The 144179-nt window shown below is 40.9% G+C and overlaps 1 protein-coding gene across 1 annotated transcript; it reads right to left on the bottom strand.

Annotated features, from left to right (window-relative positions):
• Positions 1 to 17749: 17749 nt before the first annotated feature.
• LOC147420317 (uncharacterized) lies at positions 17750 to 79020 on the bottom strand. Its single transcript, XM_086504507.1, has 2 exons — positions 78672 to 79020; positions 17750 to 18264 (listed from the first exon to the last, which is right to left on the bottom strand). Exons 1-2 carry the CDS (start codon positions 79018 to 79020, stop codon positions 17750 to 17752), a joined length of 864 nt encoding a protein of 287 aa, XP_086360633.1.
• Between the last annotated feature and the right edge of the window lie 65159 nt (positions 79021 to 144179).

The raw sequence follows: 144179 nt of genomic DNA on the forward strand, positions 1-144179 counted from the left end.
TTTAAGGGTTTTGTCCTCATACTCCTCTTATAACGCTATTATGAAGGCAGATAGTCTAAATTTTGACAAAAAATTATCGTAACCCCCTCCTTGATGACAAGATATTACCAAGGGTATGTGCTGTGCTTGGGCATTAAAAATTGTTTCTATGGAGGACTTGTAATGTAGCCCTATTATGCATAGATAGTCAATGAATGGAAATAATAATGTTGTGCAAGATGTGGGTATAAGCAATTTCCTTATTGGCATTTTTGGCGAGGCTTCCTAATCTAAGCAATGTGATGATCTTTGAAGATCCTATGTCGTTTCCTTGATTGAAGGTTGTAAAGGTTTTTTGAAGGCTTACTTATCTAATTGATGATTCTTTGGAATCCAGTTTAGCCTTGTGGTTGGTTTTGGTATTTGGCATTGTCCCTCGATGGTGAGTTCAGTTCTATCTGTACTGTAATTGTAGGAAGAATTGAAAGAATCCAAGCGATGGTGTAGTAACAATAGTTGTATTGGTTTCCTTTGGGAACCACTTCTTTGTGATTACTGGCTATTTTATTGATGCTTCTTGTTTAGAAATCCATACTTGTCCCTGCTTTGTTTGTGTTTGAAGAGACTTATTTGGGATCCACCTTATCTTTGTGTGAGTCTTTAGTGGTCTTTGCTTCAACCCTTCTACGCTTTGGTTGGGCATGAGATCTAGACTTTGGAAATTGATATTTTGACTGTTTCGGAATCCAAATAAATTTTTAACCTCTCTGTGCTTGAATCAGCTTCTTTGAAACCCAAATATGGGTTGTGAAAGCTTTTGACTTTACGATTTTCTTAGTCATTCTTACACACTTCAAATTTTTTTCTTTTGGTATTGGATCTTGTGAGTTTTCATCAAAGGTCTTTATCTTCTTGATCCATACTAGTTTTTGGCCGAGCTAGCTCTTTTGTATCCACATTTGTGAAACTTTTTGGTTTTGACTTGTTGCTCTTTTCTTTTGGACTTCTTTGTTTGTTATGGAAGATGCTAGTGACAATGATGATGAGTTTCTGGTATGGGATTTCATAAGAATCATCACTATCGCTCCTATCCTAAGCAAGGTTGCATTCTAGCACTTCACCTGGCTATGGAAAGTTACTGTTTTTTTTCTCGTAGATGTGGACAATCAAAAACCCATTCATTGGTTAAAGTGTCTTTTTTGCCACCTACTAGGTTGTTTGAATTTCCGTTGTTGGCATCTTCTTGAAGCTCCAAGTGTTCTACGGAGTCATAAAACTAGTTTTCTTCTTTGTCTTCATTTTCGTGGATCACACTCACTGCAAAGTAAGAAACAATATCATAGACATCTTCATTACAAAACTTTGTTGCCGGATTGTCTTGAATAGCGTATACATTGAGAGAAACCACAATGTATTTCCGTTCAAGTGGCTCTAATGATTCCTCAAGAAAGGGTTCTAGGATATAGTCCTTATCTTCAATTGCCCTTTCTAAAAATACACTTCTTTTGCTTTAAGATTCCACATTGCAAAGCTCCACGCATACACACCTTGTTAGGCTCACCCAACCATGCTGGAAACTCTGATTCTGTTACAGTAGAAGAATCAGACTCCTCCATATGTGTTCTTGTAACATCCTTGTAATTATGGTCCTTAATATTTATTCTTGTTGTGGTTTCTATATGTCACAGGTAGATATGGTCATAACCCTAGTCTTGAACCATTTTTAATTGTCACATGAATGGTTTTCCTAGGATGATATCATAAATTGTTTCTCCTTTAGAAGTCAACAATAGAATTTTTTTTTCATATTCAATGCCACAAGAAGTAACAACTAATTTTTCTAACAGTTCTATGGGATATTCCATGTGTCCGTCTGCAAGTTGTTGTCTCAACCTGGTAGCTCTCACTGTTGTTTTCCCCCATTTTTCCTAGATCTCTTTTGTTGTGATGGAAACACCAACTCCACTATCAAGGATTGCCATGGTTTTAATACCTTGTAATTCCAGAAGAAGAGTGGTGTTCCCATCTTCTCCCTCATAATACTCTCCAACATTGTTCAATGGCACTGGCCTAGTGTTGAGTTGAGGCATTTCCAGCTCTTTGATCCCTTTCTCGATTTGAGTCACTCATTTTTTCACACGAACTTTGTATAGGCATTTTCCCGTAGTAGCCCACATATTTGGTTGTATTTTGGGTAGCTCGGCTAACGTTATTGTGTAATTGATAGGTGTTGACAAAATGTGTATCAGGGTGAAAGCATGTTAACCTGTCATGCTTTTTCATGTCTCGGACAATGCTAACTAGCACAATTTTGACATATGCTAACTAGTACAATACCTTGAGCTACATCTCCAAGATCTATGACATATGATATATCAATAGAAAACACTTGAAACAAGGAATCCAAATGTACAACCTCCGAAAAATTTTGATATTATTTGTAAAAGATTTCTGGAGGCCCAACTTTTCGAAGATGTGCTAACTTGAAACTGCTAACTAGCACAAAAAGCGCGACAAGTTAACATGCTTTCACCCATCAACACTTTTGAATCAATGACCTTGTTGGAAGAAAATCTTTGTGATGAGACTCCAATGACATTTGACTTGGCCTCATACTCTCTCTTATAGGATGGTAGTGTTCTGAGCGAATGGGGTTGAATATCTGTAGACTATATAGATCCTTTATCTCCCCAATATGGTTCCACTTCTAGATTCATTTGAAATCTAGTCTCAATTTTCTCTATTTGTGGAAGAGACACTCCTCTTCCATCACCCATTTGGTGTACTCATCTACTTAACTCACTTGCTTCACTGGCCTCTCTGACTTGTTTCCACAATTTGTAAAGACAATCTATTTCTTTAGAGCTATCAGATATAGCTATGTGAAATCCCTTGAAAGAGTTATTCATGGTATTGAACACTATCCTTGGATCTAATGCGGGGTCCTTGAGATTTGTTCTGTGCTTGTGACTAGAATCAGCCTCATTTTATTCCTATCTTGGTGGGATTATTGGTGTAGATGGGACAAGGATCACACCCTCAGGTTTTCCAATTGGTGGTTCTAGTAAATCTTAGGCTGTTTGAATTATTTTCTGGCACATTTCCAGACTGCCCTTTTCTAGGTGGATATGTCATCCACCTCTGTTCTTGGGTTTGGTTGTTTTTGAGCCATGTTTCATAAGCTTTTAAGAGGTCGTCTAATGCTTGATGCATGCAACAAGAAAATGTGATCACAACAAATTCTGGATGTTAAAATTGCTCAAAATCACCACTTTTTGATCTTTACCTTCTTCTATCTTCAAAATTCTCCTTAAATGCAAAAGTATGTGTCCAAATGAGTTGAAATCTTGCAAGCAATCTTAAACCATCATTTTCCAACCCCTCTATGGTCGAAATTGCAATTGGATCCTCAAATTTGGCCTTGAGACAACATACGCGTATGATGTCTCTATGCTCAAAATTGGCCAAAACTTGGTCTGTAAGCTTATTTTGTTGTGCTTATTTTGCCTTTAGATATCACACACTGTAAGGCATTTTTTGGATTATCATAAAGTCATTAGATCATGCCAAAAAGCTTGCTAACTAGCGTCATGTATATATGTGTACATAGTGCTTCGAGTCTTAGACATGACCATGTAAAAATTCATGTACAAAGGTTTGGTTTTGTGCGTACGGATGTTTTGGGTTTTTCCAATCCCCAAAACATGGTTTTCAATAAGTATTTTTAGCCATGATTTATAGCTTGTGAATCGGACTTCTACATCATGAGTTATGTGCGCCTACAGTGGGTGGTCTTGACTTATAAAGTGGTTGCAGTTGCATGCGGCAAAGGCAACTGGGCCAGCTTGATGAGCTAAAATTAGAAATGCTGCAATTTTAAATTTTTGAAGATAGTGGAGGTAATGGTCTTGGAGACGTGCTTTACAATGTTGCATTTAGTGGCCGGAGCAGTGCACTATGCTCCCGGGGATTTGGTCATGAGAAGGTGTGACGTGACAGGGAGAGTGAAATAGATTGATGAACAAGAAAATACAGATTATGCACAGTGGATAGATAAACTAAAGAGTCTATATGGATGTAAGGTAATCATTACAAGAAGAGCATAGCTCATTTCATAACCTCTTGACCACCCTTGAGCTATCTCAATCTCAATCTCAATCACACTCTCACTCTCAATCACAATCGCAATTTCAATCTCAATCACACTCTCACTCTCAATCTCAATCACAATCACACTCTCAATCTCAATCTCTTGATGGAAAAAACCATCATAATCAAAATCGCAACACGGTCACAATCCCAATATCATGACACCTTGCACAGATCCTGTTTCACACTAAATAGCCAAAAGAAACAGGATAGACAAAAGAAAATACTCGTGCAACCAAATCAACATGACAATCAAATTCAAAGCATAATCGTGTACCATCACTTCTTTATTGTATGAAACAAAAGAGATATTACCTGTGTATATTTGTTTTTAAGCTAACCTCTTGTGCTGCTTGTAAGCTACCCTGCTGTTGCTACTAATTTTCTTTTGCATAACTTTGTTATATGAACTCAGATTATAGGCTTCTAGGTACTCAAAAGGACGAAAATAGGTCTAGTCTACAAAGCATCATGGACAAAATTGTGAAAAATGCCTTTCTTTGACTGAAAACGCAACTTTTAGGTTGCGGCTCATAAAATCTCTAATTTTGGGTCTCCACAACTTTTTCAAGTTATTTTAATCTTGTCCATGTATTGTAAGCTAAAACACATGAAAATAAAACATTGATATCAATGAAAACAACAATTTTAACTACGTGTTTACTTTACAATCTGCAGCCAAATGATCTTTTATTCAATAATTATTACTAAATACATCTTTAATGTATTGTGAAGAGAAAATATTTTATCCCTCTATACCTTGAACTCCTTTGTGTATGACTAATACTCTCTATCTAATAAACTAAACAATCTTTTAAACCATATTTAACAAATGATCTAAACTATTGCATTCTTTCTAACTATAAGAACTTGAGAAAATAGTCCTATTATAGAAGGGGTCAAGCTGAAAATTTTTTGTGGGGAGATAAGGGACTTGGGGAAGAACGGAAGGAATGTTTCATTGGCACTGGGATAATCCCACATGAGAAGATGGAAGGATAAAGTGGGGGGTATAAGGGGAGAATGGGGTGCGCATTAAGGGTGTATCAAAGGTGAGAGGAGCTCTCGCAAGGCTTCCCTATGGGGGACTCATGGGCTTCATGGAGGGAAAGATGCATGGCCATTTTTGTGTTCCCACTATGTTTCGAGGCACCTTGCTCTCTTTTTGGTCCCTTGGAAACTTGCCACACCCACCTCCCTTGGGTCAAAGGTCACCAACACCTCATTTCTTGTAATAGAACTTATTTAAGAAAATTTATAAAGTTGAGAAGAATGTAATAGGCCATACCTTTTGTTCAGCATGATTTAAAAGATTGTTGAATAGTCTGTTGGATGGAGAGTATTATTCTTATGTAAATGAGTTTAAGGTATTGAGAGAGAAAATATATTCTTTTCTTTTTAAATAATACAATAAAGACATATTCAATGAAGGTTAATGAATAACATACAGTTTGCATATATACAATACCACAAAAACGTAGTAAAAAATGATGTATTTATGAATATCAATGTTTTATATTTGTGAACATATTTTTGGTGAACCTGATGTGAATCTATGAGGGTGAGAGTTTTTGGGTAACCATGGGTGATCATGGTGAGCAACACGGTTTGTATTTTGACATAGAAACAACGCAAATGTTTCAAGCATTTGCAATGTTCATGCAACAACAGCATGTCACTAAAAGAAGGAATATTTCAGTAACCAAGGCCATGCAAAGAGTTCGTCTTCAACAGAATGGATCTGTTCAATGGTAAAGATGTAACCAAGTACTTACACGAGTATGTGAAGAAGATGGAGCTGCATCGCGTGTCAGAAGGTGAGATGATTCAAAGCTTTGAACTGGTTGTTGCTCCAAAAATTAGGGAGCATGTTAGTGGATTAGTAGATGGGCATGGGAGAAACTGGGAAGAACTCAAAGTAGATTTAAAGGAGGAATATTTCATGGAGGACTTTGAGAAGAGTGACCGAAAGAACATTCTTAGAATGGGCAATCAAGTCAAAGCAAGGACTATCAATAACATAGCTACTTAGGGAATTTGAGTGGCACTATGCACAACTCCCCAGGACAGAAAGGGCCACACTAGATGCAGAGAAGATAGGTCTTTTCTTACAAGCTGCAGGTAAAGAGTTTCAAGAAAGTTTGGAGCTTATTCTTGAAGATAAAGATGATGCGAAAGGACTAAATACCGAGTGGAATGAGTTTGAAGGTGTACCACAAAGAAGAAGGGACAAGATGGTAGTAAACACTACAAGTCCTTCCACCTCATCTTCTGGCAAAATTGTAAACCATACTTTTATCGCTCCTAAGTCTGATGGATCCATGCTAGATGATCTTGTGAGGGAAATGCATAACTTGAAGGTGAATCTTGCAAAGCTTGAAGAAAAAGGCCAACCATCAAGGCCAGTTCCTAGGAAAAGACAATAGCCCAAAGAAGGTTTTGTTAATAGATATATTTGGTGTGATAGTACAGACCATGTAAGATAGGATTGTGTTGGTTTTAGTGATGCTTCGACAAAAGATGTTGTCTTTTTTAAGGATGGTAAAATCCACTTAAGAGAGATAGGTCTACCCTTGAGAACTAACTTTGGGAAGGGGGGAATGCAAACCTTAGTTGAAGATATGGTAACTAGCCATGCCACCTCTGCAATTGAGACACCTATTTATGGAGTAAAAATTGAGCATCTTAGTGATGAAGAGGTGAATGACCATCATGGTAAACTTTGGCCAAATGTCATGCAATTAGCTAAAAAGGGAAATCTTACGAACGTCTACATGAAGCAGGTGATTGCATACGTCTAGAAACATGATGGAATGATCTAGTGGACTCATAGTCAATGCATGCCTACATTACAAAATGCCAACAAATGAGGCTATTGTAGAAGAGAAGCGCATATGTGAGAATGCTGATGAAGGACCATCAAAAAGAGCTTCTAGAAGTGGAGGAAGAAGCGACTCAATGCATTCCTACCACCCCCGACATAAGGAGCATCTCCACCTGAAGTACTCATGGAGGAGTCTAGAACAAGAAAGAAGAAATAGCCAACCAAAGGTAAGACAAAAGTCCCAACTTAGAAACCACAATCTGATATTGAGGTTTCTATAGATTTAAAGAAAGTGTTGGAGGATATGGTTTTGAATATCAAGATTGAGTTTACTCTGGGAGAAGTTCTTGGAATTGCACAACATGAATTACATAAGGAGATCATTCACATCATCAAGAGAAAGAGGCAAACTCTTACTGAAGTTTCTCATCCACAGGTTGAAGGAGAAACTTTGAAGACACAAGGAATGCAGTTGCAAAATAAGGAGGATGATGGAGGTGTGCTACCAATCTAGCGGGAGAGTGAAACAAGTGCATTTCTCAAATGATGCTGAAGCACTTGACGCTATTCCTAGAAGCTACTATGCACAAAGTCACTGGGCAAGGGCTACTGCAGAAACTTTGGTCAAGGTAGGTGATCTTGAAGAGCCATTTGTTGCCTTGATTGACCCTGGTTCAGAAATAAACATAATTTCAAAGAGCCTCTATAGCAAGTGTAAATGGCTGATGGACACAGATCATGGTTGGATGGTAAAAGTGGAAAACACTTCATCTGGTGAATTGTATGCAGCTTTTCCATGTGTGAAGGTGACAATAGGTGATGTAAAAATTGATCAAAACCTCTTTGTACAGGATACACATGAGGACACCTTTGGGTTTGGTAAGGATGTGTACCTTTCCACAAGGAGCAACTAACTCGATTGCACATATGATGAATGGGATGAATAAGGTCTTATGTGACTTTATTCCTCAAATCACAATGCCTTTCATTTATGATTTGCCTATCAAAGGATGTAAAGAAAGTGAGAAAGATGAAGCTTTGGATCTCAGGGGATGTTAGAGGTTTGTGGTAAGTCACATAAACGATTGTGATAAAATTCTATCTAGGTTGGAGGAACTAAATCTTACCTTGTTAGGGAAAAAGTCTATGTTTGGTGTCAATAAGGTGCTCAATGTGGGGCACATGTGCGGGCCATATGGCAGGAAACCATGTCCAACAATGGTAGATGCCATCCAAAGAATGAAAGAACCATGCATGAGCATTACTAAGGCTAGAAGGTTTTTGGGAGCATGTGTCTTTTGTGTTATTTTCATTCCATATTATGCACGTGTAGCTGATCCTCTTTATCAATTGCTTAGAGATAATCAAAAGTTTAAATGGATAGAAGTACATGTAAAAACCATGAAAAAACTAAAGTAGTTGCTCTAATCAGCACCAACTTTGAGAAAGGTAGACTATGAGTGTCAAAGGTCATTAATTGTGACAGTAGACACTAGTCCTACATGAATTAGATGGGCAATAGGGCAAGATTACAAAGAAGGACACAGGTATGTGGTAAGATTTGGAGCAAAGGTACTAAGTGCTCGCAAAAGAAATTATCCATATATAAAGAGAGAGTTATGGGGTATGGTTACAACCTTGAAAATTGGGAAAGAGTACCTAATTGGTGCATGTGTGGTTGTAGAATCAGATTGTCTACCACTTCTTGAGATGATTACAAGCTGCTCAACGCCAGACATTGCTTTTTTGCGATGGATTTCCTACATTAAGTCCTTAAATCCCGAGTTTAAGCACGTTGCAGGTAAAGACAATATAGTGGCAAATATGCTATCAAGGGCAAGGTATGAAGATGAGTCAGAGATGATTGACAAGAGAGATAATGTAGATACAAAGTTCTATTCTATCTCTCATGTCAAAGGTAACAATGTCTGCATGACTAATCCACTTGAATTGTTCTTGAAAGAGCTTACTGAAGTGTTTGGATTCTTATTGGAAGCTACTTGAGTACTCTAGCAAAACAGGATGACAAGTCTGAAAAAGAATTCAAGAGGACATGCAAGAAAGCATATGGGTACTTTTTGAGGGATACTTACTTATGGAAGCATCCTCAACAAAAGTGTGCCTGTCACGGGAACCGAATAATAGAGATAGACAGCAAAACAGAGGAAGAAATCTTTGTATTGATAGTGTTTGATACAACGGAGGAGCAATTGAATATATATGGGCGCACTCCGTTGTACGGAGCTCGAACCTCCCTACCACCCCCGAGCTTCAATTCGCTTGCACTGATACCAATTGTCACGGGAACCGAATAATAGAGATAGACAGCAAAACAGAGGAAGAAATCTTTGTATTGATAGTGTTTGATACAACGGAGGAGCAATTGAATATATATGGGTGCACTCCGTTGTACGGAGCTCGAACCTCCCGACCACCCCCGAGCTTCAATTCGCTTGCATGCAGCGTCTCACTCGCACTCGCACTCGCACTCGCACTCGCAGAAGAGAGAATGGTGAATCCCCCCAAAACGCACCACCCGTCCTTCTATTCTCCTCCAAAAGCGTGCGACCTCTTAAAATATCCGCTTTTCTATGTTTGGCGTTCGGTCGACTCGACTTGCGCGCCAATATACCTGCGAGAACAAGGTAAAAAAACGTGATCGCGAAGCGATCCGTAGAGGTTCAACTGAACATAACTCCCAAACGGAGCCAAAACAGCCCAAGTCCGTCTCATACAATCTTGTTGCCCTCGCTGCACTCTTCGACGGTTATGTGATGGAAAATTTCCATAGCCTGCTCCGATTTGCTGAAAATCAACCTGCAAAACAGCATTTTCTACAAAAACGATGCAAAAACAGCAAATCCAACTTTTTTCTTAATCTTTGGCCTTCAACGAGCATCAAAACATCAAAATCTCTAAAGACTCAAAGAACCAAAGTTGTTCCTTATAACGCAGGCTTCAATCGCTTCATACATCACTTTTTCAAAATCCCACAATAACGCCTTCAAAAATGTCCCAGAAAGTGCCTTCCGGATCAAAAAATTTTATCGGACGAAAACAATCCACACATCCTTCTACACAGTGGACTAACTTTAAAATGACAAAAACTTCCTAGAAAACAAAATTTATTACTAAAACACCTCGAAATCAAGTCTTGTTACAGTGCCACACCACAAAGGGTTATATATGAAAAAGAGACTCAAGTAAAGCTCATGCAAGAGTTTCATGAGAGCTTATGGGTTGGACACATGGGTGTGTGGGCAACCTTCTCCAAGTTAAAAGATAAATACTCGTGGAAGGTTATGTATAAAGATGTATCTCAATTTGTAGAGTCATGTGTAACTTGTCAAAGGTATTCAAATGTTTGACATCGTGATGGATTTCACCCTACATATACACTAGCCATGCACTATCAATGGGTTGTGGATCTAGTCACAATGCCTTTATGACTTTGGTAGATGAGATACTTAGTTTTGCATGAGAGGACCTAACTAACCAGGTTGAAGAGCGAGCATTAAGAGATAAAACCATAGAATCTATATGCAAACTCCTTCTTGATGAGGTGATTTTTCGTTCTCGTTGTGTGGGAAAGATCACTGCAAAGAGAGGTGAACTTGATGCCAAGGAAGCAAGGGAGTTATTTTCCAGATTAGAAATCAATCTTTCTCTTACTACTACTGCTTACAACCCTGAAGGCAGTGGAAAGGGTGAAAGAGGGCATCCTCCTATCATCAAAGCTTTGGCCAAGGCTTGTGAAGGAAGAGTTGGTGAGTGGCCAAAACTGTTACCATATTCTTTATGGGTTGATCGTACAACACATAGCTCAGTAATTGGTTATATTCCTGTGGAGATAATGTATGGTCAAAAGCCAGTGATGCCGATTGAAGATACAATTCCCACATGGAGTGTAATACCTTGGCAAGAGGGGCTTAGCAGGGAAGGTCTCCTTGCATTGCGCATAAGGCAACTAGAGAGAAGACTTGGAGACATTGAAGCTACTAAAGAACGACTCAAAAATGCAAGGTTGAAAGACAAGGACTACTTTGATAAGCGACATTAGCTCAAGAGCAAAGAATGTGTCCATCTTTGTAATCTTTCCCTATTGCCTATCTAATTCCTGTAGGACTGGTGTCTACTGTCACAATTACTGACCTTTGACACTCATAGTCTACCTCTCTCAAAGTTGGTGCTGACTGGAGAAAATTCTTTAGTTTTTTCATGGCTTTTACTTGTGCTTATGTCCATTTAAACTTTTGATTATTTCTAAGCAATTGATAAAGAGGATCAACTACATGTGCATAATGTGGAATCCAAATAACACAAAAGACACATGCTCCCAGAAACCTTCTAGCCTCAGTGATGCTCGTGTATGTTTCTTTCATTCTTTGGATAGCATCTACCTTTGTTGTACAAGGTTTCCTACCATATGGCCGACACATGTGCCCCACAATGAGCACCTTATTGACACCAAACATAGACTTTTTCTCTAACAGAGTAAGATTCACCTCCTCCAACCTAGATAGAATTTTATCACGATCATTTATGTGACTTACCACAAACGTGCCACATCCCCTAAGATCCAAGGCTTCATCTTTCTCACTTTGTTTACATCTTTTGATAGGCAAATCATCAGGGAAAGGCATTGTAATTTGAGGAATAAAGTCACGTAAGACCTTATTCATTCCATTCATCATATGTGCAATTGAGTTGGTTGCTCCCTGTGGCAAGGTACACATCTTTACCAAACTTAAAGGTGTCCTCATGGTTGTCAAGTCTCTGATTTCAATCACAATTTGAAATTGATCATACCCTGAGTAGAGATCCCCCATTGAGTAGATTGCCCTCCTTGAAAACACCTTTGCAAACTCATCCACGATCTTGTTCACTCGTTGCATATCTTGGATGAAGCATAGAGCACCATTCTTCTTCAAAACTGTGAACCACCTGTTTGAGTATAGAGCAGAAGAAGGCTCCAAAATCCCCGTTTTGATCTTTTCATTCAATAGCTCTACTAACGTGGGCAATTTCAAGGCACATGAGGTATTCAAAACTTACCATAGGAGCTACAATAGAAGTATCAACACATCCTATCTCATGTGGCTCAAATGCAAAAGCCTTACCATGCTTTGAAAGCATTTTTGTGAAGCACTTTGTCTCCTCCTATGTTAGAAACTCCTCCCAACAAATTTGCAACTCTTGAAAAGACTCCTTTGTGAAGGTATTTCCAATCTTTTTAGGATTCCTCAAACTTGGTTGCAAAGAATCTTGCTCAATCTTTTCCCTCTTATTGGGTGGTAAGGGTGGAGCTACTAGTTTCACCTTCTTTGCTACACTTTTGTATTTAGTCTCAACATGGACTTCTGGGCCAATCTGTTTGGTTTTCTTTAAAGGCTTCATTTATTCGATACATTTCCATAGAGAATACTTTCACAACTTCATTTTCAAGATTCAAACTAGACTCATTATAGCATCAAGCTCACCCATAGTATCTACAAAAGAAACTTGTTCACACAAACCCAAAACATTTTTAGTAGGCTCTAGCAACACAATCTCTTTTATGCCTATTTGTACATTATGTATATATTGCCTCTCACATCTCTTGAAATCTTCAAGTTTTGTAAAACATACTAATCCATTCCTTGTTATCAAGGAGCCCGCTGAGAAAGTTTCACCTATTTTTGGATTAGGCGAGACTCTTTTTCTTTCTATACCATTAGGACAAATATGAACCCTCTAGGGGCCCTTTGGGATTAAGGTTAATTAGAGGCCAGCCAATGAGAAGAGGGTGGTGGACACACTCTATGCCCTCAAAAATGTAGGGGGACAAAGTAGTCTTACACTTTTTAAATGGGCTCTTACCTAGTGAGAAGGTCGAGTGGGGGGGGGGGGGGGGGGGGAGGGGTGGGTGGGCCATATGGAACCTCCAACTTCCCTCCTTTTTGATCCGGTTTTGAAAAAATCCCAAAGATTTGAAATTTTTCAAAAATTTCAAAACTCAAATTTCATCTTCTGAAAACCCCCCTAAAACTATTTTATGGTCAAAAAAGCATTTTTTGATCTCAAAAAGTCAAAACGTGCATCCAAAAACCCTAAAATTCAAAAAAATTTAAAAACTTTTAAATTATTTTTTTTTGCTATCCAGAGCTCCCCCAAAAGTAGTTAATAGGCAAAAAGGGATTTTCTCTCTCTAGAACCCCTTTTCCAACCCCTCCTTGGTTGCAACCATCACACTCATCCTCTACTCCAACACTCTCTCTCTTTACACCATCTCCATTGCTGCAGCAAGGAAGCTCCTCTCTCCTCCCCTACCACCTTCCATTGCCACACCAAGCAAGGCTTATCCACCTTCTCCTCCCAGTGCCACACCAAGCACGGGTTGTCCACCTTCTCCTCCCATTGCCACAAGGGTTGACCATTTTTTCATATCACTTTATCCCACCTACATTGTAGCAACAAGCAAGGTTCTTCTCCTCCTCCTAGTTTGGTTTGCTCAACCATGGCCAACTCTACTTCGCAAAGGCGGCCAAAGGATGAGGTCACAACACTTGCATGCCACAACACTAGAGGTGTAGATGATGAGTGGGTGCCACAAGAGTTCACCAAAGGTGCTTGGGTATACATACAACCATCTGCTGTTGGCCCTCATGGTGTGCGGAATCGTGCAAACTTGGATCTTCATTGGAAAGGAAAGCTCCTTGGCTTCAAGAACCGCAAAGACAAGGGGACTGTAGCCATTGTGCAACATGTTTTCTCAATGTCAACCATGCACTTGCAACAACCACCTCGATTTCCAACACATTGTAAATACATGTTTTGAGAATACAAAGCTAGGTGTGAAATCACAATGTAATGTTATTATGGATTCATACTTAACATTTGTCATGCATTTATAGTCATATTTCCATCCACGTTAGTGGAGGAGCAGCCACTACATAGTCTCTCCGGCACATTCAATGCTATACATGCGGATATTGGAGCAATAATCTTCCCGCATCTTTGCCCAACCAAACTGGTTCAAAGAAGGATTTTCTTCTATTCTCACTCCTATATTGTCCCTACTTCTACACAAGCATTTGGAACGCTTGAACCCATCAAAGTAACTTCCTTATTAATTATGGAGTGGCCGGTCCCAGATTTGTGGTCGGTAGTATCTTTCAAGCAAAAGATGATAATGGATGTCCAAAACTCTTTGAAATACTCTAAAGCTTCTAGGTCTGTGGGCTTGAGCTGGTGTTTGCCTATTCATTGTTTGTGCACATTTTTAAAGAGTTTGGATTTGTGGAGACTAACACAATGCTTGTATGTAAAGATGCGCATTACGAGGAATTAGGAAGGCTTTTAGAAGAGGACTGGGGTTTTGTGGATGGCAAGCACAACGGGGACCGGTACCGTTGTAAGGGTGGAGCTTCAGGTATTGGAATGCGCTATTTGAAATCCCGCACCTCCTTGTACATACGATTTCACTATGATCATTGGATGTGCAAGCTTGGAGTGTGGACTCCCTTACAGAGTGTAGACGGCGCTATTGCAAGCTTTGACATTGCAGTGAAGATGCCCAACGATGCTTTGGAGGTAGTCCAAGTGAACAAGCATTGGACTCTCAGTAATGTTCGAGAACATTTGGTTATTATGGGTTTTGAGGCCCTTCAACAAGCACAATTTCGTTTACAAGGTCACAAGGTGAGAATCCTTCCACCACATTTTCAATACATCATGGTTTGTCGATCATTGGATGCTTATTGTAATGAATGTCCGCAGATTGGGAAGAGAATGGAAAACAAATTGAAGGTCGAGGAGGACTGGGGGATAGATGGAATTATGCTATCGATCTTATAACTTTGTAACTCTTGCAATTTTCATATTGATCCCCAGTGTAATCAACATGATTTGCTTCGACAAATCATGCCTTTGAATATAATTTTTTGCATTGGGATGAAAAATCATTTTTTGGTGAAAGTACCTTTTTTTTTAATGTCTTAAAAAAAGGGTACATTATAAAAGGGGGGCCACCTAACTCATTCACTATTTTCACTTTTGCAACTCTTGAGCTCCTCCACTCTCTATCCACACCCCAGGCTAAACATGGATGCAGCCACAGCCTCTGCATCTGTACCCACATCCACCCCTTTGTCACGCTTCATCCTCTTCCTCGAGGACACCAAATACAAAGGGAAGTTGGACCTCCACACCTTTTTTACTTGTCTCCCTGACCTTGACGCCACAGTTGCCCTTCACATGGATGCATTTGAGGATATTTCTGCATTCATGGAGGAGCACATCATAAAATATTCTATATCTATCCCCCCACATGCAGGGATCTGGGTGCCTTGCGATCTTTTGCGCTATATACACAAAGGTGATCGCCCATTCTCAAAGCGGTTGCAACGATTCCAAGAAATTGCAACCAATGCAGGCCATTACTTGGACGAGCAAGCCCTTGGGGTGTCAGCGCTCAAGAAGCGCAAGTTGGGGGTGGAGTACCTTTCTCGGCTCGCAACATTTATCTTCTTGGTGAGCGAGGAACCTGATTTGGAGGAGCTCCGCTTACCACACCTTCAAGTTGGGTCCTTTATCAAGGACACCAAGGAGCAGGAGGTTATCCCCATGAACCCTGGAGCGGAAGGAAAAGCACACCAGCTCGAGTACCCTAGGGGTATTGAGGAAGTGGTTGAGAAATCCATAGTTGCGGCTGGCCCTAGTGACACTCCAGTGCCACTACCACTGACAGATGTGGCTATCCCAGAGGTAGAAATTAGCCGCTTATCCTCAATGTTAGTGGATGGGGAGGAGTTTGTGTTCCTGCATGATTTGGAAAAAGCATTTGGCCTGCGCATGGATGAATGCTTGAGCGTGCTATGCAACAGCAGCAAATGTCCCTTAGACAATACGCGAGATGCCCTAGAAAGCAAGCTCTTGCCAGATGGGGACTCTGTTGCTAACACTATTGCAGTTGTATGTGCGGAGGTCCTGGCAGCAAAGAAGTTGCACGTGGCTGATGAAGATTTCCAAGCCACGCAAGCCAAGGTTGAGGCCGCTAGGATGCCTATGCCATCTGATGATCCAAAGCTTGTATCTGTGGTGCATGGGAGCATTGACTTCGATGCAAAGGGCAAAAAGGAGGAGGACGACAAGGAGCAGGAGGTAAACTATATCCTAATTTTCCTGTTACTATTTTATCCTTCGTTGTCTTTTTTCTCAACCTTCATCGGTTTATGACAGGATGTTGTGGAGGTTGATGATTTTGCTGCAAGGACGGGTAGCAAGCGGACGCACTTTGGACCTCAAGCTTCCCTTGCGCATTACCTCGGACAACTCCCCCCTGGTGATGTGGCCATTATCCATAATGAATTTACTCCCCAAGCCCATTTTATGACTTGGTCGTTAAAAGCTTTGAGCAAGTTTTTGTGTTTGAGTACCATTGCTCAAACTGCGCATCAAGTGTTCCTAGTGTGTAGATCCCTTGTATGCACAGCGTTTGGCACTGGCTTTCGTGGTAAAGTGCTTGCCCAGGTAGGGATACATGCTTCCATTGTCTCAACTGACCCAAATGCCATAGTGCAGTCCCTCTTGACTGGGGAGTTGACTTACGCGCAAAATAGGCGTCAGGAAATGGTCAAAAAAATTCTGAACTCCTCAGATACATGATGTAAAATCACCGTGCTAGAAGGAATAAAAAATATTTGAAATTGTCTCTCTATATTGAAAATTCTTTTCAATCTGATTTGTCAATCTTGAAAATTGTTTCAATTGGTGATATGAATTTTTTTTTGACTTTGTTATTTCAAGGTATGTAATTGCAGTCAATTTGAGTATAATTGTGATTTTTTAGTACCCTAGGGGGTTAGATTAGCCTATAAGGGGCAAAAAATGCCTGGCCACAAGGGCGCGCAAATGGCCCATCCATCAGTTTTGGATGGGCCATTTGCGCGCCCTTGTGGCCAGGCATTTTTTTGCCCCTTATAGGCCAATATACCCCCTAGGGTACTTAAAAAGCACAAATTTATTGCAATGGATTGGTTTTGCATCATTCATTCAAATGCAACCTTTTTATGGCAATTCCAGTATATGTTCACACTCAAGGACACTAGAAAAGCTCAAATCAATTATGAAATGAAGTTTCCAGCAAACTATCACTTGCTTTAGCTCTACCTACTACACCCTTGCACCAAAAAGTCAAATTACATTGGACACCTGGTTTCACAATATGTTATTTGTTTTGATATCCTATAAGGAATTCAAAGCTTGAAATGACCAAAAAAAGGTGTCCATAAGGATCCATATAAAATATTGATGCAAAACCAATAGGTTTTAGTAAATTTGGTTATTTTAAGTACCCTTGGGGGTAGATAAGCCTACAAGGGGCAGAAAACGGCCTGGCCACAAGGGCGCGCAAATGGCCCATCCATCAGCTTTGGATGGGCCATTTGCGCGCCCTTGTGGCCAGGCCTTTTTCTGCCCCTTGTAGGCTTATCTACCCTTAAGGGTACTTAAAATGCACAAATTTACTGAAATTGACTGCAATTACATACAGAACTTGAAATTACAAAGATAATAGACAGAGTAGACACAACTGTTGATCATATTGTCATTGGAAAGTCAAATCATTACAAAGATAAGGGTGTGCAATACAAAAAGAGGGGTAACTTCGGCTAATGCTCGAAGTCTCGTTAAACAGGGGTAACTTCGGCTAAAGAGGGGTAACTTACAAAAAGAGGGGTAAATTACAAAAAGAGGGGTAACTTCGGCTAAAGAGGGGTAACTTCGGCTAGTGCAATACAAAAAGAGGGGTAACTTCGGCTAATCCTTTGGCTGTATTGTCACTCGCTTTGCATGAATGGCACATAGGTTGGTATCTTCCAACACTGAAATGATGTGGGCCTCTACAGCTTCTTGAATAGCCTCTAGCGCTATTGCTTGCATTCTATACTGATTTCCATAGCTTTGAAGCACTTCCTTCAAAGTGCGAGCAAAGGGGGCACGTCGAATCAAGAGCTCCGTCGTCTTCTGGTAGTGGCGGATTTCTGCAAATGCCCTTGCTATTTTTCGACGCCATTGCGGTTGTCTTGGGGGCACTTGCACATTTGCTGGCGGGCGGCGTGTAGGCTTCTTGAAAAACTTAGACTTGCGTCTGTTTACATGCTTAGGGGCTGGTTCTGCAGCCTCTTCTGATTCTTCCTCTTCCCTTGGTTGCCGATCTTGTCGTGTGGGGAGAGCTCCGTTGCCTTGAGGCAATGTCTTCCACCCAACGGCCACCCGGTGTATGCGCGGTATTTTTTCTCGCAGCCATGGTGGCTCACTCTCTGATTCGGTGTCTATATTGACCACCCGAGTCCTGGATGGTCCTGCTTTTGATTGGGGGCGCGACGGCTGCTCCCTATCGGACTCTGATGTTTGCTGGCCCTCTACTTCTCTCCAGCGCTGGGCAGGTTGCTTCATTCTCTTTCTAGGTGTTATATCTTGAGGAGGTGGAGATTCAACAGTCCTTGATGACTCTCGTGCCCTACCACCATGCCCACTACCAGAAGAGTTCCTGGAACGCCCAGGTGTTCGTGGCCGTTTTCTTGTGCCTTTAAGCCATGACGGCTTCTCACATCCTTGGAGGGTGTTTTTGTTGGCAAGAGGATGCTTTTTCGCGGTTTGTTTGATGCGCGCCATTTTGTTGGTAAGAGCTCACCTGTTCTTAAGAAAGGAGTGATTTATGAGAGCATGCAATATTTATAAGGGCCCATTTAAAAAGGGCCCTGGTCACACTAATTTTTTAAAAAGAAGTATTATTTTTTAAATAAACATGTCGCTAAGAGTTGGACCCTGCGTTCACATTTAGTGACTCGCGCAGTATCCACTTTGATCCTTGTCGCACTCTGCATCGCCGCCATGCAGCATGCTTGGTGGGACCTTGCGACATTTGCCACTTGTTGCTATGGTCTTGACGACTCCATTTGCGCACTTCAATAGCAATCTTGGATTGTCGCGCATGCTCCATTGTGAGCTTACGAGCAAATGTTGTGTGAAAAACCTAGTTGAACATCTCCTCCAAATAATTGGATTGCACCATTCCACCACCATGTCGAGTATTTTTGAAGTACACTCCCCTTGCTCGATAATGGGACTTCTCCATGCCTTGAGTGCTAAAAATTTCAAGCGATCCATACTTGTGCATAAAAAATGCACCATGCACAAACAAGATATGCTGTTCACATGAGCAAACGATCCACATTAGTAAATAAAAACAATCCCTTGTAATGAATACACCATGAATGACTTACCATGTAATGTGTGATGTTATTTTCACCCCAAGAAAGGGTGAAGACCTTGGTAAAAGCCGCCAAAGCTTCTTGAAATGATTGTCGTTGTTCTTCTGTTGTGCTGTTAAGGCTCATAAGCTTGACCATTTTATCAAAATGGGCCCAAACTTGCTTGCGCTTGTTTGCAAGCTCGCCATTTGAATCATTGTCAGTAGTAGCTTTGCATAACTCCTTCCAAAGCTCCCAAAGGTTACCTGCCTGCTGGTTGGAGCTGCTTTGAGCATCATATCGACTTGGCTTTCCTTGGGAAACTTTCTTCAAAAAGTGTCTAGCTTTTTGTCCACTCATTGACACTTGTTGAGCAATTTCATGGGCCTCCCCTGTGTTCTTTGCAGCAACTATAGACACATTTCCACCATGACAGCCAATGGAATTCAAGAGTACCTCCACTCTTTCGATCGCTTCCTGGGACTTTTCCAACGGTTTCATTGTGAACGCATAGTCAATGTGGAGCTTCAATAGCCTATCAAAAATACGCATGAATGCGTGTAATGTACAAAAATGTACATTCGATAGAGGAAATCGAAAGATTGGATTCCAAGTGTGGTCCTTTTGATCACGGTCTGGGGCATTGAGCATGGGACATCTCAGAATAGACGCTTCCCATTCTCTACCTTCATCTCCGACATCATGACAATCTAACGCTTGTTCTCCATGCCCTTGCCATGGAAGCATGTAACTGGCCTTTGCAGTGCCCTTATGTGATTTTTGTCCATTAGGTTTGTACCCTCGAGTGCAAAATGGAGAAGGCATGAGAGAAGAAGCCCCTTGTCTGCAGCCAAGCAAACACTTTATGGTCTTCAAATCCCCACCTAAGTGCCACTCCACATCATAACTACCAAAGCCCTCAATCTCCAACTTCTGACCTGCAATTTGGGAGTGTATTACTTCTCTGATCTATGGAGTTCTCTCAAAAATCCGCGAAAGTACTCCATTGGTCTCTTTGGGCACCTCAATAGCACCCAACCACCAAATGTCTTTCTCTGATTGCACACTAAAAGATAGGGTGGGATATGGCTCGACTGAATCCCTTCGCTTGGTTTGCAGAAGGGCCTCGTTCATTAGAGTGACACTTAGCCTCTCTAACCTTCGGCCTTTCACTATTTGACACTCATCGAGTTTCAGCACAAAAGCGACTTTTGTGCCAAGCACTACAAAATAAATAGTGCTAAGACCTTAAACTTCAGCTTCTATGAAAAGAATAATACCAAAGAAAAAAGTAAAGTGTGTCACCTTCTTCAGGTAACTCGTAAAATCTAAGAATGGCTTCTTGAAGCCTTCTAAGATCCACGAAAATATTGTTCCACATTGTGTAAGGAAAGACCTTATTCGAAGGTCTTATGGATTGTTTCTTACCTTTTCCCCTTGTCTTTGTTGCGCACGTAGCATAAAGGGAAGTTGGCATTGTGTCCTCAATGTGTAGGTATGTCCCAATGCGGGAGAACACATCTTCGTTTGTGGCCTTCTTTGCGAGCTTGACCTTGTGAGGAACGGGAAATAGGTTTTCCACAATGCCATGTTCTTTGAGGGCATCCTTTAGGAGTTGAAAAATAGCCTGATAGGCTTTGGTGCTAATTCCAGCCTCATCACAAGCTTGTTGAACGTCATCATCATTAACCACATTTCTTAATTTACGCATAAGGTCCTTGGTGACTGCATCCTTAATGTACTTACCCCCAGGTGATTGTAAGATAGAAATAACGTCGTCGGTATTGAGACAACTAGTGAGAAGGTTGACTCGATTATCTTGGCTTGTTCCCCCGCATGCCTCCTTGATGAAGTTTCTAGCAACAAATAAACATAAATGTTAGAAAATAGTGTGAAGTAAGAATGCAACATGCAAGTAAAGACCAAATCACCTTGTGGCTGTAACTCGTCGTTTGCGTGCTCCTCCAGAATGTGCAAGAGTTTCAATGGGTGAATACGGGCGTTTGCATTCCCTTGCACCAAGGGGTGTTTCTTTCAAGTATGTGATGGTGTTGGTAAGCTTCTGGATGTGGGACTCCTTTTCTTGCATTTGTTGTTCAAGACTTTTAACTACCCTCTCCAAAGAGGCAACACTCTCTTGTAATGCCATCGTCTTGAGGTGAAGAGCTTGACATTCGTGCATCCACACATGCAAAGAAGCACCTGCACCCATACACAGCCGCTTGCAATAGCCTAACAAGCGTGCTTCTCCCCTCCCAAGAAATTGAAGAAATGTGGAAAGGTTATTAAACGGTGGATGGAAGCGGCTTATAGGATAGTAAGGGTACAAATGGCCATCCACCCAAATGTCAACATTGGTCTTACAAGCGGTGCGACGTTCTTGTGATGACCTTTGATCACCTTCACTAGTGGTCTTCGGTGCAAATGCCGTGGGTAAGCGAATATGTATGCTTTTGGTGTGCGGAGTACGTGGTGGTGGAAGCAAACCATTTGTGATGTTCGTGAGCACCATGGAAGCTGTTGCGTGAGGAAGCAAATGATGAAAAGATAGAGGGGGAAGGGTAGAGAGGCCGAGCAGGATGGGAGGAGAGAAGGAGGGAGGGAGGGGAGGGAGAGATTGGGGAGGAGAAGGAAGGTAGGGGCAGAGAGGGAGAGGAGAGGGAGAGGGAGAGAGGAGGGAGGAGGGAGGAGGAGGAGAGAACAAAATGTTTATTACTTTTTGGGGGAAAATATTTTTGAAAAAATGGACTTTCTAAGCTTGTCGGTTAAAAAATGGGTCAAAAAATGATTTTTGGATATGTATATATGTTGGGATGGAGTTTTAAGTATACAACAAATAAAAATGAATTTTTTTTAAAAAAGTCAAATTTTGACTCTTTTTGACCCACGGAATTGCTGATGTGGACACACCCCTATGCTTCCTTCACTTTAAAAAAAGCTAGAGAGAGAAAGCAGCCCTTTAGTGTTGAGCTTATATGTGAAGCTACTCAATATATAGAGAAGCCATATATTGAGTAGCTTCACATATAAGCTCAAAATCGATTTTGATCAGGAGAAAAATCGAAAACAAAAACGTACTGCTTTGATACCATGTTGAGAGAGAAGGAGAGAACACAGAAGTAGAACCCCAAAGTGTGTAGAATACACACATGAGATGATGTATATATAGAGGGGACCTGGGTGCCATATATAGAGAATCCATATATTGAGTAGCTTCACATATAAGCTCAACAGGTTAGTGTTAGTAGAGTTAGTATTAATTTACAAATGGAATTGGATATTTACAATGGGAGTATCCATGTAGGATACAAATAAGGAAGAAAAACTCTTAAGAGGGAAGAAAAGGTGGATTTCTTACAAGGTTGATGCTCCAAGTGTCTTGAGTAGGGCCAATTTTGACGCTTGTTGACGGTCCACTAGCTTTGACGGTACATTTTTTCTCCACTCTTGACCTTCCTTGAGAGACAAGGTAATTGAAGCTGAGTAATCAACCACCATGATGCTGTCTTTTAAGAGAAGAGGCTGAATTTTGTGGTTTTTTTGATAGATATGGGTAAATTGGAGGAGGAAAAATGAGACTAGGTGGTCAATTTTGGAATGGAATTGTATATGGGAGGTATGAGTTCACCATGGTTTCTCTTATTCTTCAAGGTTGAGGAGAAGGTGAGTAGGGTGCAGAGAGGAGTGGTGAGAGAGGTGGGGATGATGAGTGGAGAAGTGTGTGTGAAAGAGGAAAATGATAAAGTGGAAGAGAGAGTGTGGCTGCATAACATGGGAAAACTGGGGTCCACTAATAAAATCATAGCTCATAGCTCGTAGCTCAAACAAATATGAAAAAATTTGAGGAAAAAGTTCAGCCCACGAGCTACAACTTTTGTTTGTATTACCTTTTCAAATTCGGAGAGCAAGTGAACTTTAAAAATTCAGCAAAACCGACCGTTTTTTTCCACTGCACAAGGTCCTTGTGGGGTCCTTCTTTGGATGATTCTTTTGAATACCTCCAAGAGTGAGCCCTCCATAGTGCATGTATGCATGCCACCTACCCTTGACCTTATTTGGTAGGTCTATAATTGAAGTACAATTAAGAAAATCAAATATTGAGGGGTCTAAAAAATATGTACATGTCAAATATAAATAATATAAGTGGAAAAAATATAAAGGGGTCAAAAGAAATCTCTCTCATTATGAGGCTACCATAAAAAGATAAATATTTTTGGTGGTCTAATTTATGAGAGTAATAGAGAATATATGTAGGAAGGAAAAAATCACAATAGTGAGAAAAATATACACATAAATAGAACTAGTTTTTTTGGATTTTTGTTGGGATGGAGTTACACCAAAAATAAGAGAAGCTTGCATGAAATTCTTTTTATATGGAATAAAGAGTATGCAAAATGATAAGAAAAAATATGGTAATGGTGAGTCAATGTACATAGCATAAATAACACACCATAGGTAGAAATATTTAAATAAATACCAAAATAATTAAGAAAAATCTTTTTATTTAGGCCCTATATACAATGTAATATTTACACACAAATGGGCCATAATATACTTATATTTTTTATTTTTTTATTTTTTTGGCTCAACTAGCCCAATGACTAGCTAATTGAGGGTTTTCTAAGAAGATATGGGAAAAGTCCCGTGACTCACGCACGCCTATGTACAGTGAAATGGTAGGGATAGCCACAGTGTTTGGGTGATTTTGGTAGGGTGAGGTAACTCACTGTGGCAATTACAAAGAGCCGAAAAACGGCTATCAATAGCTAGCCCTAAGGTTTTTAATCTCCATTATCTAGCATTTCTCTTTGACAGACCATATCTCATTTGGGCCCATTAACTTTGGTCCTGAGTTGTCAGGACACCAACAAGGCCGGACTAGACAAGGCAGGGCCGGGCTAGGCGGTCTGGAATGGGGAGTCCAACTAGGGCAAAGGGCTACGAGCATGCCTATATAGAGGTTGGTTAAGTGGTGGACTCTCAGGCTCTAGTCACCCTTTTCTTACATTGGTATTAGAGAATGGTCTATTTTGGGCAAGAGGATGTGGAGCCACTGAGGGCTTTTTGCATGTGAAGAGCCGCCTCCTAAGGGAGGAGCCAAAAAGAGACAACATGTGTAGATTCACTTGTGCCAACGAGAGACGAGACCTCGACCTATGCCATATCGTGCGTGGCTCGGCTTCTCGGATGAGTGCTGCAACGAGGAGCATATCCCATCACTATAGTGACGCCCGGGACGCAGCGGCAAAGCATCTCTCTCTCTCCCTCGCCCTCGTGGCGCTACAGGTCACCATAGTCGACTGTGGGAAGCGTTTTTTCATACTAAAGGCACCCTAAGGCTTTTGGACTTGGGAAATTCTTCAATTAATTCAAGCAAGGGTGCATGCCTACCCGGGCACACACCCCATGCACACGATTTTTGATGGTTGTCGGCCAAGATTCGTCATAAGCATCAGCACGGAGCCACGAACTTCTTTAGTAAGCCATCACTGCTTGGAAAATTGTCAAAAGTTCAGAAATTGCAGAAATTGGTAGTGGTTAAATTTCGACGGAGTTGAAATTTCTGAACAAATTATCTATTGCACCTTCTTCCTTCAGGAAGATTACGTCGTCTATGATATTTCAAAGCAAACAATTATGTCTCAAGCAGTACAACTTTTTGTCGACATCTTCAAGCCTAATTGATTCAACTATCAAGAGCTTGTGGAGTTCCATATACGGCGAACTACTCTCGATTTTGACGGAGTTAGCACGACTACTTTACTTTGCGAGTGCTCTCAATATCATGCATTTTTTTTACTGAGTACTTCTTTCACCGCACTGTGTAGCCATGGATTCGGATATCAATATGACATTCGATTTTGACCAAGTACTCTTGATCCTACCAATGATGGCCTGCGGCCGGATCCTCTCAAGGAGGGTACCCGCGACGCAAATGGCAGGAGAAAATACTTATGAATTTCTCATACTCAAGAATTTCGTGCACTTCAAACACGCATGAAAGTCATGGATGAAAATTTTAAAGCTTTAAATGAAAATGTTATTAAGAAACCCCACATTAGTAATTCAATTAATGCATCAGCAGTCTAAGAGTCATGCTAACATCCACATGCATGAGCATGTTGGCACACAAGGGCAAGGCCCAACTACAGATACATTTCATACTCTCACTGCCAAAGAGATGGATGACTTGTTAAACAACTTTAAACCACTAGTATTTAAGGGAGAAGACCGAGACCACAATAAGGATGCAGTGAATATCTTGCTCAGCAAGTGGGATGGAATTCACGCTTTACGACGTACTCTGAACACACTCAGAGATCTGCAGACAAGCTTAACTCTGAAAGGCAAGTCCTACAAATGGTGAATGTCTCTCAAGGAGAAGAACATCATACCACAAAGTTGGGCAGCTTTTGAAGCAATGTTTAGCAAGGAATTTTTGCGTACAAACGAGGCCGATCGGAATTGGATGGCTTGGGACACATGTTCCATGCGCCAATACCCATCACTCCTTGAATATATCTCTCACTATCGGGATGTTATCCTCAAGTTGGAAGGCTTGGATACCTTTACATAAGTACGGCCGGTAATCGTGTTGCCTGACCCTTGTTTGGGCAGTAGTTTAACACTTGTGAGAAGGGGTTCCATAATTAGTGCTCATCCTCTTTCTCATTCAGTCAATATAATTAGCACTCGTCGATGCTCACCCTATCTCTAGCAGTATTTAATAGATTTAGAACTTGGCTATGTGTATTTGTGCACTTTTCGTAGTCTTTCTCTGCAAACTATCTGGACGTTGCTATTATACACAACTTAAGGATTACCATTGGTGCTTGTCCTACTACAAGCGAGCAACACGATGAAGGAAGCAGGTTTCCCTTGGCTACAATATGATGTAGCGATTGATAATGGTCTGCAGCAAGTCAAACGATGTCGGCATGGAAGCTTATAAGCCAAGTAGCAAGCTCATACATGTGCAGCAACATGGTGTAGGAAGCAAGTTTTCCTTGGCTAGAATAAGGATGCAATAAGCCAGTACCACTACTTGTCTGCTTAAATTTAAACTATCTTTTGCTCTTCCGCTTGCCACTTTGGGCAACAAATCCTATTCACTTCAGATGGCGCTTCCATATTTATAGCTATTCATGACTTTCCTAAGCACAATTTGGCACTGACTGGGCTCAAAACAGAGACATCAGAGTGATTTTTATAAGCCCGAGTTGCACGCGTATAGGGAGGCGATTTGTAGAAGGCTGTGAGATTTTCCTGGGCACAAAACAGAGTTATCAGAGTGATGTGATCTACGATGCTTCACAACATCGTCTACAACCGCCGGCCCCAATCGGAAACACATCGCAAAATATTGATATTTCTACCTTGCTACTTTATGCTATTTTAAGAAAAAATATTGCTATTTAAGAATTTGGTTGTAAATAGCGTTGCCATATTTCATGGTGTAGCACAAGTTGCTTTTCTTTGCTTTGATTACATCACCAGCATGTTCTATTTATGTATAGATTTTCTCATAAGTATTAAATGGATATTGATAGCGGGAAAAACAGCAGTGCAATCGAGTGGCCTCTGTACTCGTGCACACTCCACAAACCACGCCTCATGCAAACAAGCAAAGAACAAAACAAAGGGGGCACCACCCTAAATTAAGAGGTTTAGGGACCTCACACATAGTGCACATAGGCAAGTGAGACTTGTGGCATTATGATGGCATCAAAACATATGGCAAAACACATAGAAACGAAGCTTAGGGACCTGATGTAGCATATATATACACAAGACATCAGCTTAACAATACAACGGCATCTGATCATACATAACAAGGATATAGAGAAGCAAGCCAAGGATGGCATAATCCCTTGTCAAAAACAATCAACCCAGCAAGTACGTATGATCCTACTAGCAACACATCAATACCTTAGAGAATGATGGCGAGGATGGTGGCCATGGAGCATGAGAGAAGACTCCTTATTTAGGTTTTAGGGCTAGTAATGTAGCATACTAGAGGGAGAGAGAGTAGAGCTCCATCCATAGCTCCTCGTTGTGAGCAATGTCGTCATAGCTTCATTGCTTGGTGAAGGGGGTGAAGTGTTGGTTTTGAGTGAGAGAAGGCCTCCTTATATAGGTTTCTGAGAGGGTTTAGGATTAGGGATAAACGTGCTTAAATCCGCTGATTGGGGTTACTTTTTGCTTAGGGTGGTCAACAGATTGAGGTCACCTAATATGTCACCATCAAGATATTCTTTAGAGTGATGTGAGAGGGGACGGTAAATGCTGATTTTTCTGATTGTGACACATGGGGATAAGGCCTTGACCAGCATTTAAGAGCAGGTAAGGTGGCTGTTGAAACTAGAGGTTCTGCACATGTCAGGGGGGGACCTGCTGGGTCCTCCTGAATATCAAATTCTCTAAAAATCCTCAACCATGGCTTCTTTTGACATGTGTTCTTTGAAAAAATCAGCATGTCTCTTTTCAACTCAAAAGTCTTTATCCCTGTTGACTCACCTTTACCATAAGATTTTCCCCTTTTCTCCTCCTGTAACTGCATTGTTGATGCCCAATCACTGCTTCTAGTAACAGTGAACTGTTACCTACCAAATACTTATGGTGCAGTAAAAAATATTTATCATGGGTAAAAAAGTTACTGTAGGTAAAAAGTGATTTGTATTTACCATGTAGGTGAAAAATATTTACTGTGGTAAAAAATATTTAGTGTCGGTAAAAAAGTGAAAACGGAGTATGCTGTGCTGTGAGTCCACACGAACATCCTCGTGTAAATTTCACTAGAAATTCACACCTAGAATGGGCTATTCTGTAAGATATAGGTTGTAGGCATGCATAAGAGCTCGTTCCCACGTATCTTCTGTCCATGGCACTTTTTACTCTTTGGTGCTTGTGAAGTAGATTTTTCTTCTCTTTCGAGATCCCTTGGACTAGAGTATCCTCATCTCCCCAACAACTGACTGTGCGTTTATTGCATCTTCAGAAGGGGTCCTAAAAACCATGCATCCTATAGCCCTCCCCCTTGAGCTAGAGGTATTTGATGCCTCTAGCTGTAGGTTGTGCTTCAATAGGGTTCTCTTGAATACTTACCCACCTGGTACCAATTGAATTTGCCATGTTACTGCTTTCTTGGCTGATGCACCCTGTTTAGTCCTTTCTGATGAATAATTGTATCCATCCATGACTAACAACTTGTCTCCTAGACCCTTGAAATCCATACCCCATCCATTGTCAATATCCGCTTTCACTGGTAGCATTCTCTTTTTTTCTTTTTTTCTTCTCTTTTTTTCCTTCTTTTTTTTTTTTTTTCTTTTGGAACGACTATGTACATGATTGTTACCTTAGTTGGAGCTCGAATATGATGAGCTCTCCTCTGAACCATCCTTAGCATTGATTTCACCAGCATATGGCTGTGAAAGACGACATTGGTAGGCCTTCAATCGCCAACCATTTACCGGGGTCTGATGTACCTTACCATCTAGGTCACCTAGTTGGTAACTACCATTTGAGTGTTGAGATGTAGAGAGAAAGAGAGAGAGACGAGACAAGAGACACACCATATATGGTGAAGGCCGCAATTGAGAATGAGAGAGATATGAGTACTGCGTTCTGTCAACGATAAACGTAAGAAGGATGCTCAAGGAACGTCCAAAGATGTGAGAGACGTCACCCAAAAAAGACAGGGTAAAGGAGACGTTAATAATAAACGAGTCCTCAAAATAGAGTGGCGTGAGACGCAAGATTGACGGCCATAATACGAATAGCAAAAAGCTAAATCTTCTCGAAAAAGTTAATGCCAAAATAAGAAAAACGATCGCGGACGCTTCACGAAGAAGTAGGACGAAGAAAGCTGCGTCAAGCTCTATTGCAGTAAAAACAACATAACTTTCTGCTGCGAACTCCGATTGACGCAAACCTAGAACTCAAATCTAAGAGCTCGAGGAGACGAACAAGTTTTGGATGAAAAGTGCCATTGCGCTATGCTCCATTGCTCTTTTCCCGTTTCTCCAAATTTTGAACAGAACAGCAAGAAAAATTGAGATGAAGTTCAGGGTGTCATTAACAAGAAAACGTAATCAACGATTAGATTGATTATAAATAAACGCCACATAAAACACTAATCATATTCTTCTTTACACAAAACAACCATAGTTAACAAGAATCAACGCTCAAAAATAAAATTTGTAACAATTTTGAATCTTACATGCGAATCGCATACACATACTGTTGTCACCATGAATTGAATCGGCGCGTAATCGTTACCGCTCTGATACCATGTTGAGATGTAGAGAGAAAGAGAGAGAGACAAGACAAGAGACACACCATATACGCTCCCAAAGACTGATTCATATTGAGGACAAGATACAAATATATAGGTGAGACCAAGTTCAGTGCAGCAGAAAGTTATGCTGTTTTTACTGCAATAGAGCTTGACGCAGCTTTCTTCGTCCTACTTCTTCGTGAAGCGTCCGCGATCATTTTTCTTATTTTGGCGTTAACTTTTTCTCTCTACATCTCAACATGTTGGAGCTATATATGGCTCACTCTAATGAACTTGGTCTCACCTATATATTTGTATCTTGTCCTCAATATGAATCAGTCTTTGGGAGCGTATATGGTGTGTCTCTTGTCTTGTCTCTCTCTCTTTCTCTCTACATCTCAACATTGAGAACCTCTGTATCACTACAAAAGGGCCTTCCCACTTAAGCAAGAACTTACCATCCTTCCTGCGATCAAAGCGATTGTCGTATCTGAGCACTAAAGAACCTTCCTTGATACCTTTCTTGACAAGGTTGCGATTGAACTTCTTTCGTTTCTTCTCTGCCTGGGCTGCATAGTACTTCACTGCTGACTCTCGATCTAGCCCTAACCTCTCCAAATCGATGATTCTTCCTTCCACCTGCTTCTCTTGACTATCCTCTTGATGTGCTTTTAGAACTCGGAGGCTCGCTAGCTCCACTTCTATAGGCAATAGTGCCTCTTGCCCATAAACCAAGTGAAAAGGTGTATACCCCAAGGATGTTTTAAAGGATGTTCTGTAGGCCCAAAGTGCTACATCTAGGTGTTTGTCCCATGCCTTAGGATGCAAATGCACTTGCTTAGTGATGATTTTACATATAAGACCATTTACCTTTTCCACAAGACCATTGCACTGAGGGTAGTATGGTGTAGAGTGCCTGCGGTTGATTTTTAACTTGCTCATCAAACGCCCGACTAAATCAGCTCGAAATCCCGGTCCCCTATCCGAGAGAATCTCCAAAGGTGTGCCAAAACGGCAAAAAATGCATTCAAAAATGAAATCACTCACGTCCTTGGCTGTGATGCGCTTTGTGGGACGAGCTTCTGCCCATCTGGTCATGTACTCCACCCCCATAATGATGTATTCCTTCCATGATTGAGTGCAAGGTAGTGGCCCTATTGCATCTATCCCCCATTTTTCAAATGGCCCATAGGTTTTGATTGGATGCTGATTTTCATGGGTAAGACGCCTTGGTCCAGCTTTTTGGCAAACCTCACATGTGCGGCACCAATGTTGTACATCTCGATGGAGGCTTGGCCACGTGAACCCTGCTTGTAAAATCTTTCTGCTAGTAATCTCTTGTGCAAAGTGTCCACCACACACACCTTCATGACAACTAAACAAAATATCCTTTATCTCTTGGGATGCAGGAACTCTCCTTAAGACAGCATCTTTCCCTCTACAATACAAGTCCTCATTCACTAAGCTATAGGTGGTAGCCTTTTTTGCCAACCACCTACGTTCACTTTTACTCATACCAGAGGGTGCTTCACAATGCTCAAGAAAGTAAAGTAAATCATGCAGCTCCTCCTTTCCCTGGTATAAAGGACTTTTCACAAGGATAGCACCTACTATGAGAGTTTGTAGTTCTTCACCTGCTAAGGCATCTGCTTCTCAATTTTGATCTCTAGGTACAAAGTGAACTCGAACTTCTTTAAAACCCTTCAACAAGGCCTTTGCTTCCCTCATCTTAACAGACAATTTGTCATTTTTACAGGCCCATACACCAACCATTTGCTTAACAATCAACATGGAGTCACCAAAAGCATTTAGCTTTGTGATGCCCTAAGAAAGACAACATTGAAACCCTAAAACAAGGGCATGGTACTCTGCCTCATTGTTAGAATGAACCTCTTTTAGATGAAACCCTTTTGCAAAGATCTTCTCCTTCTCTGGACCTAATATTATTATGCCTGCTGATGCCTTGTCTTTGGTCCTCTTGTAAGCCCCATCAAAATAGAGACTGTGTGCTCCCAGTAGAACTTCAGGCTCCGGGATAGGCGGTACCTTACTAGGTGCCTCTTTCTTGGCCTTCTCATAACACCTTTGTGTGAGGACATCTGCCAAACAAGCACGGATGGAATCCTCTACTTATAGTGTGTAGTCAAACTCTTGAAGCTGCACCACCCACTTTGCTATTCTTTGAGACAATTCCATGTGTTGTAGGGCATATGGAAAAACCTCCTCAGTTGTGATCACCACAAATTGTCTCGGAAGTAAGTAAGCCCGAAACTTCTCCACTGCAAACTTAAGAGCTAGCACCAATAGCTCAGTTGCGCTGAAACCCTTTTCAGCAGCTGTCATCACTCTACTAGAGAAGTAGACTGGTCTCATGAGAGATGTCTTTGGGTCTTTTTGCATCAAGACAGCTCCTAGAGCTTCTGGACCTACAGTAGGATTTACGTAGAATAATTCACCCCATGTGGGTTGTAGGACGACAGGCAATGAGCTCAAAATGGTTTTAACTTCTTGAAAGCACCTTTCACCCTCCTCACTCCATGTCAATGTAGTGTGTTTAGTGAGCTGCTGCAAAGGATAGATTGCCTGAGAATGGAGATGTATGAATCGTCCCATGTAGCGAACCTTTTGAATGAAGGAGACTAGTTGCTTCACGTTTGAAGGAGTAGGTAAAGTTAACAATGTCTTTACCTTTTCAGGGTCAGCCTCAATACCATCTTGAGACACAACATGGCCTAGTAGAGTGACCTTGCTCTCACCTATGTGGCACTTGTCTTTATTCAATTGCCCACCCAATTGGGCCAGACGGGTGAAACCTTCATCAACCTTGGACAGATGTCCTTCCCTAGAGCTGTAAATGCAAAAATCATCAATGAAGACTCGTATGGACTTACCAAAGTAAGGTTGAAACACCAAGTTCATAAACCTCTGGAAAGTAGCTGGGGCATTAGTTAAACCAAAAGGCATAACTCTATAAGCAAAACACCCCCAAGGTGTTATGAAGGTAGTCTTTCTTTGGTCTTCATCTGCAATTCTAATTTGGAAGTAGCCTGAGTACCCATCACACACTGTGTACCTTTCATGACTAGCCACTTCATTTAGTATTTCATCTTGAAAAGGCAAAGGAAAATGGTCCCTTTTTGTGGCTGCGTTTAGAGGCTTGTAATCCACACATACCCTCCACTTCCCATTTTTCTTTGGTGCTACCACAACTGGAGACACCCACTCAGAATCTTCCACTGGGTAGATAAATCCTGCCTTGAGTGATCTTTTTACTTCTTTTAAGAGTGCATCTTGTTGCACTAGCCCTAATCTCCTTAGCCTTTGCACTACTAGTTTGGCACCTTCCTTTAATTGGATATGGTGTTCGGTTACGGTCACTCCTTTAATGTGCTCGTAATCAGTTATAAAGAGGCCAGCATGCTTCTTTAGTACTTGCAAATAGGGTTCTCTCTCTTCTTCTAGTAGGTCCTTAGCTAGCATCTCCTCTAAGCCTGTGGCTTCTTCCTTGTTTAGAGAGTCTTGACCACCTTCTCCTTCTGGGTTTCGCAGTATTATACCCATGACTTCCAAAGAGCTAGCATCCTCCTCAGATGACTCATCCTCAGATGAAGAGCAGCTGCTTGTGCTCCATTCATCCATAGAAGTCTCCATCTCTAGGTCTTGTTGTCTACCCTGCTTCATGTCATACACAATTTTTTGTTGCTTGCCACCTACCTTATGATTTGGTCGCAACTCAAGGGAACCTGTCTCCCAATCTTGCCTAGCTTTCATAGCCATAAGCCAAGGTCTTCCAAGGATTAGCGGATAGCCCTCCCCCTTAGTTGGGATCACATAAGCATCAATTGAGATTGCCACACCAAAAGCTGAAACCTTCACTCCATTAACCTTTCCCACACAAGCCACCCTTACATTATTTGCCATCTTAGCTTGTAAAGAAGTTTGCTCGTTTACTTCCAAACCCAACATGTGCATTAATTTCTCTGTCATAACACAAATCTCGGCTCCACCATCTACGTACACATTGGAGAATCGCCGACTCTTAATCTCTGCATCAATGACTGGCACGATATACTTCATGCCTCTTGCACTAATAGACCCAACTGACTTTGCCTTAGCCCTCCTGGTGCTGACCATCTTAGACCAGGTTCTACGCATCTTTGGGGAAAGGTGGAGGAGTTGCTGCCATGAAATCTTTGGTCCTTGCTTACTCACATCTACTACCAGGTCATAAGGTATGGATCCTACCCCAAGTGGAAAGTCTTCTACTCCTATGTGCCTCCTTGACCTACTCTTCCTTTTCTTGTCTCCTATCACTTAGGAGGAACCCTCATTCCCTTTATCCTGCTCTGAAGCTTCCATTTCATCAGTTCTTTGTCTCCTAACTCTCTTTATTGGCATGGCAACAACTTCCTCCATTTTTTCTTTCCCTTTATCCTTACCATTGTCAAGACTTATGACAGAGACAGCCCTGTCCTCCCCTCCCGATGGTAGTGGAGGGATCTCTGCTGGTGCTTGTGGTGGTGGAGGAGGGGGTCTCAATATTTGGATTGGTGGAGCCACGTGTGCATTTTGTCCATTTAGTGGCCTAGCTCGAGGAGGGGTGACTTGCTGGCGAGGAGGCCGTATTTGATTACCATTTCCTTGATAGCATCGTGGATGGGGGCAATAATACATGCCGTGACCTACCTCTCCACAGTTGTAGAAAATGTACTCACGTGCTTGCCTTTGTCCTTCTTGTCTATTTCGTTCATTTCCTGGCTGGGGAGCCCTTACACCTTGAACCAGATTGATGGACAGGCTCTCTAGCTGATTGGTGATTTGTTGAAGTAATTCTTGTTGAGAGGACTCTTGGTCTGTTGCTCCTGTCCCTGCTACTACCCTTTACGTAGGTTGAGCTAGCGGTGGAGGCTCCATTCCCCCTTGTAGTTGAGCTTGGAATTTTAACTTCCTATCCTTCTCCCTTGCATAAGTCATAGCTTTATCAAAGGTATCTGGGAATTTACCTTTGACCTTTTCTCGAAGGATGGGGTAAAGCCCTGCCAGGAAACAGTCCTTCTTTAGGCATTTTGGTGCCCTTTCTCCTTCACCTAGTGATGCACACCATTTCTCCCACAGGTTGGAAAACTTTCCTTCATAGCTTCTATAGTCATTGGGTGATGTTTGGCGTAGCTCTAAGAGCTGTCTCCATATCTCCTCTGGAGGCTCATGGCGGCAAAATTCTTCGATGAAGGCCATCTTTAAGGACTCCCAGTCTCTTCTTTCTTGAGGTGCCAAAGTTTGATACCATAATTTTGCACCTTCTCTCAAGACCAAAGGAAAGGCCCTTAACTTAGTAGCTTCGTCATCCCTTCCCGATACCAGAAAGGCCATTTCCAAATTATCCAAAAAATCTGGAGCAACCTCCCCAGGCTTACCATAAAAATTAGGGAAGGCCATAAGTGAGAGAGTAAACAATTACACAAACAGCTCCAATTTATTTTAAAATAGAGTATGGTAATTACAATTTGGAGCTTTAGCACAACTTAGCTCAAAATAGGATGAAGATCGATACATCAAAGGAATGGTAATAGTCCAGTAAGGGTAGAATGACAGGATGAGGAGAGCGCAAGATTTCCCCAAGTCTCTCGGCTCCAAACAACAGGGCTATTCTTTGCTGATAAAAGATTTTTCTATCAATACAAATATTCACACGGAAATGACGCACAAAATGGAAAGGAAACATGCGGGGATCATCATTCTCATTATTGGCATCCATACTTACACACAAGAGCCTAGCTTAGTTGCACCACCTTGGGACCAATGAGCCTGATCAGCCACAAAAGGTCAGCACCTCGGATCACTTCGACTCTTCCTGATGCATCTGTGAAGACGTAAGGCGTGATGGCAACACTTTGTACAATGCTGAGCCTTTTAGCAAGCAACAATTGGATGCTATTACCATAATCAACACATTAGGAGAAATATGAACCTTGCATGGGCCTTGTAAGGAATCCTAATTTTTAGGGATTAAGGCTAATGTTGTGTGGGGTTTAGGGGGCAAGGGCATTGAAGAAGGTATTTTTGAGTAGGCTTTTCTAGCCTTTTTTTTAGACAAATGTAGGATGTGGACCTAAAAGGTTGCTTTCTCTCTCTAGCCTTTTTTAAAGTGAAGGAAGCATAGGGGTGTGTCCACATCAGCAATTCCGTGGGTCAAAAAGAGTCAAAATTTGACTTTTTTTAAAAAAAAATCATTTTTATTTGTTTTTTACTTAAAACTCCCTCCCAACATATATACATATCCAAAAATCATTTTTTGACCCATTTTTTAACCCACAAGCTTAGAAAGTCCATTTTTTCAAAAATATTTTCCCCCAAAAAGTAATAAACATTTTGTTCTCTCATCCTCCTCCCTCCTCTCTCCCTCTCCCTCCCCTCTCCCTCTCTGCCCCTACCTTCCTCCTCCTCCCCAATCTCTCCCTCCCCTCCCTCCCTCCTTCTCTCCTCCCATCCTGCTCGGCCTCTCTACTCTTCCCCCTCTATCTTTTCATCCTTTGCTTCCTCACGCAACAGCTTCCATGGTGCTCACGGACATCACAAATGGTTTGCTTCCACCACCACGTACTCCGCACACCAAAAGCATACATATTCGCTTACCCACGGCATTTGCACAGAAGACCACTAGTGAAGGTGATCAAAAGTCATCACAGGAACGTCGCACCGCTTGTGAGACCAATGTTGACATTTGGGTGGATGGCCATTTGTACCCTTACTATCCTATAAGCCGCTTCCATCCACCGTTTAATAACCTTTCCACATTTCTTCAATTTCTTGGGAGGGGAGAAGCACGCTTGTTAGGCTATTGCAAGCGGCTGTGTATGGGTGCAGGTGCTTCTTTGCATGTGTGGATGCACGAATGTCAAGCTCTTCACCTCAAGACGATGGCATTACAAGAGAGTGTTGCCTCTTTGGAGAGGGTAGTTAAAAGTCTTGAACAACAAATGCAAGAAAAGGAGTCCCACATCCAGAAGCTTACCAACACCATCACATACTTGAAAGAAACACCCCTTGGTGCAAGGGAATGCAAACGCCCGTATTCACCCATTGAAACTCTTGCACATTCTGGAGGAGCACGCAAACGACGAGTTACAGCCACAAGGTGATTTGGTCTTTACTTGCATGTTGCATTCTTACTTCACACTATTTTCTAACATTTATGTTTATTTGTTGCTAGAAACTTCATCAAGGAGGCATGCGGGGGAACAAGCCAAGATAATCGAGTCAACCTTCTCACTAGTTGTCTCAATACCGACGACGTTATTTCTATCTTACAATCACCTGGGGGTAAGTACATTAAGGATGCAGTCACCAAGGACCTTATGCGTAAATTAAGAAATGTGGTTAATGATGATGACGTTCAACAAGCTTGTGATGAGGCTGGAATTAGCACCAAAGCCTATCAGGCTATTTTTCAACTCCTAAAGGATGCCCTCAAAGAACATGGCATTGTGGAAAACCTATTTCCCGTTCCTCACAAGGTCAAGCTCGCAAAGAAGGCCACAAACGAAGATGTGTTCTCCCGCATTGGGACATACCTACACATTGAGGACACAATGCCAACTTCCCTTTATGCTACGTGCGCAACAAAGACAAGGGGAAAAGGTAAGAAACAATCCATAAGACCTTCGAATAAGGTCTTTCCTTACACAATGTGGAACAATATTTTCGTGGATCTTAGAAGGCTTCAAGAAGCCATTCTTAGATTTTACGAGTTACCTGAAGAAGGTGACACACTTTACTTTTTTCTTTGGTATTATTCTTTTCATAGAAGCTGAAGTTTAAGGTCTTAGCACTATTTATTTTGTAGTGCTTGGCACAAAAGTCGCTTTTGTGCTGAAACTCGATGAGTGTCAAATAGTGAAAGGCCGAAGGTTAGAGAGGCTAAGTGTCACTCTAATGAACGAGGCCCTTCTGCAAACCAAGCGAAGGGATTCAGTCGAGCCATATCCCACCCTATCTTTTAGTGTGCAATCAGAGAAAGACATTTGGTGGTTGGGTGCTATTGAGGTGCCCAAAGAGACCAATGGAGTACTTTCGCGGATTTTTGAGAGAACTCCATAGATCAGAGAAGTAATACACTCCCAAATTGCAGGTCAGAAGTTGGAGATTGAGGGCTTTGGTAGTTATGATGTGGAGTGGCACTTAGGTGGGGATTTGAAGACCATAAAGTGTTTGCTTGGCTGCAGACAAGGGGCTTCTTCTCTCATGCCTTCTCCATTTTGCACTCGAGGGTACAAACCTAATGGACAAAAATCACATAAGGGCACTGCAAAGGCCAGTTACATGCTTCCATGGCAAGGGCATGGAGAACAAGCGTTAGATTGTCATGATGTCGGAGATGAAGGTAGAGAATGGGAAGCGTCTATTCTGAGATGTCCCATGCTCAATGCCCCAGACCGTGATCAAAAGGACCACACTTGGAATCCAATCTTTCGATTTCCTCTATCGAATGTACATTTTTGTACATTACACGCATTCATGCGTATTTTTGATAGGCTATTGAAGCTCCACATTGACTATGCGTTCACAATGAAACCGTTGGAAAAGTCCCAGGAAGCGATCGAAAGAGTGGAGGTACTCTTGAATTCCATTGGCTGTCATGGTGGAAATGTGTCTATAGTTGCTGCAAAGAACACAGGGGAGGCCCATGAAATTGCTCAACAAGTGTCAATGAGTGGACAAAAAGCTAGACACTTTTTGAAGAAAGTTTCCCAAGGAAAGCCAAGTCGATATGATGCTCAAAGCAGCTCCAACCAGCAGGCAGGTAACCTTTGGGAGCTTTGGAAGGAGTTATGCAAAGCTACTACTGACAATGATTCAAATGGCGAGCTTGCAAACAAGCGCAAGCAAGTTTGGGCCCATTTTGATAAAATGGTCAAGCTTATGAGCCTTAACAGCACAACAGAAGAACAACGGCAATCATTTCAAGAAGCTTTGGCGGCTTTTACCAAGGTCTTCACCCTTTCTTGGGGTGAAAATAACATCACACATTACATGGTAAGTCATTCATGGTGTATTCATTACAAGGGATTGTTTTTATTTACTAATGTGGATCGTTTGCTCATGTGAACAACATATCTTGTTTGCGCATGGTGCATTTTTTATGCACAAGTATGGATCGCTTGAAATTTTTAGCACTCAAGGCATGGAGAAGTCCCATTATCGAGCAAGGGGAGTGTACTTCAAAAATACTCGACATGGTGGTGGAATGGTGCAATCCAATTATTTGGAGGAGATGTTCAACTGGTTTTTTCGCACAACATTTGCTCGTAAGCTCACAATGGAGCGTGCGCGACAATCCAAGATTGCTATTGAAGTACGCAAATGGAGTCGTCAAGAGCATAGCAACAAGTGGCAAATGTCGCAAGGTCCCACCAAGCATGCTGCATGGCGGCGATGCAGAGTGCGACAAGGATCAAAGTGGATACTGTGCGAGTCACTAAACGTGAACGCGAGGTCCAACTCTTAGTGACATGTTTATTTAAAAAATAATACTTCTTTTTAAAAAATTAGTGTGAACAGGGCCCTTTTTAAATGGGCCCTTATAAATATTGCATGCTCTCATAAATCACTCATTTCTTAAGAACAGGTGAGCTCTTACCAACGAAATGGCGCGCACCAAACAAACCGTGAAAGAGAATCCGCCTGTCAACAAAAACACCCTCCAAGGATGTGAGAAGCCATCATGGCTTAAAGGCACAAGAAAACGGCCACGAACACCTGGCCGTTCCAGGAACTCTTCTGGTAGTGGGCACGGTGGTAGGGCACGAGACTCATCAAGGACTGTTGAATCTCCACCACCTCAAGATATAACACCTAGAAAGAGAATGAAGCAACGTGCCCAGCGCTGGAGAGAAGTAGAGGGCCAGCAAACATCAGAGTCCGATAGGGAGCAGCCGTCGCACCCCCAATCACAAGCAGGACCATCCAGGACTCGGGTGGTCAATACAGACATCGAATCAGAGAGTGAGCCACCATGGCTGCGAGAAAACATACCGCGCACACACTGGGTGGCCGTTGGGGGGAAGACATTGCCTCAAGGCAAGGGAGCTCTCCCCACACGACAAGATCGGCAACCAAGGGAAGAGGAAGAATCAGAACAGGCTGTAGAACCAGCCCCTAAGCATGTAAATAGACGCAAGTCTAAGTTTTTCAAGAAGCCTTCACGTCGCCTGCCAGCAAATGTGCAAGTGCCCCCAAGACAACTACAGCGGCGCCGAAAAATAGCAAGGGCATTTGCAGAAATCCGCCACTACCAGAAGACGACGGAGCTCTTGATTCGACGCGCCCCCTTTGCTCGCACTGTGAAGGAAGTGCTTCAAAGCTATGGAAATCAGTATAGAATGCAAGCAATAGCGCTAGAGGCTATTCAAGAAGCTGCAGAGGCCCACATCATTTCAGTGTTGGAAGATACCAACGTATGTGCCATTCATGCAAAGCGAGTGACAATACAGCCAAAAGATATGCAGCTTGCATGACGATTGCGACGAGACTTCGAGCATTAGCCGAAGTTACCCCTCTTTTTGTATTGCACACCCTTATCTTTGTAATGATTTGACTTTCCAATGACAATATGATCAACAGTTGTGTTTACTCTGTCTATTATCTTTGTAATTTCAAGTTCTCTATGTAATTGTAGTCAATTTCAGTAAATTTGTGCATTTTAAGTAACCTTAGGGGTAGATAAGCCTACAAGGGGCAGAAAAAGGCCTGGCCACAAGGGCGCGCAAATGGCCCATCCAAAACTGATGGATGGGCCATTTGCGCGCCCTTGTGGCCAGGCCTTTTTTTGCCCCTTGTAGCCTTATCTACCCCCAAGGGTACTTAAAATAACCAAATTTACTAAAACCTATTGGTTTTGCATCAATATTTTATATGGATCCTTATGGACACCTTTTTATGGTCATTTCAAGCTTTGAATTCCTTATAGGATATCAAAACTAATAACATATTGTGAAACCAAGTGTCCAATGTAATTTGACTTTTTGGTGCAAGGGTGTAGTAGGTAGAGCAAGTGATAGTTTGCTGGAAACTTCATTTTATAATTGATTTGAGCTTTTCAAGTGTCCTTGAGTGTGAACATATACTGGAATTGCCATAAAAAGGTTGCATTTAAATGAATGCTGCAAAACCAATCCATTGCAATAAATTTGTGCTGTTTAAGTACCCTAGGGGGTAGATTGGCCTATAAGGGGCAAAAAAAGGCCTGGCCACAAGGGCGCGCAAATGGCCCATCCAAAACTGAAGGTTGCATTTAAATGAATGCTACAAAACCAATCCATTGCAATAAATTTGTGCTTTTTAAGTACCCTAGGGGGTAGATTGGCCTATAAGGGGCAAAAAAATGCCTGGCCACAAGGGCGCGCAAGTGGCCCATCCAAAACTGATGGATGGGCCATTTGTGCGCCCTTGTGGCCAGGCATTTTTTGCAGCTTATAGGCTAATCTAACCCCCTAGGGTACTTAAAAATCACAATTATACTCAATTTGACTGCAATTACATACCTTGAAATAACAAAGTCAAAAAACAATTCATATCACCAATTGAAACAATTTTCAAGATTAACAAATCAGATTGAAAAGAATTTGCAATATAGAGAGACAATTTCAAATATTTTTTATTCCTTCTAGCACGGTGATTTTACATCATGTATCTGAGGAGTTCAGAATTTTTTTGACCATCTCCTGGCGCCTATTTTGCGCGTAAGGCAACTCCCCAGTTAAGAGGGACTGCGCTATGGCATTTGGGTCAGTTGAGCCAATGGAAGCATGTATCCCTATCTGGGCAAGCACTTTACCACGAAAGCCGGTGCCAAACGCTGTGCATACAAGGGATCTACGCACTAGGAACACTTGATGCGCAGTTTGAGCAATGGTACTCAAACACAAAAACTTGCTCAAAGCTTTTAACGACCAAGTCATAAAATGGGCTTGGGGAGTAAATTCATTATGGATAATGGCCACATCACCAGGGGGGAGTTGTTCGAGGTAATGTGCAAGGGAAGCTTGAGGTCCAAAGCCCGTCCGCTTGCCACCTGTCCTTGCAGCAAAATCATCAACCTCCACAACATCCTGTCATAAACCGATGAAGGTTGAGAAAAAAGACAACAAAGGATAAAATAGTAACATGAAAATTAGGTACAGTTTACCTCCTGGTCCTTGTCATCCTCCTCCCTGTTGCCCTTTGCATCCAAGTCAATGGTCCCATGTACCACAGATACAAGCTTTGGATCATCAGATGGAGGTTGCATAATGGCATAGTCATCCTAGCAGCCTCAACCTTGGCTTGCGTGGCTTGGAAATCTTCATCAGCCACGTTCAACTGCTCTGCTGCCAGGACCTCCGCACATACAATTGCAATAGTGTCAGCAACAGAGTCCCCATCTGGCAAGAGCTTGCTTTCTAGGGCATCTGGCGTATTGTCTAAGGGACATTTGCTATTGTTGCATAGCACGCTCAAGCATTCATCCATGCGCAGGCCAAATGATTTTTCCAAATCATGCAGGAACAAAAACTCCACCCTATCCACTAACACTGAGGAGAAGCGGCTAATTTCTACCTCTGGGATAGCCACATCCGTCAGTGGTAGTGGCACTGGAGTGTCACTAGGGCCAGCCGCAACTATGGATTTCTCAACCACTTCCTCAAGACCCCTAGGGTACTCCAGCTGGTGTGCTTTTCCTTCCGCTACAGGGTTCATGGGGATAACCCGCTGCTCCTTGGTGTCCTTGATAAAGGACCCAACTTGAAGGTGTGGTAAGCGGAGCTCCTCCAAATTAGGTTCCTCGCTCACCAAGAAGATAAATGTTGCGAGCCGAGAAAGGTACTCCACCCCCAACTTGCGCTTCTTGAGCGCTTACACCCCAGGGGCTTGCTCGTCCAAGTAATGGCCTGCATTGGTTGCAATTTCTTGGAATCGTTGCAACCGCTTGGCGAATGGACGATCACCTTTGTGTATATAGCGCAAAAGATCGCAAGGCACCCAGATCCCTGCATGTGGGGGGATAGATATAGAATATTTTATGATGTGCTCCTCCATGAACGCAGAAATCTCCTCAAATGCATCCATGTGAAGGGCAACTGTGGCGTCAAGGTCAGGGAGACGAGTAAAAAAGGTGTGGAGGTCCAACTTCCCTTTGTATTTGGTGTCCTCGAGGAAGAGGATGAAGCGTGACAAAGGGGTGGATGTGGGTACAGATGCAGAGGCTGTGGCAGCATCCATGTTTAGCCTGGGGTGTGGATAGAGAGTGGAGGAGCTCAAGAGTTGCAAAAGTGAAAATAGTGAATGAGTTAGGTGGCCCCCCTTTTATAATGTACCCTTTTTTTAAGACATTTTTTAAAAAAAGGCACTTTCACCAAAAAATGATTTCTCATCCCAATGCAAAAAATTCTATTCAACGGCATGATTTGCCGAAGCAAATCATGTTGATTACAGCGGGGATCAATATGAAAATTGCAAGAGTTACAAAGTTATAAGATCGATAGCATAGTTCCATCTATCCCCCAGTCCTCCTCGACCTTCAATTTGTCTTCCATTCTCTTCCCAATCTGCGGACATTCATAACAATAAGCATCTAATGATCGACAAACCATGATGTATTGAAAATGTGGTGGAAGGATTCTCACCTTGTGACCTTGTAAACGAAATTGTGCTTGTTGAAGGGCCTCAAAACCCATAATAACAAAATGTTCTCGAACATTACTGAGAGTCCAATGCTTGTTCACTTGGACTGCCTCCAAAGCATCGTTGGGCATCTTCACTGTAATGTCAAAGCTTGCAATAGCGCCGTCTACACTTTGTAAAGGAGTCCACACTCCAAGCTTGCACATCCAACGATCATAGTGAAATCGTATGTACAAGGAGGTGCGGGATTTCAAATAGCGCATTCCAATACCTGAAGCTCCAACCTTACAATGGTACCGGTCCCCGTTGTGCATGCCCTCCACAAAACCCCTGTCCTCTTCTAAAAGCCTTCCTAATTCCTCGTAATGTGCATCTTTACATACAAGCATTGTGGTAGTCTCCACAAATCCAAACTCTTTAAAAATGTGCACAAAACAATGAATAGGCAAACACCAGCTCAAGCCCACAGACATAGAAGCTTTAGAGTATTTCAAAGAGTTTTGGACATCCATTATCATCTTTTGCTTGAAAGATGCTACCGACCACAAATCTGGGACCGGCCACTCCATACTTAATAAGGAAGTTACTTTGATGGGTTCAAGCGTTCCAAATGCTTGTGTAGAAGTAGGGACAATATAGGAGTGAGAATAGAAGAAAATCCTTCTTTGAACTAGTTTGGTTGGGCAAAGATGAGGGAACATTATTGCTCCAATATCCGCATGTATAGCATTGAATGTGCCGGAGAGACTATCTAGTGGCTGCTCCTCCACCAACGTGGATGGAAATATGACTATAAATGCATGACAAATGTTAAGTATGAATCCATAATAACATTACACTGTGATTTCACACCTAGCTTTGTATTCTCAAAACATGTACTTACAATGTGTTGGAAATCGAGGTGGTTGTTGCAAGTGCATGGTTGACATTGAGAAAACATGTTGCACAATGGCTATGGTCCCCTTGTCTTTGCGGTTCTTGAAGCCAAGGAGCTTTCCTTTCCAATGAAGATCCAAGTTTGCACGATTCCGCACACGATGAGGGCCAACAGCAGATGGTTGCATGTACACCCAAGCACCTTTGATGAACTCTTGTGGCACCCACTCATCATCTACACCTCTAGTGTTGTGGCATGCAAGTGCTGTGACCTCATCCTTTGGTTGCCTTTGCGAAGTAGAGTTGGCCATGGTTGAGCAAAGCAAACTAGGAGGAGGAGAAGAACCTTGCTTGTTGCTACAATGTAGGTGTGATAAAGTGATATGAGAAAATGGTCAACCCTTGTGGCAATGGGAGGAGAAGGTGGACAATCCTTGCTTGGTGTGGCACTGGGAGGAGAAGGTGGATAAGCCTTACTTGGTGTGGCACTGGGAGGAGAAGGTGGATAAGCCTTGCTTGGTGTGGCAATGGAAGGTGGTAGGGGAGGAGAGAGGAGCTTCCTTGCTGCAGCAATGGAGATGATGTAAAGAGAGAGAGTGTTGGAGTAGAGGATGAGTGTGATGGTTGCAACCAAGGAGGGGTTGGAAAAGGGGTTCTAGAGAGAGAAAATCCCTTTTTTCCTAATAACTAATTTTGGGGGAGCTCTGGATAGCAAAAAAAGATTTTTTAAAAGTTTTTAAAATTTTTGAATTTTAGGGTTTTTGGATGCACGTTTTGACTTTTTGAGATCAAAAAATGCTTTTTTGACCATAAAATAGTTTTTGGGGGGTTTTCAGAAGATGAAATTTGAGTTTTGAAATTTTTGAAAAATTTCAAATTTTTGGGATTTTGTCAAAACCGGATCAAAAAGGAGGGAAGTTGGAGGTTCCCCCCCCCCCCCCTTCTCACTATGTAAGAGCCCATTTAAAAAGTGTAAGACTACTTTGTCCCCCTACATTTTTTAGGGCATAGAGTGTGTCCACCACCCTCTTCTCATTGGCTGGCCTCTAATTAAACTTAATCCCAAAGGGCCCCTAGAGGGTTCATATTTTTCCTAATCATGACGAATGAAAGTGACACCATTAATGTGCAGCACATCATCAACTAAGATAGTTTCCTTAGATTGAGATAACTTCTTGAAAATTAGCAGCAAAGGTAGGGCAGGGAGGCTTTTCACCCGGTCTCCAAAGCACTTTGGACAATATCCAAAGTGATCTTCACGCAGACAGGAGGTTGGCTTGGGATTGGTGGTGTCTGGATTCACAAAGTGCACTGGGAGCACTCACAGACGGGCGACAATCTTGTAGGCAAGCCTTCGCCTCTTTGCTTCAGGAGGATTTAGGGGTGAGAGTCGTGGTTGCAAGTTGGAGGTTGAAGTTGGTTGCTCACTAGCCTTTTTCTTGCCTGTAGTGGTCATGTAATCCCTTATTAATGAGATTAAGCCAAATGTTACCTTACGCTTGAGCACGCGCTGCGGCCTTGGGCCACTTAGGTGTAGAGGTGATCTTCCTCCTCTTAGTCAACTCCTCAGGAAAGAGAGGTCTGGTGATGCTTTCTCTTCCCTTAATGTGTGTCACAGTACCTTCGTGTATGTTGATGTAGAATATTTCAAGCTCGTGTGCGTAGGAGGTTTCTGGAGCACTCATAGGTTGAGAGGAGAGGTATATCAAGCTCTTCTTCTCACTCTCCTTCGTTGGCGACGATCACGAACAAGGCATGTAGAAGAACTTACTTGTTGAATTTCAATCACACTACAACCTGGTAACAAGACCTCGATGAAAGCTTTTAAGGCCTCTAAAGCATCCTCCTCTTCTGTTCTCCAATTTGCAAACTCCTCACGCCATTCGTCCATGTTGTAGATTGTACATCTTCATTGCTTGTGGACTGAAGGTCTATGTAGCCCTCCTCAGTGGGGGCACCAAAATGATAGCGGGAAAAAGAGCAGTGCAATCTCGTGGCCTCTGTACTCGTGCACACTCCACAAACCACGCCTCATGCAAACAAGCAAAGAAAAAAACAAAGGGGTCACCACCCTAAATTAAGAGGTTTAGGGACCTCACACATACTGCACATAGGCAAGTGAGACTTCTGGCATTATGATGGCATCAAAACATATGGAAAAACACATAGAAACGAAGCTTAGGGACCTTATGTAGCATATATATACACAAGACATCAGCTTAACAATACAACGACATCTGATCATACATAACAAGGATATAGAGAAGCAAGCCAAGGATGGCATAATCCCTTGTCAAAAACAATCAACCCAGCAAGTAGGTATGATCCTACTAGCAACACATCAATACCTTAGAGAATGATGGCGAGGATGGTGGCCATGGAGCATGAGAGAAGACTCCTTATTTAGGTTTTAGGGCTAGTAATGTAGCATACTAGAGGGAGAGAGAGTAGAGCTCCATCCATAGCTCCTCGTTGTGAGCAATGTCGTCATAGCTTCATTGCTTGGTGAAGGGGGTGAAGTGTTGGTTTTGAGTGAGAGAAGGCCTCCTTATATAGGTTTCTAAGAGGGTTTAGGATTGGGGATAAACATGCTTAAATCCGCTGATTGGGGTTACTTTTTGCTTAGGGTGGTCAACAGATTGAGCTCACCTGATATGTCACCATCAAGATATTCTTTAGAGTGATGTGAGTGGGGAGGGTAAATGCTGATTTTTCTGATTGTGACACATGGGGATAAGGCCTTGACCAGCATTTAAGAGCAGGTAAGGTGGCTGTTGAAACTGGAGGTTCTACACATGTCAGGGGGGGACCTGCTGGGTCCTCCTGAATATCAAATTCTCTAAAAATCCTCAACCATGGCTTCTTTTGACATGTGTTCTTTGAAAAAATCAGCATGTCTCTTTTCAACTCAAAAGTCTTTATCCCTGTTGACTCACCTTTACCATAAGATTTTCCCCTTTTCTCCTCCTGTAACTGCATTGTTGATGCCCAATCACTGCTTCTAGTAACAGTGAACTGTTACCTACCAAATACTTATGGTGCACTAAAAAATATTTACCATGGGTAAAAAAGTTACTGTAGGTAAAAAGTGATTTGTATTTACCATGTAGGTGATAAATATTTACTGTAGGTAAAAAATATTTACTGTCGGTAAAAAAGTGAAAACGGAGTATGCTGTGCTGTGAGTCCACACGAACATCCTCATGTAAATTTCACTAGAAATTCACACCTAGAATGGGCTATTCTATAAGATATAGGTTGTAGGCATGCATAAGAGCTCGTTCCCACGTATCTTCTGTCCATGGCACTTTTTACTCTTTGGTGCTTGTGAAGTAGATTTTTCTTCTCTTTCAAGATCCCTTGGACTAGAGTATCCTCATCTCCCCAACAACTGACTGTGCCTTTATTGCATCTTCACAAGGGGTCCTAAAAACCATGCATCAGATATTTAGAGATCATTGCCACTGCTTCTAGCATGACACTCACGGAGGCTGGCAACATTACTTTAGTTCAAGGAAAACTATGTTGAGCACTGTGGATTTACAATCCAGAGATAGCATCATAACCGTCCAAAGCTAGTGTCATAATAGTCCAAAGATAGGGTCCCATATTTAGCACTCGTGAGACAACTCATGTATAGATAGAGCTATCTGTTTCAAATCTTGATTATATGGTTGTTGCCTTATCACTAGTGGAGTTTGTCACTTATATTTGGTCAATCAATAATTTTACAACATGATTTTAGTAATACTTTCCTCAATGATGTGATAGATGATGGATATGATAGAGACCTTGTATGTGTACTTGAGAGCTCGGTGCCTCGTACTCACCATTAACGTTATGTTTGTGTACTTGAGAGTTCGGTGCCTCGTACTTACCATTGGTATTATTATTTTTTTCGTGAGAGAGCTCGGTGCCTTGTACTCACCATTGGTATTATGTTTATTTTGTCATATTTCAAGTGCATATATTCTCGTCATCATCAAGGATGAGAAATGTGACAAAATTTATGCGTACGTGGGAGCCAATTATCTTCCTCTTCTTGGTGCTATTGTTGTTATCTTCTTGTTGCACCATTGTCGTCTTTGGTGCAATGGTTGTTATCGTCTTATTGCACCCTCATCATCATGAGGGATTTGGCAGCTATGATTATACAGCAATAGTGTTTCATATCATTTTTATGATGGCTTGTGTTTATGTGCGCACATGTATTGCATTCTTGTTATATGTACCCGTGGCAAAATTATTTGTATCTTTGTTGTCTCTAGAGCAGCGCCGCAAACCGTTTCTAAGGACAATGTGATGCGATTATTTCTAACCTTCACATTTTGATATGTTTCTTGAGTTATGTTGTTTACAAGATAAGAGCCACCTCAAGCAGTATGTACATGGGCTCAAAGATATTGAAGCTGAACAAAGATATTGAAGAATTTGCATCAATTTAATTGTATATATAGGGTTGTTAAACTTCTACATGCTGGAGAGCGCACATTTTATATTATGGAGTCATGTAGCTCCTCAAAAATGAATTTTGTTAACTTTCATAATGGTTAATATAACAGTGCATGTATATGGTGCTGTGGGTTTTTCCCTTGTACCCCCAAGAGTTTTTTCATCCACAGTTACGGACTCCTATTTGAGTTGGAGCTATATAGAGATCCCACACTTATGCTATATATAAGTAGGAGTCCCCACTATATATGTGTACTCACTGTGAGCTCTATACACACTTTGGGGCTTGCAGATCTGGAGTTGTCTCTCTCCCTCTCTCTCTCTCTCTCTCTTCTCCCCTGTCTTATGTCTCATCTCCGGTTCAACACAAGGTGCCCAATATTGAACTAAAAGATTTGTATATTTTGGTGATGTAGGCTCTTTGTTAATGCGCAGCAAAGCCATGGCAAGCTAAATAGGATATATTTATGTGTCACTTGGAAGTAGCATTACAAAGTCACACTGCTGCACATCAAGCATGGGGTCTAATTATTCCCTTGGTCTATCTCGTTGAGGTCCTCAAAAATGATCGTTCAACTCTTTGAAGCCAAAAAACCTCTTTGTCTCTTCTTGAAAATTCATCACAATGCTTTGCAATTGATGATGTCCTTGATTCTTTGGCAAAAAAAGGTTCATGCAATTATGCTTATGATCTTATTTCTTTTCCAATATCGTCAATCACCTTACTACAATAATCTATCATGGGTCTATAGAACCCTGGCACACTTATACCACCTCCTAAATTTTTCCAAAACCTTATGTAATTCTTTAGTCCTAGAATCACTTACTCATGGCCCTTAACGTATTGCACCACTAGTACCAAATAAGGATTTACTTGTGGTAACATTGGATTCCCTTCACTATCTGTTTTCCAAAGAAAAATACTTCCACTCCAATCTGAAACACCTACATGTGCCTTATGTTGCATCACTGGTTTTTTCTCCTGCATAAAGAACCTAGATTGAAGTGGTTGGGAGTGACCAACAAGTATCTTCTCTCCATCGCAAAGATATCCATCACAGTATTTCTTGAAATCGGGAAACTTAGTGAGCCAGAATGGAGATGGAGATGAAGATGAGCTAGTTTTGTATCCATCAAATGTGACAAGGTATAAGTTTGTGTAAGTCTTAACTTCTCTAAAAACTTGCTAAACATAGCATCTATGTCCTCATGTGTATGTCCAACCATTGAAAATCCTAGTTGGATGGTTTTGAGAACCCCCCTTGTGACAAGCAATGACAAATAAGGAAAAAGATATCGGTTTTTATTCTCCCTAGCACAATTATCTAGTTGTAGCAATAAGTTCTCTGGAAACTTGTGGAATGTTGACCGCAAATTATCCTCTTCTACAATTTCAGGTGATTCAACAATAGGCTCTTTTTCATCAATCATGATGTGGTATTCTAAAGCATCCCTTGTGTTCAAAGCATGTAGTAGTGAAACATTGCTTCTCGGAAGCCCATTTGTTACTATATCAAATGGATGCTTATCCATCCTAAGTTGTGTAAACAATTAGCAATTGAGCCAACTGTAAGGTTTGGATCAGCTGGCTATAGACCATTGAAAACAAAGTGTCCATAATGACCCCCATGTCCATGAGTGATCATGCCAGTTAGTGCCACTTGCAGATTGTAACCTGAATCCACACCCTTGGGAACAACGCATAGTCTTGGAATTGCTATCTTATTTTGATCCATCTTATCATGAGTTATGCATACGTATTTATCTATTTGAGTTTCTGAGAATTTGTACCATGCATAATATAGGATTCTACAACTCTTTTGTTGTTCCATGTGAACTTCTCTCTCCTTCAAGAGGAGAGCTCTTTCTTCAAGGTTATGTTTAACCTCCAATCTGGCTTTGATTGAATTAGAGATATTGCACTTAGAGAACTCACTTGTCTTTGTTAAGGTGACATGTTGATGGAATTACCAATTGAGTCTTACTTGAACCATCCAGCATTGTTCTACTTCTATGTGGAATCTTCTCAGAGTTGTTATCCACAAATTCATTGAGCAATGCGCTTGCTAATCTAGTATGTTGAAGTCCTCTTCTCAATGTACATGTATTTCCATGCACATATTGATGCACACCGTTCTCAAAGTTTTCCTTGTAGCGGTAAAATGATGTCTTTGGTATTCCATGTAGTTCATACCATGCCCTACAACCAACAATATTCCCATTTATCATAAACATAGTTTGTTCTTATCTTCTAAGATTCTTCTCAAATTTCTTTTTGTACCCTCAACAACATATCACGATTTCCATACTGACAACATTTTTTTGCACAACAATCAATACATGAAACCCTTTGAACCAATTCAAGTGATAGATAGAACCTAGAAGCTGGTTGTGCTTTTTCTTTTTGCATCCTATTGGCAAAAATGTATCATCTAGTCTTCCTTGAACATTGAGCAGCATTCCCCTCATAACTATTTGAGCATTGTCTTCATCGACGTCTACATATTCACTTCAAGTATGCATTCCATCAATGGGAACAAAGAGTTTCAATGGGCTCCCATAAAACATTGTTGTTTTTTTATAGGCCATTTCACTAACGTAATGCTACCCACTTCAACCACATTCTCATTTCTTGTATTTGATCTTTCAATGGCCACACCCACACAAACAAGACCAAGTTCTTGGAAGTTGACATAATAATTAGTGTGCATCATTGAGAGTGTGCATCATTGTACTATCCTTTAAAAGAACCATTTGGCTACCTGAATGGCACTCCAAATTGATCCTTGGAGGTAATTAGTATCCATTGTAGTAAAAGGAAGGACCATATCCTTGAATCCTTCCTCCACTAGTATGGCTTGGCCTATCTTTATACCACCACAAGTGGAATCTTCACTTGTTCTACACACACAACCAACACCAACAACCCCTTTTTTTAAATATCATGTGCACTTTCTCGAGAGATTGAAAGTCCATTTTGCAAATGAAAAGATTCAATTCTTAATTGCAAACACTACAAGAGGCTATTCATATTAGCGACGCTCACACAGCGACGCTCAAAAAAAAAATTCCCGGCGTCGCTATGAGCGTCGCAAATTTCTTTGTAAATTTGCGACGCTCATAGCGACGCCGGCTAGGCTGAAAAAATAATCGAGCGCGCCCAAAAACTCAGATCTCAGATCTGAGTTTTTCGGCGCCCTCAAGCAAGGAGCAGGTAACGCTCTCCCTCTCTCTCTCTCTCTCTCTCTCTCTCTCTCTCTCTCTCTCTTTCTTCTCCACACACACACACACACACACACAGACACACGAGGAGAGGAAGGAGAGCCAGGTATGCTCCTTTCCCCTCCTCATTCTCATATTCCCTTCCCCTCTTTCTCTCTCCCTCTCTCTCTCTCTCTCACACACACACATAGTGTTTTTGAGAGAGAGAGAGAGTACAAACATAAACAAAAACGCACACACACATACATAAACAAAGAATGCACACACACATTGAGAGAGGAAAAGAGAGAGAGAGCATGCATAAACAAAAAACGCACGCATTGAGAGAGGAAAAGAGAGAGAGAACATGCATAAACAAAAAACGCACACATTGAGAGAGGAAAAGAGAGAGAAAACATGCATACGATCCAAAAAAAGGCACACACATTGAGAGATAAAGAGAGAGAAACTAATTTAACGTCGTAGGAAACTAATTAAAATTAAAAGACCTAAAGATCTAGCCGACGAGGAGTTGAACTCAAGACCTATTATTCAAGAGGGAAATGGCATAATCAATCTATCATACTTGGCATGGGTGATAGAAAGGTTATACCATTTATCTCTTTTTATTGGCACACAATCCACACACGCGCACACACACAAGAAGAAGAGAGTTATAACGTCGTAGGAAACTATCCTAAAAGACGTTAAAGATTAGGTTAGATGTAGACTTACGTTAAATTAGATTTAGGTTTATTTAAGTTAAATTAAATTAGATTTAGGTTTATTTTTAACTAGATCTACATTTATTTACGCTAGATTTAGATTTACGTTATATTAGATTAGATTTAGGTCTCCATAGACTGCGATGCCTGCATGAAGCGGGTGAAGAAAGCCCTCAATGGAATATAGGGTATTGCTGCCTTCACTCATGGTGGGCTCCGTCGATCCAAAAGTACTCGGGAAATTTCTTCAGAAGATAGGGAAGAAGGTGGATCTTCAGGGCGGCAAGAGTCACTACATCCCCGACACAATGACCATCTAGACAACCTCTAGTCATTCAACAGCAACTTCAAAGTTAGTAACAAGAGCAAGAATGGTCTAAAGGGCCAATTGTTGTCGTCAGATGTGGATGGAGATGAGGCAGCGTCACCGCCGGAAGTTAACTCTCACATCTTTAGTGATGAGAATGCCAACTCTTGCCGAGTTATGTGAAAAATTATGTGTTAAATCAGTTTTAAGGTTCTTATAATCCCTGTTAGTTTAGTTCTTTGTTTTTAATGTAACATAATTTACGTTAGATTTAGATTTATGTTATATTAGATTAGACTTAGGTTTATTTAGGTTTACCCACACACACACACACACACACACAAGAAGAAGAGAGTTTTAACGTCGTAGGAAACTATCCCAAAAGACGTTAAAGATTAGGTTAGATGTAGACTTACGTTAAATTAGATTTAGGTTTATTTTTAGTTAGATTTACATTTATTTAGATTTACGCTTATTTACGTTAGATCGAGTCCACGCAAGAATTACTTACGGTTTAGGGTTTAGAGTTAGACGAACAGTGAAAAGATCTACTGTGAAAAGATGTTAAGATGCTGTGAAGTGCTACAGCTAGAGAAGAGGCAAAGGGGTTTTGTCCACTACATGCAGTATCATGTAGACGTGGGTGTGTAGATTTCTTGTACCCACAAATATAGGTATTGACCAATAAAGACGAGATTATAACCCGGTGGTTCTGATCTCCGTGCACCTCTAGACCGAGGTGTGCGGGGATTGGACATGACTAGAGAATGTGAGGTAAAGAGAGAGAGAGAGATAAGACGAAGAATGCCAATAGAATATTCAATTTGTTGTCCAGGTTATAAGATTTTTATCCTCATTATGAGTAGTGACGAGGATGTGGGACCGTCCAACCGAAACACCTATCTCTCAACGAGGGTCTTATGTCCTTGTAATCAATGCAAGCATGCTGTGCGACGGACAAGACGTGTTTCTTTGCAGCACGTTCGCGAATTTGGCGAGTTCGATCCATCTATTATAGATCGAGTTGTTGCCAATTATAACTCGTCGGACTCTGACACTGGCCAACAAGGAGCAATCTTGCAACCCAATAGACGTGTTCGCAGGCGCTTTGGTCAAGCAACATATGTGAGGCCACAAGATGTAGCCTCTGATAGCTCGGGGGATGATCATGCAGAGCACATTCCCAACGAGGCAATGTTTGAGCCCGAGATTGATGAAATGATCGAGACGATCATGGATTCAGAAAGGCTTATCTATGATGATATGAAAAGTGAAGCCGATACGCCATTGTATAATGGAGCACATATGTCTAGATTGAAAGCACTAGCGTCAATATCAATAAGCAGGCAATGTTTGGATGGAGTGACACTAGTGTCACAGCGCGTTTCAGGTGATCTATTACAATTAGTTTACTTTAATAAAACTCTAAATGTATAATGATCTGATAGATTTTTACACCACTGTATCCTATTTTTATGTTGTGTAGATTGCTTAAAGAGCACATACTACCAGCTGACAATGTGATGCCAGATTCCCGAGATGAAGCAAGAAAGATTTTGCGAAACTTGGGGATGGATTACAATTCTATCCACGCTTGTCCTAATGACTGCATTCTTTTCAGAGGGGAATACATAGACATAGAGAAGTGTCCGAAATGTGATTCCGAAAGATATCGAGTAGATCTCCACGGGACAAAAATTCCACAAAAGGTTTTGCGACATTTTCCTCTGCTTCCTCGCATCAAGCATTTCTTCGAATGTAAGTCCATGGCCGCCCTAGCATCATGGCATGAGGAGAATAAATCTTCGGATGGTGTGCTACGAATTCCTGCAGATTGCGCAGCCTGGAAACATATAGATGGAACATGGTCGGATTTTTCCAGGGAAGCTCGAAATTTGCGCTTAGTCTTGGCTATGGATGGCGTAAATCCATTTGGTCAAAGATCAACATCTTACAGTGTATGACCCGTTGTCATCGTCAACTACAACGTTCCCCTGTGGTTGACTACAAAGAAGGGGCACCTATGGCTAAGCTTGATTATGCCAGGGCGATATAAAGTGGGAAATATGGATGTGTATCTTCGCCCACTATTGGAAGAGCTACAACAATTGTGGATTGGCATAGAGGTGGTGGATATGAGCCGACACACAGGACGACGGAATGCTTTGATCAGAGGCATTCTAATGTGGACCATGCATGACTATCCCGGGCTAACAGAATGCTCAGGTGATCTATTGACACTCCTCATGCAGACACTGTAAATCTTGTTTTTTCCCATAGTTGATCTATTATCATGTGTATACATGCAGGGCTTCAAACAAGCGGATACAGAGCATGTGTCACATGTGGACCTAGACTTAATGCATGTAGGGCACCCTCACTGAAGAAGAAAATCTACGAAGGTCATCAGCGTATCTTCCAGAGAATCATGTGTTACGCGACGGCTTTTTGGGAAGAGAGCCACCAAGGATGTCTGCACAAGCATGGTTAGAGCAGAAGGAGATGTGCGATGACGGATTGCCTCCAGGGATGAAGAGACTATCTCTATGGTACGAGTTACCATACTGGCCCCGACTCATGATCAATCACTTGCTCGATCCAATGCACATATTCAAGAATGTGGGTAATCTACTATGGGACCATCTGACCGGCAAGAAAGATACTTTGGGAGCCAGAGTTGACCTTAGAAATGTGGATCGTATGGAGCAATATTGGCCGCAAATAGCGTCTGATGGATCGATAAAACTCCCTAAAGCACCATGGATTTTCACAGGAGCCCAAGAACGCAAAGTAAAAGAGACCATTCGATCTTTGCGGACCCCCACTGGCGTAATGCACTCGCTCCGAACGTGTTTTACTAAAGAAGGAAAGCTTACCGGTTTGAAGTCACACGATTGGCATAAAATGTGTCAGGTACGTTCATAGTGGACTTTAATATCATTGCATAAAATGTGGACTTTAATATCATTGCTGCACATACTTTACAATTTATTTTACCGGTTGCCATTGAGGGATGTTTGTCTCTCGACATCCGTAACACAATCTACAAACTTGCAAAGCTGGTGCAATGGATCTCACAAAAGGAGATCAACGTAGACTCCATACCATTCGCCAAACTAAATGCTGCGGAGCTTGTGTGCATGTTTGAGAAACATTTTCCTACTACCATGCTAACCATTCAGGTGCATATTCTTGTTCACATAGTTGATGAGGTGGAAATAGCTGGCACAGTTCATTCCAGATGGATGTTCTTCTTAGAACGTTTCATGAAAACGCTTAAGGGATATGTGCGTCAAAAGGCACGTCCGGAGGGTAGCATGGCAGAAGGTTGGTTGGTATCAGAGTCCCTAGTGTACATTGGAGAGTGGCTAGACGGATTTGATAAAGCCCGGGACACGCTATGGCGAACCATAGATGATGAGCGCATATCTGGGATTGTCATGTGCAATCTCGGTGTTGAGAAGAAGATGACGGAAGATCTAGACGCTAAAATCAACCGATTTTGAATGCTTCACAATCCAGTGATGCAAAAGTGGATTTCACAATATGAGGATGCAAAGCAAGAGCGACAAAGGGCACGAATAGAGTGGAGACGGGGAAGACGACCACCGATGCACTATCCAGCGGTTCTGGAGAGCCTACCAACCTTCATGAGCTTAAGATGGTTGCACAACCAATTGAAAAGCGCACAACAATGCGGTGACGAAGTGACTGAGGAAGAGTGGGAGTACTTTCGGGGTTGCGCGACCAAGGTAAGTTTGCAATGTACGACTAGCAAGTGACTTTATTTATAAACGTTTGAACGGCCACTCATAATCTTTGTTCGTTGTAGTATAAGTCATACACAGCAGCATGGTGTAAAGGTCGACATTTTAGGGTGGAACGAATCGACAAAAAGCGTTTTACTTAAGATTGTGGAATCATGGCAAAATTTGAACAGTCTAGTCCACGACGTTCCTTTGATGCAGATCCTGTGGTGGCGGAACTCACTTACTTCGGCACGCTGCAAGAGATTTTGAGGATCGATTACAGAGGATTTTTTGTCGACTTGTTCGACGTGCAATGGTTCAAGATAATCATGGAGGGTCGCAACGCTACTGTGCGTAGAGGAGAGTCTGGTTTTCTTGAGGTGGATTCTACTAAGAAATGGACTGACCTCAGAGACACTTTCATACTACCCGAGCATTGTGAACAAGTAAGTATGTAAATAGTTAACATCCCCCTTTTACAAGTTATGTGCTTGAAAGCTCTCATGTAAGTTATGTGGCTCTGGCAGGTAATATTTCATCCTACAAAGTCTACATCAAACTGGTGGTACGTCATAGAGGTAGCCCCTCGTAGTGCAAGGACGTATGAAGGCTACCATGTGCCAATCACAACGGCATCAATGGAGGAGATCAGAGAAGATGCTCAATCAGAAGCCGCTGCAGTGGTGCCAGACGAGCATCAAGATGCTACTACTCTATATGGGGTGCATGCAGAGGAGCTACAAAATGAAACAGAGGATATGTGTTTAAACGGAGAGCTCTATATAGATATAGGAAGTTATGCTGAGTTATACGAGGATGAGAGAGAGATCTCTTAAAGCCACAAATATTGTATTTGAACAATTTTGCTCCGTGTTGTAAAAGCTCTGGCTCTCTAAGTACCTTCCATGGTGTATAACGCTCTTTTCTGCTCGCGCTCACATCTTTTGATTGAAAATTCTGAGTTTTCGACTTGCCTCTTCTATCACTCAATTCATTGCGTCATTACGTCATTGTATTTAATGGTCTTTGCGTCATTGTCTACTCTATTCATTCAATATTAAGTTTAAATATTCGTGTGTTTAATGCAGGTATGGATGATGAGGAGTTTCTTTCTTCTTTGTCACCGCAGCAGAGACAGTGGTATGTCGAGCGTCATCGCTCTGGCGCATCATCGCGCGTTCCTACTCCATCCGCATCTCCCTCTCTTTTGGAGCATTCGGCGCGCTCCGAAGCTTCGGTGTCGACGAGACGAGCTTCACACTCGTCTAGACACCGGCGCTCTAGTGGTGGCGGTGGCGGTTGTTGTGGGGATTCCACCACCGATGCCTCCACACCGCCTCGTGTTCGACGAGGCTCTTTACCCTCCCCTTCTTTGCCCTCCCCCACACCAGCCACAGCATCGCCATCTACGCCAGGTTTTGCACGGCTGACAGTTCCTAGAAGCTACACACCTCTATCTACTCCGCTAGGAGCCACCCCACTCCACACTCCTCGATTCGGGGCCCATCGACACGCCGCTAGAGACCCCTGCCGGGACACCCAGATTAACTCGTCACCGGCCAGAGGGCTTGTCTTACTCCGTCGACTTCAGCGGCGGCATCATCATGGATGATGACGGTAAGAAGGTGATCTTGCGCATGCGTGGTCTTTGCTCTCAGCTGTTTAGACACCACATACTAAACAAATGGAGTGAAGTACCAAGTGATTTAAAAAACAGAGTCATCAGCATACTTCATGATGAGTTTCCCATTCCAACACGGGATCAGCGCTTCAATGAAGACCTGATGAAGATTCGAATGCGCGAATACTGCAAACACAAGCGTTCCGAAGTGCAAAAAGCAATCAAGAATGGGTGGAATAGGCCAGATTGGCTGGCCAAAGAAGATTGGAAGAATGCGAAGAAAGCAGCGCGCGAGAATCCCGACAAGTGGAAGCAACAAAAGGATGCAGCCAGAGCGCGAGTAGAGGCAGGGAGCTCGCACCACTTGGGGAGCGGTGGATGGGCATCATTTGAGGCCGATTTTGTAAGTGTTTTCGCATTGCTCTTTATGTTCGATAGTTTAGGGTTTATGAGTTTTTTAATTCTAACATAATGAAATCTTTGTATGTTTTGACAATGGTCGATGACAGGACGTGATCCCACACCGTACGAGCGCGAGTACGCAGGCAGGAAGGGCTTAAACGCCCTGATGGACATTCTCAGTTCTCGCGGCGGCATGGTTAGTATTAGGGTTTACTCTTTTCTATTTTTTGTATTGTTTTATAAATGTCGTTATATGTTTATACTTACTGAAAGCTGTCTTATTGTCTTTTTTTGCAGAATCCGACAGATACGCCGCTTGGACGCGATGAGACGTCTGACTAGACGACGTCAGTTTAGCCGTAGCTAGATAGCATTAGTTTAGGGTTTCTCATAGCTTATGTATCATGAGACGAATTTTATACGTCTTTTTGAACCATGTATATTATTACATTTGTCACCGCAGTTCCTTTTGCCAATCAATTCTTTATGCCTATGATGTTGTACAATTGTCATTATTACATTTGCCAATCAATTCATTTTGCCTATGATGTGTACAATTGTCAATTTTGCAAACAATGCGTCTTGTGGGTGACTATTTTGGGTCTATTATCTACCCTTGCACTTTTTTTAAAAAGTGAATCAAGTACAATATGGTTGATGGATGCCCCGTCACCAAAAAAAATTTCTCTCGGGCGTCGCTATAATCGTCGCTATTTATGGCTCTGTAGCGTCACTATGAGCGTCGCTATAGTCTTCTGTGTAAACGTCGCTATAACCGTCGCTATGAGCGTCTCTATATAGTGCCGCTTATAGCGATGCATATAGCGACGCTTGTAGCGAAGCTCTCGTAGCGACGGTTTTAGCGACGCCGGGGGTTATAAAAACCCAGTGTATTTCCGTCGCTAACAGCGTCACAAGAGCACACAACCTCTTGTAGTGAAAATCAAGTAGAAAATGTCCAAACTACATACAAAAGAATGTTTATAAAGTCAAAATTGAAAACCACAATTTACGTATTACAATGCACTATAGGTTAGAAAAGTGGTGGCAATTAAGACCAAATAATCCATGATACATTAGATTGGAGAAAAGGTGTGGTTGGACATTGTTAGCCGGTTGCCGCGATGGACGTCTGCAGCATAGCTCTTTTGTACTAACATAATGTCAATATGCAAAGAAGCGACTCGGGGTGGGGCACGGAGACTTAATGAGAGCGTCAATCTCACCAAAGTGAACTCAAGGACTACTCGTTCTTACAAAAAAAGCAAATCAACCACTTCCTAGTCAGACAATCAGTATGCGTCCATTCTCAACACTCAACGTAATCACGGCTTTTTGATATCCAAACGAATCCGGAATGTCACAAAGCATAAGGAGAGGTATCACAACACTTATGGGCTCAATCCTACCAAGTTTTTTCACCATCTGGGAAGGTACATAAATCACGATCCATCACAAAAAATGTGCAGAAAACTGAAACACAAGTACTTGAAAAGATCTACCTCAAGCATAGAAACACTTATCCATGGTCAAAACATAAAAAAACAACCATTTTAACTCCCAAATCAATGAATTTAGCTCACAAACGGTATGTCGCTGTTGGACGGATACGCCGCGACGAACGTCAGCATAGCGAGAACTCACCTAACATATAATGTCAACTGAGGCTGCATCTCGACCAGCAGACGCGTGGAAGCAAGCAAAGGGTGTCAACCTCTACTCGACCGACTAATGACTACTTCCTACAGAGATATCAACTCTACATGCCATCGGTTCTGTGAATGTGAGAGTCTCCTATGATGCTACTGCAAGCCAAAAGCCCATTAGACGTTCTCGAAATGTTACGAAACTTGAGTGATGTCCTATTAACACGAATAGGACACTCTCCCTAAGGTCCGTGACCAAAAAAACCTACTCAATACCCTCCGTGCAGAAACACGTAGGATGTCTGGCCGGTTTTTGCAGGTCAACGTTTCCGAAAACTAAAGTGCCTAATGTGTAGCTCTACTTGCTCTGATCACGTGGATATGCTAAAATGAAAAATCGGACAACAGTTACTCACCGAAACTCCAAAAGTATCTCGCGGGTGAATCTGCCAAAACACAGACGAACGCGCGTGATGTAAGCATCAACGCGTAGCTCTCCTCGTCGGCAACACATTACTGCTCTCCATTTGCGATTCCGACCACCGTAGCTCCTGTAGCACACACACACACTCTCTCACTCTCTGGCAGTCTCCCAACGACACAGAAGATCAGATTTATTAGAAGTCTCCTTACAATGCTTTAGGTTTTGGCTTATATACTAAGCCTTAGAAAACCTAATGTCCGACCAAAATGACCTGATTTGTCCCTAGGCTTCTATAGAGATTTATTACAACACAGTGAGCTGGCTTTGCTCATCCAACAAGCATCTGTGGCCTAAATACAATTGCCGACTTAAAATATGAAGTTCCCGTTGTGAGCAGGATGAAAACACACACAGCGCCTCTATAACGACCCGACACACACTCTTGGAATGATACACACACACACACACTATGGGGCACCACTCGGCTTACACAACCAGCCTGGCCGAGACAGGGAACACACCTCTGGAGTGAGAGCAGAGAGACTATCCACTTGCCCACTCCACACACACACACACACCCAAAAAACTCAGCTCAAAAGAGGAGAATTTCTGATGTTTAGATACAATTGAGCTTGGGCCAACACCAATGGGGCAAATAGCTCACACAGTATGGGTAAAATAAGCCAGATATAATCACAAACTGGAGCAGAAACTTCGCTCATAGGAGAAACTTACACAGAAAAACAGCAGAAAAAGAGTGAGGAATTTGGCAAAATGGACAGCGCCATCGCTTCCGGAACGGCCCAAAACCCCAGTCTACAATGTCAAAGTGCTCAAATCCGACCTCGGATGAGCAGTTTACGGCCAAAACAAGCTCCAAAATGAGCAAAAACACACCTGCAGCTGTTCCTCCTCTCTTCTCCACGTTTTTTCTGGTCTTCTCTCTGTTTTTTCAGTTCCCACACTTAGATTTATTAGTTGGGCACCCTTGGCCTTTTAGATGACCTCAAACGGACCCCGAACAGGCCAAAAACTGACCTCGCAGTGCATAGTTGTCACCTTTTTGCATCATTCGCACACCTGGCACTCAGCTTTTTTCCAATAATGGACCTCGCCACCACGTGAAGTGGCCCCCAAAAAAGGTCCTCATGATGACCTTTCTGCATAATTCTTACAAGAAAACACCCACGTTGTGTCCGTCCTCATCTGCGTGCAAATATTGACCTCGTTCGCCCTCCTGACGCCACTAGATGCCATCTGACGCACCTGCTGACCTCACGTCATCGGCCCGTGGATAGCTTCCTCGAGAAGTTTTACGCGCTACCAACTCCTCCTTATTGTAGAAAAAACACACTAGTATTGATAATAGTGAAAATCGCTGCACTATGTACATGCTGTCCTACCTGTACACATGTGGGCCCCACATAACCACCTGGCTCTAGAAAATGGGCAATCCTTTATTCGATGCACCATGCATGGGTATGTACATATGCGCAATCTCTTGCTCCAAAAAACTCTTGACATAATTTTCCCACCCCCTAGCCTGCTAGAGCATTCATGCTCAGCAGCAGCACTAGTAGATGCTCATTCCACCTGGATCCCACACAAAAACACTTTGCATTCCCTGCCTCAAAAACATAATCAAGCTTCCACCTGGTTCCCAAGGAAAACGTGTAGAGATGCCATATATCAACCTTGCATCAAGGAAACAATCAATTATTTTGGCATAGACCGGCATGTGCAAATATATCTCCTTCTCCATAGCTGAAAGGTCTCCACTGATCATTTGTGTCATTAATTCCTGCTTCTTTGACAACTCAACCTTGGTTTGCATCAGCCCTTCAATCACTTCATAAGGCCCTTCACTTTCATCTTCAACCTCATTCACAAATGCAACTAAACCAAACTCCTGTATTTCTTTGTCCATCAAAAGAAATGCAACATCAGCATCCTCATCACTGTTGGTAGTGCTATCACTGTCCTCATCTGTCACCATGGAAGAGTCTTCATCACTAGACTCATACTCATCTTCATAAAGCTCCTCTAATCGTTTCCTTGTGTCCATGTTATAAAGCTTCTTGGTACCTGTCTTTCCATAGAGGCTAATTGTACCATGTCGCCAATCTTGAACAGCTCCCACTGCACGTAACCATGGTCTGCCCAGTATAATAGGATATGCTCCCAACCCTGCTGGCATCACATGAAAATCAACCACTGCCTTTGCATCATATGCCTCCACTTCTAAGCTCTTTACAACACCTAAGCATTTTACTTTTTGATGGTTTGCCAATCTGATCTGAAAACCTGACACCCCAGCCACTGTGAGACCCATCTTTTCAACACATGAGTGTGTTATGACGCATATTTGGGCTCCGCCATCCACATAACCTTGTCCCAAATTTTTCCTTTTATGCCACACATCTACTATTGGACAAATGTCTGGTAGCTCATCCATTGCCAACACCTTTACTGAACCTCTCTCTGGCTCTTTCTCCATTGGGTTAACCATCCTCTTCCACTGTCGCTTTAGCTTAGGCACCATCTCTATAAGCTGCCCAAAAGTAACATCTGCCTTCCTGCTCGTCAGATCCTCCCTCAAGTCATAGCTTAATTGCCCATCCCCTAGTGGAAAATCTGAAACATGAAACTTTCAGCGAGCTCTCCTTTTCCTCTTGGCCTTGACATCCTCGCCTTCATGGCTCTTTCCTTTCTTCTTACTAGGACCTGGGGCACTTCTTCCTTCCTTATCCTCTGTGGTCCTCTTCCCAATAGGCATCACTAATGTATTCTCTAGCTTTGATGCCTTCTCCAAAGTGACTACACTTAGCACTTTTGTCTTTCCCTTTTCCTCCTGGGTCAGTCCACTGGTTCCTTCATCTCCCTTAATTTCGATGCCATAATCATTTGACCTAGTTAGCACCTGTCTTGGCAATGGATACATGTCTCCCCCCATCCTTGGTGGCTTATCACATTGCGGGCTGATGTGACCCAACTCTCCACAATTATAACATGTGGGCGTCTGCCTCCAAAACCTACCATTGCTTTGTCCAACACCATTCCTAGGCCTTTCTTCACCTCCTTGCTGATTTGCAAACCTCCCTCGACCTCGATTATTTCCCACTTGACCTAGCATGTTTAGGCTGAGATTCTTCATCAAATCTACCATTTGCCTCATGTCTTGCCTTAGCCCATCATCTTGCACTGCAGTAGTGACCACTGCTGGCATAACCTGAGTAGTAACAGGAACTACTGGTTCATGATGAACCCCTGACATGCGCCCTTGTAAAGACTCTATAGGCTGAAATTCAGACCTCATTGGCAAAGACTCCACCCCTAACTGGATCATTTTCCTCAGCTTCCACTCTTTGTTCCTTGCTACCTCTAGTGCATCTTCATATGTCCTAGGCTTCTTTAGCTCCACTCTCCAACGTATATTCTCCCAAAGACCAGCCAAGAACCTGTCCTTCTTCATCATGTCAGGCGGGGGTACCTGTGATGCTAAAGCCTTGCACAATCGCTCCCATGCCAATGAAAACTTACGTATGTACGCATCTACTGGCTCACCTTCCTTTTGCACCAAAGCCTGTACTTCTTGCCACACCTTGTTAGGATCTTCTATCTTCACAAACTCCACTTCCAACCCATGTCGTAGATTGTCCCAACTCAACCTTACAGGTGGATCAGCCACACGCAACTCCTCTTCAAATGCTTTAGACCAAACTCGTGCATCACTCTTCAAACAAATTTTGAGAAGGCGTCACATTTGCATAGGGTCATGAATCTGGTTGCTAATGCAGGCAACCTCCATCTTTTCCAAAAATTCTTCCACATCTTCATCACTTCTTCCATGAAACTCGGGATAAGAGAAAGCCATGGCTATCCAAATTATGATGCTTTGAGAACCCCTTCGAACACACGTGCAAGAACCCAAAACTTTTCACTACCCAATCCCCAGAAACTTCAATGGAGCTCAACTTTAGATAAGGACAAACACATGCACATCAAATGAGTTTTCATAGTTAATCATCGGAATGACAACAGGCAAAGGACATTCCAGGATCTCTCTCAATCTTCTTGGCCCAAACATAAAGACTATGCGCTGCTGGAAAAAGATCTTCCTGGACACATGAACATTAATCTGAATTCTTTGAGTTAAATGAAAAGGAGTGAATTGAGGGCCATTTTGATCATCCATTAAAGCCAACCATGAAGATCCCAAGAAGGCACACCTGACTCAACCTCTGATTTTGCCAAAATTTCAGCAGCATAACAGCATAAATGGCTCAAAATACCAAAAAACCAGCCATCATAACTTGGGAAAATTTCGACAGAGTTTCCCCAGAAGTAGAGCAGTAGGAACCCAAAATATAGACTGTCTATGTATGCATAGACTGTCAACAATAGAACCCGAGCATCAAGTAGGACTCACTAGTACATAGCCTATGGCGAGGTCACAAAAGGGATGCTCCAGCTACCTGTATCACCGAAAGGATCTCCACATTTGAGAATCCCCCAACTCAATAAAAACCTCACGCTATCGACCCTCACACGAAGGCTAATGCAAATCGCATATAGTCAAGTCTCAGAAATGACTATCTTCCAGACCAAGTCTCAGAAATGGCTGGGACTGCCAAATACAACCAAGTATGGCTCCACAAATGCGTACAATGGCAGTTTCAACAAGTCACGTACAATCCAGCAGACAATGCGCTCAAATAGGCGCCAAGTGATGTATTCCCACAACAACTGCAAGTGACATCACTGCTAGTATATCACTGTACTCCAGCTACCTGTACCTGTGTGAATCCCCTGTACCTGTACCTGTACCTGTCCCTGTAACCTCTAACCTGTAACCTGTAATCTACAACCTGCAACCTGTAATCCCGAAGCTCGAAGCTCGAAGCTCGAAGCAGAAGGTACTCGAAGAAGATCCTCCGTGGGGGCACCAAAAGAATGTGAGCGGGATGAAAACACACACAGCGCCTCTATAACGATCCAACACACACTCTTGGAATGATACACACACACACACTATGGGGCACCACTCGGCTTAGACAACCAGCCTGGCCGAGACAGGGAACACACCTCTGGAGTGAGAGCAGAGAGACTATCCACTTGCCCACTCCACAGAGACACACACACACACACACACACACACACCCAAAAAACTCATCTCAAAAGAGGAGAATTTCTGATGTTTAGATACAATTGAGCTTGGGCCAACACCAATGGGGCAAATAGCTCACACAGTATGGGTAAAATAAGCCAGATATAATCACAAACTGGAGCAGAAACTTCGCTCATAGGAGAAACTTACACAGAAAAACAGGAGAAAAAGAGTGAGGAATTTGGAAAAATGGACAGCGCCATCGCTTCTGGAATGGCCCAAAACCCTAGTCTACAATGTCAAAGTGCTCAAATCCGACCTCGGATGAGCAGTTTACGGCCAAAACAAGCTCCAAAATGAGCAAAAACACACCTGCGGCTGTTCCTCCTCTCTTCTCCACGTTTTTTCTGGTCTTCTCTCTGTTTTTTCAGTTCCCACACTTAGATTTATTAGTTGGACACCCTTGGCCTTTTAGATGACCTCAAACGGACCCCGAACAGGCCAAAAACTGACCTCGCAGTGCATAGTTGTCACCTTTTTGCATCATTCGCACACCTGGCACTCATCTTTTTTCCAATAATGCACCTCGCCACCACGTGAAGTGGCCCCAAAAAAAGGTCCTCATGATGACCTTTCTGCATAATTCTCACAAGAAAACACCCACGTTGTGTCCGTCCTCATCTGCGTGCAAATATTGACCTCGTTCGCCCTCCTGACGCCATTAGATGCCATCTGACGCACCTGCTGACCTCACGTCGTCGGCCCGCGGATAGCTTCCTCGAGAAGTTTTACGTGCTACCAACTCCTCCTTATTGTAGAAAAAACACACTAGTATTGATAATAGTGAAAATCGCTGCACTATGTACATGCTGTCCTACCTGTACACATGTGGGCCCCACATAACCACCTGGCTCTAGAAAATGGGCAATCCTTTATTTGATGCACCATGCATGGGTATGTACATATGCGCAATCTCTTGCTCCAAAAAACTCCTGACACCGTAAACATTACAAAAGTGGCCGTAATGGCTCAAAATAATAATAACGGGATATTCGATGATGTCCATGAGCTTGTATCTTCACATTATAGCATCCATCTTCATTTTCATCACTTCATTAGCATATTTAGTTGGAATCTTTAGAGTATCTTTAGAGAATCTTTATGGAATCTTTGTGGAAGCGTTGTTGAAAGGTTGACCTTTTAACACTCTCCCCCTCCGAAGTCTTGTCGTCCCCGACAAGACCCTATGTATGCAGTGGCCTTGACGAGTGCTTCATGTTTTGGTGTTGGTTGAAGCTTTTGTTGTTGCAGTTGCTTCTACCAGATGCTTTGGATGCTGTAGAGGTACCTTTTTCTTGTACATGTAGTGTAGTTGAAGCCATAGCTCTCCCCCTCCGATTGGTTGTTGTAGCGTGAATAGTTTGAGTGAGGTTTGTTGTGGCAGCAAGTATTTATCTTGGCAGCTCTGTATTCTTTGTTCTTTGGGTGTCATCCTGCATGTGTACCTGTAATCTTGAAGCCTTTTTGAATTGTTTCTGGGCCGCTCCCCTTGGATCCTATAGATGATGAGCATGTAGTTGTTTAGGGATGTCGTTGGTCTGCTTTTCTGTGTTTTTATAAGAAAAATAAAATAGTAAAAATAAAATGTGGCGTATATTACAAAATGAAGGTCTGGGATACCTGGATAGGACTAGAGGGAAAAACCCAGTGGGAAAAAAAATGCCTTTAGTCACCATTAAATGTGAGGCTATATGTACTTATGTTTGATGTAACTGAGTTTTGTTGAGTTAAAGTACTTATGGCCGTATGGCTACTATTATTGGATATACAGTGGATAAGAGTTAGTAGCTTGAAGTCAGAGTCATTGTTGTTGAGAAAATGCTTATGAAACCTGTTACCACTTCGTCATCGTCATTTTGTTGTGTAACTGCATGGGTGGAACACAAATCGTGTCAAATGAAAATGTCCAATGATGGGACATTATATATGCTTGCACATATAGATTCATGGGAAACAATATGCCGTGCGAGAGGAGTTTGAATGGGTGCTTCCAAGAGTGAACGTAGCTAGAGAAGCAAATATATATTTGACTTCAAGAGCTGTCGTTACTCACGACGAGGTCTTTTCCACTCTCCTCACTGTGCTCATGTGCGTGAGTGTTTTCTGGACTACTCCGCCACTCCACCATTTAAAATAGTAGACTTTGACTCTTATGCTCACCTCTTCCAGCATGAGTGACATGACTTTATGTATGCTCAACTCTCCAGCTTGAGCTTTAATCTAAATATCTAGACTCATAGACCACAAAGAATATTAAGACATGAAGCTTGGGTCTAATGCTTGCTCATTTAGTGGCTCAGCTGCCCGACTCTTAAGTCTTATGCCATTATTTTTATGGCGACTTGACTTACTCTCGGGAGCTATCGACCAAGAATAGGTTTTGAAATTCAAAACTCCCATCCTCGAAGAGAGGATTTGTAAAGAACCATACTGGCAATATTGGTTTCTTTTGCCATACCTGGGTGACCTTGGTTGTCAAACTTTCTTTTTGTTGTTGTTGGTCCCTTGGTTGATAAGATAGGCTCGCTCCATTCCCCGTAACACTTTGTCTATCATGTCTTGACATTTCTTGAGAGCTAGAGATGACTTCAATCTTCTTCGGTATGTGTTTTTCTTTTGGCACCCATTTGTATCTGCATCGTGTGATTAGCGTGTCTTTGCAGATATCCTTTGCCTTGAGTGTGACATTGTTCTTGATTTTTCCTTCTGTGAAATTGCAATTATCTTCAAGCTGAAGTTGTCTGATTGAAGAATGTTTACCTGGCATCTTTGGTAGCTAGATTCTTCGATTTCCTTGATAGTAACCTTGTGCTTGAAGCATTGTAGATGGCACTTCCCATGATGTTTTTGATGTCGTATTGAGATGTACAAGAGTGCCATTTTTGGGATTATTTATCGATGAAGTCCTATGTTGGTATGAAGGCCAGTTGGATTTGAAATGTATCCCTTTGGCGAGCCTTGTTGGTTGGTCTCCTTTGGCGATATAAATATGAGCTTTGTTGCTTTTGGGGACGCTTTTTGAAACCTTTATCCACCACATAAGCAGAGGTCTGTGGTTTTGGTAACCAAAGTTTCTTTTGACCCTAATAATAGCCTTGCTCTGCTAAGCTGTAGTGGGAGGCTATCCATCCCATGTGTTTACCTTTCGTCAATCGGCTAGGCTCATTTACCCATATTGAGTCCTTGACCTTGATTTCTTCAGTTTTGATGTAGACCTTTGAAGATTTTTGTCGACGATTATCTCGCAGTGTAGGGTATTTTGGTTGAAATATTTTCTTTGGATTCTGTCTTTCATGTGGAAGCATGTGGTCAGTTGATGTCGAAGCTCTGTCTTGAACTTTTCGGGGCTGGATTGAAGACTCTGATTTAATGGGTTGCTTGTGTTGGTAGGACATTTGTGGGCTCATTTTGGCTTTGCCTTTGTCGGTAGCCAATAATCTTGGAGCAGTAGTAGGCTGGATTTCTTGAGAGCTAGTCGTGATGACCATTGTTGAAAATCCAGGTTCTTCTGCCAATGTTTTCTTCTAGTGCTTGGACAAAATCAAATGTGTACTCATTTTCGATGAATCCACCACTAGGAATTTGTCTTTGATTATCTTTGACCGTAGTTTAAGGGTAGCTTTCGCAAACCCTAAACTTGTGACGGCTATTCCATGTGATATAGGAACCTGTACCCTAATTTCATACAGTTATGGCTTACCTAGAAGTAACCATAGCCCATAAGACATGACATTAGTTGTGGCAGTGCAACCTATCTCTGTTGTAAAGTTGAATTTCAGTTTCTCATGCACATCCAACGAGAATTTAATCTTCTTGTTGGCTGTCAAGTAATTGATGTCCTCGTTGCTTTTGGTACTTTTCTTAGACTTTGGTGCCTCGAAGGCTTTGTCATCCTCTTGTATGTTGAACTTCATTGTCATTTGAATGGTTGTAGCATGTCCCTAGTGCTTACTATCTTTTGCTGTAGCTGCTTGTTGGTGTTCATTGCTAGTTTCTGACTGTGACGCCTTGATTCTTGATTTTAGAAGCTCTGTGTCACTATTTACTTCTTCTAGCCCTTGAAGGTCATGCAATGGTGACTTTTCTTCTTGGAAATGTTTTGAATCTTGTGTAGCAGGATGTTGAGGTTTACTCTCTTCTTCTGATGCAATGGTCGCCGTGGCCTTTGGTTTCCATTGTTCCATGGGTTTTTGTAGAGTCTCTTCTAGAAAATATTTATTCATATCCTGTATTGCTTGTCCTTGGTAGTCAATGTTGGACTCAGTCATTTTCTGTTCTTTTGTGCATTGTATGTCTTCAGTTACATCTTCGTTTAGCTTCTCATACTCTTTGATTTGTTCAATCACCAATGCAGATTCCACAATAGAAAATTTATTTGGTAGACTTTCAGCTTCATCCATTGACTCTATTTGTATGTCTTCCGCTTGTGATGTGGCACTAAGATTTTTTGTTACCTCTGTCACCTCTTCTTGCGTTGGCTCACTATCGTCAGAATCTTGGCTTCTTTTGCTCTCGAACCTTGAACTGCGAGCTTCATCTTCATCACCTTGTGGATGCTTTGACTTGTCCTCACTGAGGTTCCTTAAACGATCTTGAATCAGCTGATTCAATTGATCTTTTTTGAAATCCTGATTCTCTATGATAATGTCGTTGACACCCTTGACTTCAAGAAACTGTGTCTTGAGCTTATCTTTTGTGCTTTGCGACAAGATCTGCTTCTTTTCCGGGGATCTTGTTGGGGATTCCTTCTTCCGTTCCGTTGTTGTTACTGTCTGAACTTTGCTTTTGGCTTGTTGCTTCTTCTTTTCCATGTAGAGCTTTACTAGGCAGTCCTTCACTAAATGACCAATGGCACATTGGTCGCAATATGTTGTTATCTCAACATGTGCACCCTTTGGACGAGGCAGCTTTCCATAATACTGCTGATAATGGTTTCCAGTGGTATCTAGATACAGATATGACCTCTTCTTTGCATGCATGAACCTGTAGATTACGACTGACTTAGGTGTATCCACTGGATTTGTCTCTTTATCCTTCATCGTCTTGTCCTTGAGAAGCTGAAAATAGCTTCCATTATTGCTTTCATACAAGATCAAATCACTATCCATGATTTCTAGCAATTTTGATGCTAATTCTTCCATCAGTATATGGTCTTTGACGTGGGGCTTCTGCATAGCCTTAGGGCTATGTTTCCGAGTTAATTTTGGCGAGTTCTGCACCGAGGGTGAAGATTGAACCGAATCTTTGTTTTCCGTTTCCCTTGATGGTGCTTTTGGACGGGGTCCAAGTATGTGACTTATAGGTTGCCCACAACTGCTAAACTCATCCGTACTTTTCACATCGGCTATTTCATAGTGCCTATCGTATATGTTGACCACAATGACATCTTGACCTGACCTTTTATATTGGGCATTGTGAATTTCTAGCGGTCTCTCCTCCGGCTCGGCATCTTCCAATGCTTCTTGAAATTCCACTTGGACTCCTGAAAAGGACACTGCTTCTTGTAAAACTGGACTTCTTAATCCCACTCTTGAAGATATAGGGTCTCTTTGTTGAGTTTGAACTCCCACCATCTGAGAGGGTTTCATATCTGATGTTGGCATCTGTTTAATGCCTGATGATATGACTTCTTGTGCTTTGTTAAGTATCTCTTGAGACCAAGCTAGTTTTTTTCGAAGTTGGGCTATCTTCATAGCTGGTACCTCTTGTGCTGGTGCAGTGCACGAGACTTGTGTTGTGTCTTTCCATGTTGTGCCTTGTGTTGTGCCACCCATTTGTCAAATGACAGTTGTAGTTGTTAACTCTTCCAGGTGCGTAGTTAGAGGTAAACCCATGACGAGATGGTATACATTACCACCTTTAGACATGTAGTCTTCTCCTTTGAGCCAAATGCTTCTGCTATAAAGTAATGATTGTTTTCTACAGAAACTTCATGACTTGTGACAGCCCTGTAGTATCGACCGTCTGCATCTCCATAGAGGGTAGCAAACTTCTATTTTCCATCTTGTGCTTTGTACAAAAAAATACTTGGAGGATATACGTAGAGTTCTGTAAGTTGATCCTTCTACAACATTTCTATCTCATTGTCGATGTATTTTTTGTGCCTCATGTAAATTGATCCCAGACAGTCTTCCATGAAATTTCGATGTGGGTGTAGTACATTCTTCGTTGTTTCAACTTCCACATATTGAGATGTCCAAGTTTCCTCTGTATCTTTATTTGTCTTTATGTACAAATTCCGATCTACATCCTCATAGCATGGCAGTACTTTGTAGTATCCAATCAGATAGATCCGAATTTGCTCTCTTGTAATATCTGTGGATGTACTTGAAGCTTCTTCTTGATTGGTCTGATTCCTTTGAGACGCCATTACTTTCATCTTGACTCCCTTGTTGTACCTGTTCAGTGATAGCTCTAATTGCTTGCCTCAATGCTAATAAAAATTATTAGCACCCTTGTGTCGGTCTTTTTCGCTTGAGGTTCTTCAGCTCTGTCGTAATCTCTGAGTTTTCTGAATTGGGCTTTGCTTGAACTTCTTAGCTCCCTTGCTTGCCAAGACTGATACTGTCTTGTCTGGATGCTTGCTTTTCCTAGAGCTTTTTAGCAGGCCTCGATCTAGTGGAAGCACTGTGATAAGTTATGAAACTTACCACTATACTGCAACGAGTGCTCCCTTTGTAGCGATTCTTGAGTCAAGCTAACGTGTGTTCACTTTAGCACACAATCTACAAAATTCTATTTAGCTGGCAAACTTTTTCACAATGAATGTAGAAATCCTTGATGTACCTTTGACGGCCACACTTGTTCCTTGAGCACCTTCCAGCGGGTGACCAATGGTTTTCCCAAAAGATAATTTCAATATGCTAACTTAGCAGTCTTCAAAAACCGTGACCGTTTCCTCACAATTCTTTCGAACTGTCGGTTTTAGACACCCTTGACTTCCGGATGCATTTTGAGAAGAGCCGCTCTCAGGCTATGTTTTGATATAAAAACTTTTCCGATCCGATACCGTTTGTGAAAGTTATGGCCAAAACAGTGAATTGCAGTTTAGAATGGTCAAAATGAAAAGAAGATTTGGGATCTCTGTGACACTGCGAACACTCCTGTATGGTCAAAATTACAGCTGGAACCTAAAACTAGCCTAGAGACATCCTACGCGTAGGATGTCTATCTGCTCAGAATTTAACAAAATTTGGTCTAGAGACTTTTCTTAAGTCCATCAACACAATGGTATGCTCAGAATTTCATTTGGACCTAAAAATGGCCTTGAGACATCCTACGCGTAGGATGTCTTTTTGCTCAGAATGACTTGAAATTTTGACCCCAGCTTCTCCTTGATGTGCTGATCACAGTGGTGTGCTCATAGGTTGGTTTAGAGTCCTAAATCAAGCTGAAGACATCCTACGCGTAGGATGTCTAACTGCTCAGATTTTGTCCAAACTTGCATTGTAGCTTCCCCTTGATGTGCTAAACTCACAGCTATTTTTACTTTTTGATTCTGACACCAATAGGTTGGTTAAATGATCAAGAATCTGTTCCAAAAGCCTGATGTCTGTTCTGATGAATTTCTAAGTCAAATCAGCTCCAAATTGGACCAAATTTGACTAGGAGGCTTGCCTAAGGCTGTACAACACTTTTCTATGTCCAAAGTTTTAATTTGGCCTCTAAATCATGCCTTAGACATCCTACGCGTAAGATGTCTAACTGCTCAAAATTGCCCCAAATCGGAACCACAGACTCTCCTTAAGGTGTTGATCACAGTGGTATGCTCAAAATTAAGTTTGGAGTGCAAAATCACACATGACATCCTACACGTAGGATGTATTTTTGGTCTGTTTGACCCTAGACTTGTCCCACAGCTTCCCCTTGATGTCAGTAACCCAGTGGTATGCTCAGATTCTGGTTTGGATTTCAAAAGACTCCAATTTTAGCTGTTGTAGTCTTTTTCAGTCAAAAGTGCTTAAGTCTGCTTAGGACCCCCGTTTCTTCCCCAAATGAGATGAAAACTCTCTCAGTCACTCAATATATCATGCAAACCATGCTCCTGCAGCCATCCCATGGTTTTGGTCTTGGAATAATGCCTTGGCACAATTTGGGTAGGATGTCTGGCAATTTCAGTCTATCTAGCCTTATCTATCAAAATTTGGTCAAATTTCCACTTTCCAGGTGAAAATAGGGTAAAACCTACCTTCTGAACACACTGGTCAACTCAGAATTTCAAAATTTCCACCAGACCACCCTGTAGACATCCTACGCGTAGGATGTCTTTTTTTCTCAGAATGGACTTCTGTTTCTACCCAAGGTGCTTCTTGATGCATATAACAAGAATATGTGATCACATCAAATTTTGGATGTCAAAATTGCTCAGAATCACCACTTTTGGGAAAATATTTCTCTGAAAGAGTAACATCCCCTTAACTCTCAGTCTATATGTCCAAATGACATGAGCTTTGGTGTGTGTGTCCAACACAACATGCAGAATATGGGTATGATGCCAAAACTTGATTTTTGCTTCCAGAATCACTCTCTAGACATCCTACGCGTAGGATGTCTACTGATAAAATTTGTGGCAGAATTCATCCACATGCATCCCCAAGTCTTGAGCACTACTTTTCAAGCATACCTACCAGTTTTTATGCAAAATTGTGCTCAGAATCTTAAGTTTCTTGTTTTCGCGTTTTTGACACTCCGTCTTTGGTCTTTTGGGTGTCAAGAGTTGGTCAAAACTTTAGTTTCAATGTATACTTAGGGTAAACCCCCCCTTCTGAACACACTGGTAACCTTAGTTTTCCCAAATTCCCTGCCAAAAGTGCCCTGGAGACATCCTACGCGTAGGATGTCTATTGTCTTAAAATGCAATTTTTTTTCTGGCAGTAGTATTCCCTATGCTCTGTAGAGCTCTCAGCAATAATCACAGAAAATTTTGGATTTCAAATCAGCTTCCAAACACAATTTACCGTCTTTCCTACTTAGCATTTCCCACTTTTCTGATGAGCCTAACAGCAAATAAGACATGCATAAAGTACTCTAGATCAGCAATCAAGATATCCTACTTACCCTACTCCTACTCATCAATGTAAGATGGTGATTTTGATGTCTTGGTTGCTTCCTAGCCTCACAAGGACTCTCAAGTCAACCTACCACCACATCTACCACTCCAACTCCTACTCTCTACACCACAATCAACTACTACCTAATACTACCTAAGACGAAGAATCTAGGCCAGACACACGCTCCCTAGACTCCCTCTAAGACCAGCAGAGTCCACCGCTCTCTGATCCTATCTAAAAGAATGAATATACTCTAGCAAGCCAGAGGGACCTCTATCCTCAAGGACTAGTCTCGATCACCTACTTAGGGCCCTCGTCCCCGGAAGCGGCGCCAATGTTGGACGGATACGCTGTGACGGATGTCGGCATAGCGAGAACTCACCTAACATATAATGTCAACTGAGGACGAAGCTCGACCCACAGGCGCGTGGAAGCAAGCAAAGGGTGTCAACCTCTACTCGACCGACTAATGACTACTTCCTACAAAGATATCAACTCTACATGCCATCGGTTCTGTGAATGTGAGAGTCTCTTATGATGCTACTGCAAGCCAAAAGCCCATTAGATGTCACGGGAACCGAATAATAGAGATAGACAGCAAAACAGAGGAAGAAATCTTTGTATTGATAGTGTTTGATACAACAGAGGAGCAATTGAATATATATATGGGCGCACTCCGTTGTACGGAGCTCAAACCTCCCGACCACCCCCGAGCTTCAATTCGCTTGCATGCAGCGTCTCACTCACACTCGCACTCGCACTCGCACTCTCACTCGCACTCGCACTCGCACTCGCAGAAGAGAGAATGGTGAATCCCCCCAAACGCACCACCCGTGCTTCTATTCTCCTCCAAAAGCCTGCGACCTCTTAAAATAGCCGCTTTTCTATTTTTGGCGCTCGGTCGACTCGACTTGCGCGCCAATATACCTGTGAGAACAAGGTAAAAAAATGTGATCGTGAAGCGATCCGTACAGGTTCAACTGAACATAACTCCCAAACGGAGCCAAAACAGCCCAAGTCCGTCTCATACAATCTTGTTGCCCTCGCTGCGCTCTTCGACGGCTATGTGATGGAAAATTTCCATAGCCTGCTCCGATTTGCTGAAAATCAACCTGCAAAACAGCATTTACTACAAAAACGATGCAAAAATAGCAAATCCAACTTTTTTCTTAATCTTTGGCCTTCAACGAGCATCAAAACATCAAAATCTCTAAAGACTCAAAGAACCAAAGTTGTTCCTTATAACGCAGGCTTCAATCGCTTCATACATCACTTTTTCAAAATCCCACGTTAACGCCTTCAAAAATGCCCCAGAAAGTGCCTTCCGGATCAAAAAATTTTATCGGACGAAAACAATCCACACATCCTTCTGCACAGTGGACTAACTTTAAAATGACAAAAACTTCCTAGAAAACAAAATTTATTACTAAAACACCTCGAAATCAAGTCTTGTTACAATGGGGGGATTCACCATTCTCTCTTCTGCGAGTGCGAGTGCGAGTGAGAGTGCAATTGAATATATATATGGGCGCACTCCGTTGTACGGAGCTCGAACCTCCCAACCACCCCCGAGCTTCAATTCGCTTGCATGCAGCGTCTCACTCGCACTCGCACTCACACTCGCAGAAGAGAGAATGGTGAATCCCCCCATTGTAACAAGACTTGATTTCGAGGTGTTTTAGTAATAAATTTTGTTTTCTAGGAAGTTTTTGTCATTTTAAAGTTAGTCCACTGTGTAGAAGGATGTGTGGATTGTTTTAGTCCGATAAAATTTTTTGATCCGGAAGGCACTTTCTGGGGCATTTTTGAAGGCGTTAACGTGGAATTTTGAAAAAGTGATGTATGAAGCGATTGAAGCATGCGTCATAAGGAACAACTTTGGTTCTTTGAGTCTTTAGAGATTTTGATGTTTTGATACTCGTTGAAGGCTAAAGATTAAGAAAAAAGTTGGATTTGTTGTTTTTGCATCGTTTTTGTAGAAAATGCTGTTTTGCAGGTTGATTTTCAGCAAATCGGAGCAGGCTATGGAAATTTTCCATCACATAGCCGTCGAAGAGCGCAGCGAGGGCAACAAGATTGTATGAGACAGACTTGGGCTGTTTTGGCTCCGTTTGGGAGTTATGTTCAGTTGAAGACAGCTGAAAACTAACCTCTACGGATCGCTTCGCGATCACGTTTTTTTACCTTGTTCTCGCAGGTATATTGGCGCGCAAGTCGAGTCGATCGAGCGCCAAAAATAGAAGAGCGGCTATTTTAAGAGGTCGCAGGCTTTTGGAGGAGAATAGAAGGACGGGTGGTGCGTTTGGGGGGATTCACCATTCTCTCTTCTGCGAGTGCGAGTGCGAGTGCGAGTGAGAGTGCGAGTGAGACACTGCATGCAAGCGAATTGAAGCTCGGGGGTGGTCGGGAGGTTCGAGCTCCGTACAACGGAGTGCGCCCATATATATATTCAATTGCTCCTCTGTTGTATCAAACACTATCAATACAAAGATTTCTTCCTCTGTTTTGCTGTCTATCTCTATTATTCGGTTCCCGTGACATTAGACGTTCTCGAAACGTTATGAAACTTGAGGGATATCCTATTAACACCAATAGGCCACTCTCCCTAAGGTCTGTGACCAAAAAAACCTACTCAATACCCTCCGTGCAGAAACGCGTAGGATGTCTGGCCGGTTTTTGCAGGTCGACATTTCCAAAAACTAAAATGCCTAATGTGTAGCTCTACTTGCTCTGATCACGTGGATATGCTGAAATGCAAAATCGGACAACAGTTACTCACCGAAACTCCAAAAGTAGCTCGCGGGTGAATCTGCCAAAACACAGACGAACGCGCGTGATGTAAGCATCAACGCGTAGCTCTCCTCGTGGGCAACACACTGCTGCTCTCCGTTTGCGATTCTGACCACCGTAGCTCCTGTAGCACACACACACACTCTCTCACTCTCTCGCAGTCTCCCAACGACACAGAAGATCAGATTTATTAGAAGTCTCCTTACAATGCTTTAGGTTTTGGCTTATATACTAAGCCTTAGAAAACCTAATGTCCGACCAAAATGACCTGATTTGTCCCTAGGCTTCTATAGAGATTTATTACAACACAGTGAGCTGGCTTTTCTCATCCAACAAGCATCTGTGGCCTAAATACAATTGCCGACTTAAAATATGAAGTTCCCGTAAACATTACAAAAGTGGCCGTAATGGCTCAAAATAATAATAACGGGATATTCGATGATGTCCATGAGCTTGTATCTTCCCATTACAGCATCCATCTTCGTCTTCATCACTTCATCAGCATCTTTAGAGTACCTTTGAGGAATCTTTATGGAATCTTTGTGGAAGCGTTGTTGAAAGGTTGACCTTTTAACAGTCGCAAACCGTAGAAGAATTGGAAATGATTACACTTAGATTGTAAAGCAAGAGGCAAGGAACACAATGTGCTATTGGAAAAGAATTCTGATTACCCGTTCGGGAGAAAAGATGATTACAAGTTGTAGTCACAAGAAGCCTCCATAGTGCACGTTTTCTTCTTTCAGCTAATGATAATTTTCTCTTCAAAACTAAGGGTTTTGACTTTAAAAGTTAGGGGGATTTTCCATGGCCATCCGGACTCTTACAAGGGGTAGACTCTCAGAAACAAAAAAGGGTATGGTCTAATCTCATCATGATTACAACTCATCTTAGACGGAATTACAACGTTTTTTCTGAAAAAATAGAGTGTCCACCAGGTTTGGTGTGCATACACCTCTATGCGTCCGTATCCACCAAACATTCCCCCCTTCCTATTCATTTCACGTCCTCGTGCAAGCTGTCTCTGAGGGAGTTCAATTTAGTGATTTTTTTAGAGTTGCAGTGAGATTTTTGAACTTCTGGGCTTTGGCTTCGATCTTGACTTTAGTTGCCAACTCTCTGAAGGGATTATTCTTGATTATACTTTGGTAGGCGATGCGGCGGGCTGGATTGAATGTGAAAGAGTCCACTTCGAAGAAACCTGTCATGAATTCTTCTTCAAAGGGTTGCATGTAGTGAGATGGTAGAAACATGACTCTTGAATATAATCCCATGATCACATTTTTGTTGGGGATTTCGGTCTCCATATTCCAGCAAATGCCCCGCGTCCCCTCGATAAAAACCTGTGACGGATGCTCTGCTGCTTCTATGTCTCTGAAAGTTTTAATGCACGTGCTGAGCGTTTTGGCAATCTTTACCAGCATTTGACAAGCGAGGTCTGGGATCTCTTTCATCATATTCATATTGATTACTACTTTCAGAGTTTGCACCATGTAATGCTCTGATGGGGGGTTGTTATTGAGCGGCTTGGTAATTACTGGGTAGTTCAACACTATCGGTATTTCGCTTTCCAACTATAAAAATTGTCCCAGGATAGTCGTTTGTTGATGGGACAGTAAGTGGGGTCGATCCTGAGATGTTGGGGGGCGTTCCTGTAATAGGTTTTGTCAGTTGATCGCTGATAGAACCATTTTTTTCTCCAGAGAGGTTGATTGTCAAGGATGGTTTCAATCTGAAGGGCTCTAATCGGAACCTCTCTATAGTCCCCTTTGTTGTTTGGTTCAATTTTTGGGAGCATCTTTTGCTGCCATAATCGCACTTCTTGCCGCATCAATGGTAGTGCCATCATTTCGTGCCCATGATTTTTTGCAACCTCATCAGGAGTGATCACGAGGAGGGCAGCCGATTCCAGCACTTTTACTTCATATTGCATATATGCCTTGTGTGAAGGGTCTTTCAATTTCCTCATCCTTGGCCTATTGTAGGGCCCTATGACCTACTGCATGTCATTATCTGTCTGTCATATTTTTCTTGTTTTAGGGCCTCCTTTGACTATTTGATTTCCTAGCTCAAGGAAGTAGAGCCTGCAGTCATAGTCGAAGAGGAGGGTGTCTCCTGTATGGCCAAGAGATGAGTTGGAGACCTGCTAACCACTGCATACGAGCCTTGTAGATTCTCATTTTGTTCCTTTCCTTTGGTTAGCTACTCCTCGATGCGTTGTTGCTCGATGTGTAATGCGGAGTTCGCCTCATTGAATTGTTGCACTTATTTATAATAGTAAGTTGCATTTTCTCGTTCTCTCTGCAACTCCAATTGCGCGTGGACTTGTGTGTTCTTTAGTGCCTCTATTTGTTGCTTCAACTGCCAGGATTCTGTTGCTGCTCTAGATACCTCCTTTTTGTTATCTTCTAACTCCAGCTCCTTGAATTTGTAAAGAGCTCTTTGACATTGGAATTGCACTTTGATCTGCTCTAAGCGATCGTCATTGTCAAATGAGTTGACTATCTCCGCTCCTTCTTTTATGGCCGCTTGTGTGCGTGGCGTTATTGGCCCATGTTGGTCCTTTCGGCTCTGATCCGATTGCTCAGCCACGTCGGCTTGCTTTTCCTTTTGTTTCAAACCCTCTAATGCACCAAAGGTTGTGGTAGGATTTCTATGTGAGTCTGTTTGGTAATCCATCCGATGTTTCGTCTGCTTTTTGTCGACCCTTTGCTCCGACTGTCCTACACTTTCTCCTTTCTCTTCTTCTGACCTCTTTGAAATTGTCTCAGCATCCTTGGGAGAGCCGAGGTCTTGATCTTGTTGTTCCTGTGTCTCGTGTTGTCCCTCTCCTTGCGAGAGACTTTTCTCCTTTTTACTCTTTTCAGATTCGTCATAAGATTCTATATCATCGACACGTTGCTTCTTTAATTCTTCTTGCTGCCTCTACTCCATCTTTCGCTTGAGAACATTGTGAATTTTTTGCTGCGTGGTTCCGGAAATTTCTCGTTTCTCTTTAGCTTCCTTCCTCTTTTGTTGCTTGATCCTTTCCAAGGCCTCTATTTGCCTACGTATCAATGGAGCATTCTGGACTTCATCGTCTTCTTTCTCGTCATCCGCTTCTATTTCTTGGGTTTGTTGTTGTTCTTTCTTTTGTTGGCGGAGCTTTTCCCTCAATGCCTGAGCCTCTTCCATTGTCCTCCTGGCATGAGTGATGGGGATAGCTTCTACCAAATATGTAGCCTTTTTCTTTAACTGAGTATATCCCAGGGTGTATGGGCTATCCTTCTCTTCCTTCGAAGACTGTTACTCAGAAGGAGTATTTCGTGGGTGGGATCCCTCTTCCTGGATACTTCGAGAGTCTAACACCGTTTTCTCATTGTCAGAATCCCTTAGAGGTGCACTTTTCCTAGTTTGTTTGACTCCAGGATTCGGCCTTGTAGAAGGTCCTGCCATTGGTCTCACAACTGTTTTGGACCTGTGGATTAGGTCTATCTGCGATTGGGCAGGTGGTAGATCGTCGATCATGCCCAATGCTTGATAGGCTATTCGTGTGAGCATGGTTCCTCTGTCCATGTAAGCTTTACTTCTTTGGTCGCCCTTTAGGTTTGCTTCGACAATCGTGTCAAGAAGGTAGTTGCCAAAGTCGCAACTGACCACCCTGCCTTTAGCCAAACCCATCGCCATCACCACTACCATATGCAACAACGGTTCAGTATAACTAGGTGGCTTCTGCACCTTGAAATATTGTGATATAAGACGCAATGGCAGTTCCGTTTCTGAGTAGATCATGTCTTGATATGTCACCTTGTGGCCGCGTTGCTTCAAAAAGGATTTATCATTGTCGATTGCCTTCATTTTTTGCAAGAGATTGTGCGTCCCCTGCAGGAGATGGAGGGCTTCATTGATGATTTTAGCTATGATTTTTACCTTAACAACTGTCCCATCCTCATCTGTAAAAGTTGCTTCCCCATTGTACTGAATTGTACTTATGAGCTCGTGAGCTCGTCTGAAATCTGTTCCCGAAGGAGGCAGTCTTAAGAAATTGTCGAGCTGTAGGCACCTGGCCCCTGCTTGCACTTCTGGTTTCTGGAGAAAATTCCACATTTCCTAGGGAAAGATGGTGGTCTTTACAATTTCTTCGTCTACGGCTTGGAACCTTTTGATGAAAATGTTTGCCGGAATTACTTCAAGTACTTGTTCAGTGAGGTGAGCTTTCTCATTTGATGAGATATCGGTTATCTCATAGGGTGCCACACTCCACTCCCTCTGTGCTTTCCTTCGAGGCATCTTGTTGCCAATTTGCAAGTGAAATCAGGTTTTAGCCATTGATCAAAATTGTCAGAAAGTGTAAACTTGACCATAAAATAAAAAAGTGAGCTTAACTCTGTCAAAACTACTCGAAATTTGACTAAATTTCACCAGTGCACCTATGATTACTATAGGCACAAAACTGTAATGTAACAGATAAATTTTGGCAAAAAGGAACATGGATCCCGATCCATGTTGGGAAGCATTTGAAAATTATAACTTTGGGAAGTTGTCCCTGGGCATGAGGGGATGCTACTGAGTAATTTTCTTTGGATTTAGGGGGTACATGGATCGTGATCCATGTTGGGCAATATTTTGGAAATCTGATGATACCATCTGGTAGGGTTCATCTTGATTATGACTTAATCCAAAAAGTTTAATATTTGGATCAATGGTTTGACACGTGCTAAATTTTGAAAATCCTGTACAGATTCAAAGATTTTGGCTTTTGGAAGTGGATTTTTGTGATTCAACTAGCTTGAAACTTCATGGCTTGGCTTTCTTGAGCATACTGAATTAGATGGATGGGTTTTACTTATTTTGGCCAAAAGGGTACATGGATCGTGATCCGTGTTGGGAAGCATTTGAATACAATTCTTTTTTTTTCCAGCTTTGGACTTTTTTTTCCGAAGTTTGCCCCATTTTTTAGTTTATGGCCATATTTTTTCCATTTTGACCAAATCTATTTCTGCCAACCACTTTTGGAGTCATGTTTTGCCTGAAATCTCTCTTTGCTTTGATTTCTAATGATCGAGATCTGTAGTTTATAGATTTTCTTGGTTCTTTGGTAATTTTCCCCAGACCTTGAATTCTCTTGAGAAGGAAAACTGTATCCTACAAGTTTCACCATTTTGCAAGTAAACTTTTGCTTGGTTTTGCTCCCATAACCATCCTTAGGTTACATTTGCTTGTTGATAGGCTTCTAGGAGAGTTTGAAGTTTGTCAAATTACTTTAGAAGTACTTTTGACTGAAAGACCATTCACAAACTGAAAGTAGCAATCCAGGTGGGTTTGATGAACTGTAGAGCACTTTTTGTGATCATTTTGCAACCCCGGTACTATTTGTACATTGTCCAGCAAGTGAGCCACTTTTATCCTGATTTTGGCAGTACATGGATCGCGATCCATGTTGGGATGCTTTTTGAAAAAACAATCATGGGGTTTTGTTCCTGAGCCTCTAATGTTGCTTCTGTAGAAGTTTCCCTGATTTTAGCGTTTTGGGAACATGGATCGCGATCCATGTTCCAGCACTTTTTCCTATTGTTTTTAGCTTGGCTGATTTTGCCAGGTAATTGGGGTTTATTGATGAAATTTTTCTTGTTGTTGATGGGTTTTGGACTCCCTCATTGGCCCTGTTAGTTTCTCGATTTGTGACCTTGTATTGCTTCGATTTGTTGTTTTGGTACTGCTGATGCAGTATGGGTCACTCGCACGTGCTCTTGCAAGGTTAATAATCATCCTTGACAAATCTAGTGTAGTGAGATTCATCGAGGTGGTCGCACCAGATAGAAGCTACAACTCCGCAAACTTCATGCTCCTGTGGCTCTCTCTCTCTCTCAATGCAAATGAGCTTCTGTTGCCCTTTTTTGACTACATGATCCCAGTCTACCCAGAATGCCCCATTTATACTTACCTTCATTGCTCATATCTTGCTGGGCACATTACCTGCGGTTCGAACCGTTCGTCATTCTGACACTCGGTTTACAAATGGCGTTCGATTTGCAGTTTTGATCCTTCAAAAGTTGGCTCAAAATTAATCTTGTGTTGAATTTCTCCATATCTTCCATGTTTGAAGTCCTTGCTTTGAATTTTTGGCATTTGCTTTCAAAAGTCGATTCTAGCTTTCCTAGCTTGACTTATCAATTTGTTGTTGATTACCTGTGATTTTTTTCTTTTTTGTAAAAGAAAATTATTTACAATGAATATTAGTCGGCCAAAAATTAGCCAAAATTAGTGTCACGTCCCTTATATACATACTCTTATTCAGGTATTAGATCGTGATGGTATGGCTCATGCTTATGCCAACTAAGAGTTTGTCAGGCTCTGAAAAACTTGTGTTTTTTTAAGGAAACGGGAAAGAAAAAGAAACAAAAAGAAAAGAAAAGAAGTAGGATGATAATAATGGTATATACAAATGATACTCCAACCACATTTCCCCCTTCCTAGAGTGAGTCGTCCACGACGAACATGTGTGAGAGTGCATGGGAATAAAGCGCGTGTCTATGCATAGCCATATAGTGTGGCTCTATGATGCTCATGGAGGATATGCATGGAAAAAAAATTGATGTGCAAGAGATTGGTGCTAAACAATATGTTCAGGGGTTGTCGGTGGCGAGGTTTCTTGGAAGCTGCGGGGTCCAAACAACATTAACTGTAGTAGGCGTGCTCTGTGTTTGACTGTGACCTGCAAAAGGTTTGATGCTGCCGATGGGGTCGGTTGTTGGCATTGTTTGGGTTTCCATCGAAATTTCTTAGGTATGGATCCACTAGAAGAGTCATCGTGAAGGCGATGTTGTTTTGGTCTCCATACCCATTTGAGTGTGGTTGGATGTCGAAGAGAGTGGTCCATCGGTTTAGGCTGTTTGACAACAGTGGTGGGCAATTCGTGATGGTTTAATTTTTTTGTACGCAATGTAGGTTTACGTGTATTGATTTGGCATTTAGGTATCCACCATTGCCTAGGCTTGGTTTCCATGATTGATTTCTTAACCCATTTTCCTCATAGGAGGCTCACAATTGGTGTTGGCAAGATTGAGGGGCTTGTGGGCCAAGACCCCTATTTATACTAGTGCTTGAGGAGGTTTGGAATTTATAGGTTCTTCTTTGAGGAAGTTAGAATCTTCTAGAACCTTCTTGATCCTTCTAGTTATTCTAGAACCTTCTGGATCCTTCTTCAACTTTCTAGAGCTTTCCAGAAACTTCTAGATTCTTTTGGAATCTTCTCGAAGCTTCTAGAAACTTCTTGATCCTTCGAGTTCTTCTAGAATCTTCTAGATCCTTCTTCAACTTTCGTGACCATGGTGGTGGATGATCGCTGAGCTGCCACATGTGGCGAAGGTAGAGGTTCCCATTCATAGTCCGTTGGTACGAATGGTGTGGGGAAAGATTGGCCCTAGTTTTGTGTGGCCTAATAAGTGCGCATCCGTGGCACTCCCAGAATAACTGCTTCGTTCAGATGATGATCTTCGACTACATGAAATTGATGTGGATAAATTGTCCCATCAATGTTGAGTGTCAAATTTATGTGGCCTATACTGTCCATAGTACCTCTATTTGCAACCTTGAACCCCATAGTGTTGGGCATTAGAGATTTATGTGTGATTTTTTTGAAAGTGGAGTAGTTAACACTAGAATGGTAACCTAACAGGAAATGAGAAACTTGTAATTTTTCTCATCCCTTGGTCACTACAAGCCTCCAAAGTTGATGGACTAGTGCATTTTACCCAAAACAGTAATTTCTTACGGTTGATTGCATATAAATAAGAGTGGGGATTTTTTGTAGGACATCAAATAAAATGCCCCGCTAACTTCAATGGGTTGGTGAAAAAAACATATGGTTGCTTTTACCTCACTAAGTTTTTTTTGGGAAAAAAAAATAGGTACAAAAAAGTTGCATTTTTGCCATTCTAGCTGCGGACCTATCATCAAAGTTTCTATAGTCACGCTCAATACAGATACTATATACATGTTTTCTTAGTTCCCTTTGGGCCTTTGGATTCAAAAGGAGCCATGGAGTATGTCAAAAGGATAATGGATCTCCTACAATTGGAACCTTGGGGGCAATCATAAAGTGCTAAATACAACAAACATGAAAAAACTGGGTTTAGCATTATGACCTTTAGAAACCCATAGAAACTACTCAATATCTAGCCAAGTTTCTAGTCTATGATTAGATATGGTTACTACCTACAAAATACACACAATTGTCCTAAGAAACTAGGAACATTCAGAAAGTTATACTTGCTACTCTAAAATGTATCGTATTCTTCAACAATCAAAAAACTCAACCATCATCATATACTATGCTATATGGAATATTAGGTCCCCCAAAACTCAAGGAAGATTAGCTTTATGTTATACATCACACTTACACAATCAAAATTGAATTTGGATATCAAGGAAGCCACCAAAAAAATCATAAAAGTGCTAATTTGGGCCAAAAAACAGGATTATGCAATTCTTGTGAATTGGTCATAACTTTCAATTTTAACACTTAGCTCTCCCTACAAGCATCAAAAAATGTTGAGAACTATGAAGGTCTAACCTCTAGCTATCTTAACGTCACAAACATGAAGTTTAGAGTGGTACAGTTGCCAAAAATTGAAAAAAAGCCAAAAACAGGACCCGTTTTTTCACACACTTTAGGTTCAAAAATGTTGTGCAAGAGTAAGGTTAATGGTGAGATCGATAGTCCAAAAAAAATGCTAAGTTTTTTTCAGCTCATAAGGCAACTTTGTGGATATATAGCACCTAGAAAATCATTTACATACTCTTCAAATAATTCAAGAAAAATGGTCACTTAACAGGACACAAAAGTGTCCAAGGACATAAAAGTGTCCTGTTACCATTCTAGTGTTAAATTAATTAACCACATTAGCCCTGGCCCCTATGTCCACTAACTCTCTTTCGGTGGTGCCATCGGCAAGTTGTAACTGAATGCGTAGATCCATCCCTCCTAACCATGTAGTCGCCGTTTGTATGGATGCTATCGGATCATCGTGAATAGCCACGTCCTGTTGTTCTTTACTCTGGAGGTTTGCCTGTTCCCTATGTTTCAATATTCTGAGTTTGGCCTCCTGTTGTGCTTGTTCCCGAATGTCTTGTACTTGACGTCTGCGTTGAGCTGCTGCATGGAGTGTTGCGAGTTCGTCTGGTGTCAGCGGAGAAGATATTTCTTTAACCTACAACCACTCAACCAATTAGGCATCTCCTCTCCCGCCAATGTTGCAAGTTTAATGGCGCCACTTTGCGATATATCATAGATCACAAAAGGTCCCATTCCTCACTTTTTACGTTTTTTGGAGTGCGGTTTCAGGGTGTACATGAGAATGTAATCCCCTTTTTGGAACTCCTTACCAATCACGTGTTGATCATAAAAAGCTTTCATTTGATTTTTCTGAGCATATATCCTTGCTATTGCTTGAAGTCTAGTTTCATCTAACTGTTCGAGGGTGTCTAGTCTCTCCAATAGCTCATGGCCTGTCTATCCTAATTGTGTTGCCACTCTGAGGGATTTGACTAGGAATTCCAATGGTAGTGACGCATTAATTCTGAATATCAGGTTCAAGGCAGTTGTTGCAATGTAGGTTTTAAAATCTACGTGGTAAGCCCATAAGGTGGTGTGTAGATTTTGATCCCAATCATTTCTTGAGTCACTCACTATTTTGGTGAGCACTGTGCATAGGATTTTGTTGGTACTCTCTGCCTGTCCATCGGCTTGAGGATGATAGGGTGCTGAGTTGCGATGGACCACCATGAATTCATCAAGGAGGCTCTCAATGATGTTGTTCACAAAGTGTGTTCCTCTGTTGCTTACTATTTCGATTGGTAGTCCATATCGCGTAAAGATGTTTTTGAAAAGGAACTAAGTTGTAGTACTTGCATCATTTTTTTGGGTTTCTTTGGCTTTCACCCACTTCGTCATGTAATGTGTTGCTACGATGATGTATTGTGCGTGTGTCCTGTATCTTGGAGGGTTGATGGGACCAATGAAGTCAATGACCCATTTGGCAAAAGCACATACTCCCATCATTAGCCTCGGTGGAATTTCATCTCTCCTCAGGGGTGGTTGTGTGCGTTGACATTCATCACATCGTTTGACATATGTGGTTGCATCCATGAACAAGATCGACCAACATATGCTTGAGTGTAGCACTAGCTTTTCCGTTTTATCACCGGAGAAGTGTCCTCCGGATTGTCTTGAGTGTTCTTGATCTAGGATGACGTAATATTTTCTTTCTGTAGCACACAACCGTAATTGTTTGTCCTTTCCCCGCCTATACAATTGATTCAAAATGACCAGATAGTGTTTGGCCTCTTCCTAGACAGTTTTCATTCTTGATTTGTCCCATTCCACTGGAAATGTTCTGTTTTTTAAGGACTCAATGATGTGAGCACTCCATTTAGGTGCTTGTACTACCCAAAACATTGTGGCATGTTCCACTGCGGGCTGTATTATACATCTATCACAGGATTTTACATATTTATGAACATTGTATTCCATGTTTGGCTAGTAGACGCCCAGTCTTTGTAACCATTGGCTTGTCTGTGTTTCACCAGTGTGAAATCCCGTATTTTGTATATGAGCTTGTTTGAGGTAGTAGGTGGTATCTTCAGATTGTACACATAGTCTCAGTATCCCATACTTATCGTGTTTGTACAGTCGTCCTGCTAAAAGGATGAGATTCCATGTTTGATGGATCATTGATGGTTGTCTTTCTATCTGCAAAGAGCCAATTGTAAGTAGAGGCATGACCTCTTCGCTCCATCTCAGCACCATCTCTATGTTAAACAGATATGAAGTCCATCATCAACACCCGTAGGTGCATCCCCATGAAATAGTCATGAAATATGGTCTGCTCTCTGGTGTGTGGTCCCCTTATTTACAACCACCGTGAAGTCAAACTCAAGCAACAGTACAAGCCAGCAAACAATTCTTCCAGTGTTGCATTGTTTGTTTACTAGGTATAGTAGTGCTTAATGATCCACGAAGAAGACAAACTTGTTTGCTAGAAGGTAGTGTCTAAATTTCTTGATAGCATAGATCATTCCCAAACCTTCTCTTTCTGTAGTGGTATAATTTCTCTCTGCGTTGTTTAATTGCCGACTGGAGTAGCAAATGGGAAAATCCATTTTCTTCTCTCTTGGCTGGGCTAATATGCACCCAATAGCATAGGTTGATGCATCCACATGGACATGGAAGATTTTTCTCCAGTCAGGGGCTTGCAAAATTGGAGCTCAAATTAAATGTTGCTTCAATTTTTGGAAAGCCTGCTCACATTCCTCCTTCCATTCGAACTTAGTGATGAGGGCATACACTGGATTAGCTATTACAGCATACATAAATATGAAACACCGGTAGTATCCGCAATGCCTCATAAATGATTGCACTTCTTTTATCTTCGTTGGTCTCAATAGTGTAGCAATTGTCTGCACCTTTTCTTGATTAGTTGAAATGATAATTTTGGACACTATGTGGTCCAAAATTCTACCTTGTCTTAACATGAAGACACATTTTTTCGGGTTTAAGCAAATACGATACGTTCTGCATTTTTCAAAGACTTTTCCCAGATGAGTGATGTGGTCACTTCGTCGATGGGAATGGACACAAAGATCATCCATGTAGATCTCCAAAAATTGTCTGAGATATTCTTTGAATGTGTGGGTCACTAGTCTTTGAAATGTGTACAGGGCATTGGTCAAGTCAAAAGGCATCACCCTGTATGCAAATATACCCCACTCTGTCGCAAAAGTTGTCTTATGTTGATCTTGCACATTAATCGTCAACTGGTTGTAGTATGAGAACCCATCCAAGAAACTATAGGCTTCTTTCCTTACTACTCTCTCAATAACATGATCAATTATTGGCAGTAGGTAGTTATCCCTGATGGTGGCTTTACTTACTTGCTTGAGGTTTACACAAACACACATCTTGCCATTCTTTTTTGGGTACCACCACAATTGGGGACACCCACTCTGTGTGCTCAATCTCGTAGATAAAATCAGTGTCCTTCAGTTTGTCTATTTCCTCCTTGATTTTCTTTGCAAAAGTTTCATTGTACATGTAAGGACGTTGTCTGCGTGGTCTGGTATCACTCTTAAGGGAAATCGTGTGCGGACATATCTCCGGATCTATCCCCTTTAGATCTTTGTATGACCATGCAAAGACATCTTTATATTGCTTGAGCGTATCGACTAGAAGTTGCTCTTCCTCTTCAGTAAGGTCTGTGGCAATATATGCCGGTTTAGTCTCCTCACATGGTTATGCTAAGTTGATGCTTTTCGTGTTTTCAGGCCCCTCATATGAAGTTCCTGGTCCTTTGGGATCTCGTTTGGGTTTTTGCACCACTATCTTCCTATCTAGAATGGTATACTTCTTATAGTGGGATGGTACATCAAATTTATCATCATTTGATTCCTCGTCAGTTTCCATTTCTATTGTCCAAACTGCTTTCAAAGCTCGTTTCAAATCATTGTATTTGACTTTGCGCTCCATCTTGGACAACTTAAACGGTTTTTTGGTATCTTTCTCTTTTTGTGGTTTTTGTTTTGATGTTGTTTTGGTTGAGTCAGGATTCATATGTCGCCCTGAAATCCTGTCCTTGAGGCAATCAGACGCTTCGACTAATCTCAAGTACTATGTTTTGTCAGTCAATTGAGGTACCGAGTCCTCGTTGTGCTTGTTGTGGTTATTTATGTGTTTATATCGATACCTGCATTGTCTTCGAGGGATTTGGTTTGGGAAATCATAGTAGATCACTTGGTGATCCTTCCGTTTGATGCTCTGTCTCGAGCTACTAGAAAACTCTTCGTCCACATTATCCTCTAGTGTCTTATCAATCGCTTCTTGAAAATCTTCTTCGTCATTCATTTGGACAAGGTCCCTTACAAAGATTTCGTCCACTATGTATCGGCACTCGGCCACCCCTTCCTTGTCAGGTACGTCTTCCTCTATCTTCGAAGTTAGGTGGATATTCATCATCTTGAATGGAATGATATCATACCCTTTGTCAACACAAAATTTGGTGAGGGTCACTTTGTTGAGACAAACATCAAGAGTAGCTAGTATTTGTTGCCATCCAAACAATTCGAACATCTCTTCTGGAAAAGACTTTGGTATGTACGCTTCATCTTGTGTAGTCCTATCAAGAATGCAGTCTTCCTTTTCTAGACTTCCACAATCCGAAAGCTTCTCCCGTACATTGGTGAGCTTTGTTCTGGAGCCAAGCCGGTATTCCTCCTTCCTGGTCAGTTGTGGAATGCAAGTCTTCTCCTGGGGCTCTCTCTAAGTCTTTATAGCTATGATCTGCGACACGAATTTTCGTAGTGACATCCTTATTCCTAAGATATATATAGTCATAGTCCCAATCTTGAACCATTTTGAGCTGACGCATGAATGGTCTGCCCAGTATGATGTCAAAATTGCTACTCTCATCGAAATTCATAATAGCGACGATGTGTTCATATGCAATTCCACAAGAGGTTACCACAATCTGCTCCAAGATGCCAATAGGTCTCTCCAAGTACCCATTCACTAGTTGCAGTTTCATTCTCGTTTTTCTTAGAGTAGGTTTTTTCCATTTTTTCCACATTGCTTTGGTGGCTATGTGTAATAGGACTAGTCTTTGAAGTTCTTAAAGTCGAAAAGAATGTAGCAGGGCATATCTTTCGTTAGCACGATTTGAAAGATTGTTGAATAGTCTATTAAATAGAGCTTATACGAATGAGTTGAGATATTAAGAGAGAACATATATTCTTTTTTTAAATAATACACTAAAGACGGATTTGATAAAAATTAATGAATAACAGATAGTCTGTCTATGAACAATAAAATTGAGATTTTTATTAATATCAATGTTTTATATCTATGTATTTTAGCTTAAAATGCATGGGTAGGCTTAAAATAAGTTGCAAAAGTAGTGGAAACCCAAAAATAGAGGTTTTATGAGTCGCGACCTAAACATTGCGTTTTTAGCCAAACAGAGACATTTTTCGTAATTCTGTCCGCGATGCCTTGTAGACCATACCTATTCCTGTCGTTTTGAGTTTGTTTATAAAAGTTATGATGAAAACAAACAGAAGGCAGCAGCAGTGTAGTATACACAGGGATAGACAGACATACAACATCATACAGCTCTCCTTGCTATCAACCAAGAAGTGGATTAATTCTTCATGGTAGAGTATTGCAATTGAGATTATGAAGGTATAAAATTATGTTTCTTTACTTTGATTATCATGTTGAATTGGTTGCACGAGTATGTTCTTTTGACTATTTTGTAGGCGATGCAGAAATCAGTTTGTGAAACCGGATCTGTGCAAAGTGTCATGATAAAAATCTAACCTTTACGGATCGCTTAGCGATCACGTTCTTGTATTATTCTCGCAGGTATACTTGGTGAAAAAATCGTGCAGGCTTTTCGAGGAAAAGAAGGATAAAAGCACGACGGGTGGTGCGTTTGGGAATCATTCACCGATCTCTTCTTCTGCGAGTACGAATGCGAGTGCGAGTGCGAGTGCGAGTGTGAGTGAGAGTGCGAGTGAGAGTGCGAGTGCGAGTGCAAGTGAGATGCTGCATGCAAGCGAACTGAAGCTCAGGGGTGGTATGGAGGTTCGAGCTTTGTACAACGGAGTGCGCCCATATTCAATTGCTCCTCTGTTGTATCAAAAGTTTGCAAAGATTCATCAATACAAAGATCTCTTTCTGTACCTTTTGCTGTCTATCTCTATTATTTGATTCCCGTGACAATTGGTATCAGAGCAAGCGGTTGATTCTGGACATGGAAGGATACGAGAGGAGGATGAAGGAGCAAGAAGACCTGATTCGGCGACTATGAGAAGATCTGAAAATTGCAAATCGAGAGCGTGCTGAGGCTCTGCGGGGCAAAGGAGCACGAGAGCTTGATATCTATGTAGACCTTGATGGCCAACATGAAGGTGAAAACCATGCTAATCCATCTGGAAACAATAATCATCGTGGCGGCGCTGGGGTACCGCCAAAAGAAACGATGACGATATGGGAGAAGTGACAACCAAATCATTCTTAACGAAGGCTAAGCTTAAAGTGTTTGATGGCATAAGAAAGATATGCGAAGATTTAGAAGTGTGGATTGAGGAACTCAAAGATTTGGATTATACTTTCAATATCGAGGACACGACCACGAGACTTTCGAATGCTCGAGCAAGGTGACGGATAAGACAATACGTACCAAGATGGCTCAATTGGAGACTTTTGGCGATGCGTACGATAAAGGTAAGTCATCTACCCCTTCTTTGTGATGTTTTATGTCTTTGATACGTCCTTTGAAAGCTTCTGTGAGATCGAATTTATGCGTAGAAGTTGAGATTAAAATTTGAATTTCTTAATTGATTTGGATAGTATTCATTGCTTCTTATCGTCTAAATTGATTGAGAAATTAAACTTGAAATTAAATCGAGAAGTTAAAAGACTTGTGGACTTAACTAGTGGTAATAATAGTTTCACGAAAGAGTTAGTAGAAAATTTGTTTTTTTTCTTTGAAGAGTCGAAATCATAAAGATGATTTATATAACATAAACATTGATATGCATGATGTTATCATTGGTATCAATTAGATCATTGAAAATCATGTTTTGATTGATTGTTAAGAAAGAAAAATATATCTTTAATCATTTGATGATGATAAGTCACACTCTTTGTGGAAAGAAAGAGATTCTAAATCTAGTTTTGGCAATGGAATTGATAAGGTGACTTAGATAAGAGTGTGAGACGTTGCTTGTGTTTGCTAATGAGATTAAAGAGAATCTGGGGATAAACATAAAGAGACAAATCCAGAATTTATAGAGGATCTCTTACATGAAGTTAAGGATGTGTTCCGGACGATCTTCCCGGTAGACCTCCGCCTAGAGCGGTAGACCATGCCATAGATCTATATCCAGGAGCGACACCTTATTCCAGATCTCCATACAGGTTCAATATTGATGAGCTTAAAGAGCTCAAGATACAACTTGATGATCTTTTGAAAAAGGGTTTCATTAAACCTAGTGTATCTCCTTGGGGTAGTCCTGTGTTATTCCAAAAGAAAAAGGATGGTACATATAGGTTATGCATCGACTATAGGGGATTAAACAAAAAGACCATTAAGAACAAATATCCTCTTCCTCACATAGATGAACTGCTTAGTCATTTGAGTGGTGCCACAATATTTTCAAAGGTTGACCTTCGTTCTGGCTACCATCAAATCCGTCTTTAAGGCCGAGGACATTCCAAAGACTGCTTTTCGTACACATTATGGACATTATGAATTTACAGTTCTTGCTTTTGGTTTGACTAATGCACCGACAACTTTCATGTGCTTAATGAATAATATTTTTCACCCATAACTTGATGACTTCATTCTGGTATTCTTGGATAATATTTTTGTGTTTTCTACGAATGAAGAAGATCATGCATTGCACTTAAAGAAAACATTTGAGGTTTTGCGTGAACATAAATTGTATGCCAAAGCAAGTAAGTATTCTTTTGCAAAGGATCAGATTGTGTATTTGGAAAGAGTGATTTCTAAAGAGGGGATTCACATTGATCGTGATAAAGTTAAGACTATGTTAGTAAGAGATGTAAGAAGCTTTATGGGTCTAGCACAATATGAGAGAGCACACATTAAAGATTTCTCTAAGATAGCAAGTCCTTTGACCGAATTGACCAAGAAAGACAAGGGTTTTGTGTGGACTTCTAGCTGTGAGACTGCTTTTGAGACCTTGAAGACTAAAATAGCGAAAAATTTTGTTTTAAAAGTTACTGAGATGGGCAAACCATTTGTTGTGTCTTGTGACGCTAGTGGTGAACAATTAGGTTGTGTTTTGACATAAGAAGGAAGAGTGGTTGCATATGAGTTTAGGAAATTAAGACGACATGAATTGAACTATGCAACACATGATCTAGAATTTCTTGCTGTTGTTCATGCATTGAAGCATTGGCGTCATCTCTTGCTTGGTGTAAAATTTGAATTGCGTACTAATCATCAAAACTTGAAGTATATTTTCACTCAGCCATTGTTAAATAACAGACAAAGAAAATGGATTGAATTGTTGGCTGAGTATGACTTTGATTTGAAGTATTTGTGTGAAAAAGAAAATAAAGTTGCAGATGCATTGAGTCGTAGGCCCATGTGTAATTTGTTGACTGTTGTGCGATCCAATTTGATTGATGAGATACATGCTGAAGTTGAAAATGATTCCTTTTATATGCCTATTTTGAAATTCTTGCGTGAGAATATTGTTGAGATGCATGAGAACAAATATCACTTGTATAAGGGAAATCTGTATTATTATGACCGCTTGTGTATTCCTGCAAATTTTGCTTTTAAGAGTCAAATTCTGTATGAGTGTCATAATTCACCTTTTTCTGGTCATCCTGGATTGAATAAGACATATGAAAAGATTAAAAGTTCATTCTTTTGACCGCGTATGAAATTGGATGTTAAGAATTATGTGTGTGAGTGCTTTCAATGTCATCAAGTTAAGATTGAACATAAGAGGATGCTTGGTGATCTTCAACCCTTAGACATTCCTTTACAGAAGTGGGAGTTTATATCCATGGACTTTATCATTAGACTTCCTACTACGCGTGGAGGGTATGATTCGATCTTTGTGGTGATAGATAGACTCACAAAAAAAGCTCACTTCTTTCCTGTAAAAATAACTGATACTGCACTGACCATTGTACGCTTGTTTGTGAAAGAGATATTTCGTTTGCATGGCATGCCCAAGAGCATAGTGTCTGACAGAGATTAATTCTAAGTTCACTTCTCATTTCTGGAGAGCGACTTTTGACTCTATAGGTACCCAGTTACGCATGTCTACTGCTTTTCATCCTCAAACCGATGGGGAAACGGAGAGAGTGAATCGTATTTTAGAAGATATGTTACGAATGTATGTGAATGAAAAACAATCTAATTGGAATGAATATTTGCCTTTGGTTGAATTTGCATACAACAGTTCATATCATTCATCTATTAGGTTGACCTCGTTTGAGGCAATGTATGGCTATAACTGTCCCACCTATTAATTTCTTAACTCAAGGAATAAGGTAGAACTGTCACGTGAGATGCTTGAGAAAATGGATAACGAGTTGGCCAAAATCAGGGGGAATATCAGAGAATCTCAAAAGAGACATAAACTATATTATGACAAGAAACATCGTGTTGTGGAGTATGAAACTAGTGATATGGTTTTCTTAAAGGTCATTCCTGAGAAGTCTCATTTGATTCTTGGAAAGGATAGAAGATTGTCTCCATGATTTGCTGGGCCATTAAAAATTTTGAAGCGCATTGGTTCATTACCTTACAAATTGGAAGTGCCTTCTCATGTTAAAGTGCATCATGTATTCTATGTGAGTTTATTCAAAAAGTATGTTCCTAATGTGAAACATGTTTTAGAGGACAACTCTAAGTTGAAAGATGACGGACCATTGACTGTAGAACCAGACTTAGTACTAGATAGGCGTTTTAAACATCTGAGAAATAGAGACATTGTGGAACTTTTGGTTAAGTGGCAGAACTATCCAGTAGAGGATGCATTATGGGTTGATCTTAGTGTTTTGCAAAGAGAATTTTCCTCTCTTTAGACCAACTCTGAGGACAGAGTTAATTTTGATAAGGGGAGAATGTAATAGGATTAGTCTTTGAAGTTCTTAAAGTCGAAAAGAATGTAGCAGGGCATATCTTTCGTTAGCACGATTTGAAAGATTGTTGAATAGTCTATTAAATAGAGCTTATACGAATGAGTTGAGATATTAAGAGAGAACATATATTCTTTTTTTAAATAATACACTAAAGACGGATTTGATAAAGATTAATGAATAACAGATAGTCTGTCCATGAACAATAAAATTGAGATTTTTATTAATATCAATGTTTTATATTTATGTGTTTTAGCTTAAAATGCATGGGTAGGCTTAAAATAAGTTGCAAACGTAGTGGAGACCCAAAAATAGAGGTTTTATGAGTCGCGACCTAAAAGGTGCATTTTTTGTCAAATAGGGACGTGTTTTGTAATTCTGTCCGCGATGCCTTGTAGACCAGACCTATTCCTGTCGTTTTGAGTACCTGGATTGCTCTGTTCTGAGTTTGTTTGTAAAAGTTATGATGAAAACAAACAGAAGGCAGCAGCAGTGTAGTATACACAGGGATAGACAGACATACAACATCATACAGCTCTCCTTGCTATCAACCAAGAAGTGGATTAATTCTTCTTGGTAGAGTATTGCAATTGAGATTATGAAGGTATAAAATTATGTTTTTTTACTTTGATTATCATGTTGAATTGGTTGCACGAGTATGTTCTTTTGACTATTTTGTAGGCGATGCAGAAATCAGTTTGTGAAACCGGATCGGTGCAAAGTGTCATGATAAAAATCTAACCTTTACGGATCGCTTAGCGATCACGTTCTTGTATTATTCTCGCAGGTATACTTGGTGAAAAAATCGTGCAGGCTTTTTGAGGAAAAGAAGGATAAAAGCACCACGGGTGGTGCGTTTGAGAATCATTCACCGATCTCCTCTTCTGCGAGTACGAATGCGAGTGCGAGTGCGAGTAAGAGTGCGAGTGAGACGCCGCATGAAAGCGAACTGAAGCTCGGGGGTGGTCGGGAGGTTCGAGCTCCGTACAACGGAGTGCGCCCATATTCAATTGCTCCTCTGTTGTATCAAAAGTCTGCAAAGATTCATCAATACAAAGATCTCTTTCTGTACCTTTTGCTGTCTATCTCTATTATTCGATTCCCGTGACACTATGGCAATTCTGGCTCCATTATCCAATATCGCTACCAATTTTTCATCCTTGTACTCTACCAGTAGGGTAGTATTTCCTTCTACACCTTCACATTAGTCCCCTACCTTGTTCAGTGTCACTGGCTCATGTTTAGTTTGCTTGGAGGGTTGTGTCTTTAACGTGTTTCGAGAAGCCTTGGGTGATGGAATAACAAGCCCTATTTTTTCCAAATTTTTCGCGACCTCGTCTCAAAGATGCGGTTTAATATTCAGCAGCTCTAACAAAGTCAGTGTACAACGGATAGGGGATGACATTAGCTCGTGAAGAGTTTTAGTGTCCATCATCTTAGGATTGGCTTTCCATTGAGATGGAACTTTCCTTACCTCAGATTGAGTTTCAGGGTTACCAATAAATGAAGGTGAAGTCTTCAACAATTGTGGTTTACTGTCTTCTGATATCGATGTGTCTGCATCTCCATACAATGATCGGATCTCATTTGGGTAGAGCTCATGCTCCAGGTGGATTTCCGGGATAGGAGCTAACACAAGTGTGGCACTTCCGTCTTTCGTATTCCTAATCTGTTCCCATAGCTCTTAAGGCCATTGTTCTTCTACCTTCGGAATTGATAGTGGTTCTTGAGAATGCGTTCCATATGTTGTATTGGCTACCACCCTCATATCCAAAGGTGTTTTATTGACCATATTGGGTAGGTTACTCGCTTCAATTCCCCTCTCATCTAACTCCCAAATCTTTTCTCGTATGAGTACCTCGATTTTTGGGGTTGTAGGAACTAATGGTTCCATAAAATCTTGAGCGTCTTGAATGAGCTCTTTGCACATCTTTAGCCTGTCTTTCTCATAGCCTGGATGAGGGTACATTAACCACATATTCTCTTAAGTTTGGTTAGGCTTTACCCTTGCTTTGTAAGTTTTTAGAATTGCGTTGAAAGGTTCAACCACCTTGTCTACTAAGATCGACCCTCCTGATGGCAGTTCTGACAGTTTCTTTGTCTCGTTCTTGCCCTTAAGGTCTCTCTCCCTTTGAAGTTGTTCCTTTGTTTCCCGCAATTTGGTTTTCAATGCCATTTTTTCCTTTTCTCTTTTGGCTTTCATCTTGTTTCGTTTCGCTTTCCAGGATTTTCTAGGGGTTCGGACAGACAAGTTGTCTATCTCTGTTTGACTGGCCGAGACATTCTTTGCTACCTCATTTGCTTGAGCTCTAGTGACCGCTTTTATTGGAATGTTCCGTTCTGTTTCTGATCCACTTGAGCTTGGCACAAGCCCTATTTTGTTCATGGTTTCTTTTCCTTTGTTTTCAGGGTTTTTTGGGCAGTGTGAAATAAGATGGTCAGTCGTGCATCTGTCACAGAATCCAAAACATTTCACCCGCTCTCCTTCGTTTGGACACAATCTAGCCCAGTGATCACCGCCACATTCATAGCATGGTCCTGCAGGTGGTGGAGAAGCTTGTGGAGCTCCCATCTATTGTCCTATTCTAGGAGGGTAGCCTCTAGGTTTGTAGCCCTGATTTTCCATAAACATGAGCATATTCTCATCAACCAAGTAATTATTTTTGGTTGGTTGTGCTATGTATGAGGGCTCGGGCATTTCTTTCGGAATTATCCATGGATTATATACCTCTGGAGAATATACATTCCTATCAATTTCCCTTTCATAAGTATTGTGTGAATCTTCTCAGTATGAGACAACCTAGGTCATACTCTGATAAGGAGGTGGTTCAATGGGTTGCAAAATCCTTACCATAGCCCTATTCTCATGGGGTAAAGGAAGTTGATGTCCAACACTGTTTGATCTTTTTCCTGACCCAAGATTGCGTTATTTGGCCCCACCTGGTACCTTGGAGGGGGTGGAAGTGGTTGTCCCCCATGTGGTCCATATTGTCTCTCTCTAACATAGTTCCAATTGTAGAAACATTCATGAGTTTCGTGGTTTGTCCATTTTTGTTATGTAGCACCCCATCTCAATATTCACTATGCGTTCGCTCCTGGCCTTTGTTGAAGGCTGCACCAGTAGGTTGGATGGTCACCTCCACAAGTATTGCATTTTTGGGTGGGTGGTTATCGTGTGTTTGGGTTCGTCCTGTTTCCTTGGTTCATCCTCTAGATCACTTCCTCGATCATTTGATCAACATCCGGCACAATTGGGTTTTGCCCTCCTAATTTTGTCATGGACTCACTCGGGGTTGAAGAGGTGCTACTAGTCCCCTGATCTGTGTCTTCAGTCACCTCCCCATATGCTGATAGACGTTTTTCAGCTCTCCATAATTGCCATAGTGAGTTAACCCACCCTACCAAACTCATCCAAACACTGTGGCTATCCCTACCATTTCATTGTATATAGGTGTGTGTGAGTTAGGAGACTTTTCCCATATCTTCTTAAAAACCCTTAATTAGCTAGTCATTGAGCTAGTTGAGACAAAAAAATAATAAAAATAAAAATTATAAGTATATTATGGCCCATTTTTGTGTAAATATTTCATTGTATATAGGGCCTAAATAAAAGGATTTTTCATAATTATTTTGGTATTTATTTAAATATTTCTACCTATGCTGTGTTATTTATGCTATGTACATTGACTCGACATTACCATATTTTTTCTTACCATTTTGCGTACTCTTTATTCCATATAAAAATAATTTCATGCAAGCTTCTCTTATTTTTGGTGTAACTCCATCCCAACAAAAAACCAAAAAAACTAGTTTATTTATGTGTATATTTTTTCACTATTGTGATTTTTTCCTTCCTACATCTGTTCTCTATTACTCTCGTAAATTGGACCACCAAAAATATTCATCTTTTTATGGTAGACTTATAATGAGAGAGATTTATTTTGACCCCTTTATATTTTTTCCGCCTATATTATCTATATTTGACATGTACATATTTTTTTTATACCCTCAATATTTGATTTTCTTAGTTGTATTATTCACTTATATCATGATCTCAGCCATATCTTCAATTATAGACATACCAAATCAGGTCAAGGGTATGTGGAATGCATGCATGCACCATGGGGGGCTCACTCTTGGAGATATTCAAAAGAATCATCCAAAGAAGGACCTCACAAGAATTTTGTGCAGTGGAAAAAAACAGTCGGTTTTGCTGAATTTTTAAAGATCACATGCTCCCCGAATTTCAAAAGGTGATACAAACAAAAGTTATAGCTCGTGAGCTGAACTTTTACCTAAAATTTTTTTGAGCTACGAGCTGTGAGCTATGATTTTATTGGTGAACCCCAATTTTTCGATGCTATGCAGCCACACTCCCTCTTCCAGTTTATCATTTTCCTCTTTCACACACACTTCTCCACTCATCATCCCCACCTCTCTCACCACTCCTCTCTGCACCCTACTCACCTTCTTCTCAACCTTGAAGAATAAGAGAAACCATGGTGAACTCATGTCTCCTACACACACTTCCATTCCAAAATTGACCACCTAGTCTCATTTTTCCTCTTCCATATTACCCATATCTATCAAAAAACCACAAAATTCAGCCTCTTCTCTTGAAAGACAGCATCATGATGATTGATTACTCATGTTCACTTACCTTGGCTCTCAAGGAAGGTCAAGAGTGGAGAAAAAACGTACCGTCAAAGCTAGTGGACCGTCAACAAGCGCCAAAATTGACCCTACTCAACACACTTGGAGCATCAACATTGTAAGAAATCAATATTTTCTTATCTATTAAGAGTTTTTTCTTCCTTATTTGTATTCTACTTGGATATTCCCATTGTAAATATACAATTCCATTTGTAAATAAATAAAAATACTAACTCTACTAATTTACTGACACTAACCTAGTATGAAAAGTCCTATCACCTCCACTTCTCTCCTCTCTCTTTTCTTCATCTATCCCCACCAACGTCTTGATAATTCCAAGCAAAAGAAATTAGATAAGTGCTGAAAATCTAACCCAATCATGGTTAGAGGAGTAACCCTAGCCCTCAAAATTGCTATAATAGGAGGGTGTAGCTAGCACAGAAAGGGGGGAGCCATAAGCAAGAGCACTATGCTATAGTTTGAGAAGCCAATCTCAACCTCTCTAGAAGGAGCTCTTGAGTGAAATCTCATTGTCTTATGCATATGCATGTGTTGTATTAGGGGTGATTAGCAAGGGAACTCTATGCCATTGTAAGAGAGAGTGATCATTTAATTGAGAGTAGGAAATCTATCATTTCTCCTACTAGTGTAAGCCCAACATTTGCTGAATCAAGGAGGGTGGATTTGGAGTAAGCTTGGATACTTTGTCTCTCTTCCAACGTAAAGTAATGGACAAAAATGATGTGTAAGTATCTTGGTGTTTTTTTTTAAGTTCTTGATACCTTGTCTCTGGGTGTTGTCATCAATTTAGCCATAAATCCCACATACTGTAAGAGGGCGACACGATGGAGAGGACTCCCCTAGCTTTAAGACGGTGATTGGGGTGGCTTTTCTTGTGATGTGCTGTGGTGTAATTTACTCAAGCTATGTTGAACAAATACTAATCTCACTTTCATTGGTCATGATAGATTTGTAAGAAGGTATTGGTGCAAAAATCACCCCCTCCCCCTTCCCTCTCTTTCTTACATATATAATTGTGTTTGCTTGATCATTGCTGATACATTTCAAAGCAGCCCAAGCACTCTCTCTCTCTCTCTCTCTCTCTCTCTCTCTTTACGCGTCCTAGTTCGTATCCAAAACTATGTGGTGCCCCAAATTTGTGTAGGGTTAGGTTACGGGTTTGTGTGTATGTTTGTTGTTTTTTTCCAACCCGAACCCAATTGAGCAGCATGGGAGCTTAGAAGGGTGCTTAGAGGCCACTCTTCTTGTTGCCCACCCCGGACCGCCTCAAATTGGTGCCCCCACTGAGAAACCAACTTGTGTATGTTTTTGTGTAGGTTCAACCTTTAGTATAGTCAAGTAGGTTGCATGAATCACGAGAATCTATATGATCCTTTCATTCCGATTGCAAGGCAAAAGATACACATAATTGTTAGTACTAAGTTGCAATTTCAACGTGTAATTCGTAGAATTTTAGGTCCCCTTAGGTTGGCAGAGATAAACACATGAGTAAATCCCTTTATTTTGCTTCTCATTAGGTACGACCTTAGTTTGGACGTCTATAATTTTGTTTTGTTTTAAGAATTAGGTCATGCATAGACCATGGATAATGGCCCAGGAATACAGGTTTTCCCCTTTCATTTCACTCCACACATTAGAGTAAACATTGCAATTAGTAGAAAAATCCATTTTCAACAATGTATGGTGTTCATGTTTGGTGCCCAAAGACTAGGAGAAATTCTCGCATCACCAAACCCTGTCATTCTACCTCTTATTGATTATCATACGTCATTTGATGTGAATATTTTTATCTTGTTGTAGAATAGATTGCAATTTAGAAAATATTATTGTGTAAATCTTTTAAAGAAAGAAAAAACAAAAATGCGTCACTTTGAAATCAATTCAATGGACAGCCAACGCCAAATGTCTGGATATCCTCTTTTCTTTAAAGAGCCTGGAGAGGATGCAGAATTATTTTTAGAAAAGTTCAAGATGTCTTGTCGTATCAAGAGGATAGTAACTGATCAAGAACGTACAGAGATGTTTAAGGTGGTCCTTAGGAAAGATGCTAGCACTTGGTTTGACTCCTTGCCTGAGGATGTTAAAGGGAATTACACGGAAGTTGTGAATCATGTCAAGAGATACTTATTTGATCCTCAAAACACTCAAAAACTATGGCAGGACATTGTTTCTCATAAGCAAAAAGACAGAGAGAAGGAGAGGTTCATAGCCAGACTCTTTCCTGACCTTAAGATAAAAGTTGAGGCGGGTACACCTGCTACCTTTGATGCAACTGAAACTAGGGCTGCTGAGAAATATAGAAAACTCAAGTGCTTAAGGGGAGAGGTTCCAATAGAAGGTCTTAGAACCAAAGGTAAGTCACAAGCATCAACATCTAGGGAGCTTCCTGAGGTAACGGTGGAAGTGATTGAGAAGTTAAATGAATCTTTAAGCAGCTTGTCAATTCACCTTGCACAAGCTGTAGGTCCAAAGGGACAAGCAAACAAGTCTCAGAGCGAGATTCACGACCTAGGAGAGTTTTGTAATGTTGGAATTGCGGTGAGTCTGGACATGGGATGTATAATTGTCCTTGGCCCCGTGGAGAGCCAGGGAGACCTAACTTGAATTACGCAGTGATGAATGCAGGTGAAGGAACTAGTCAGCAACCACGGCTTCTACAAAGGCCAAATGGAGCAAGACCACCTCCACAAGGGGTAGAAGGAGTTCCACCTTTGCCAGATCCAAATGTGCATGTGGTAGAGGTGACAAATTCAAATGAGGTTGACATGGAAGAAAATGGAATTAAGTGTGGCCGAGGGAAGGGTAAAGATAAAGAAGGTGTCACATCACAGAGTGACCATGGACGAGGCAAGAAGGCAAAGGAGACCAAGGAAGCTAAGAGGACTCGACGTTGTATCAATCTCCAAGACTTCCCTCTTGGACATGGTATGGCTCCAAGAAGGCAAAGTGACCATGGACGAGGCAAGAAGGCAAAGGAGACCAAGGAAGCTAAGAGGACTCGACGTTGTATCAATCTCCAAGACTTCCCTCTTGGACATGGTATGGCTCCATACAGCTTGTTGGAAGACATGAGAGGTAAGGGTCCTGATATTTCATGGCCTCAGTTTCTTGCATTATGCCCACAAGTTAGGAGGGATTTAACAAAGGTAGATAGAACTAGGAGAAAGATAAAAGAGAGTGTTCTTGTTGTAAAAACTGCACATGCTGAAATGAACAAGTATATTACACATGTGCTAGATTGTTACATCAAAGGAAGATTGGTTAGGAAAGGTCTAGTGAATGGGGGTGCACAAATTTGCATCATGACAGAGGGGCTCATGCAAAGACTAGGCATGCACATCCATGAGACACCTGAAATTAAAGTCAAGATGGCAAACAATAGCAAAGCTAGGTGTGTAGGCATTTGTAAAAATGTTTCTGTAGAGGCCTTTGGCATTAAGAAGGTGGTGGATTTTTATGTTATGTCGACCAAGGGAAGTTGTTATCCATTTATCCTAGGAAGACCATGGCTAATGAAAATGTGATCTTTGCAGGATTGGGAGAGTGGAAAGCTAATTTTCAGGAATGACAATCATAAGAAGGTTGTCTTTGACATGAAGGAGCAACTCCAAGAGGAGCTCCATGAAGAATCATCTCAAAGTGAGACGGAGGAAGGTTGGACCGATAGCACTTCAGAAGGAGAAAGTAGCGGCAGCATTACTGAAGAGGAGTCTTCCATCAAAGTCATGGGGGTAACGTTTAAGCCAAATAACCAAGAGACGTCTTCCCTAGGTTTGGAAGAGGGAGGTTCCCAAGAGAGCCAAAAAGTGGAAGATGAAAGAATGCTAGAAGGTATGCTATCTACAACACTTACAAAGGATGAAAGAGAGGAGTTCAAATGTGTGCTAAGGAAGTTTCCTAGGCTTTTTGCTAAAGACTACACGGATGTGCGTGGAGTAGATGTTGTTCAACACAAAATTGAGTTGAAGCCAGAGGCCACATCTAAGGCTCAGAAGCTACGAAGGCTAGGAGTCATCAAGGAACAGGCTTTACTCACGGAGGTAAGAAAGCTTCTAGCAGCAGGTTTCATTTATGCACTGGAGAATTCAGAGTGGGTCTCTCCCGTTGTTGTCACTCCTAAGAAAAATGGCAAGAGGAGGGTGTGTGTGGTTTACCGTCCACTCAATGAGGCAACAAAAAGAGATCACTTTCCCCTCCCATTTCAGGATGAGATACTAAATGAGGTAGCTGGTCATGAAAAGTACACTGTGTGTGATGGCTACTCGGATTACTTTCAAATAGGTATCGCATTAGAAGATCAGTTGAAAATAACCTTCATCACTCCTTGGGGTTGTTATGCTTTTAGAGTCATGCCATTTGGACTGACAAATGCTCCTTCAACTTTCCAACGCTTCATGAACATGGTGTTTCAAGCATTCTTTGGAAAGTCCATTAGGGTTTTTATTGATGATTTTTGCATTTATAGCTCAAAATCATTGCATCTACAAAGGGTAGAAGAAGGTTTAAAGAATCTCTACGACATGGGAGGTCAACTCAACCCTGACAAGTGTCACATAGGTGAGGATGAAGTGATCTTCCTTGGTCACAAGGTTTCCTATAAAGGCATGGAGGTGGATCCTTCAAAGGCAAAGGCTCTTATTGATCTCCCATCACCCAAGAATCTCAAAGAGGTCATCTCATTCATTCAAAAGGTGAAGTATATGTCACGCTTTATTCACTTAGCTTCGGAGTTACTTCATCCTTTGCAAAAGTTGACACAACAAGTAGAATTTGCATGGTCTTATGAGCTTGAAGAGTACTTCTGTAACATTAAAGTCATTTTTCCAGAGCTACCAACACTCATGCCTCCTTGTTGGGGGTACATATTCTTTGTTAGCTCTAGTGTTGCGAAGGAAATAATTGGTGCAATTTTACTACAACAAGATCCCCACGGTACCAGGATGCGACCCATCTAATTTGCTAGTAGGGTCATGAATGCTTTGGAGAGAGGCTACACGGAGGCAGAACTCATGATGCTTTCTCTCATGTTTGCGGTGAGAAAGTTTAGATCCTACTTGCTACCAAAACCTTTTGTAATTCTCATTGCAGAAAATTTGTTTCCTTGGGTGTCATCTCAAATGAATCTTAGCACTAGGATCTCAAAGTGGATTATGGAATTGCAAGAGTTCCAATACTCTTTCAAGGTAGAAGATAGTGTGCGTGCACAATTGGCAGGGATCCTTACCTATAGGGTACATGAGAAGGAGATTAAGGTGCCTGAAGTAACGACCCTACCATTGCCACCACCTCAAAGTATTCCTAATGCTTTTACCTTCTTCTTTGATGGAGCTTTTCGACGAGTCACAGGAAAAGCAGGGGGAGGGCTAGTATTGCTAACCCAAGTGGAGAGGTGGTCATGAAAGAGAAGGTCAATCTACCAGGTTCAACTAGCAACAATGAAGCAGAATACGACACACTACTTCATGGTTTAAAGATATGCATTTGCCAAGGTATACAACGTCTCATGGTAAAAGGGGATGCACTTCTCATTGTGAAGCACATTTTTAGGCATTTGGGCATGCAAGAATGAAAGCTTAAGGACAAAAGTTCATGCCATTCGTAGGATGTTTAATCAATTTGAAGAAGTGAAACTATATCATATTCCTAGGAAACTAAATGAAGATGCTGATTTACCTACATAACAAGCAGTTACATGTGTTGAGAAAGAAGTGCAGGTCATCATGGTGGCAGCAACTGTCAAGCAACCAAGATACCAAGGATTGGAGTCATTGACTCCCATTATTAGCTACATTTTGGAGGGTGAGTTTTCACAACACTTCACGAAGGCTCAGAAGAGGAGACTCATGAAGAAGGCAAGCACGTATCTCTTCCTAGAAGGATCCCTCTACCAAAGAGGGCAGGATCAAGTGTGCAGAATAGTACCAACTACTGAGGAAATCCCAGCCATTCTAAAAGGTTTGCATGAGGAAGCGTGTGGTGGTCATTTTGCACAGGAACTCACTGCAAAAAAGATTTTGCTTGCTGGATATGTTTGGCCAAGCTTGCACATTGATATTCAACATTGGTGTAAAAGCTGTCACAATTGTCAGATTAATGGAAACAAGCATCTGTTACATGGTCCACGTCAGTTAGTCCTTGCAAATGGTCCATTTGAAAAATGGGGCATTGATGCTATGGGTCCATTGCCTAGGACTAAAAATGGGAAATCGTATATCTTGGTGGCCATAGACTACATGACGAGATGGGTAGAAGCACAAAGTGTGGCAAAGGTAAATGAGAGGACAGTGAGCAAATTTTTCTACACTCACATTTTTTGTAGATTTGGCACACCTTTGGAGATTGTTTCTGATAATGGTCCAGGGTTTAGAAAGAGCTTGCGTACAGAAGTTTGTGAAGAACTTCACATTCTACATCATCATAGTACACCCTACTATCCCCAATCCAATGATCTGGTAGAAAAAGCTAATGGTGTCATTGAAGGCATCATTAGAAAGATGGTGAGAAACAAGACAAAGTTGTGGGATGACTTCTTGGATGGTGCCTTATGGGTGTATCGAACCACATATAGGGAAGCCACGGAGTTTACACCATTTCACTTGGTCTATGGTCAAGAGGCTTTACAACAAATTGAGCTCAACATTCCAACAATGCGACTTCATGGCAAAGCAACACAAGATGATCAAGAAGCATGGATGGATCGACTTCTTACCTTAGATGATCTTGAGTGGAAAAGAGAAGCAGCATACGAGTGCCACAAGATGAAAGCTATACAGGCGAAGGAGAAGCTACCATGGTGAACTCATGTCTCCTACACACACTTCCATTCCAAAATTGACCACCTAGTTTCATTTTTCCTCTTCCATATTACCCATATCTATCAAAAAACCACAAAATTCAGCCTCTTCTCTTGAAAGACAGCATCATGGTGATTGATTACTCATGTTCACTTACCTTGGCTCTCAAGGAAGGTCAAGAGTGGAGAAAAAACATACCGTCAAAGCTAGTGGACCGTCAACAAGTTCCAAAATTGACCCTACTCAACACACTTGGAGCATCAACATTGTAAGAAATCCATATTTTCTTACCTATTAAGAGTTTTTTCTTCCTTATTTGCATCCTACTTGGATACTCCCATTGTAAATATACAATTCCATTTGTAAATCAATAAAAATACTAACTCTACTAATTTACTAACACTAACCTAGTATGAAAAGTCCTATCACCTCCACTTCTCTCCTCTCTCTTTTCTTCATCTATCCCCACCAACTTCTTGATAATTCCAAGCAAAAGAAATTAGATAAGTGCTGAAAATCTAACCCAACCATGGTTAGAGGAGTAACCCTAGCCCTCAAAATTGCTATAAAAGGAGGGTGTAGCTAGCACAAAAAGGGGGGAGCCATAAGCAAGAGCACTATGCTATAGCTTGAGAAGCCAATCTTAACCTCTCTAAAAGGAGCTCTTGAGTGAAAGCTCATTATCTTTATGAATATGCATGTCTTGTATTAGGGGTGATTACCAAGGAAACTCTATGCCATTGTAAGAGAGAGTGATCATTTAATTGAAAGTAGGAAATCTATCTTTTCTCCTACTAGTGTAAGCCCAATATTTGTTGAATCGAGGAGGGTGGATTTGGAGTAAGCTTGGATACTTTGTCTCTCTTCCAACGTAAAGTAATGGAAAACAATGATGTGTAAGTGTCTTGGTGTGTTTTGTTAAGTTCTTGATAGCTCGTCTCTGGGTGTTGTCATCAATTTAGCCATAAATCCCACATACTGTAAGAGGGCCACAGGGTGGAGAGGACTCCCCTAGCTTTAAGACAGTGATTGGGGTGGCTTTTCTTGTGATGTGCTGTGGTGTAATTTACTCAAGCTATGTTGAACAAATACTAATCTCACTTTCATTGGTCATGACAGATTTGTAAGAAGATATTAGTGCAACAATCACCCCCTCCCCCTTCCCTCTCTTTCTTACATATATAATTGTGTTTGCTTGATCATTGCCGATACATTTCAAAGCAGCCCGTAGTTCGCATCCAAAACTAGGTGGTGCCCCAAATTTGTGTAGGGTTAGGTTGCGGGTTTGTGTGTGTGTTTGTTGTTCTTTTCCAACCTCAACCCAATTGAGCAGCACGGGAGCCTAAAAGGGTGATTAGAGGCCACTCTTCTGGTTGCCCGCCCCGGACCGCCTAAAATTGGTGCCCCCACTGAGGAACCAACTTGTGTATGTTTTTGTGTAGGTTCAACCTTTAGTATAGTCAAGTAGGTTGCATGAATCATGAGAATCTATATGATCCTTTCATTCCGATTGCAAGGCAAAAGGTACACATAATTGTTAGTACTAAGTTGCAATTTCAACGTGTAATTCGTAGAATTTTAGGTCCCCTTAGGTTGGTAGAGATAAACGCATCAGTAAATCCCTTTATTTTGCCTCTCATTAGGTACGATCTTAGTTTGGACGTCTATATTTTTTTTTTGTTTTAAGAATTAGGTCATGCATAGACCATGGATAATGGCCCAGGAATACAGGTTTTCCCATTTCATTTCACTCCACACATTAGAGTAAACATTGCAATTAGTAGAAAAATCCATTTTCAACAACGTATGGTGTTCATGTTTGGTGCCCAAAGAGTAGAAGAAATTCTCGCGTCACCAAACCCTGTCATTCTACCTCTTATTGATTATCATACGTCATTTGATGTGAATATTTTTATTTTGTTGTAGAATAGATTGAAATTTAGAAAATATTATTGTGTAAATCTTTTAAAGAAAGAAAAAACAAAAACGTGTCACGTTGAAATCAATTCAATGGAGAGCCAACGTCAACTGTCTGGATATACTCTTTTCTTTGGAGAGCCCGGAGAGGATGCAGAATTATTTTTAGAAAATTTCAAGATGTCTTGTCGTATCAAGAGGATAGTAACTGATCAAGAACGTGTAGAGATGTTTGAGGTGGTCCTTAGGAAAGATGCTAGCACTTGGTTTGACTCGTTGCCTGAGGATGTTAAAGGGAATTACATGGAAGTTGTGAATCATTTCAAGAGATACTTCTTTGATCCCCAAAACACTCAAAAACTATGGCAAGACATTGTCTCTCATAAGCAAAAATACCTAGATGGCTACTACTTGTACAAGCAAGAGTTTCTACGTCTTTGGGCTGTATGGGTGAGAAATGTTGCTAACCTTGGTAATGGTGCAGAGTTCCTAAAGAAGGAGAGGTTCATAGCCAGACTCTTTCTTGGCCTTAAGATAAAAGTTGAGGCGGGTGCACCTGCTACCTTGGATGCAACTGAAACTAGGGCTACTGAGAAATATAGAAAACTCAAGTGCTTAAGGGGGGAGGTTCCAATAGAAGGTCTTAGACCCAAAGGTAAGTCACAAGCATCGACATCTAGGGAGCTTCCTGAGGTAACGGCGGAAGTGATTGAGAAGTTAAATGAATCTTTAAGCAGCTTGTCAATTCACCTTGCACAAGCTGTAGGTCCAAAGGGACAAGCAAACAAGTCTGAGAGCAAGATTCACGACCTAGGAGAGTCTTGCAATGTTGGAATTGCGGTGAGTCTGGACATGGGATGTATAATTGTCCTTGGCCCCGTGGGGAGCCAGGGAGACCTAACTTGAATTACCCAGTGATGAATGCAGGTGAAGGAACTAGTCAGCAACCACAGCTTCTACAAAGGCCAAATGGAGCAAGACCACCTCCACAAGGGGTAGAAGGAGTTCCACCTTTGCCATATCCAAATGTGCATGTGGTAGAGGTGACAAATTCAAATGAGGTTGACATGGAAGCAAATGGAATTAAACGTGGCCGAGGGAAGGGTAAAGAGAAAGAAGGTGTCACATCATAGAGTGACCACGAGGCAAAAAGGGAAAGGAGACCAAGGAAGCTAAGAGAACTCGACGTCGTATCAATCTCCAAGACTTCCCTCTTGGACATGGTATGGCTCCAAGAAGGCAGAGTGACCATGGACGAGGCAAGAAGGCAAAGGAGACGAAGGAAGATAAGAGGACACGACGCGGTATCAATCTCCAAGACTTCCCTCTTGGACATGGTATGGCTCCATACAGCTTGTTGGAAGACATGAGAGGTAAGGGTCCTGATATTTCATGGCCTCAGTTTCTTGCATTATGCCCACAAGTTAGGAGGGATTTAATAAAGGTAGATAGAACTAGGAGAAAGATAAAAGAGAGTGTTCCTGTTGTAAAAATTGCACATGCTGAAATGAACGAGGATATTACACCTGTGTTAGATTGTTACATCAAAGGAAGATTGGTTAGGAAAGGTCTAGTGGATGGGGGTGCACAAATTTGCATCATGACAGAGGGGCTCATTAAAAGACTAGGCATGCACATCCATAAGACACCTGAAATTAAAGTCAAGATGGCAAACAATAGCAAAGCTAGGTGTGTAGGCATTTGTAAAAATGTTTCTGTAGAGGCCTTTGACATTAAGAAGGCGGTGGATTTTTATGTTATGTCGACCAAGGGAAGTGGTTATCCATTTATCCTAGGAAGACCATGGATAATGAAAATGCGAGCATTGCAGGATTGGGATAGTGGAAAGCTAATTTTCAGGACTGACAATCATAAGAAGGTTGTCTTTGACATGAAGGAGCAACTCCAAGAGGAGCTCCGTGAAGAATCATCTCAAAGTGATACGGAGCAAGGTTGGACCGATAGCACTTCAGAAGGAGAAAGTAGCGACAGCATTACTGAAGAGGAGTCTTCCATCGAAGTCATGGGGGTAAGGTTTAAGCCAAACAACCAAGAGACCCCTTGCCCAGGTTTGGAAGAGGTAGGTTCCCAAGAGAACCAAAAAGTGGAAGATGAAAGAATGCTAGAAGGTATGCTATCTACAACACTTACAAAGGATGAAAGAGAGGAGTTCAAATGTGTGCTAAGGAAGTTTCCTAGGCTTTTTGCTAAAGACTACACGGATGTGCGTGGAGTAGATGTTGTTCAACACAAAATTTATTTGAAGCCTGAGGCCACATCTAAGGCTCAGAAGCTACGAAGGCTAGGAGTCATCAAGGAACAGGCTTTACTCACGGAGGTAAGAAAGCTTCTAGCAGCAGGTTTCATTTATCCAGTGGAGAATTCAGAGTGGGTCTCTCCTGTTTTTGTCACTCCTAAGAAAAATGGCAAGTGGAGGGTGTGTGTGGATTACCGTCCACTCAATGAGGCAACAAAAAGAGATTACTTTCCCCTCCCATTTCAGGATGAGATACTAGATGAGGTAGCTGGTCATGAAAAGTACACTGCGTGTGATGGCTACTCGGGTTACTTTCAAATAGGTATCGCATTGAAAGATCAGTTGAAAACAACCTTCATCACTCCTTGGGGTTGTTATGCTTTTAGAGTCATGCCATTTGGACTGACAAATGCTCCTGCAACTTTCCAACGCTTCATGAACCTGGTGTTTCAAGCATTCTTTGGAAAGTCCATTAGGGTTTTTATTGATGATTTTTGCATTTATAGCTCAAAATCATTGCATCTACAAAGGCTAGAAGAAGGTTTAAAGAATCTCTACGACATGGTAGGTCAACTCATCCACGACAAGTGTCACATAGGTGAGGATGAAGTGATCTTGCTTGGTCACAAGGTTTCCTATAAAGGCATTGAGGTGGATCCTTCAAAGGCAAAGTCTCTTATTGAGCTCCCATCACCGAAGAATCTCAAAGAGGTCATCTCATTCATTCAAAAGGTGAAGTATATGTCACGCTTTATTCACTTAGCTTCAGAGTTGCTTCATCCTTTGCAAAAGTTGACACAACAAGTAGAATTTTCATGGTCTTATGAGCTTTAAGAGTACTTTTGTAACATTAAAGTCATTTTGTCAAAGCTACCAACACTCATGCCTCCTTGTTGGGGATACATATTCTTTGTTAGCTCTAGTGTTGGGAAGGAAACAATTGGTGCAGTTTTACTACAACAAGATCCCCACGGTACCAGGATGCGACCCATCTACGTTGCTAGTAGGGTCATGAATGCTTTGGAGAGAGGCTACACGGAGGCAAAACTCATGATGCTTTCTCTCATGTTTGCGGTGAGAAAGTTTAGATCCTACTTGCTACCAAAACCTTTTGTAATTCTCACTGTAGAAATTTTTTTTCCTTGGGTGTCATCTCAAATGAATATTAGCACTAGGATCTCAAAGTGGATTGTGGAATTGCAAGAGTTCCAATACTCTTTCAAGGTAGAAGATAGTGTGCGTGCACAATTGGCAGGGATCCTTACTTATAGGGTACATGAGAAGGAGATTAAGGTGCCTGAAGTAACGACCCTACCATAGCCACCACCTAAAAGTATTCCTAATGCTTTTACCTTGTTCTTTGATGGAGCTTTTCGACGAGTCACAGGAAAAGCAGGGGGAGGGCTAGTATTCCTCAACCCAAGTGGAGAGGTGGTCATGAAAGAGAAGGTCAATCTACCAGGTTCAAATATCAACAATGAATCAGAATACGACACACTACTTCATGGTTTAAAGATATGCATTGGCTAAGGTATACAACGTCTCATGGTAAAAGGGGATGCACTTCTCATTGTGAAGCAAATTTTAGGCATTTGGGCATGCAAGAATGAAAGCTTAAGGACAAAAGTTCATGCCATTCGTAGGATGTTTATTCAATTTGAAGAAGTGAAACTATATCATATTCCTAGGAAACAAAATGAAGATGCCGATTTACTTGCATAACAAGCAGTTACATGTGTTGAGAAAGAAGTGCAGGTCATCATGGTGGCAGCAGCTGTCAAGCAATCGAGATACCGAGGATTGGAGTCATTGACTCCCATTATTAACTACATTTTGGAGGGTGAGTTTCCACAAGACTTCACGAAGGCTTAGAAGAGGAGACTCATGAAGGAGGCAAGCACGTATCTCTTCCTAGAAGGATCCCTCTACCAAAGAGGGAAGGATTAAGTGTGCAGAAGAGTACCAACTACCGAGGAAATCCCAGCCATTCTAAAAGGTTTGCATGAGGAAGCGTGTGGTGGTCATTTTGCACAGGAACTCACTGCAAAAAAGATTTTTCTTGTCGGATATGTTTGGCCAAGCTTGCACATTGATATTCAACATTGGTGTAAAAGCTATCACAATTGTCAGATTAATGGAAACAAGCATCTGTTACATGGTCCACGTCAGTTAGTCCTTGCAAATGGTCCATTTGAAAAATGGGGCATTGATGCTATGGGTCCATTGCCTAGGACAAAAAATGGGAAATCGTATATCTTGGTGGCCATAGACTACATGACGAGATGGGTAGAAGCACAAAGTGTGGCAAAGGTAAATGAGAGGACAGTGAGCAAATTTTTCTACACTCACATTTTTTGTAGATTTGGCACACCTTTGGAGATTGTTTCTGATAATGGTCCAGGGTTTAGAAAGAGCTTGCTTACAGAAGTCTGTGAAGAACTTCACATTCTACATCATCATAGTACACCCTACTATCCCCAATCCAATGATCTGGTAGAAAAAGCTAATGGTGTCATTGAAGGCATCATTAGAAAGATGGTGAGAAACAAGACAAAGTTGTGGGATGACTTCTTGGATGGTGCCTTGTGGGCGTATCGAACCACATATAGGGAAGCCACAGAGTTTACACCATTTCACTTGGTCTATGGTCGAGAGGCTTTACAACCAATTGAGCTCAACATTCCAACAATGCGACTTCATGGCAAAGTAGCACAAGATGATCAAGAAGCATGGATGGATCGACTTCTTACCTTAGCTGAGCTTGAGTGGATGAGAGAAGCAGCATACGAGTGCTACAAGAGTAAATCTACGCAGGCGAAGGAGAAGCTTGACAAGAAACTAAAGGACAAAGGCATCAATGAAGGAGATCTTGTGCTAAGGTATGACAATCGACTCGATAATCGTTTTGATGCCAAATTTTAAACTAGATGGCAAGGGCCATACATAGTCAAGAAGGCTTTCAATTCAAGTTACTATCAACTTATGGACTTGAATGGGAAAGAGCAGTCAAGGAAGGTAAACGGGTATCGCATGAAGCCTTATTTGAGTCGCCTTCTATCAAAGGATCTACCAAAGATCTGTCAAAGGGCAGCTGTCTCATGTAAGTATTGTTACATGAAGCATGAGTGTAAATTTTGAGGGGCCAAACAATGAACATCTCGACAACGACTCTGAAGCACTCTCTTTGGAAAAGATGCTCTATGATAGTACATGAATATACCATCATCCTGGGGGAGGGCTAATGATAGCCTTTTTTCGTCTCTCCGTAATTGCAATAGTGAGTTAGCCCACCCTACCAAAATCATCCAAACACTGTGGCTATCCCTACCATTTCATTGTATATAGGTGTGTGTGAGTTAGGGGACTTTTCCCATATCTTCTTAAAAACCCTTAATTAGCTAGTCATTGGGCTAGTTAAGCCAAAAAAATAATAAAAATAAAAAATATAAGTATATTATGGCCCATTTGTGTGTAAATATTTCATTGTATATAGGGCCTAAATAAAAGGATTTTTCATAATTATTTTGGTATTTATTTAAATATTTCTACCTATGGTGTGTTATTTATGTTATGTACATTGAGTCGACATTACCATATTTTTTCTTATCATTTTGCGTACTCTTTATTCCATATAAAAATAATTTCATGCAAGCTTCTCTTCTTTTTGGTGTAACTCCATCCCAACAAAAATCCAAAAAAACTAGTTTATTTATGTGTATATTTTTTCACTATTGTGATTTTTTCCTTCCTACATCTATTCTCTATTACTCTCATAAATTAGACCACCAAAAATATTCGTCTTTTTATAGTAGACTTATAATGAGAGAGAATTATTTTGACCCCTTTATATTTTTTCCGCCTATATTATTTATATTTGACATGTACATATTTTTTTTAGACCCCTCAATATTTGATTTTCTTAGTTGTACTATTCACTTATATCATGATCTCAACAATATCTTCAATTATAGACCTACCAAATAAGGTCAAGGGTATGTGGAATGTATGTATGCACCATGGGGGGCTCACTCTTGGAGGTATTCAAAAGAATCATCCAAAGAAGGACCTCACAAAGATTTTGTGCAGTGGAAAAAAACAGTCGGTTTTGCTGAATTTTTAAAGATCACATGCTCCCCGAATTTGAAAAGGTGATACAAACAAAATTTGTATCTTGTGAGCTGAACTTTTACCTCAATTTTTTTGAGCTACGAGCTCTGAGCTATGATTTTATTGGTGGACCCCAGTTTTCCCATACTATGCAGCCACACTCCCTCTTCCACTTTATCATTTTCCTCTTTCACACACACTTCTCCACTCATCATCCCCACCTCTCTCACCACTCCTCTCTGCACCCTACTCACCTTCTTCTCAACTTTGAAGAATAAGAGAAACCATGGTGAACTCATGTCTCCTACACACACTTCCATTCCAAAATTGACCACCTAGTCTCATTTTTCCTCTTCCATATTACCCATATCTATCAAAAAACCACAAAATTCAGCCTCTTCTCTTGAAAGATAGCATCATGGTGATTGATTACTCATGTTCACTTACCTTGGCTCTCAAGGAAGGTCAAGAGTACGTGGAGAAAAAACGTACCGTCAAAGCTAGTGGACCGTCAACAAGCGCTAAAATTGACCCTACTCAACACACTTGGAGCATCAACATTGTAAGAAATCCATATTTTCTTACCTATTAAGAGTTTTTTCTTCCTTATTTGTATTCTACTTGGATATTCCCATTGTAAATATACAATTCCATTTGTAAATCAATAAAAATACTAACTCTACTAATTTACTAACACTAACCTAGTATGAAAAGTCCTATCACCTCCACTTCTCTCCTCTCTCTTTTATTCATCTATCCCCACCAACTTGTTGATAATTCCAAGCAAAAGAAATTAGATAAGTGCTGAAAATCTAACCCAACCATGGTTAGAGGAGTAACCCTAGTCCTCAAAATTGCTATAAAAGGAGGGTGTAGCTAGCACAAAAAGGGGGGAGCCATAAGCAAGAGCACTATGGTATAGCTCGGGAAGCCAAGCTTAACCTCTCTAGAAGGAGCTCTTGAGTGAAAGCTCATTGTCTTTATGCATATGCATGTGTTGTATTAGGGATGATTAGCAAGGAAACTCTATGCCATTGTAAGAGAGAGTGATCATTTAATTGAAAGTAGGAAATCTATCATTTCTCCTACAAGTGTAAGCCCAACATTTGCTGAATCAAGGAGAGTGGATTTGGAGTAAGCTTGGATACTTTGTCTCTTTTCCAACGTAAAGTAATGGACAACAATGATGTGTAAGTGTCTTGGTGTTTTTTTTAAAGTTCTTGATAGCTTGTCTCTGGGTGTTGTCATCAATTTAGCCATAAATCCCACATATTGTAAGAGGGCGACAGGCTGGAGAGGACTCCCCTGGCTTTAAGACAGTGATTGGGGTGGCTTTTCTTGTGATGTGTTGTCGTGTAATTTACTCAAGCTATGTTCAACAAATACTTATCTCACTTTCATTGGTCATGACAGATTTGTAAGAAGGTATTAGTGCAACAATCACCCCCTCCCCCTTCCCTCTCTTTCTTACATATATAATTGTGTTTGCTTGATCATTGCCGATACATTTCAAAGTATCCCAAGCACTATCTCTCTCTCTCTCTCTCTCTCTCTCTCTCTCTCTCTCTCTCTCTCTCTCTCTCTCTCTCTCTCTCTCTCTCTCTCTTTACGCGTCCTAGTTCGCATCCAAAACTAGGTGGTGCCCCAAATTTGTGTAGGGTTAGGTTGTGGGTTTGTGTGTGTGTGTTTGTTGTTTTTTTCCAATCCCAACCTAATTGAGCAGCACGGGAGCCTAGAAGGGTGCTTAGAGGCCACTCTTCTTGTTGCCCGCCCCGGACCGCCTCAATGCGTTGCAGTTATCTACAAGATACAACACCTCTTTCAAGACTTGCTCAAAGGTTACACAGGCTTTCAGATGCAAGTCCTTTTTGAGTGTGTCATTTTGCAGTCCCTCTATGAAGAGGACTGAGAGTCTTTCATCCTGAGGTAGTTCTCGAGCATGGCATCTTTCTATGTACTGCTTGAAACGAATTGATGCTTCCTTCACTTTTTCTTTTTCCTTTTGCCTAAATGCATAGATCTGGGAGACAGTGTTATGCTTGGTCCCTCTTTTTGAGAATTCCTCAGCAAATTCTCGGAGAAGTTTCTCAATACTTGGGAATTCTAAGCTGTTTAACGGTTGAAACCAAGTCAGGGTAGTACCTTCCAATGTCAACCCAAATCCTTCATATTGAGTATGGAAATCAGTTACTTGTACCGCTCTCAATACTTATTTGAAGATTGAAACATGGGCATACGGATTGCCAGATCCATTATACCTTTTGGGCAAGCATTTTGCTACTTGAGATGGTCGCATATGCCTGGCCTCTACAACCATTCTAACAACTCCTGGTCCCCCTGGGATGGCTTCTCTTGGCTCGTAATCTCCTCTTGGTACTAACAGTGGTATCTTGTTCTCCCTTCGTTCATCAAGTTGGTCTCGTGTGATAGTCGGAGGGATTCCAGTGGTGTAAGTGAATTCAGGAACAGAGATGCCCCTATGTGTGCTCATGGAAGCCCTAGTCGTTGTCGACCCTAAGGGTTCTGTTGTTCATGTCCATAAGAATCCTCCACTCAGGTTCTCAACGAGCTCTCAAGTACAGTCTCAGGTATGACGTGAGTAGTCGTGGTTTTTACATCTTCCGGATTAACATAGTATTGGTGAAGTGGTCATCCAGAATAACGATATATCTCTCTAACTCCTTCTAATCCATTGGGGAGTACTTTTGGCCATACTTGTCCATTATGAACACCTGAATACTTCTACCCTCTGTGTAAGTGTAAACATAAAGTTTTTTCGGTATGTTAATTCTTTGATGCGGGGCTTGTCAAATCTGTAATAGAGTGTTTGGTCTTCATTATTGAACTTATAAAGCCCCACATATCTGTTGTTCGTGTTAAGGAGCTCTGTCTCATTGGTGTGTCTGAGTACCGCATTTTGTTTCTCCATTTTGGGTGGTGCATCGGACGGTTCATTATCTACTTTGTCCTTGGTGTCGGTCATTCCCCATTTATCCACAAAATAAGGGTTATGAACCACTAGGTAAAAATATCTATCCCCGTCATAATCAACATCTACAAGGTCTCTGAACTCTCTCGGCTTATTTTCCAACTTAACACAGTAGCGATTCATTCCATCCTTATAGATTTTGGATTTAAGCATATTTTCAAATTGAAACTTCAAATACAACAACTTCACATCAGATGTAGGCTGAGAAGTACCTGCACCCATCGAAGCTGTTTCCTTAGGTTTTGACTTGTTAGAATCTTCAGTCATGAGGCCGTATGGTCTCTAGATCTTATACGAAGTGTCAGAGAAACTCTCCTCTAAAATGGGTTCCAAAGGTGGTAGTGGTCTCTAATTCACACTTTCTTTCGTTGAGTGATTACTCCCTTGATCAAAGATGTTGTGGTTCCTATTCTGGTACAATCTTCCTGATCGTAGATTCATGAAGAATTGGTAACAAGAAAAATCCAAACCGAGTTACCTCATTAAATAGTTTGAATCTTCTGTTTTCTCTTGCTTGTTGGGTAGTATCTGCTAGTACCTACAACCTGTCAAAAGTGTGCTTCATAGCTGTAAGCTTACAACTGTTCTTGTTAGTACTTCCTTTTGTTCGAAAAAACTTAGCACACACTTCCCTACACAACCTCAACAATTTTTGATCCAATTTCAATTTTGAAAGAAGCACCTGGTTGCTATGGCCTAGCTCCTTGTGTGGTAAGTTTCTGTCTCTGTTCTTGCTCAGAGGTACATGGATCACGATCCATGTTGAGAAGACAACTGAACTTTTGTTGCTATCATCAATTTTATCATGATTAAGAGGTCTTCCAGTACCAATTTTTTTTTTTAAATGAATCTCACGATTGGAGGCTAAGTTGATTTTGTCACTTGCCTGAGCTTCTGTCAGTTCTGAGCTGTTAGAATGGTTTCTTGCTTCCAATTTCATCTGTGGAAGGACCACTAGACTCTCTATGATACCCTTTTATTGATGGTACGTGTTTGGTGTCAATTTGTGTCGAGGGAATATGGATCGCGATCCATGTTCCTTTGTGTCAAAATACACTAAATTTTGGCCCACAGCTAGTCCTTGGCCTAGTAATGCTGACTATATGGTTTTTGAATGCTTTGAAGCTTTTTTGGACATACAAAAGTCAGCTTTAGGGTTTATGTCAGTGCTTCCCCCCTTGATGTGATTTTTGCCAGCTTTTTCCCTCTTTTTGAAATTTTCTGATAAGGGTCCTTGAGGATAAAGTGCTCCAATTGTTACCAATTCACTGCTTGTCCTTTATCAGCTCAAATTTCCACACAGGTACATGGATCGTGATCCATGTTTGGCAAGATTTAGGTTTGACACTTTGTGATCTGATCACACAAGGTATGATGTTTTCTATTCCCCAAGTCTTTTTGGATTTGGTCAGGTTTTCCAAGTGAGAAGCAGGGTTTTGTGTCTGTTTTGCGGTTTTTTGCAAACCACTTCTTTTCTGGTATTTTGACGAGCTTTTTTCACTTTTTGTCTATGGCTCCTTTTGGGAAAGTTGTTCAACTAGTATTCAGGACTACTCTAGTCAAATCTCAATGTCAGATGTATACTTGGAACATGGATCGCGATCCATGTTGGGAAGCTGTTGGGCATGAAATTTGGTTATGTGGATTCGTTGCTTCTAGTTGGTCCCAATTCTCATCCCTTTTTGGATTTGGACAAATAAAAGTTCAATTTTTCCTTGTTTTCCCTTCTTTCCAAGATTTTGGTTTGCTCACTCCAATCTTTTGATTTTTATGACCTTCTAGCCCTGTTTTTCTGACCAAACTCAAGGTTTTGATGCCTGAGAGCCTGTCCTAAGCAAAGGAAATAATTTTAGCACATTTTTCCAAAAAGGTACATGGATCGCGATCCATGTTTGACAAGATTTTGGACAGGTTTTTGCACAGTCTTTTCCAACAAAGTGCTTTTATCCCCTTCTTGAAAGTTTTACTGGGTTTGGTCCAGTTTTGAAGCTTTGACCATCACTTCTTCAATTTTCCCGAGTTATGGTCTTCAACACCAAAATAAGGTTTTTGATAGTTTTTCCCTCGATCCCTTTGGCCACAAATGATGGTGTGATTTTTTTCCTAACCTACTCCTATAACTGAAATGAATATGCAAACATAATTGAATTCAACAGTACAGAAATAACAACAATGTGTGTGGTGGAACAACCCTTTCCAAGCATGTGAAAAATCAAAGAAAGAAATAATATCTTGTACTTCACTCATAGTTTTCTTTGCTCTTAAGAAATATCACTTCTAGTCTCGGACTGCAGTCTCTATTAAGCACTAAACCTACGTCTAGCTGCTTCACTATCTATGCGTAAGCGGAACGCTTATCAAAAGCTTGAAGGGATATATTTTTTATTTTTTCTACACTGACTCTTAAGGATCGGCATCCCCGGTAGCGGCGCCAATGTTAGCGCGTCGCCACGACCGACGTCTGCAGCATAGCTCTTTTGTACTAACATAATGTCAATATGCAAGGAAGCGACTCGGGGTGGGTCACGGAGATGTAATGAGAGTGTCAATCTCACCAAAGTGAACTCAAGGACTACTCATTCTTACAAATAAAGCAAATCAACCACTTCATAGTCAGACAATCTGTATGCGTTCATTCTCAACACCAAATGTAACACGGCTTTTCGGTATCCAAACGAGTCCAGAATGTCACGAAACTTAAGGAGAGGTATCACAACACTTATGGGCTCAATCCTACCAAGTTCTGTCACCATCTGGGAAGGTACATAAATCACGATCCATCACAAAAAATGTGCAAAAAACTGAAATAGAAGTACTTGGAAAGAACTACCTTAAGCATAGAAACACTTTTCCATGGTCAAAACATCAAAAAACAACCATTTTAACTCCCAAATAAATGCATTTAGCTCACAAACGGTGCGTCGCGAATCACAGCAGAATTGTAAATGACTACACTTAGATTGTAGATCAAGAGGCAAGGAACGCAATGTGCTATTTAGAATATAATTCTGATTACCCGTTTAGGAGAAAAGATGATTACAAGTTGTAGTCACAAGAAGCTTCCACAGTGCACATTTTCTTCTTTTAGCTAAAAAATAATTTTCTCTCCAAAACTAAGGGTTTTGACTTTGAAAGTTAGGGGGCTTTCCCATGGCCATCCGGCCTCTTACAAGGGGTAGACTTTGAGCAATAAAAAAGGGTATGGTCTAATCTCATCATGATTACAACTCATCTTAAGCTAAATTACACGATTTTTTTACAAAAAAAATAGAGTGTCCACCGGGTTTTGTGTTTATACGCCTATATGCGTCCGTATCCACCAAACAGGCATGCAATGGCTAGGAAAATAGTCCATGATACTTATGGTTGGGAATATAATGAAGCTTGAGAGCAATGAGTGATTGATATTAAAGATGATATATTAGATATATGATGGCCATACAATGTATCTATCGATATTTAGCATAGGCTGGACAAGTGGTGGACCTTATGACTCTTTATGCTTCAATATTTAATAACTTATACATGTAGTTGGCAACAAATATTATGACCCTAGCCTCTATCAATGCTTTAATGGAGGCAAGTGGTGGATGTTATGGCTCTCTATGCTTCAATAGATCATACATTGAACAAGTGGTGGAACTTATGGGCTTGAATGGAGCATAGATTGGGGACCTTATTGTTCTCCATTCTTGAATGGAGCATAGATTGGACAAGCCATGGACCTTATGGATCTCTATACTTGAACAGAGCATAGATGTAAAAATGGTGGACCTTATGGCTCTCTTTGCTTGAATGGAGTATAGGTTGGACAAGCAGTGGACCTTATGGTTCTCTATGCCTGAATGGATCATGGATGGAAAAGCGGTGGGAATTATAGCTCTCTATGATTCAACAAGTGGTGGACCTTGTGGCTCTGTATGATCGAATGGAACTTAGCTTGGACAAGTGGTGGTCTTTCTGCCTCCCTATGCTTGAATGGAGCATAGCTTAGTGTACGTTATGTATGGAGCATAGCTTGGTGGACGTTATGCATTCCTATGCCTCAATAGAGCACAATTGAACAAGTGGTGGACCATATGGTCCTCCATGGTTCAATGGAGTATAGATTAGATGATTAGTTGACCTTATGGTCCTATATCCTTCAAGAAAACATATCTTGGACATGTGGTGGACCTAATGGCTCTCTATGTTTTGATCGAGTACACATTGAACTAATGGTGAGCCTTATGGCCCTCTATGATTCAAAAGAGCTTAGCTTAGACAAGTGGTGGACATTGTGGCTCTTTACGTTGTTATTAATTTATTCTTGGACATAACGTGTTTATAACCATGTTTCATCAACTCCCTATGACTAGCTTGCACAAATGGTGGACCTCTTTCTATGTTTCATATTGAAACCTATCATTGGATATTTCTTATCTCTAGGATTCAATTGAATTTTTATTGGGCATGTGGCCAAGTGGTTCATCTTGAAACCTAAATGTGACTTAGCTTCAACATAGTAGCACCCATCGTACAACTTATCATAGATCATACACTTCAACTCTCCATATTCAGTAGCCCCAATGATGGGCCCAATTGGAATTCATGCATAACATCCTCGATCGCAGTCCTAAGCCAACATTCTGGATAGGGTATGGGGGCGATGCCCTTGGTGGGGGTTTGGGGGCAACGCCCTCCTTAGCTAGTGTTCGAGGGTAGCACCCCGATGGGGATTTAGGGCCAACGCCCTTGGTGGGGGTCTGAGGGCAACTCCCCCATTGGGGGTTCAGGGACAACGCCCTCAACAGTGGGTTTCAGGGGCTACGAGTAGACCCGTTCCATATGGTAGACCCTTTTTTTTGTTTTAAAAAAAATTGCCAGGTCAAAACGTCCAATTTGAAAGAAAATATTTCAAATTTTAACCTTGTTTTTAAAGTTAAAAAAGCATGCATTATAGCTTATGAAATAACCAGATAACCTAGTGTAAAAAGATAGTGAAAAATAAAAAAATGGAAAAAATTATCAAAACAATAGAACATAGACAAATTGCACAACACACGCGAAGCAGTACGACAAAGGCTGTTTGACAGAACATACGCAATTCAGCACAAAGACAGAGGCGATTCAAGAGTACAAAGGCAATTCAATAGTACAAGGATATACAACGATCACAGAAGCGGTTCATAGCAAAAAGGGGATTCAACAAACACAAAAGTTATTTAGAAGAATAGAGGTGAAATAGAAGAAGATTGTGCTCACACCAAGGGAAGATTTTAGCTCCTGCAAACTAGTATTCTACACCATCCGAGATAGTGTATCTAATGGTTTAATGCCTTTTTCTCCCATTACGGATCCTCCTGAACTAGCGCTCTTGGGTTTCTCTACCATGCATGGCTCTAAGATTACCTCCGAGGTTCCCCTTTCTTAGCAAGTGATTTGCAAGACTCCATATATGTTGAGTCAAAGACGAGCACATCGAACGATCCAGAAAGCTTTAAAAATAGTGCTTGTTAAACATTAAGGCTCTCACAGTGATCTCTTCGTATCAAACTCGATTGAATAATTTTTTCTAGAATAATAATAAAAATCATGAAATTGCGGGTCTTGTGGGCCACTAATAATGAGGCTCAGTGTTGGAAAAAAACCGTGGTCTAGTGTATTTTAACCAGCTGAAATTATAAAACCCCGGTTAGATTTTGAGCTTGCCTTTAAGAAAACCGAAAAATTTACACAAGTTTTAGTGTAATTATTGGCAAAAGCTTCAAATTTTGACCTAAAAACCGAGAGAATTTCAAGTTTCCCCTTATTTTGTTCGGTTAGGAAAAATGTATTTTCTAGCCCTGATAAGGCTTGTCAACTAACGATGATTAGATGAGCAAGTTCTTGCAAAGTCTTACAGGCCGATAATACTAGGCTTGTCAACTCTAGACGACTAGATGTGCTGACTGCACGTCCAGTAGCCTGTGGCATAGAAACTCTTCAGTCGGCATGGGGCAGCCACCATAGGGAGAAAATTGTGGCTCCTAAGAAAGGCTCTAAATAAGATATTATGCAACAAATCTGATCGAAAGGATGAGCACCATATAGCCAAATCTATATATGACCAGCACGCTTACGCAGCCACGTCTCAGACCATTACACTGCAGAGCTTTGACCAAGCATTGTGAGACACAGGGGATGAGCGTCTGCAGTCCCATCGCCACTTGAGCCGGTCCCTCCTTGTGATTTAATCTACGCTGGCACTAATTAGCAGACCATCATCTGGGAAGTCTATGCAGCCTCATTCACATATATAGAAAGCACGAAAAGCAAATAGTGAAGTTTATATATCGCAAGCACAAAAAGTAAACAACACCAAATTGGGCAGCGCCATCTAAAGAAATTGATGGGCCGACCAATGGTATGATGCAAAGTATTCCTTGCACTTGGGTTGCAAAGTGACTGCGATGCAAAATTTTCTCATATGCTTTGCACTCGGGTTGTAGAGTGATTAGTAAGCCTCGCACTTGGGTTTGGCCTGCTGACTTGAGGTTCATCTTCCATAGTCCTCACACTCGGGCTGCTACACAAGCATATGTATTATGTAGTCGCACCCAACGAACCTTCTTAGTATTTAATATGAAGGCGGCCATGAAAAACTAACTATCCTTGTCCACATAAATTTCAACAACATCAAACTGCTATTACAAAGCTTCGAATCTCACACGGTCTAGCCAAAATATACAGTGAAAATTTGTACAAACCTCGATTTTTAAATTTGTACAGCTTCTTGATTCATTGATATCACAAGCTACGGCTAGATTGATGTCGTCTAATCAGACGTCTCATCGTGTCCAAGCGGCATATCTATAGGATTTTGCAGAAAAATAATAGGACGTACTTTCTGTAAGTGTAAACATATAATTACAAAACAATTTATTTTCTTAGCTTATTATTAAAATACAACAAATGTAAAAGAGTAAAGTGAAATACTAACCATGCTGCCGCGATAACTCAGAATGTCCATCAGAGCATTTAAGCCCTTTCTGCCTGCGTACTCGCGCTCGTAAGGTGTGGGGTCACGTACTGTCATTGACCACTGTTCAAAACATACAAAGAATCCATTATGTTAGAATTTAAAAGTACAAATAGATGTAACTATCAAACCTAAAGAGCAATGCAAAAACACTTACAAAATCGATCTCAAATGATGCCCACCCGCCGCTCCCCAAGTGGTGCGAGCTCCCTGTCTCTTATACTCGCGCTTTGGCTGCCTCCTTTTTTGTTGCTTCCACTTGTCAGGATTCTAGCACGCTACTGCTCGCTTTGCATTCTTCCAATCTTCTTTGGCCAGCCAATCAGGTATATTCCACCCATGCTTTATTGCTTTTTGTACTTCAAAACGCTTGTGCTTGCAGTATTCACGCATTCGAACCTTCTTCAGGTCTTCATTGAAGCGCTCATCTTGACTAGACACGGGAAACTCGTCATACAACATGTTGATTACTCTGTCTTTTAATTTACTTGGCACTTCGCTTCAGGTGTTTAGTATGTAGTATCTAAACATCTGAGAGAAAAGACCGCGCATGCGTGAGATCACTGTCTTGCCTTCGTCATCCAAGATGATGCCGCCGCTAATGTCGATCGAGTATGGCAAGCCCTCTCGCCTGTGACGGGTGAACTTGGGTGTCTCAACAGAGGTCTCTAGAGGCATCTCGATGGGGGTATGGACGTCAGGTGTCTCCTGTGGATTCTGAGCCCCGAAGAGAGGAGTGTCGATTGGGGTGACTCCCGGAGGAGTAGCTAGTGGTGTGTAGCCAAGAACGGCAGATAGTCAGGCATAACCTGGCATAGATGGCGGGCAAAGAAGGGAAAGGTAAGGAGCTTTGTCGAACACGAGATGGTGTTGAGACATCGGTGGCGGCATCTCCACAACAACCGTCGCTGCCACCACTAGAGCGTGAATGCCTAGACAAGTGTGAAGATCGTCTCGTCGACATTGAACCTTGGAAGCGCACTGAATGCTCCAAAACAAAAGGAGACACGGAAGGAATGGAAGGACGTGATGGTGCTCCAGAGCGATGAAGGTCCTCATACCACCTCCTTTGCTGGAGTGACAAAGAAGAAAGAAACTCATCATCATCCATACCTGCATTAAACACACAAACATTTTATCTTAATAATGAATGAAGAAGAAAACATGGAAAAATTATAATCTATACTATAGATAATAGGGAGAGGGATTCTTGTGTGTGTGTGGGGAGAGAGAGAGAGAGAGAGAGAGAGAGAGAGAGAGAGAGAGAGGACTCATAAAGGGAGAGGGATTCCTGTGTAGAGAGATTCTTGTGAAGTTCTTGTGAATTTGTCTTCCATGTGCATTCTACATATCTTGTAAAAAGATGAAACTCGTACTGCGATGGAAACTGAGGTGGAAATCGCAAAAGAGGTGATCCGTCCCTACTCATAGATGTTGCTCGCCCCTCCACTACATCCAGTGGAGGAACGAGCAGCATCTATGAGCAGGGATGAACCACCTCTTTCGCGATTGCAGCCTCAGTCTCCATCGCACTTGGAGCATAGTGCTGTGTCGACGTATCAGACTTTCACGACACACCAAGGAGTGTCCCTGGTTGTGAGAACATACCTGGAGGATACCTGGAGTGGTAGCAATGACGCTTAAACACAATTTGAATTTCTCAAGTATAACATATAGACAAGAATGGACAAAAAGCCACGTGAATACAATATATATTATAAAACGGAGCAAAATTGTTCAAATACAATGTTTATGGCTTTAAGAGGTCTCTCTCTCATTCTCGCATAGCTCAGCATAACTCCCTATGTCTATATAGAGCTCTCCGTTTAGGCAAATGTCCATCGTTTCATTTTGTAGATCCTTTGCATGCACCCCATAGAGAGTAGCAGCTTGATGCTTGTCTGGCACCACCTCAACGGCTTTTTACTGAGCATCTTCTTTGATCCCCTCCATTGATGCCGCTGTGATTGGCACATGGTAGCCCTCATACGTCCGTGTACTACGAGGGGCTACCTCTATGACGTACCACCAATTTGATACAGACTTTGTAGGATGAAATATCACCTGACGGAGCCACATAACTTACATGAGAGCTTCCAAGCACATAGCTTCTACAATTGGATGTTAACTATTTACAGACTTACTTGTTCACAATGCTCGGGTATTACAAAAGTGTCTCTTAGGTCGATCCATTTTTTAGTTGAATCCACCTCAAGAAAGCTAGACTCTCCTCTGCGCTCAGTAGTGCTGCAACCCTCCGTGTTTATCTTGAACCATTGCACATCGAACAAGTCAACAAAAAATCCTCTATAATTTTCTCAAAATCTCTTGTAGCGTGCCGAAGTAAGTGAGTTCCGCCACCACAGGATTTATTGAGCTTATATGTGAAGCTACTCAATATATGGCTTCTCTATATATGGCACCCAAGTCCCCTCTATATATACATCATCTCATATGTGTATTCTACACACTTTGGGGTTGTATTTATGTGCTCTCTCTTTCTCTCTTAACATGGTATCAGAGTATGACGGTTTTTGTTTTTGATTTTTCTCTTGATTAAAAATAATTTTGCAAAAACTAATTTCATGAGGCACTAGAATCGATGTGGTCTACAACCTTGCAGAAGAAAGTTTTTTCCAAATTCTGCACCGATTTTGAGTTATCGTTTACGGACCGCGTACATGCCTAAAAAGCAACTTTGCTTTTTGTTTTTTATTTTTCTCACGATTAAGAATGATTTTGCAGAAACTATCTAGGTGAGGCATCAAAATTGATGTGGTCTACAACTTTGTAGAAGAAAGTTTTTTCCAATTCTGCATCGATCTTGAGTTATCATTCGCGGACTGCGTACATGCCTGAAGAGCAACTTTGCTTTTTGTTTTTGATTTTTCTCCTAATTGAAAACAAGTTTGCAGAAACTACTCGCGCAAGGCACAGAAATCAATGTGGCCTACAAGTTTGTAGAAGAAAGTTTTTTGAAATTCTACAACGATTTTGAGTTATCGTTTGTGGACTCCGTACATGCCTGAAAAGAAACTTTGTTTTTTGTTTTTGATTTTTCTCCTGATTGAAAACGATTTTGCAGAAACTAGTTGAGTGAGGCATTGGAATCGATGTGGTCTACAGCTGCGCAAAAGAAAGTTTTTTTTCAACTTCTGCACCGATTTAGAGTTATCGTTTGCGGACTGCGTACATACCTAGAAAGCAACTTTGCTTTTTGTTTTTGATTATTCTCCTCATTGAAAACGATCTTGCAAAAATTTCCATGAGAGGCATCGGAATCGATGTGGTCTACAACTTTGCAGAAGAAAGTTTTTTCAAATTCTGCACCAATTTTGAGTTATCGTTCGCGGAGTGCGTACATGCCTGAAATCATTCATCTTGTACTTTTACATTCATACTTTATGTACCATATGTTTGTCGTGCATATATATGTCGTCAAAAGAGAGGCGTCGCGAACCATCTCTTATGGCATTGTGAACGTAATTATTTCACTAACGATGCTAATAATTTTCATGACTATGTTTTTTGAGTCTATGATCTGTGTAGGATTGATCAAAGAATTGATTTCATGAAGACAAACTTGGTGATAATAAAAGATTTATGAAGACACATTTGGTGATGCCATATTGATGACAACACGAAGAAATGTTTGGTGATGCGATATTGATGACAAGCTACACAACATATTCACGAAGACACTTCTGATTACGAGCTAATCGATAGCCTTTACACCTCTTTCATGAACCTTTGTATTCATTATTGTATTTGATAGGATAAGAGTAATGTAACTCCTCATAAAACATTTATTGTAAAAGGAGTGAAGTAGCTCCTCATGAACATTTGTATATTCAATGATTTTTATAATATAAAGGTGGGTGTATATAGAGTTGTGGGGTTTTCCCTTGAGCCCCCAAGGGTTTTTTCATCAACAGTTAGGGGCCCTTATTTGAGCAGGAGTTTTGAGCTTATATATGAAGCTATTCAATATATGGATTCTCTATATATGGCACCCATGTCCCCTCTATATATACATCATCTCATGTGTGTATTCTACACACTTTGGGGTTCTATTTCGGTGCTCTCTCTTTCTCTCTCAACAGGATCTGCATCAGAGGACCATCGTCAACTAGACTGTTTAAATTCTGCCATGATTCCACAATCTTGAGTAAAATGCTTTTTGTCGATCCATTGCATCCTAAAATGTCGACCTTTACACCATGTTGTTATGTGTGACTTATACCAAAACCAACAAAGATTATGATTGGATGTTCAAATATCTAGAGAGTAGCTAGTCGTACATTGCAAACTTACCTTGGTCGTGCAACCCCGAGAGTACTCCCACTCCTCCTCAGTCACTTCTTCACCGCACTGTTGTGCGCTTTTCAATTGGTTGTGCAACCATCTTAAGCTCATGAATGTTGGTAGGCTCTCCAGACCCGCCGGATAATGCATCAGCGGTCGTCTTCCCCATCTCCAGTTGATTCGTGCCCTTTGTCGCTCTTGCTTTGCATCCTCGTATTGTGAAATCCACTTTATCATCACTGGATTGTGAAGCATGAAAAATCGGTTGATTTTAGCCTCTAGATATTCCGTCATCTTCATCTCAACACTGAGATTGCAAATTACAATCCCAGATAAGCGCTCATCATCTATGGTTCACCATAGCATGTCACGGGCTTTATCAAATCTGATTAACCACTCTCCACTGTAAACTAGGGATTCTGATACCAACCAACCTTCTGCCATGCTACCCTCCGGACGTGCCTTTTGACGCACATACCTCTTGAGCATTTGCATGAAACGTTCTAAAAAGAACATCAATCTGGAATGTATTGTGCCAGCTATTTCCACCTCATCAGCTATGTGAACAAGAAGATGCACCTGAATGGTTAGCATGGTAGTAGGAAAGTGTTTCTCAAACATGCACACAACCTCCATAATGTTTAGTTTGGCGAATGGTACGGAGTCTACATTGATCTCCTTTTGTGAGATCCATTGCACCAACTTTGCAAGTTTGTAGATCGTGTTACGAACGTCAGGAGACAAACATCCCTTAATGGCCACCGGTAAAATAAACTGCAAAACACGTCTAGCAACGATATTAAAGTTCACACAAAAATTTGCTACACAATTCCCACTATGATATATTCCACTTCAAACATACTTGACACATTTTATGCCAGTCTTGTGACTTCAAACCGGTAAGCTTCCCTTCTTTAGTGAAACACGATCGGAGCGAGTGCATTATGCCAGTGGGGTTTGCAAAGATCAAATGGTCTCTTTTACTTTGAGTTCTTGGGCTCCTATCAATATACATGGCGCTTTAGGGAGTTTTATCGATTCATCGGATGCTGTCTACGGCCAATATTGCTCCATACAATCCACATTTCTAAGGTCAACCCTAGCTCCCAAAGTATCTTTCTTTCCAGTTAGATGGTCCCACAGCACATTACCCACATTCTTGAATATGTGCATTTGATCCCCCAAGTGATTGATCATGATTTTGGGCCAATATGGTAACTCGTACCATAGAGAGAGTCTCTTCATCCCTGGGGGTAAACAGTCATCACACATCTCCTTCTGCTCTAACCATGCTTGTGCAGACATCCTTGGTGGCTCTCTTCCCAAGATGCCATCATGTAACTCATGATTCTTTGGAAGATACGCCTTATGACCTTCATAGATTTGATTCTTTAATGAGGGTGCCCGACATGCATTAAGTCTAGGTCCATGTGTGACACATGCTCTGTATCTGCTTGTTTGAAGCCCTGCATGTATATACATAGCAATAGATAAGCTTAAGAAAAACCAAGATTTACAGTGTTTGAGTTTGAGTGTAATTCACCTTAGCATTCTATTAGTCCGGGATAGTCATGCATGGTCCACACTAGAATACCTCTGATCAAAGCATTTCGTCGACCTGTGTGTCGGCTCATATCCACCCCTTCTATGCCAATCCAGAATTGATATAGCTCTTTCAATAGTGAACGAAGATACACATCCATACTCTTCACTTTATACCGCCTGGCACAATCAAGCTTAGCCACAGGTGCCCCTTCTTGGTAGCCATCCACGGGGGAATGTTGTAGTGGACGATGACAACGGGCCATACACTGTAAGATGTTGATCTCTAACCAGATAGATTTATGCCATCCAGACTCTTCACTTTGTACCGCCTGGCACAAGCAAGCTTAGCCACAGGTGCCCCTTCTTGGTAGCCATCCAAGGGCGAATGTTGTAGTGGACGATGACAACGGTCCATACACTGTAAGATGTTGATCTCTGACCAGATGGATTTATGCCATCCATAGCCAAGTCTATGTGAAATTTTTGCACTTCCCAACAAAATCCAGCCATCTATCGTCTATATGTTTCCAGGCTACGCAATCTGCAGGAATCCATAACATTCCATCCGAAAATCTATTCTCCTCGTGCCATCATTCTAGGGCGGCCATGGACTTACATTCGAAGAAATGATTGATGCAAGAAAGCAGAGGAAAATGTCGCAAAACCTTTTGTGAAATTTTTGTTTCGTGGAGATCTACTCGATATCTCTCGGAGTCACATTTCGGACACTTCTCCATGTCTATGTATTCCCCTCTGAAAAGAATGTAGTCATTAGGACAAGCGTGAATGGAATTGTAATCCATCCCCAAGTTTTGCAAGATTTTTCTTGCTTCCTCTTTGGAATCTCGTATCACATTATCAGCCTGGCAGTATGTGCTCTTTGAGTCATCTACACATCGAAAAAAATGTTGTACACTTGTGCAAGTAATGTAGCAGATCACTATACATCTAGCTTTTTTTATTGAATTAAACACATTGTAATAGATCACCTGAAAAGCGTTGTGATGCTAGAGTCACTCCATCTAAACTTTTCCTACATGTTGAGAAGAATCAGGAACGCCTTCAATCTAGACACACGTGCTCCATCATACAATGGCGTATCGGATTCACTTTTCATATCATCATAGATAAGGCTTTCTGAATGATCGTCTCGATCATTTCATCGATCTCGGGCTAAAACATTGCCTCGTTGGTAATTTGGTCTGCATGATCATCCTCCGAGTTGTCAGTGTTAGGAAATAAGACGTAGCTAAATAGATATTTGAGTAGATTACTTAATGGAAAGAGATAGATTTCACACACAAGAGATTATAGAGTAGAGAGAGACAGAGAGTACACACGATATATGTGGTTCACCCAATGTAGGCTACGTCCATGGGAAAGCAGCCACTCAATGGCTTTAGTGTTGAGAGAGAGAGAGCACAAAAATAAAACCCCAAAGTGTGTATAATACACACATGAAATGATGTATATATAGAGGGGACCTAGGTGCCATATATAGAGAAGCCATATATTGAGTAGCTTCATATATAAACTCAACACCCCCGCTCAAATAAGGGTCCCTAACTGTGGATGAGAAAACCTTTGTGGGATCAAGGGAAAAACCCATAGCTGTATATACACCCACCGTTATATTATAAAAATCATTGATTGTACAAATATTCATTAGGAGCTACATCACTCCTTTTACAATGAATATTTTATGAGGAGCTACATCACTCCTTTTACAATGAATTTTTTATGAGGAGTTACATTACTCCTATCCTATCAAATACAAAAATGAATACAAAGGTTCAATAAAGAAGTGTAAAGGCTATCGATTAGCTCGTAATCAGAAGTGTCTCCGTGAATCTATTGTGTAGCTTGTCATCAATATGGCATCACCAAACATGTCTTCATAAAGCTTTTATTGTCACCAAGTTTTTCTGAACATGAAATCAATTATTTTATCAATCCTATATAGATCATAGACTTAAAAAACATAGCCATAAAAATTATTAGCATCGTTAGTGAGATAATTACATTCACAATGCCATAAGAGATGGTTCGTGACGCCACTCTTTTGACAACATATATACGTATGACAACATATAAGTATGAACGTGAAAGTACAAGGTGCATGATTACGTGATGCAAATGACATATGTATATACTACATAAAACGACATTTATGAACGTAGTGATATCAATGAGTATCATCAAAGTATTAACAAAATATCATCATTGTATCAATAAAAATGAATAAATCATCATGGTATCAACGAAAAGCATCATAGAATAGTCATTGTATCAACGAAACAATGTCATGGTATCACCGAGAATAACCGTGGTATCGACAAAACAATATCATGGTATCAACGAGAATAACCATGGTATCAACGAAACAACAGCATGATATCACCAAGAATAATCATTGTATCAACAAAACAACATCATGGTATCACCGAGAATAACCATGGTATCAATGAAACAACATCATGGTATTACCGAGAATAACCATGGTATCAACGAAAGAACATCATGGTATCACCGAGAATAACCATGGTATCAACAAAACAACATCATGGTATCACCGAGAATAACCATCGAATCAACAAAATATCATCATGGCATCACCGAGAATCACCATGGTATCACCGAAATATCATCATGGTATCAACGAAAATCACCATGACCAAAGTACTAACCAAACATCATCATGGTACCATCAAAATCACTATGGTATTAACGAGAGATTATCAATAAAACTATGTAAACTATATCTCTAGAAGAATAATTATACGAGAATCAATGAACGAGTATATCATATAAAAAAGATCATGTACCAACAGTAGCTCGATAGAATTTGGACGATCATCAACGGCCCCCGACTGAATCGAAATGATATGTAACTGGCTTCTGTAGCAAAGTTACGTCAGTAAAAAATCTATGATTGATGAAGAGAAAATATAATTGAGAAGTTTTCAATTATGAGAAAAATCAAAAGCAAACAGTAAAATTTTCTTTTCAAAAATATTCGCAGAACGAGAACGATAACCCAAAATTGGTGCAGAATTTAGAGAAAGTTTCTTCTGCAAGGTTGTACAACACATTAATTCCTATGGCTCAAGCAAATAGTTTCTGGAAAATCGGTTTCAATTAGAAGAAAAATCAAAAAACAAAAAATGAAAGTTGCTTTTCAGGCATGTACATAGTTTGCAAACAATAACTCAAAATCAGTGCAGAATTTTAAAAAACTTTCTTCTGCAAAGTTATAGACCACATTGATTTCAGTGCCTTAGCCGGCTGTTTCTACAAAATCGTTCTCAATTATAAGAAAAATCAAAAACAAAAAACGAAAGTTGCTTTTTAGACATGTACGCAGTCCGCCAACGATAACTCAAAATTGGTGCAGGAATTGAAAAAAAATTCTTTTGCAAAGATTTAGACCACATTGATTCCTGTGCCGATCGCGGCTAGCTTTTTACAAATCTTTTTCAATTAGGAGAAAAATAAAAAACAAAAAGCGAAGTTGATTTTCAAGTATATACGCCGTCCGCCAACGATAACTCAAAATCAGTGCAGAATTTGAAAAAACTTTCTTCTGCAAAGTTGTACACCACATCGATTACGGTGCCTTAGTCAAGTAGTTTTTGCAAAATTGTTTTCAATCAGAAGAAAAATCGAAAACAAAAACGTTCTGCTCTGATAACATGTTGAGAGAAAGAGAGAGAGCACATAAATAGAACGATGGCTTCTTCTCATAATGGGGGCCTTACAAATATGCGTTTTTACCACAAAAAATTACAAGGGGTAAATCAGGCTCCATACTTAACAGTCAGAGGCTACATTTTGTGGCCTCATGTATGTTGCTTGACCAAAGCGCCTGCGAACACGTGTATTGGTTTGCAAGATCGTTGCATAATGGCCAGCGTTAGAGTCCGACGAGGTATAATTGGCAACAACTCGATCTATAATAGATGGATCAAACTCACCAACTTCTCGAACGTGCTGCAAAGAAATGTGTCTTGTTCGTCGCACATCATTCTTGCATTGATTACAAGGACTTAAGATCCTTGTTGAGAGATAGGTGTTTTGATTGGATGGCCCCAAATCCTCGTCACTACTCATAATGAATGTAAAAACCTTATAACCTGGACATAAATTTAATCTTCTATATTTGGCATCCTCCCTCTTTTCTCTCTCTCTCTCTCTCTCTCTCTCTCTCTTTGTTCACATTGTAAACTACCTCACATTCTCTAGTCATGTGTGATTCCCGCACACCTGGGTTTGGAGGTGCATGGAGATCAGAACCATCGGGTTATAATATCCTCTTTATTGGTCAATGACTATATTTGTGGGTACAAGAAATCTACACACCCACGTCTACATGATAGTGCATGTAGTGGACAAAACCGCTTTGCCTCTTCTCTAGCTGTAGCAATATACAACATCTTAACATCTCTTCACACCAGATCCTTGTTCGAGGGAGTACTTTGCACATTACAAATTGGACTCCAATCTGAGTATCATGCCGTTGAAAGCATTCCAACTTAAGGTCGCATCCATACAGAGGAAGAGAGGGATCACTGTTCGCCTATCTCTATTTTTTTTCCATAATCTCGAAGGTAGACTTTAATATAAAACTAAATTCAAAATCTAACATAATTGGACATATGGTGATTTTGAGCTAATTGAACATGGTTAGTGGGTGAGTTAATTGGTATTAGATTCTGATGGGAATATACATATTATTGTGTAACTAGTGTTTGCTATTTGGGCAAAGCCTTCATTGACATGCCCTAAAATCAACCTAAATCTAATCTAAGTTTAAATTTAACACAAATCTAGATCTAATCTAATTGATATTAAACTCAACATAGATTTAAATCTAATCTAATCTTAAACCTAACCTAAACATAAATGTAATCTAACTTAAATCTAACCTAGTTAATCTTAAATCTTTCCCTAATTTTAAATCTAACGTAAATCTAAATCTAATCTAACTTTAAACTCAACATAAACATAAATTTAACCTAAACCTAAATGTAATCTAACCTAATCTTAAATCTTATTTTAAGTTTTATCCTAATCTTAAATCTAACTTAATTTTTAATTTAGCATAAAATTTAAATATAAGTTAAATGTAATCTAACTTTATCTTTGATCTTAATGTACCTTAATTTAGATTAAATGTAATTTTAAATCTAACCTAACCCTAAATCTGAATATAACATTTCATTTCAGATTTTCTCTACTCTTTGGTTTTTTTCTCTCTCTCTCTCTCCCTCTTTCTCTTTCTCTTTGTTTTCTCCTCTGTGTGTGTGTGTGTGTGTGTGTGTGTGTGTGCCTCTCTCTTTCTCTTTGCTTTATAGCTCTCTCTCTCTCTCCCTCTCTCTCTCTGTCTCTCATTCTCTCTCTTTACTTTTTCTCTTTCTCTCTCCCATTGTCTCTCTTTACTTTATCTATCTATCTCTCTCTTTTCCTCTCTCAATGTGTGTATCTATGCATTCTTTGTTTATGCACGTGTGTGTGTGTGTGTGTGTGTGTGTGTGTGTGTGTGTGTGTGTATGTGTTTTTTGTTTATGCATGTGTGTACTCTGTCTCTCTCTCTCTTTCAAAGACACAATGTGTGTGTTTGTGAGAGAGAGAGATAGAGGGAGAGAGAGAAGGAGAGAGATTGAAAGAGGGGAAGGGAACATGAGAAAGAGGAGAGGGAATGAGCATACCTATCTCTCCTTCCTCTCGTCATGTGTGTGTGTGTGTGTGTGTGTGTGTGGAGGGGGAGAAGAAATAGAGAGAGAGGAAGAGCGCGGGTTTACCTCTTTCAGTTGAGTGCCAAAACTCACATCTGAGATATGATATTTTGGCGCTCTCGATTTATTTCTTATCCCTGTAGTCGTCGCTAGGGCGTTGCTATCTAACTAAGATAATAGTGACGGCCATAGTGACGCTCATAGCGATGCCCATAGAGATGCCGTGAATTTTCACTTTTGAGCGTCGCATTGTGAGCGTCGCTAATGTGAAGTATCTCTTGTAGTGAAATTCTCAATTGTGACTCTCTTTGAAACTTTTGTGGTGGTGCTCTCCATAGCTTTGATACCATGTTGAACCGGAGAGAGAGACTGCAGGTAGACGAGCGAAGAGAAAGATGACACCATCATATGCAATCCCCAAAGTGTATGTGGAACACACACTTAGTACACATATATAGTGGGGACTTCTAGCTATATATAGCATAAGTGTGGGCTCTCTATATATCTCCAATAGCCTTTGCACACCGTTTGCCAAAAACTTATACATTTATTATGCATAAAAAATTATGTGTGGTGTGTATATATATACATATAGCACACACACACATGTATATATTTAAATATATATTTAAATATGTGTATATATAATATATACACACACATATACATATATGTGTGTATACACGTGTATATATGTAAATATATATATGTTTTTGACAAGTGGCACATAGAGGCCACTCCCAAAAAAAGATGCAATTGCCTTTGCGCACCATTCGCCAAAACCAAATTTTAGTGTTTGTTTGGGGCTTTTCTCACTCTTCAGATGTCAGAATGAGGCATATACATATTTGTTTTTTAAGATTTTTGGCGCTTTATACACATTGGAGGTGTCAAAAGATTCACATTCTACCGCTAGAGGATATTTTTATGAATTTTGTTTATTTCAATGATGAGGAGATCGATTTTTAATAAGCGACGTCTATGTCATGAAAAGGATACTTTCATTGAATGAAAAGGCGACCATTTCCTTCATCCACGGAGCTTTAAATAAGTAGGTGACAATTTTTTTATATTTTTGCTAATATTAATCTATTTTTATACGTAGCGTTGACTCTTCTCTCATTGAAAATGCTCTTTTTTCTCTCTCTTCTAAAGGGCCCTCTGAATGACTTACGAAATTTCCTAACGACACACACACACACACACAAAAAAAAAACACAGAGACAATCCACGCACATACATAGTGAAAATTTGCCTTGCTCTTAGGCTTTGTTCTACTCGCATACACACAAAAACACACAAAATCACATAGATACTCTATATCTCACACATGCATTAGAAATAATCCAAAATTTTTAAAAATTTCTCTCTCTATTCTTCTTCTTTAGGAACATCCATCGTGTTAAAAGTATTCATGCATTGTATGTATGTGTGTTTGAGTGATTGTGTGTTTCATTTTTCTATGTAAAGTTGTATGAATATATGTGCACAGAGAGAGAGAGAGAGAGAGAGAGAGAGAGAGAGAGAGAGAGAGAGAGAGAGAGCACACAAATAGAACCCCAAAGTGTGTACTATACACACATGAGATGATGTATATATAGAGGGGACCTGGGTGCCATATATAGAGAAGCCATATATTGAGTAGCTTCACATATAAGCTCAATAGCCCCGCTCAAATAAGGGTCCCTAACTATGAGTTTTTCCCTTGATCCCCTTGAAGGATCAAGGGAAAAACTCACATCTATATATACACCCACCGTTATATTATAAAAGTCATTGAATATACAAATATTCATGAGGAGCTACATCACTTCTTTTACATTCAATATTTTACGAGGAGCTACATCACTCCTTTTACAATGAATGTTTTATGAGGAGTTACATTACTGCTATCCTATCAAATACAATAATCAAAGTATTAACAAAATATCATCTTTGTATCAATAAAAATGAATAAATCATCATGGTATCAATGAAAAGCCTCCTAGAATAATCATTGTATCAATGAAACAACATCATGGTATCACCAAGAATAACCATGGTATCAACGAAACCACAATATGATATCACCAAGAATAACCATGGTATCAACAAAAAAACATCATGGTATCACCGAGAATAACCATGGTATCAACAAAATAACATCATGATATCACCAAAAATAATCATTGTATCAACGAAACAACATCATGGCATCACCGAGAATAACCATGGTATCAATGAAATATCATCATGGCAACACCAAGAATAACCATGGTATCAATGAAATATCATCATGGTATCAACGAGAATCACCATGACCAAAGTACTAACAAAACATCATCATGGTACCATCAAAATCATTATGGTATCAACGAGAAATTATCAATAAAATGACCTAAACTATATCTCTAGAAGAATAATTATATGAGAATCAATGAACGAGTATATCATATAACAAAGATCATGTACCAACGTAGCTCGATAGAATTTGGACGATCATCAACGGCTCGACTAAATCGGAACGATATGTAACTGGCTTCTGCAGCAAAGTTACGTCAGTAACAAATATATGACTGATGAAAAAAATATATAATTTAGAAGTTTTCAATATGAGGAAAATCAAAGGCAAAAAGTAAAATTTTTCTTTTCAAACATATTCACAGTCCGAGATGATAACCCAAAATCGGTGTAGAATTTAGAGAAAGTTTCTTTTGCAAAGTTTTAGACCACATCGATTTCGATGGCTCAAGTGAATAGTTTCTGCAAAATCATTCTCAATTAGGAGAAAATTAAAAAAACAAAAGATAAAAGTTGCTTTTCAGACATGTACGCAGTCCGCCAACGATAACTCAAAATCAGTTAGTTTCTGCAAAATTTCAATCATGCGAAAAATCAAAAACAAAAAGAGAAGTTGCTTTTTAGGCATGTACGCCGTCTGCGAATGATAAGTCAAAATCGATGCAGAATTTGAAAAACATTTTTTCTACAAAGTTGTTGACCACATCGATTCCAGTGCCTCCATGAAGTAGTTTCTGCAAAATCGTTTTCAATTAAGAGAAAAATCAAAAACATAAAATGAAAGATGCTTTTTAGGTATGTACGCAGTCCGCGAACGATAACTCAAAATCGGTGTAGAATTTGAAAGAACTTTCTTTTGTAAAGTTGTAGACCACATCGATTCCGATGCCTTTCATGGATAGTTTCTGCAAAATCGTTTTCAATCAGGAGAAAAATCAAAAATATAAACGTACTGCTCTGATACCATGTTGAGAGAGAGAGAGAGAGAGAGAGAGAGAGAGAGAGAGAGAGAGAGAGAGAGAGAGAGAGAGAGAGAGAGAGAGAGAGAGAGAGAGAGAGAGCATAGAAATAGAATCCCAAAGTGTGTAGAATACACACATGAGATGATGTATATATAGAGGGGACCTGGGTGCCATATATTGAGTAGCTTCACATATAAGCTCAACAATATGTACATATATGAATAGCTTCACATATAAGCTCAACAATATGTACATATATGAATACCATGTTGAGAAGAACAGGTGTATCCTAGTGAGGGGATGGTGTCTTTAAGTTTCGTATGAATCTGACATGATTAGGTGAGTTACCTTCCGTATGTGTGTATGTGGCTAGGTGGTGTAGTTGAGAGCAATGAGGATCTGGGTTATGGTTTAGTTGGCCTTCCAGAGTGTTGTATGTGTAGGATGGTCTCAGCTTGACAAGCTAAAGAGATTTCCTCCGTGTGCCTATCGTGTCATCTGTGTCCTCGATTGACATTATGTTGATCTAGGTAGTGTTTGCATGCACTTCATGGGTGTGTGAGACTTCCCGTCCAACAATCCCATTCTCTAAGACCATATGTCCCAAAAACTTCACTCTTGGTTAAGCAAGATGACACTTCGTTGGGTTGAGTTGACCCCCACTTTAACTATATTGCTTCAATGCCTTTCCAAGATTTGCACAATGATCCTTCCTGGAGATTATTGGCGCGCTTTTGGTACCAGGCACAACCATTCATAAGATCAAAAGGAAGTACACAATAACAAAATTATCCCCGTGGTATGATAATTGTGGTCTTCTTTCAATGTTCTAAAGCCAAGGTGAGCTGAAAATATCTAGAGAATCCATCACATACAATAGAATAAAGTATGTCATCTATGAAAGGAAGAGGGTATGGATCCCTCTTCATGGCTGCATTTATCTTAAACCTAACCTAAACATAAATGTAATCTAACTTAAATCTAAAACTAATCTAATATTAATTTCAACATAATCCTAAATCTAATCCAATCTCAAATCCTAAACCTAAATGTAATCTAACTTAAATCTAACCTAGTTAATTTTAAATCTTGCCCTAATTTTAAATCTAACGTAAATCTAAATCTAATCTAACTTTAAACTCAACATAAACATAAATTTAACCTAAACCTAAATGTAATCTAACCTAATCTTAAATCTAATTTTAAGTTTTATCCTAATCTTAAATCTAACTTAATTTTTAATTTAGCATAAAATTTAAATATAAGTTAAATGTAATCTAAATAAATCTTCCATCTTAATCTATCTTAATTTTGATTAAATGTAATTTTAAATCTAGCCTAACCCTAAATCTGAATATAACATTTCATTTCAGATTATCTCTACTCTTTGGGTTTTTTTCTCTCTCTCTCTCCCTCTTTCTCTTTCTCTTTGTTTTCTCCTCTCTCTCTCTCTCTCTCTCTCTCTCTCTTTCTCTTTGCTTTATAGCTCTCTCTCTCTCTCTTTACTTTTTCTCTTTCTCTCTCCCATTGTCTCTCTTTACTTTATCTATCTCTCTCTCTCTCTTTTCCTCTCTCAATGTGTGTGTCTATGCATTATTTGTTTATGCATGTGTGTGTGTGTGTGTATGTGTTTTTTGTTTATGCATGTGTGTACTCTCTCTCTCTCTCTCTCTCTCTCTCTCTCTCTCTCTCTCTCTCTCTCTCTCTCTCTCTCTCTCTCTTTCAAAGACACAATGTGTGTGTGTGTGTGTGAGAGAGAGAGAGATAAAGAGAGAGAGAGAGAGAGAGAGAGAGAGAGAGAACGAGAGAGAGTGAAAGAGGGGAAGGGAACATGAGAAAGAGGAGAGGGAAGGAGCATACCTAGCTCTCCTTCCTCTCCTCATGTGTGTGTGTGTGGAGGGGGAGAAAAATGATAGAGAGAGGGAGAGCGCGGGTTTACCTCTTTCAGTTGAGTGCCAAAACTCAGATCTGAGATATGATATTTTGGCGCTCTCAATTTATTTCTTATCCCTGTTGTCGTCGCTAGGGCGTCGCTAATGTGAAGTACCTTTTGTAGTGAAATTCTCAATTGTGACTCTCTTTGAAACTTTTGTGGTGGTGCTCTCCATAGCTTTGATACCATGTTGAACCGGAGAGAGAGACTGCAGGTAGACGAGAGAAGAGATAGATGACACCATCATATGCAATCCCTAAAGTGTATGTAGAACACACACTTAGTACACATATATAGTGGGGACTTCTAGCTATTTATAGCATAAGTGTGGGATATCTATATATCTCCGATAGCCTCTGCACACCGTTTGCAAAAAACATATACATTTATTATGCATAAAAAATTATGTGTGTGTGTGTATATATATACATATAGCACACACACACATGTATATATTTAAATATATATTTATATATGTGTATATATAATATACACACACACACACATATATATATACAAATATATATATATATATTTATTTATTTATTTATACACATGTACATATATGTGTGTATACACATGTATATATGTAAATTCATATATGTTTTTGCCAAGTGGCACATAGAGGCGACTCCCAAAAAAAGATGCAATTGCCTTTGCGCACCATTCGCCAAAACCAAATTTTAGTGTTTGTTTGGGGCTTTTCTCACTCTTCGGATGTCAGAATAAGGAATATACATATTTGTTTTTTAATATTTTTGGCGCTTTATACACATTGGAGGTGTCAAAAGATTCAAATTCTACCGCTAGAGGATATTTTTATGAATTTTGTTTATTTCAATGATGAGGAGATCGATTTTTAATAAGCGACGCCTATGTCATGAAAAGGATACTTTCATTGAATGAAAAGGCGACAATTTCCTTGATCCACGGAGCTCTTAATAAGTAGGTGACAATGTTTTTATATTTTTGCTAGTAGTAATCTATTTTTATACGTAGCTTTGACTCTTCTCTCATTGAAAGTGCTCTTTTTTCTCACTCTTCTAAAGGGCCCTCTGAATGACTTACGAAATTTCCTAACGACACACACACACACACAAACAAAAAAAAAACAGAGACAATCCACGCACATACATAGTGAAAATTTCCCTTGCTCTCAGTATTTGTTCTACTCACATACACACAAAAACACACAAAATCACATAGATACTCTATATCTCACACATGCATTAGAAATAATCCAAATTTTTTTAAAAAATTTACCTCTATTCTTCTTCTTTAGGAACATCCATCGTGTTAAAAGTATTCATGCATTGTATGTATGTGTGTGTGAGTGATTGTGTGTTTCATTTTTCTATGCAAAGTTGTATGTATATATGTGCTGAGAGAGAGAGAGAGAGAGAGCAAAGAAATAGAACCCCAAACTGTGTACTATACACACATGAGATGATGTATATATAGAGGGGACCTGGGTGCCATATATAGAGAAG

This window comes from Adiantum capillus-veneris, chromosome 28 (assembly GCF_014529385.1).
Source record: "Adiantum capillus-veneris isolate H3 chromosome 28, ASM1452938v2, whole genome shotgun sequence".
Lineage (NCBI taxonomy): Eukaryota > Viridiplantae > Streptophyta > Polypodiopsida > Polypodiales > Pteridaceae > Adiantum > Adiantum capillus-veneris.

What these genes read in the sequence shown, in the direction of transcription:
- LOC147420317 (XM_086504507.1), bottom strand. Translation starts at nt 79,020, where the DNA reads ATGGTGCAAACTCTGAAAGTAGTAATCAATATGAATATGATGAAAGAG. An exon ending in CCGCCGCATCGCCTACCAAA is followed by an intron (nt 18,265 to 78,671) that starts GTATAATCAAGA and finishes TGGTCAATATAG; the next exon opens with ACACCGAATCAGAGAGTGAG.